Raw genomic sequence first — 118,816 nt, forward strand, 5'->3', positions numbered from 1 at the left:
GCTAAAGCCACTTCCACATGAGTTTGATTCCCGCCTGCCCCAGAGGTGACCACATGGCGTGGCAGACCTCTCCTGACCCACCCGCTGCTCCTCTCAGCAGTGTATTCGTTGATATGCCTGTTCTGTTCCCCGCTCTGTCTCTGGTGAGTCCTCTCACCACCCCTGCACCTCTGGCCTGTACCCTAGTTCTGTATGCACAAATAAATAAATCTTTAAAAAAACAAAACAAAAAAACATGCTCATTTCAGTATTCCAGGGGGTGAAGGCAGAAGTGATGAAGCACTGGAAGCAAGATATTCCTCAATATAACATAAACCATTTTAGCACAAGTAAATAGCAAGTATTTTATTTTATTTTATTTTTTGCTTTTACTAAAGCTAATTGATTGTATTTATCATTTAAAAATTTCATAACAAATAATTTCCCAAGAGATTGTTAGAAGTAATTGCTTCCCCATTTCTTCTTCTTTTTTTTTTTAAGATTAATTTATTTATGTATACAGAACTGGGGTACAAGCCAGAGATACAGGGAGTAAGAGGACTCACCAGAGACAGAGGATGGAGCAGAACAGGCAGATTGACCAAGTACACTGCTGGCGGGAGTAATGGGCGGGTCAGGAGAGGTCTGCTGCGCCATGTGGGTCACCTCCCTAGCTGGGGATTGAACTCGTGCTGAAGTTTAAAAACCAGACATTTATTTCTCACAGTTCTGGAGTTTGGGATGTCCAGGATCAAATTGCCCATAGATTCTGCTACAGGTGAATGCCTTCTTGCTGGCTTTCCCAAGAAATTCCTCTCTGTTTGCTCACACAGCCTTTTCTTAGTGTATAGAAAATGAGGAAAGTAGACAGAGTGATTGAGGGAAGGAGAGTGAGAGCACTTATGTCTCCTTTTGTAAGGGGACTAATTCCATCATAAGAAGTCCACTCTCAAAAGCTAATTATTTCCCAAGGCCTCATGTCCAGTGCCATCACATTGGAAATGAGAGATTCAGCAAGTGAATTTTGAGGATAAAACCTCAGTCCTTAGAAGTTTTGTAGGGGAGCCCCCTTTTCCTCATCTGTATAATAAGCACAGTAATCACGCATCCTGGGGACTTGGGAACACTGTGTCTGGTCCATGGTTACCTGTCAACAAATGTTAGCTACTACTGTCATTACTGCTATTGATGGACAATAAAGTTCACAATGTTCCTTGAACAAAAGAATAATGTGATGGTGATGTCATGAGGACCATGATGTTATCAGTGGAATGCATGCTAGAGTCAGAATAAACAACCTTCTAAGTCAGGTCCTAACAGACTTCATGTGAGCCTGCCAGTCTCCCTTAAAACTCAAAGAGGAAGCAAAGATGACTTCTGGTCTCTGAACTTTTAGTCTGATGGCAAGGACATTACCCAGCAAGGTCATGTATTAGAGAGAACTTACTGATGGCAGAAGGACCAGTGACCAAGTGATGGAGTTTTCAAGAGACACCAGGATCAAAAGACAAGAAGAGTCAACATGGCATTGAAACCAAGCAGACAAGTGTTCAGATGCTAACAGGCCATGTCCAAGTTGGGTACCCTTAAATTTCTCTGCCTTTCAATCTTTGGTCTCCTCTTGGGTATGAAGAGTATCTACCGTACACACCTTGGAGGGCTTTGTGAGTTTCTGCAGTGATGATGAGCTGTGCACAGTATCCAACACCCAGCACTAGAGATGTGAGTTTGGGGAGTGGAAAGGCAGGAAAAGTAGAACATCGTAAATGGACAAGGAGGAGATCACTGTCCAGGGAATTGTTACAGGATTTAGAACTCTGCAGGCAGAATGAGTATATTATTGGGATCGAAGATAAAGGGGAACTAAAAAGGGGAAATTACCTGCCAGGAAACATTCTTTTTATAGGATTTTGTCTCATACAACCAAGGATTAACCAGACAACATGGTCACAGCACACAGATGTGTAAGACTGACTCATAACAGAAGCAAATGATGTTGTAAATAAAACGGTCGAGGCCAACGTTGAACCTTGGGAATTTCCCCTTCCCTAGACATCTCAGGGGAAATCGCTGAGAATTCCCACTTTCTAGCTCTCAGGGCTTTAGGGAAGTTTTCATTGCAAAGCAGCCTCACCCTGAACAGGTTTCAAGAAAAGAATAACAATTCACATTTATTGGGGAAATTACAATATGCCTGCCTCTTCTAAGTGTTTTACTTATTAATGCCTGATGGCTTCTGAGTGAGACACCATTATTGTTTGCACTTTTACAGATCAATAAATCAAGGCACAAAGAGGCTAAGTAAGTTGCCCAGGGCACTCTGGTGGTGCAACGGGTCAAAGCACAGCACAATGAAGGTACCCCAGCCACTGCAGCACAAGTTTGATCCCCAGCCAGGGAGCTGACCCACATGGCATGCCAGACCTCTCCTAACCTGCCCGCAGCTCCCCTCAGCAGTGTATTTCAGTCAGCCTGCCAGATCTGCTCCCCACTCTGTCTCTGGTGAATCTTCTCGCCCCCCACCCCTCTGGCCTGTACCCCAGTTCTGTATATATAAATAAATAAATCTTTTTTTTTTAGTTAAGTTGCCCAAACTTATTACTCAGAGTGACCCAAAGAAAGTGGAGTTCTCAAAACCCTGACACCAACTCCTGGTATTCAACTCTACTCAATTAGAGATGGTTCTACATATTTATCCAGGGAAGCTGCCCATGTAGTGCAAGCCTAAGTCTGGGGAGAATGGGAAAAAGGGAAAAATATATATATATATAGTGCAAACCACAAAGCTCTTTGTTCCCTCATAAGTGAAGTTAGGTAATTTAGTTCCCACACAATTGAAGACCCCAGGATTCTAGACTTGGTCACAGCAATTAGAACTCTGCAGGCTTGGCTAAGCCATATTGGGAGCCTGGTTCTTAGCTGGAGTCAGAGAAGTACTCCAGAAACTATAGAATTGTCAAAGACAGTGCAATGTGTCTGTGAACCAGTATTTTCAGAAGCTTCCTTCCATTTAGAAATGACAGGTTTGTCAATGGAGTCCAGAAAAGCGCAGGGGGGGGTCATTGCCTTTTGCTGGCCTTAGAGATTCTGTGTATTTAGTCAGGACACTGGGACCCCAGATCAGCTCCCTTCCAAGTGACAACTTCACAATGGTGCTGGGTGTGCCTTCGGCATCGTTTGGAAAGAAAATGATGAGATGCTTCAGAGAAAAAAGCCTTCTGCTATTTCATGCTCATTTCTTGGCAATATTTTTTTCCCCCTGAATAATGTATTTTTCAGTCCAGGGAGAAACATCCAGGCGTCTGAACGAAATGTCATTTGGAATCTGCTGATTTGTTCCCCCGATACTCAATCAAGTGGGTCTGGATAATTGCTATTTTGAGGCCCCATGTTAACATTGGCAGTGACCTCCTCAGACTCGCTGCATAGTTGAAACATCTCTGGTGCTCACAGAGATGTAAAGACATAAGCAGAAATGAAGCCGTGGTGGTCTCATGGGAGAAGTCAGGGTGGTTTGTTTTTCTTCTCAAATAGCCCCTTGCCTGCTCGAGAGCACACTTACTTATTTGAATGCTGTGAGATAATAGGCTCACTGAATGTCATGATTGGATAAGGCGCCAATCCATGAATTTATAAGTTTCTATCACAGTTGAGCAAAATCCAAATAAACCCTAATTGCTGGGTCTTGGAATTCTAGATTTCTCTAGTGCTTGGCAGGGACCAAGGCTTTTATCATTTGGGTGAAAATTAGAACTTAAAATTGACAGCAAGGTTTTGCCAAGGCCTCTTTCTCTCCCTGTGACCTAGTTTTGTCTGTTCTCACAGCCTCACGGCCACGCTGGCGAGTGTTGGTGCGGCCAGTATCCCCAGCGCCGGACTGGTCACCATGCTCCTCATTCTGACAGCTGTGGGCCTGCCGACAGAGGACATCAGCCTGCTGGTGGCTGTGGACTGGCTGCTGTAAGTGTCTTCACATGGGGTTCTGCTGGGGACGTGAATCCTGTGCCCAGAGTGGACAGGAAGTCAGGGTGTCACCAAGATTTTAGCCATTTCCTATGACAGTCCCTCCACTACCTCCCTCCCTCCCTTTTTCCCTCTGACACTGCTGAACTCCTACATAGGAACCAAAGAAGAGAAAGAATCTTTGAGGGCTTTATATTCCAGGAAAAGGATCAGATAAATGATAATAAAAAGTTAAAACTATAACAATAAGAAACCAACTGCTGGCATATGAAAAGGATCTTAACACATCATGGTGAGTGCCTGAAGCACAGAGTATCTGTTCTGTATGATTCCATCTATGTGCCGCCCCAGGAAAGGCAAATTGACCTCTAGCAATGGAAGGAAAGTAGTGACTGCCTGCATCCAGCAATATGGGTGTGAAGATGAACTGGGACGGGCTTCAGGAGAACCTGTAGGAGTGATAGAAATAGCCCCTCCACACAAGTATGTACAAGAACTGCCTTTCCAAAACCACATCAAGGCATGCACTTGAAATGGGTACATTTTGTTGTAAATCAGTCCAGAGTAGAGAAATTAGGAAACAGACAAAACCTGTTGAATTTGAGTGCTCAGTGCCTAGATGGTGCATTTGCATCTTCTTGTAACAACCTAGGAGTCTGATGATATTACTTCTATTTTATTGACAAGGAAACCAGGGCTTGGTGGGAGGCTGGGGTGGTAAAGTGTCATGAGAATGAACAGACTGGATGCTTGGTTTTAGAGGTCACCATGTTTTGAATCACAGCCCTGTTCAGACATCTAAAGGAGGCGATAATTGAGGTGAATCATAACTGATAGACAGCGCTTAGCAGGTGTGCACAGGTGTGTGGGTGCAAGACCAGTCTGCACAATGGCTGCAGGACCAGGGGCACCAAGGAGTGGCAAACGATGGGGCCTGATGACTGTCTCCAAGAGCAGGCAGGGAAGCTTGAGCTTGACTATGTAGGTATTACCCAACCACCTTTCCCAGAGGACATTTTTTAGTAGAGGATCCTCACTGCCCAGCCCCAAAGGCGAGCCAGTCTAACCAGGCAGTCACTAGTGGGGCCGGAGTGGATCCTTGCTGGGATCCACCGGGGCTCTGGTGCTCTGTGGCCGGCTGTTCTCAGGAGGGGAAAGGCTTTGGCTTCTGTGACAGCTGTGAGGACAAGTGCTGGTGCAAAATTCCAAGGCCAATATGCTCATTAACTCTTCCAACTGCACCACATGTGGTATTTCTGAAATGTTCTGGCATCTGTTGACATGGATTTCTAAGAGCCAGAGGCCCAGTATGTGAATGTGCAGTATCTCCATTCGTAACAGTAGTTCCTGCCCTCTATGTTCCTCCAAAGAGGGAAGAGGCACTTGCACGAAAGCCGCAAAGAAGCCTGGTCTCCCAGGAAACTTGCCTGCTGTTGAGTTTAGGTTAGAGATGGAAAGTGTCTCCATGGGCATGATCTGCTCTACCCTGGGGTGCTGTGAAGAAGGCTGTGGAGCTGCCACATGGATACTTTCATCAACAGAGAATGCTCTAGAACTGCCTTAACAGGGAAGGTGAAGGGCAAACTGAATAACTCTCTGGGTCGGCCTGTCTTTGTCAGGTAGTGGTGGCAGGCTCCTCCCATGCTAGTTCTCGAACTTTCTCTGCCCTGTGTGCAGCACAAAGAACAGCATTTCCATGACCTCTATTCAGATGAGGGCATTGCGGGGGTGAGTGAGACTTGGTAGGATTGGGAAGGAATTGGAGGGAGGAGACAAGGAGTGGGTGGGATTTGGTCAGAGAGGAGGACAAAGGGAAGCTGAAGACATCGACACAGTATGGGGACAGAGCACAAAGTAGGAGCTCAAGAAATGCATGCTACTGTCTCTGTTCATGCCCAAGGCAGCAGAAGCTATTAAAATTGCATCTGCTTCCTCTGTGACTCTGAGGTCCCCACCTCTTTGCCCCTTGAGCTCCTGGAGTTCCTGCAGTGTCTGCCTACTGCGACACTACGTAGTCTCCTCCTCTTGGTTTCGTTCTAAGACCAAAGTCGACCGCCAGGGCCTCATCTTTTAAAAAGTTTTTGTTATAGAGGCTGCTACCTCCCACCCTTTAGGGTGCAGATACCTTTAATGGAGGGAGGGTGGGGAAGTGAACTAATAGCTTAGAGAATGAAGTAAAAGGAACTTCAGTTTTCTCTACATCTGTTGACAATTAATCTCTAAAGAGCCCTGTGTGGTTCCAGATGAGGAAACTCGGGAGTCAGAAGGATCAAGTCTCTTCCCTGAGGCACAAGAGAGCTTGTGTGGCCGTTCTCACCCCACCCCACATAGCTTCCTAGTTAGAGCAGATCTGGCAGTGGGAAGGAGGAGCCCACTGGGAAGGAGGTCCGGACTGGCAGAGACAGTGTTCTCCACCTATAGGGTTCTACTTACTGAGCAGGGAAATTTATGTTTGACCTGATTTACCTCCTCCTAGGATTAAAACAAAGCAAAACAAAAGGCCTAAGTAGAGACAAATGGGGTGCAGTCAAGGTCTCAGGCCCTCAGAATTCAAGTCCTGCAGCTTCCTTGGGCCAGCAATGGTGGGCCTAATCTTCTTAGTAGTAGTCATTTGCCTCCAAGTCTGTTGGAATATCCAAGACCCTGCCTATTCCTGACCTAAATGTTAGCAAATGAAACAGGAGGACTGGGTCTCCCCCCACCTCCCCATGCAGGCACGCACATGCTGACACTTGCAGGGAGAGCAGGGTGCCCCAACTCCAGGGCTGAAGCCTGCTAGCAGAAGGGAGTTGGCTGGATAGAAACACTGATGAGACATTTGGATTAACTGCGTTGGTGAAAAAGGTCTCTGAGAAAGCTGATCCCAGGCTAGAGCTGGAAAAGAAGGAGGAACAAGGACGACTCCTGAGTCTGCGCTCAGAACGGGGCCACATAACCAAAGGGAGAAAGGCAAAGAGGCGGGAGCCCTGGGTCTCAGCCACTGTCTGCTGGGCCAGTGGCTTCCTCTGCTTGCATCCTGTGTCAGGTGGGAACAATAGCTTATCGGTTTGAGAGCAGAGTCTAGACACAGTGCCCTTGAATGCCCTTTTGGTTTTAAGACTCGGATGCTGCCGTGATAGATGTTTGTATACAAATAAGCTTGAACATTCCTTTTAAGAAAGAAGAAAAAAGGAGTGTCGAGCATCCTGGGAAAATGTGAACAGTGGTCTGTAGCTAGGTCAGATCTGCTTTGAATCAGTAATGGCAGCACATTCTTTCTCACCAGTAAAAGGAGTTCTGGAAACACAGTCTTAACCATGTGCCCGTGGCTGCTGGGTGTCCTCAGAGTGTGAGTGAGGTCAAGGGGATACGTTGCGATAGGTTCTGGGGACTGACTGGCTATTCCCTAGCATGAGTCTGTAAAGGAAACGCAGAGACATAGGAAAGGGGGAATTTTTTTTTCCCTTTCTACAAGAGGTTTGTAAGCTTTCATAACTCTAGCAATTTTTCAATTTAAAAGCAAACAAAGCCTTCAGTGACATTTAATGTGCTATTGTGCTTGCCAATGGCTGGAGACAAGCCAGCCTCTTTACTGCCAGGCCCTGGCTGCTGTTCAACAAGCAGGCTTAGCTGCTCCATAATATCATGGTGAAAACCACAGTTCTGGACCCTGCAAAATGTTCAAGTCCTGGAACAACAGATGAGGAGGGCTGGTAAAACTAGAGCTTCTGCCAGGGTCCAAGAAGCCCTTCATGTCAGGAATCCTTGGCAGATATTTATAAGAGACACCCCTTAAGCCCTCTTACTCGGGGGGCCAGATGGAGCAAAGAGTAGCAGCCGGCACCAGGGAGAGTTAATAATTGGGTCTGGCCACGGGTAGGGAAAGAGGAGCTGAATGGAAGAGCAACCCAGAGGGGTCTACAGCCACTTATAACATGAGACTGCTGGAGAGGTGAATTCCACTCATTGGAGGGATGTCACTGAGATGGCAGCTAAAAGGAAGACCTTAAGGGGCCTCCCCCTAGCCCCCAGGGGGGATTCTGGATCTCTCCCAGGGTTCACATGACTCCTTGGAGGGAGGAAATATTGTTCTCAAGCTTGAATATGCACCCAAGCCCCCCTGGACATTCAGGAGGCCTGGGGTGGGGCCCAAGAATTGGCATTTTAACCAGTTCCCAGGTGATGTGGATACAGCCCAGGGACCTGACTTCAAGAAGGCATGACCTTGAGGTAGGGAGAGGGGAGCAGGAGTTTCTGATTGTAGATATAGGTACCCTTTTTTGAGTACCAGTTGGTAGCTCACATCTCTACTCAGTGGAAATCAAGATCAAAAGAACCCAGGAGACTAATAACTGACATGTAGTGAGTGTTCTGTGAGTGTTAGACATTCTCCTCGGCACTTTACATGGAGTTAAAGAAAAAAAGTCCCAGCCAATTATAAAGTGGCTAAGTGTTATCCCCATGTTACAGCAGGGGAAAACAGGCTTAGAGTGATGAAACATATCCCAATTTCATAAATTATAAATTATGATACTGGGATTCAAATCCAGATGTTTTGGCTATTCCCTATTGTTCCAGGGAAGCCAGTTTGGGTTCTCATCCCTTTGTCTAAAACACATAGGCACATATACAACTCACTCCATGTCTGGCGCAGAAGGCAGCTGATTCCCACGTTCACCCTGTATCTGAAGACTCCAGTTCTACACATCCACAACTGCATCCAGCTGTCAGGATCCCACTCATTGCCTCATCCAAAATCATTTTGGCTGCCCACATCCCCTCCCTCACCCCAATCATGTCCCCTTTCTATACTTTTTAACTCCCAAAATATCCAAGCACTTGTTTCCACAGGATAACACTTTTCTAGTCTGATGTTGCCTCTTAGACCAACCACCCACCTCCTCCCCTCCTGCACACCCCTGCCCACCCCACTCAGACCATGTCACAAGTGGTCAAAACATGACTTTATCCCTCAAAGGATTTTGACCACAGTTGTGGGTGAAAAAAATCTCTACAGTGTGTTCTATGTGCAAAAGGAGAAATGTGTAAGACTTGGTGGAAGAGGAGAAGTGACCTGCTTTTCTTTTCGCTTGGACAAATAATAACAGTAATAATTGTGAGCTACTGGTCTTGAACACTGGGGTCCTAGGCTAGTCTTTTTGTGGGGACAGTTTGGCAGAGGACTTCACAATCAGCAGTGTCCATTCCCTGTAAGCATTGGAAGGGTTGTGAATCTTCCCATATTTTACAAATGAGAAAACTGAACTGGAAAGGCTAAGTGACAAGCCCCACCGGAGGGAGCATTTCCATTCAGACTTGAATCTAAAGGTCATGCTCTTAACAGACGCCTCCATGGGTCTTCCTGCCCTTCCTCATGCCAAGTGGCTTTAGACCTCAGCTTTCCACAGTCATGTTTACATTGTCATGTAAACAGTTCAGCCAAGCCCCTCTCTTGTTCCCGGTGGACCTCTTATGCTATGTGAATCCATTCAACTAAAGCTTCTGCACTCTACCCCCTTCTCAGTCCGCATACTCTGCATCCAGACCTGAGGATATCAGTGGACTCTCTAAAAGACTGTAGCCTACAAGCTTTTGACATTAGCATGATTTCCTGAATAGTCAGCACTGGTTGTAAGAGAAAGTGAAAGTACTTGACCATGGAGAAGTGTTCCACGTGTGTAACACAGGTTCCCACTTCCTCTTTTTCACTGAAGTTGGACTTACCCCAGAATTGCTCAGATATTCCCCTGGTGGTCTCAAAAGCAACCCCCAAAATCTTTCTTCTGCCTTTTCTGTCTTTACCTTCTCACTCAGTGATTAAGTAGATAATGTCTAATGTCTTCACTTCCGTTCCTCTCATTCATTTTTTTTTTTTTTTTTGCCTCTGGTGAGCTGGTTTCTGTTCTGTCTCTTTATTGAAACTGCTCTTGCCAGGTCAACAATGGCCTCTGTGTTGCTGAAACCGAGACTCTTCTTTACTGATCATACCTAACCTCTGGACAGTGGCGGACATTGTCTTCCACAGTCTTGTTGAAATGTGCTTCCCAAACTTTTCTAGACCCCACCTTTGCAGACTTGTTTTCCTTTGCCCATTTCTTCACATTGACCACCCTCAGGGTTTTAGAATAGATTGTCTCTTCAGGGATAAATTAAACTCATCTGTGGCATCTAGCAATGGTATCTTTAGATGAGGACTCCTGGTTCACTGCCTGTAGCTCTGATGCCTCTCTTGATCTTTAGTTCATATTCCTAATTGCTTGTGGGACATCTCCCCTTTGCTAGGTCACAGACTTTACGATAATATGTTTGCTGAAACCAGAATTTCTTCCACCCCAACCATTTGGGCCCCATGGCAGCACTGCCCACAGGTTACCAAAAATCAGAAACTTGAGAGGAATCTTTCTTCTTTCCCCTTTCACTCATTATAACCAATCAGTCCTATAATTCTGCCTCCTAAATTCCCCTCACAGTCATCTTTCTCCATATCCACAACATCATCACCACCTTTTCACTAAACATTTCTGTTTTTTGTCTCCAGGGACAGGATGAGAACATCAGTCAATGTCGTGGGTGACTCTTTTGGGGCTGGGATTGTCTACCACCTCTCCAAGTCTGAGCTGGATTCCATTGACTCCCAGCACCGAGTGCATGAAGACATTGAAATGACCAAGACTCAGTCCATTTATGATGACATGAAGAACCACAGGGAAAGCAACTCTAACCAGTGTGTCTATGCTGCACACAACTCGGTCATAGTAGATGAGTGCAAGGTACCTTTCCCATTCATGGATATCGAGACCTGTATATAACAGTGCATGCTCAGTTCTTTAACATAGAAACCCTGCATGTATTATTGGCATGTTTAATTTCCTAAAGACTCATGTAACCCAAGCTTCTTCAAATCCCAGATCATCTAACTCTGTATCTAACATGGCAGGAAGTGAGTAGGTCTAACAGTGAAAGAGTCAATCATTGCTTATTACCCTCCACGTGATGCCAAATAACCATTCTGACTCCCTCACCCACTCACTCCATTAATTTGATTGTTTTTCTTGAATATTTTGCCCAATAACTTATCATTTCTGTGGTTTTGTTGCCCTTTCGAATGTTTTGTCCTCAAGTGAAACACCAAAAGAAATACCTAGAATCATTTGATTGATCTAATGCAAGTGTCCTTTCCTGTATGATCTACAGCAAGTACTTACATGCTGTATCAAAAATGTGTATGCACAGCTGTCATGCAGCTTTCTCCTCATTGTTTTTGTGGGAAGGGTAACTTTTAATCTCATGGTCAATTTGCTCCAACAATGGGAAGTCACTAAGCAAAGGATGACAATCCTTCAGGACAATTTTCTATAGTTTTATTTTTTAAAACATGACATCTCCAACACTGGCTTTTAGGACCACCTTTCCTGAAGCATGGATGTTATGGACACTTCCAAGCTGTTGGGTGGTTAGTCTTCAAGCTTGGTGGGCTCTGTCTAGCCTTCATTGTAACTAACTTGACATTGTGAGGACAGAGTGTCATGACCAGAGTGAAGCAAACTTGGAGAAACCCTGCCAGGTCAGCTCTGGGGCTAGGATTGCTAAAATGATTCGGGGAGCAGTTGTAGACAATCCAAATCTGACCCAGATTTCTAATACCTTTTTGATGCTTGTGGACAAGATATCACATAATAATTAATGTCTCCCTGTGTTACTTCTGAGCCCTTCCAAAATCACACCATGGCTTCTGTGAGGCAACTAAGAATGAGATACAAGTAATTTTCTTTACTGGACTATAACAAATATCTAGAATTCTTATGGACCAGCCACAGTCTTTTGCTCTTCCCCTTTAAAATTGGTACATGTATGGGTGAACCAGGGCTATGATATAAATTAGGAAAGACCCCACCCACTAAAAGGCAATTATATAGTTAATTGACCCTTGGTGAAAATGATTCAAATTACCTGACATTCAGATGTACCTAAGGCCATATTTCATTCTCCTGAAAGCTAGCGTGTCCTGCATCTGAATGATTGTGCTGGATTAGCACCCATCAAAATGTTTGTGTCAGTGACTCCTCTTATATTTTAAAGGTATTTATTATGTTTATTTAAGTGCCCTATCTCATTCCTATGATCTCCTAGATTTTCACCAAGCATCAAGTATTTATTGAGTCTCCATTATCTTCAAACCCTAAATGAGGTACTAGAGGACAGCGAAATGAATGTACAGTTTTGTAGTAGAGATAAAGCTTTAACCCACATGACTGCAATACAAGCAAAAATAATAATATAAGCAAATGAATATATGAATATAATATGAATGTGATATAACATGAATATAATATGAAACAAATGAAACAAACAAGATATCATGTGTATTTTTAAATTTCACAAATGTATATGTAAAAAAATCCTAGTAACTAATTAAATGTGGTTAGATAGGTATGGTCCTTTTGGAACTTCTCAAGAAGCTTCTTAACAAAATAGTATAGGACATAATGTAAAGAAGATGGGTAGGTGTGGATACCATTAGCTTTCAGACTTCTTGAGTTGATTTTTTAAACTCATCAGGAAAAATTTGCTTCATTTTTTTGAGCAAAACTATTCAAAGCCTACAGGGAAATATTAGGAAGTAAGGCCCCAAGGAGTGATATTGTGTCCCCATTTATCACTGCTGTGTTCTGGGGCCTCAGACAGTGCCTGGCACATAGCAGGTGCTCTTAAATATTTGTGTCTTTTTGTTATCTTGACCATAGACTTTATTTCAGCCAACTTTTTTGGCTCTACAGTTTTGTACTTAGTGGCTCATTCTCAGTATAACTGGCTACTCAACCAACCATCTGCAAATTCTGAATTAGCCTTTAGAGGGTCAGTTAGTCAAACTGAGAAGGTTATGGAAGTAACAAAATGGCTTTGTTGATTTCATAGCTAACCTCGCTATTTGCCTTTTTTCAATGAAGTGATGGTTTCAGCTCAGTTGTGGTGAGTTGGTCATTAACCTTTGCTAGGTGAGGCAAGCCAACTCCTCACTTTAGATCTCTTGACCGAGTTGACACTAATATGCAAAGGAGGTAGTCAGGACTGTGGAGGTAAATTTGCACACTTTCCCAGAATACCTGAGTCACATTTATTCATGCCTTTGAACTTTCTTCTGGTCCATTCCCCATCTCCTTGCTTTAAACCCTGAGATGGGAAACATCAACGCTTACTATCAGTCCGTATCCCCTTTTTCTTTTCTATTACAGAGATGGGTGGACTCTATTGGGGAGAGGGGTCCCAGCTTTATTACCTGTCCAGAAAATGAAATGAAAAAAACAAAACGAAAAGGTTGTCCCAGCTACTTTTAAATAGCGCCGGTATTTAAAACAACCACAAAACCACCTCCCATCTGTACTTCAGGGTTTTCCAAAGGAATCCAAAATTGTGATGTGCAATTTTTCATGGCTCTTAATCTGGGTCATCACTAAAAAACAGATAGATTCACACAGGGGCAAGCTGAACAGACATGGGTTTGTCCCTGCCATGTTTCCTGATGGTTCACTTCAGGGAAAGCAAATTTGCTGTAGCTCTGGTCAACACTTGAACTGCTTCAAGCATTGTTACATCACTTGGATCTCTTTATTTTCAAACTCTTGTCTTGTAATGGTAGTTTGTCATGATACCTAGGTTTTTTGTTTTCATCAGAATAACAGCATGCACTATAGTCTTGCTTGCTGCATGGTCTTGCTGGTAAAAAATAATGTGGGGGCTGTATGGAAATGGGAGGAATGAATAGTTTTTATTTTCACTTGCTTGGTTTGTGAAGGGCCCTTAGTTTTCCTTTTCTAGCATGTTGTGTGTGTCCCTAATGCATGCGTGTCACTTCCACTTGGGTAAGAAGAAGGCCAGATTTCTTTCAAACATTGCTGCGTTTGTCATGTCTTCATGTTCTAATGCTTCCATAAATCCAGTCTCTCCATTATGTGGAATATCAGTCGTGGGTTTAAGTTTGCACATGACGTTGAGGACAGACAGATGGAAGGTAAGCTAGGAAAACCACTTAGAAGTGGAGGGGAGCCTCCCATTCTGTGTAAAGGTTCAGTTCACTTACAGCCAGGGAAGCAGAGTACAAACCATCTGGCCATTCTATGTGGTCACTACATGTCTTCACTGAAATAAGTTTAGACCTTCTTGTTGCTGATCTCAGATTCAAATCCTCTCCCTTTTCATTTTTAAAACCTGGAGAGTTCATTTGGTGGAGTCAAACCATCATGATTTTTTATTGTAAAATTGGACATGAATAAAATCCACTTGGCCTCTTTGCAACTGAACCTTTCACGTGCATGAGGACAACTAGTTGCCTAGTTCTGGTTTGTTCTCTGTGGTTGTGTGGAGCAGCACACAGGCACTGTTGTTTAAGAACAGCATTATGGGGTGATGGATAGTCCTTAGACACTTCCACGATCCTAAAATCATAGAAGGTATCCTCTACTTGGTACAGTGTCCCTCATCCCTCAGTATCCCCCAAGATCAATGTATCTCTTAAATGTTCACAAATCAGTGGTGAAACCCAAGATCAGCTCCCAATCAGCTGGGAAGGAACACTACTTGAAATTTATCAATTTTTAAGCCACTCCGCACCCCCTAAGTCTGATGCTTCTCCACATAGCCCACGGGGTGGTTTCTAGTTGGAGGCCTATAAGGTGGGTGTTGATGGAAATTACTTTCAGGTGACTCTGGCAGCCAACGGGAAGTCAGCTGACTGCAGCGCTGAGGAAGAACCCTGGAAACGTGAAAAATAAGGATATGACTGCAAATTCTTGAATAGACTCCCCAGCGTGTCTTATGGTAAAAGAGGATATAAACAAGCTTTCTTTAAAAAGGAAAAAAAAAATGCATATATTTCTATGTTTACTTAATCTGTTAGCTGAGGCTTAGAGGATCTGTTGAGTCTGTGGTAGGCACGGAGCGTGTCTTTGCCAAATAATGCTTTGTAACTGTCTAATGTTGTCACTTGTATTGCTGTTTGAGTGTTTGATGCTGCTGGAGGAATTGATTTGAAGTGAAGACACATTCTTGCCAGCTTCCCTTTTCTCTCAGGAGGCAGAACTGTGCATGCTCTTTTCCCAGGGGACACAGCTAAAGCAGCGTGGCACACTTCAGGGGTTCGGGGCAATGAGCAGACACTCAGTAGGTATTCCCTCCAGTGTTTTCCATGCCTCACCTTGTGATGCACAAGAAATTATTGGACGCCTCTAGACCTACTTCCCCTTCGATGTTTGGTAAATACAATTACCTCTCATAGGGAGCTTGGACCATAATCTTGGACCATACAGTATGCTCCTTAAAGCAAATTTTCAAAGACAGGCTTAGTGGGAACCATACCTAACAGGCAGCTGATTATAACACCCATGGAGTCTCTGCCCTGCCCTTTGTAATTCCAAAGTATGTTTCATAATTTGTTCTCCATTTGATAATGGGTCAGGAAGTAATTTTCAAATAACCACCTTATGCAGACAAAAGAAAGAAAGCACAGTCAACGTAAATTCTAACCAGATTCTAATACTCCAATTTGTTTCTACTTGGTTTGTCTTCACCTGTCATAGTGAAATCAAGCTCTGAAGTTATTTGACCTATTCTTCACTGTCTTGGTTTCACCCATCAAACTCTTGTTTGGATTTCAAATATAAGGGTCCTTTTGTAGTCCCTCAATTATTTTCATCATATTCTCATTAGCCTCGAAAGCCTAATCATTTTATTCTCCTCACACATGGAGGTGAGTTGTGTTGATTGTGTCTCTTTTAATTCCATTCTCTTGATGAGCAGAAAAATGAAACATGGTTATTCATCTAATGTGTAGAAAGTTTTTTATTATGTTATAGCAAAGCACATTCAAACCACTTGCAGGGCACAGCAGGAAGCAAAGCCAATCTTCTTCCCAGTCTCCTCTATGGAAAGAAGTAGAAAACAAACATATGTGCACAGTCCTGTAAAGATGACATTGCTATGGCAAGATCAAGGCAAACTTGAACCATGAAGCAGGAACAAAAGATGTCTCTACCCAACATCATAGATGGAATCTTTTCAAGGCTGTGAAAGCCGGAGGGACGAAAGATATACATGGCGTTGGCATGGTGCCTTGCCAACTGGGGGCAAGCTGTGGATCCTGAATGATTATGTAAGCTACATTTGTCAATGCCTCTACTATCATTTTTTTATGGAATAACTCACAGTATTTTTGTAAGGTTGCTGGGCTTGGGAATTTGCTAAGGACTTGAACATGAATCAATGAGAAATAAAGCACACTTGCCTCAAAGGACTATGTAGAATCACATGGGAGTGGGGTGGGCATCCGAGGCCAGCAGACAAATGCTGAGATTTTGTTGAGGAGTCGTAAAGTCCAGGTTCTCTGAGGAGGGTTTATTTACAAGGATATCACATCCCCTTTTTTCTTATCCTTTGTGACAATTCTTTACCAAATCAGATACCTTTGGAACATAGAAGAGACATGAGATTCCAATTGTTTTTGCCTCCCAAACCTTGCCTTTTTTTTATTTTAATAAGAATCACTACAAATCAGTATTAAGCAGTTTTTTTTTTTTCTTGACATTGGTCTTCATTTTTACTAGATGGCCAAGAACATTGTGAACTATAGTAGTGGAAATAACATCTTTATAGCAAATGTGGGTCAATGGGACAGTTCCTGGGTTTCACTATGATGCTGCTAAGGACTGTCTGTGAGTTGTGCTTCCAAGAGCTTTTTTATGGTGAGGAGAAGGACCAAGTTGAAGTATCCTGAATCTTGTGTATTTTGCTATGGAAGGCCAGCTTAGCATATGTACATGCTAACATGTTTCTTGAGGGAGTGGTTCCATGGTCAGTCTGCCCAAGACTGACTCAGTTTCCCAGTTCGCTCTGTCTTCAGCCCTTCCTAAAATGCATAAAGAGGCAATGCATTTGAAAGAAATAAGGTGCATAACTTAACACAACAGGCTTTTCTGGTTTGAGACTATGCAATGTTTCAAAAGATTAAATAGACTTAGGATTTATCTACATTTATCTGTGAACTCAATAAAAACCCAAGCTTCAAAAGACAATTTCTCAAGTTCAGGATTAGCCTGAAATTCCAGGGCCTATGAAGAACTGACATGTGTGACTGTATCCTCTGTTTTTATATAGGTCCCAGTCATTCTTCTCATGTCATGCCCAGCTCACCCAGCAATACGTGCCATAAACAGAACAAAAAAATCCAGAGTATACCTCTTATAACCTTTTTCTAAATAGGATTACCTGCTAGTTTAATACATACATATGTATATGTATGTATGTGTAGAGAGAGATTAATAGGGCCAGCAGAGTTATGAATGCTTACAATAATTCATTAATATTTGATAATTCATACACAGATGCACTGCTCCCTCTAAGGTCTGTAAATCAGGACTTTGGTATTACCATTTTGTTGTAGACTCATTCATTCATCTTAGGAATCGGAATCAGTCCAGGAGAAAAACAGCTAATCAGACTTCAACCCTCCCTTCTCACTTTTTGACTGTTGGGAAACCCAAGTGGAATCATTGTTTGATTACCTGCTATAATTCAGTGACTCATATCCAGTGAGTGAGAAGAATAGCTTATCTTTCAAGGTAAGAATTTACCTTAGATCTCTGAGGATGCGCCTCGCAGGCAAAATCAGGAGATGGCCTTGATCCCACAGACCTCTTACAGAGAGGCTTTCCGTGAAGAACTCTGAATTCATTGGCTATTAGATTCAACTCTTTCCTTCCCAGTGGGTATGACAGCACAGATGTGTTCTTGTTGCTTGTGAAGGTGACCATATCCTATAAAAAAGATAAATATTGACTTCTCTCAATAACTACTAGACAGCCTATATATTCATGAAAGTCAACAGAAAGGGGCCCGGATGCCTTCTGGATCCTTGATTTCGATGGTGGGAGGTGAGAATGGCTTAGGGGAAATTCAGCTCATGGGGAGAGGTACTGACAAGCACCTCTTAAGTAATGAAAATAATCACAATGACCAGTTGAACAGAGGAACTCATGCTTGAACAAGTGTATTATGTACAAATGTATCTACTCAAGATCTCTTTGGGAGTTGGATAACTCACCAACTGGGCCTCCCCAAAGAAACCCAATCCTGCCATGTTTTTGCAAATATTACACTTCCCTTTTTTCCCCTAAGCAAACATTATGTTATAACTAAACTTTTGTCACAATCAACTCTTCTATCTGGTCTATATTTTCCCAGAAACTATAGCAATAAATCCAAATAGGTCCACACTGGCTCAGAGATCATCTTCTGAGGTTCCGGCTCTGGATAAACAAGTCTCAGCAGCTCTTAGCTGGCTGGATGACTAAAAGTACTCAGCAGTTACACCCAATGGAGGTAGTTTTTCACATATATCTGGGAGTCTTAGCTGCTTTTCAATGATCAGAGCCACACAGTTGTCTGAGGTTGCTTTGCTTATATCCAAATGAATTCACTCTAAACCAAGAAAAAGGACCAAATGGGATTTTTCAGCCTTTGTAATATTTGCTCCTTGAATAAGAATAGGAGGGTCTGGGAACCTAAGAAGATTAAGTATAGAGCCTGAAGGTGTTCTGAAGTGAGAGTTTTGCAAATCTAATTGTCAGAGAAGATGAATGGTCTTAATATCTGTCATTTCTGGCTAAAGCCTAGAAAAGGGCCACTGAGTGCCAGCCCAGGCAGGTTGCACTAGAGGCCGATTGTCTTCCTTGGGTGGAGTGAGTTCGAAGTTGCTTGTGCCACCTTTGCTTATGATTTTCCTAAAAGAAATACCCAACATCCCACTCATTTTTCTCTGTTCTTTATCCACTTATTATTGTTGCTGCTTAAAGACATTTTAGTAAACAACCACACAATTTAGTGCTGGTTTAGAAGAGATAAAGTGAATGTCATTAAATAGCATCTAATCTCATAGCATCAGCAGCTATTGTCAGGTAATGACACACAGATGATTGGGAACATGACATTTGGATAGAGAAGCAGGTCACGTAGATTCTGCCAAACTTTGTGTGTACCTTAGACAAGTCACTTTACCCACCCAAGCTTTGTTTCTTCCCATAAAATGAAGGCATTGGATGAAATGATAAAACCCCCTCCCAACCCTAAAAACATGTGACATTATGATCTCTGTTTTAATGTCTTCTTTCACAGGAAGCTTACTACTACATAATATTACTTCTAATATATTAAGTTGAGGGGCCCAACATAATGAATTCTCAATTTTGGATTTTTTTGCATCCTCTTTGGGGAAAGTTACTTTCAAATCTCTCCTCATTCAGTGTCTTGCAGCAAACTTAGAAGATGCCATGTTAATGCACAGTTTGGTATTGGCAAGATGCAAGTGTCCTTTATAAAACTGCAAAGCAAAAGTAAAAATTCTTTGCTTACACTCACTTTCCCAGTAGAACTAGTGATTCAGCTCAGGAAACAATGCTGCAGGAATCTCCATGCAGGGACAGGACAAGTCTGCATCTCCCCTTAAGGTCTTGCAACATGCCTGCTGAGGCAACAGAGCACTTCAGTGCCCACAACACACGGTTTTCTTCAAACAATCCCAATTACCGACCCAGTATGGGAACTTGGGAGCCTCTGGCAAGTAATCTTGAATGCACTTATGAAATCTGGTGCAAGACTTACACAATAACAGCAACTGGAAATGCCTCCCCTCGCTGCCTCTCTGTCTGTCTGCACCCAGACTCGCACACCCACGCCCTGGTGGGCTGGACCAAGTCTGCTCCCTGGGGACAGATGCAGGGATATTGGGTGGATTTCTTGTTCAGATTTTCCTCTTGGTTCACTTTTATTGTGGCCAGCATATTCCAGGTAGAGAAGCTCTTTCTTATAAGAAAGGGCTAGTGGTCCTTGCCCACTTGAGTGCCGGAGGAGTTTCTAGGTGGATAAAATGTCCGTAAACATGTGGGTCACGAGCCGTGACTTTTCAACCATCTCTTGCAGTCTGGGATTGCTGCAGGATGCTGCTGCTCACTTCCTTGCTAAATGCAGAGTACTCTGGCCAGAGAGGACCTCACTGCTTCAGACTCAAAGGAGTGAGATGTTAAGCCAGGACTAGTGGCACTGGGTTTGTTTTGGGAAAAAAAAAGGTAGAGTTCAGAAAACAACACAAGAGCAGCAACAAATTAGCTATTTGTTGCCCATATAAGAACCTATAAAGAAATAAGAGAAATTCTCGTATTGTTCCATTCACTCTAACATCCTGAATAGTTACTGATCAGCTTTTTCTATGTCCAACCTTGCTTCACCTTTCTACCTCCAAACCAAGTATCCATTTTGATGTTCTTAAAAGTCCTACTGTTGGTAAACAGGGTCTTCTTGTGCTGAGACTATGAGCAGCTGCTGAACAGACCCACTGCTTTGCAGTCAGCAGGTACATAGAGCCCAGGTAGCAACAGGTCTCCAGTTACTCTGGAGACACACGAGTGTTAGAATGCAGCAGTTGACTGTCACCTCTGCCACCGTCCCCTGCAGTCGGCGTCTCTCCCTCTGGGACTGCATCTTCTCCTGGCAACCATTTAACCCGCGGAAAGGGCCTGCTGTCAATGGTAGAAGAAGGCTGGTCTAGCACAATCTCTGGGGGTTCTTCCCGATGGGGCAAATTTTCTGAGAGGTGTCACCAGAAAGCTGGTGCTCTGGTTGCTTAATCTTCCAAGAGAAATCTATTCCTTTCTGGGACCCATCCTTTGGCATCCAGATTTTACACATGACCCCAACTGCCCCGTCTCCTCTCCCTGGGAAGCCTCTGCTTTGCACCCCCGTGTTGCACAACACAGATCAGATTATCTGGTCACTATAGAGATTTGTATATAAAAAACTAATTTTGTGAGAATTTTTGTACATTGTTTTTCTATTTGTTTTTTACAACTTGAGAAAAGAGCTGGCTAACTGTGAATCTAACTTGATCTTGCTGCCAGCAGATATATTTTGGCTTCCTGGTAAGAACCTAAGTTACTAGGAAGGAAACATTGCTCTCTGATCAGTATTGCACCCCAAACTCATAAATTTCTCCAGCCCACTCTTACATTCTTCTTAAATCCCAGGGTTTCTATGTTATTATTTATAAAGAGCATGGGGAATGTATTTATAGTTTTGGATGTTATATGTTTGATATTATTTTTGCCTTTAATAATGTTATAGGTTTGTATCTATTCTTCATAATTCATAAAGAACTCAGTATAGACTGAATGAATCTATTTAGTATCTGTAATTTTGCAGACAGATATTTTCATATGGTGTTTTCTGTATCATCACAGGTGTAGAATGATAACTCATACAGGGCATTTCTACAGCAATTTAGAGCTGTCCGTTCTTCCCTAGCATTATAGCCACATTCAAAAGATTTAAGAACCAAGTCCTTTGTGAACAAAATCACCATAAATCACAGGATCCTTTAAATCCCTTAGCTGGTTAGGATATGCAATTAAATAATTAGTCTTTTCAATTCAAGGAATGGTGCTGATACCTCTTTTTTAACACCAGACCTTGCTTTTCCAGCTAAGCATTTAAAATTTTACTTTTTCTCTATGAACATGAAAACCAAGATGGTAACAGTGGGGTCATACCTATATCAGAATTTTTTATGCCATCCTAATTATTTATGTGACCATTGACTTAGGAAAACTCTTAGTATCAGAGACTGAGGGTGATGCTGGGAAGCAAACCAGGAGGGATTTGTTGCAGTTCATTCTTGCCAAGCACATTAGCGGTCACATTGTGATGTGAATTAAGCACATATTTTTAATAGAAAAATTATTAGTACCAGCTGTGAAGCAATACTCATCACTGGGGCTGGAGGTGGAGGCTTAGAGCCACACTGACATTGTGTAGCAGCAGCCCAGGTAGATTCTGTCCTCAGGTGAACAGCAATCTATGTAACTTTCCCCAGAGGCAAATCAATAGCCACTGCAAAGACAAGGGGGTCTTCCTCCCGCATCGAACACAATTTCTGAAATGGTTGTAGGGCTCCTATATTTGCCAGATGTAAAAAATAAAAGTTACATAGAAAGTGACTTTGAACCCTACCCCAATGAATTAGCTGTGCCCTTAGCTGGCAACGATGTATCTGTGGTTTTCCAGTACAGACAGCTGTCAGAGCATGATGTTCTTATGTGTGCACAGTAATGCTTGGTTCACGCATGGAGAACAGTGCCTATGCACTTGTGTAGCTATAATGTAGGTATCTGTGTAATTTCAGTGAAATGGTGTATAGATGTTTCATAATTTAAGTTAAATGTTATTTTTGGCTGTTCATCTAAATGCAGTAGACATGTTGGTTGGTGTTTTTGAAAACCCTTCTTTTCTTCCTTAGATACATAGTAGTGAAATTTCTCCTCTTCTTTGCTGTGATTTGAGGATGTATATCAGTGAAGAACTTACCTGTGAATCCAGTGTATGGATGATTGAAAATCTGTGTGTCTGGATCTTTGTAAATATACAGTTCAGAGCAGGCAAGGTTTCTATGTGTGTTTTGATGCATAGCAAAAGGTCGTAGGATGTCTGTACACACACAGCAGATGCAGCGGTGAAACTCCTGGTTATCTTGGTGTAGGTAGGTTTGGAATGAGGACTTCTTACGGTTCTTGGCTTGGTGGCTTGGACTCTGAGAGACAAAAGGCTATTCACATGTGGTCTGCCTCTCTGGTTGTCAAATACTGATAAAGATGTGCATAATTTAAAGGTTCTAAGGAGCCCTGTCCTCCTTGCTTCTTGAGTCGGGTGAATAATTGGTGAGTAGCTCTATGGGCTACCAGTCACTGACTAACATCAATGCAGGCCAAACACCATAAAAACACAGTTTCTGTAGTAACCTGCACAGTCATCTGTGGAGAGATAGAGCATTGGAAGGACAAGAATGGTTTGTGTACAGCTTGGGGTTGCAGAAGGGCAACTGAGAAAGCACAGACCCCACCTATGTGGGAAACGACCTAGAGCTACTGGGCTCTGCGTGCGTATTCTGAGTGGTTGAAGATGAGGTTGATGAATGCAGTTGTACAACTGCCTCCTAAAACACACATTCTAGTCATCACTAAGTGGAATGCTGTGAGGTCTACAGATCCTGCACCCCCTTGCAAGAACAGAAAGGTCATTGCAGTGGGGAGTGCTGAGTGCACCCTTTTTTTTTCACATGAGTATCCTGAGGGCACAAAGCACGTTAATTTGCAGTGACTTCTCAAACGATCAGAGGAAGGGGACATAAATGTGGACAAACACATTTTCCCTTAAAAATGTGGCTTCCATGCCTGTTAAATTTAGAATGGAAAACCTTACTGAAAGCAAACTGGCTGTTAGGCAGGATTCTCTTTGAAGATTCTCATGTGTCCAGAATGAAAGGTTATTGTTTCTCTCCATTCATAATCCCCATTGTCCTACAGCCACGTAGCATAGATTATCTACAGCACATAGTGTTTAAAGACTAATGAGTACAGAAAGATAAAATCTTCAACTAACTTTTGGGTTATTTCTTACCTATGGGCTAGTAAATGCCTTGTTGGCAAAGCACATTTTGGGTAATTGAGGGCCTTTGTTTTCACCTTTAGCTTCCTAAACTTTCTTACAATGTGGACTGATTACTGTAACATTTTGTGTATAAAATAACTGGACATTCTTTATATACTGGAAATAATCTGTGAACCCAATATTTCACTAAGTGTTTTAACTCTTGTGTATATATCCCTCATCAATAAATGTGGATTCCAACTCGCTGTTGCCTCTCCTTTGATTACTAGCTAAGCTTTGTTGCTTATACTGGAAGGGTCTTCAGTGTTCCTGCTGGATAAATTTATGGATTGAAAACTGTAGTGTCCAACTGAATATATTTAGAAAGTCTAGATATATGTGTCATCACATCATATACTCTCAAGTTAGTAAGTGGGACCAAAATGGTGCAAATCCAAGCTAGCTTCATGAATCAGTAGACTGACTCTTAAGGCTCCCAATGGCACATACCTCGTTTCTGCTCATATTTCAATAGTCAAAGTAAATCACATGGCTCTATCTCATTTCAAGGGAATGGAGATGTGCTACCTTCACAATGCTCAGAAAGATAACTGGAAATAAAGGACAGTAAGCCCAGCATAGCAAGTTTTTCTCTATGTTGTAAAAATCATTACTGAGGAATTAGATGGCAAATATTCAACAATCATGTTGTAGAAATAAAATGCAGGGTCTTCAAACTCAGATCATATAGCATAATGAGATTCTCATACAGGGGATCGAACAGAGACCCAGAGAAGACTCCACATTCCAGGGCACCCTCATACCAAATAGAAGGGCTTGACATAGCTGAATTGTTCTCTTTTTTGGGGGGGAAGGAAAGAAGGCAAATATATTGTTTAAAATAAATGAAATACAGAGCTATGATATATCACAACTCTTCATGAATGTCAGCAATTTAAATTGTTGGTAAAAATGGACACTTGATTTAAAAAATACTTTTTCTTCTTCCCATGAGACTCTGTATTACATCCACATGCAAATGCTATCTGATCCTAGTTATCTAAAATAAACTCATCAGTAAATTTCTGGGCTGAAATTTTGTTTTTGTTTTTGTTTTTAAAGATTTATTTACTCATACAGAACTGGGGTACAGGCCAGAGATGCAGAGGGTGAGAGGATGCACCAGAGACAGAGCGGGGAGCAGAACAGGCAGATCAAGTACACTGCTGAGGGGAGCAGCGGGCGGGTCAGGAGAGGATCCTGCCTCGCCATGTGGGTCTCCTCCCGGGCAGGCAGGAATTGAACTCATGCGGAGGTGGCTTAAGCTTCTTAGTGCTGTGCTTTAACCCGCTGCGCCACCAGGGAGGGCCCAGAAATTTTGTTTTAAGATAGCAAAGAGCTACAAATCAGACCTAAGACAGACATAATGCTTCAGTATGTTAACTACTGTGGGGTCACAACCGAGCACTTCCTCAAAGAAGACAAGCAGAAAGAAACTAGACTTTGCTTGCTCTGGGATAATATGATCCCCAGGTTCTAATTTCTTACCTTTTCTTCTAGAACACAGGCGGTTAACCAATTCATCATCATTGTGAAAGTCAGTTAAATGTTGCTTTCACTTACCAGTTGAGTGTGGGTGGGTGGAGGGTTAGGGGTGAGCGGGGGTTGGGGGGAGGAGAACAGATGAGCTAAAGAAAGAAAATTTGGAGGGTGATCATGGAAGAAGGAATTTGGCCTAGAAGCTAAGAGGCAGGATTTCTAATCTTGGCTCAGTCACTAAAGAATTGTGCAGATGAGCTCAAGTCCCTTTGCAATTTGGAAGTCAATTCAGGCTATATAAAATTAGGAGCTGCATTAGGTAATTCTAAACATTTGAACTCTGAGATTGGAATTCTATCAGTTTGGTAAGTCATGTAACCACCGATAGTTTAATTTCCTTTTTTGCAACTTAATATCTCATACCTACACACACACACACACACACACACACACACATATGTAGCCTATATCTACTGCTAGTGATAAAGCATAGATTATAATATTAGATCCAGGTTATAATGTTAGGATGCCACACAGAGAAGCCCACAAACCCACTGCCTGCTGTAAGAAGCCATGTCACCCACTACTTCCCTTGACCTCTGTGCCTCTCGATTGTCCGTCACCATTCTCCTGCTTTAGCCCCCAGAGGAAACTGCTACTAAGACTTTTATGGTTTTAATTCCCCTTTTTAAAAGAAGTTTCATTCCACATATGTGCATGCCTACACACACTTTGTGTATTTTTGTGCTTTATAAAGGGGACATCACCCTGCTGTTTCATTTCTTGAACATTCCTCTTTTTACTACACATTGTGTTTCTCTGTTCATGTGTGTTGTTTCAAGTAGCAACAGGTTTTTTTTTGTTTTGTTTTTTTTTCTTACAGCTATATAGGATACACACCACATTTTTGGTCATTCTGTTTCCTGACACTGGCCTCATTTCCAGTTATGTTTCTGTGTCAAACAACATTGCTAGGATATTCTTGAACAAAATAAACTGAGTTTATGATGAGGCTACATCTCAATACACCCTCAGACTTGTGAGTACTTAAAGTCTAGCTGGCCTACCTTAAATGTTAGGACACTTCCATTTGCCTGCCATTGGACAAGCTCATGTCACAGAGTCATCTTTATGACAAAGTGTAAAGATCTCACATCATGTACTGAAAACTGTATTGAGAGTGAAAAACAGTCTGTAGGGATTGGTTGTTTCCGTGGTGATAGCGTGGCTAGCCTGGGACTGTACCTCAAGCCACTGGCCAGCACCATGAGACAGTGGCCTACCGTAGTTCATCAGTCAGGGAAAAGATGCCAATACAAAATGTGAAGTATGATTCCTGCAGAATACTGATCACTCTCCTACTGTCACAAGTTGAACCACTGCAGGTCAGGGATCGTCTGTATGTTCCTGGGTGTATAACCTAGAAGGCTGTCACACATGTGCTCTGAGATACAGCTGAAAAAAACTGTGCACGTGTGTGTGTGTGTATATACACGTGACTGGGAACTTCCTGACCAAACTCCTTCCAGTCTGTCCTCAGCCTCTCAGGAGGCCTGCTGCAGGTCTCCCACACCCTGCTAATTGTTTGACTCCATCTCTCTTGGGTAATGACTGAGACACATGAAAGCAGGGTACCTTTAGGAGGAGACTTTAGAGCTCAAACATTATTTCCCCAGGCTTACCCAGGAGGGTCTTAGAGGAGCGCTATGAAGGTAACTTCCCATCAGCCAAAACTTACTAAGTCTGATCTCTTGGTACAAGACTGTACTAGCCTAACAAATTGCCCCTGGCTTCAGCATGCTGTTTACATGGATGCCAACAAAGAAAGTTACAGAAAGTATCTCCACCTTCCTTAAGCACCTGTCACCCCTTCAACTACACAACAGCAGCCCTCCTCACACACCATGAGGATTAGACAATCATAAAGGGCCGTGTCTCCAAAAAAATAGAGTGGGGTGGCAGCCGCTTAGGGCACTGTATCTTCTGGGAAGCCCTCCTTCCAGGAACAATGACGTAAACAGGAAACCAGGATGATGTACATCAAAGATGCACAACTCACAGGAGGTGTGGGCACCTCTTGTGAAGCTCCATGAGGCCCTCTCCCCACTTGTCACCTCTCAGCCCAGACAGGAAGGCATGGGCGGAGATGCCCACATATCTGACGTGGGTGTGCAAGAATAGAAGACTGTAGAGTCCCTGAAAAAAATGCTAATGTTTTCCGTCTCAGACTTTTCTTCTTGGTGGCTTTTTTTAAGTTTAGTTAATTTGTCCTCCCACTGGGGCAGTGAGAGGCCATCTTCACTTCCCATATTATGAGTCCTTATGCTACAGAGTTGTCCTTAAATTCAGGAGTATTGATTGGGCTCATGCCCCGGTCGAAAAAGAGAAGGAAGACAATGAGCATCCATTGTTAATACTGATTTTAACTCTCACACACTGAAAAGCAAAAACTTTGAGCTCTGAAGAATTCCATAAAGCAGATAAATGAAATGCTCTCCTCAGGTCAGTGCAAATATATAAAATATATAAAATCCCAAAATTTGTTTTTTTCTGTAATTTGGAATAATCTGATTTTAGCCTTCCAAAGATAGTGTGGAAAAATTTAGTGACTCCAATTAAGGGGGAAAAAAAGGCAAATGTACATCCACAGTAGTCTTTGGGACACTCCTTTGCTTACAATGACCTGGCTCTCCTGGAATTTTTTTAACAGCTTCTGTCATTCTTCAGATGTTTTCCAGGCCTGGATAACACACTGCTCACAGTGGGAGAGGCCACAGAATTTCCAAACTGCCTTCATCTGAGTGAAAGTCTCATCTAGAATATAGTCTCCCTTCTCTACTTTCTTACCTTCCCTACCCCAACATTCCTCCCATCTTGGAGAAGAGGACAAAGATCATTTCAGGATATAAGGCTAGGGGAAAAAGTACTCAGAGGGACAATCATTGAAATTCGGCTGTGACTTTTGGCTGACCAAGAAATGGACACCCAAAGGTAAAATGAATTAAAAGTATCACAGTGGAAAACTAAGGTTAAGTCCTGGTTCTGTTCCTTTCTCAGCCAAGAACCACTGGATTATCAACTCAGCTTCATGTTACTCATGGGCTAAGTATATCTATCTATCTATCTATATAAGATTTGATGAGAGAATATCTATAAGGTACTTGGCAAATGGTAAGAGTCCAGCCACTGATAGCCATCATCATCATGATCATCACTGTTGTGGCTGTTGTCATGATCATCATGATCATCACCATTATCCTTGGCATGATCAAGCAAAACTTCTTAGTGACTAAGCTGAAAGTAGCCACGCTTCCTCTTTCCTCATTTGACCTCTTTCTGGATCATATTCTACAGATGCCAGTATGTAACTGAGAGTTCAGGGGGCCTCCTTGTTGATAAACACGATGTGACTTAACCCCACCTGAAATAACTACTACTTTACTCTTGGGTAAGCCTCTTGGACATCATGAACCTCAGAAATCATATCTTTCTCAAACCCCGTTATTGTTTCTTATGTTATTTGTTAAGACCCTAAACAATCTGAGCTGTTCTTCCAATGGGAAACAGGACTTCCAGAAATGAAGCAACTCTTTTCTTCACTGAGGAAGTCCCATGGGGAGTCCCCAGCTCACAGCATTGCATATACTGGTAGAGACAAATGTCATGAGAAAGACCATTTCTATGGAATGTGCCCAGCCCAGCAGAGCCTTCCAGGACTTCCTAGTTGGGGCTATTCCCGGAACCTTCCCTTCCAATTATCCCTCTTTCCTTTCTTCTTTCACAAATAACATACACTTTGTCTCTCAATAGTTTCAAGAACAAAAATTGGGAGAAACTTTTTGGCTTGATGCTCATTCATTGCTGAATAGAGTCAGTCAAAATGGTGCCTCTCCACAGAATTCAACAGCTTTAGGCCATGACCACAATCTGTTACTCTTGGTTACCCATAGCTATTGTCTTTGGTGGGGATCTTTAGTGAGACTGGATTCAAGTTCACAAAAGTTTTTGAGAGATTATTCTTCAGGATACCCTTTAAGGGCATGCAGGACACAGGAGAGAAAAGGGAAAGAAAAGAACATAACCTAAAGGAAAGTCCAACTTTGAGTGCCCCCTTGAGGGAAGGAGACTTGTCTTTGAGCACCCTGTCAGTCATTAGTTGGGGGCTGCTTACGGGAGGGGTGCACATCTGAGGGTTAAGGCAGTCCCCATCTGCAGAAGGCCATTCTCTACAGAAGGGCAGAGCTGTGATTTATGAGCCACCAATACTGCTAGAGGAGGCCAGAAGGTCAAGAGTCATCAAAATCCCTACTCACTTTCAGTGCTCTCCTTAACTTTCCCAGCCCTTTCGGTGAACTCTCAATTGCTTTTCTCTTCCTTCAAGTTACATTCATTTCACGGAGATCTGGAATCCACAGAGGTGAGCACTTGTCTCTGGGAATTGGAGGGGTAGGAGGGAAAACTTGGTGAGGGAATGATACCCTGGAATGGCGCTGGGATTTCCCTAGATTACCTAAAATTAAGCATGTCACCACCTCCAGAATTAATTTCTTGCAGAAATCCCCTTTGTAGACCTAAGTAATAGTTAGACCATTTCTTCCACTTATCTGGACCCTGCTCCTAGTAGAGTTAATGCCCTGCAATTATTATTCCAAGAGAGCCTCGCATTTCCTTTGACTCTCAGGCAATTCACCACATACCTTACTATTAAGTGACAATAAAGAATATGAGGCCCTCCCTGTTGGTGCAGTGGGTTAAAGTACTGCACTGTGAGGCATGGGCAGCCATTGCAGTGCGAGTTTGATCCCCAGACAGGGAGCTGACCCACATGGTGCAGTGGACCTCTCCTGTCTCACCCGCTGCTCCCCTCAGCAGTGTATTTTAGTTCATTTTCCTGTTTTGCTCCCCACTCAGTCTCTGGTGAATCCTCTCATCCCTGGGAACCTCTGGCTTCTACCCCAGTTCTTCTATGCAAAAAAAAAAAAAAAAAACCAAAAAAAAAAAAAACAAAAAAATTGTACCATTAAACCTCTGGAAATAAATATTTTTTTCAGAAAACAGATGCTTGATAGTTAATCTTTCTTAGAAACTGAGATCATTCATTTTGTATTTTTAGCACTGATATTATATTTTAAGAAAAGAATTTAATTTAAAATTCCTTTTAAAGAAAGATAGTGACAGTAAATAATCCCACCTCTTCTTCAAGCAGTCCTAGATGCTTTGAGAAAAATCCATTTAGAGCCCTCTGGTGGTGCAGGGGTTAAAGCACAGAACTATGAAGCTCTCTATCACTAGCCATTATAGCACAAGTTCCATCGAGCCAGCCAGGGAGCTGACCCTCCTGATGCAGCAGACCTCTCCTGTCTTGCCCGCTGCTCCCCTCAGCAGTGTATTTCAGTCCATCTGCCTATTCTGCTCCCCACTCTGTCTCAAGTGAATCCTCTCACCCCCAGCACTCTGGCCTACACACCAGCTCTTGTATGCATGAATAAATAAATCTGTAAAAAAAAAAAAAGAAAACCCATTTAGCCAAAGATACAATTCCAAACCAAAATCAAGAGCCAACATTTTGTATGGAATTGAATTTTCCTCCAAACATCAAGCAGACAAGTCATATGTGCTGATTTAGAACCAAGTAAAAGGCATAAACTGCTTGAGAGGCCCAGGTGATTGTGAAACTCACTTACCGGTCATCAGCGCTGGCGCCAGTCCTCTTTGGGAGCTGAAGTGAGAGTCATTCCTGTTAAAAAGATTAGTATGTCCTCATAGAAGCTGATGGCTTAGGGATGGTGAGGGTAGGCCTCACTTGGGGTGCTCACACTGTCCCCCTGGTTCTACCACTTCCTGGCTGAGTCATTCCTGTGCCTTCGTTTCCCCATCTGTAAAGCAAAAATACTAAAGTACTTTATCTCACATGGGTATTGAATCTTATTTTAATGTTCTCATTTTGGTACACATTTGTATTGTGCTCTGTGACTGTCCTAAGGTGTTCAAGATGTTGGTTTAGTTCTGGTAACACTGTAAACTTCATTCTCCTTTCTATCATCTGTTTAGTCATGGAGCAATTGAATAGATTAATGGAGCTAAAACATGTAGCTTGTTTAAAGCGGTGCCTGGTAATAGTAGACATTTGAAGACAGCCACACTTACCTCCCTCCCCACCCACCCCGCCCCCTGCACTTACCAGACAAGGCTGTGGGACCACTGAGACAATGCCCAGCACTTAGTCGGTGTGCAGTATTATGACCAGATGCCAAGGAATTAATGTGTCTTTCTCATAATCTTTAAATCCTTTTCAAAACACAGAATATTGATTAAAAAGAAAATATGAGCCACGAATTGTACTCTGACCCTTTGTCCCACCATATAGAAAACTCAGTTTAGCTGCCTCGCCCACACTAAGCCTTAAGGGCAAAGACACCTATGTTAACCCTCTTCTTTCTGCTTTTACTTTGAGAATTCAAATGTTGGAGGCAAAGGGCAAGGTTTCATTTCCAACTGGGCATGTTCCCCAGCATCCACTAGGGGGCGCATATCAACATCCGAGAATGCCTTCGAGAAGGCATTCAGAAGGCCCATCAAGGTAGATGGGAAAGTTCCCATTGGTATCATCCTTGGCCTGCCAGATGAACACATAGGAATTTTCTTGGCGACTTTGTACTTGAGGTTCTTCAATTTTGCAGAGGACAAATATTGTCAGAGAACACATTTCTAGAACAAGGCATCAGATAGCTTTTGCCTGTTGAGAGAAGTCACAGGCTAGTGCTACCGTAAGACAAGGCCCAACTTAGCCAAATCTTTGGCAGCCCAGGATGGACCTTGTCCTTCAAAGTCTGTGCCCTAGACCCAGGGCTTTAGGTGCGGCGGGGCCAATCTGCCCTGGAAATGCAACCAGTGAGCCTCCTTGAGAACCACTGGAGAGATATGTGCCTCCCCTAGACTTTTGGGGATTTCTTGCTACCTATCACAGTCTCTATATCTCCTGTGATCTGTAGGGACAGTGGCCTTGAGAATCAGGTATTAATTTTACTTCTTTCAGAACAGTTGTTCAAGTCTTACTCTTCTTTGCAGCCCCTGAATTCTATTTGTGTCTTTTAAGTTTGACATTTCTTTCTTCATTTCCTAATGTGATTTAAAGAATCTAGGAGGAGAGCCCTTCCTGAGGGCTCAACAGATTAGGACACAGCACTGCAAGCTGGCCATAGCTAGTGTGTGTTTGATCCTCCGCCCTGGAAGTGACCCACATGGCGCAGCAGACCTCTCCTGTCTCAGCCACTGCTCCCCTCAGCAGTGTACATCATCGATCTGCCTGTTTTGCTCCCCACTCTGTCTCTGGTGGATCCTCTCACTGCCCCTGCACCTCTGGCCTGTAGTCCAGTTCAGTATGCACAAATAAACAAAACTTAAAAAAGAAAAAAAATCCAGGAGGAAATAAAAAGCAGAGTTCTTGAATCCAGTCATCTCACCTGAAGTTTGAATTGCCCTTAAGTCTTCAGTGCTGGGAACCTGTCCTGCCCCCAGCATGAGGATAAGGTATTGAGGTGCAGAGCAACTATGGGACTCCAACCTTTTCTCTCTCCCTCTGTCTAAGAGCCACCCTGAAGCTCGGCTCTGGCAGGGCCTGTGTATAAAAGGTATTGGCAATAAGAAGCCTGCATGTTCTACCCTTATCCATCTCAGGGTGGGCAGGATTTCAGGATCCTAATTCTTAGACAGGCTTGAGAGAGAGAAAGAAATTCTTGGGATACCTCTGACTTTCCCTCCAGGATCCTTCATATTCTGGGCTGTCCCTATTAGGCATGCCCCAGAAAGAAAGGGAGAAAGGAAAAGTTAAAAACAGACAGTAAGGCAGTGGGGACTATGTTAACATGCATTTTACACACATTATCTGATGAAATGCCCTAGCAGTCTTTCTGGTGGCAATTCCAGTTCCCATTTTGCAGATGGGGAAATTGAGGCACAGAGCTATTAAATAGTTGCTGTGAGGTGACTTGAGAGTAAATGGCAGGGGTTGGATTTAAACTCGGAGTCTTATTTTAAAGGCCACCCTTTTCTAACTGAGCTTTAGTGCCTTCCCAGAGGTCCTTGCTTTTCCTCTTCAGGGAGAGAAGGAGGAAGTGGTTTGGATTAAACTTCTGGAAAACAGTGGTCATTCCAGGATGAGACAAGCAGACTTGGAAGCCTGAGGGGGTGGGATAAAGGGGCGGATTATGGTAAGTCCTGACGGGCAAACGTGGTGTTGACGACCAAATGTCAGCACAAGCCAGGAGTGGGGCTGGAGGCTGGGGTGTTGGGGGTTGGGAAAGAACTGTGGCTCAGCCATGCTTCCTGCTCCCCTGACATTGTGCCCGGGCATCGTGGCAAAGAGGATTTGCACATGGTCTGTTCCTTCCCCTTCCAATAAACATGGCACCTGTCAGGACACTACAGCTTCCTAAATTAATTCTGTCATCAAAATGGTGTAAATTGTGATGGCATCTTCACTAATTCATCCCAACTCCCTGTAGTTTCTTGAAGCCATTTTTGGTGCTGTCACACAGACTTGCTTTGCAGTATACCGAGATGATCTCTTAACTTCAGCAACCAATTTGCTAAACTTGATAATAGGCAGTAAAGCAAAGTCAGAGATTTTGCACAGAGCTGAGTTCCCTTCCAGGTTCTGCACTTTCTCCTTGTGTCCTTTGGGGACCATGATTACCTTCTCTGCACCCTCAAGTTCCTCCCATATTGAAAATGGGACAAGAATTCATCATGGGTGGGAGGGGAGACTCAAAGATGTGTGTAAGCCCAGGAACTTGTAAGTGGCATGAAGTCGGCAGTAACTGATGAGGCTGATGCTGAGCTGGACCTTCTGTTGTGTACTGGAGATCAGTACCAAATCCTGCCCTTAGGGGGCGTGCTACCTAGTGAAGAGACAAGCTTGCAGACCATGTCATGATATGGCAGAGTGAGAAATGCTTCCATAGAAGGGGGCATATCAGAGTGGTATGCTGAGAGAGTGGGGTGCAGAAGAGGGTGAGACAACTTCCTGGAGGTGGTGATCAAAGCCATGGGTGCAACCCCATCTTGGATTAATCTGTAACCATTGCATGAATGATCAAGAGATCATCAGAAGATGCCAGTTAGTTCACTTCCTGGGCTGCTTGCTACGCAGCCCATTGAAAGCAAAAGGCCTTTCCATGCAAATCAAAGTGCTTCCTTCACATGGAGACTTAGAGGCTAAAATAACCTGGTTTCAGGCACCAGAGGTTTATAGCAACATACACTTAAAAGTTAAAGTTTGGGAGACCAGAGGGGCTGGTGACATAAGAAGCACCTACCGTGGGCCTATAGGAGATGAATTCATATCAGGTAAGAGTCACTATTTTTGAGCACCTGCCAGGCACTGCCACGTCCTTATCTCATTTACTCCCCTAGCGGCCCCATGAAAATTTGATCATCCCTCTTTTACAGAAAACAAAATTAAGACTCAGGGAATTTAAGATGAGTGAGCAGAGTTGTCCAGTGAAGCCATGGAGTCAGCACTAAAACACAGGTTTGTCTGACTCCAAAGTTCATGCACTCTCTGCTGTCCCAAGCAATCTCCAGAATATATATTTACACAGGCTCCTGCTCCTTCCTTTGCCAATAAACATGGCATTTATGAAGCTGTTTATGGTTTTCTAAATTATCGTTATTGCCAACTTGGCCAAAAACGGTTTGTGCATCTTAAACAGAAATAGGAGAGGTGTCTGGAGCGCAAGGATCTTTCACCACATCTGTCATGAGCAGGTGGTACTGACGGCCCTGATCAGCATGACGTGAGGCACTCCTCGTCATCCCGCTTTTTGCAATGTGACTTTGGAGCTTCTCTTGCAAAGAACCTATTTCCTTCTGTTCTATCAGGGCAGCTCTGATGACTATTATACTTTAGGGCCTCAGAGTGCCAGTGAGGGGTCTCTCCCACTGGAATTAAACCTTGGGAACACATGCTGTCACCTGGAACCCTGGACAAAGCAGCTGGGGACATGTGAGGGCACATAGAACAGAGTCTGCTTAGCCGAACTACTGCGGAAGGAACCTATCGCAGCTTCTGGGAGGTCTTGTTAACCACAGTCATCTGTGTAAGTCTAGTCACGCGCCTGTGAGTCCTGCCCAACTCAGCAGAAGCACCCAACTGATAGGTCCACTCATGAGAAATAATACGCTTGTTGTGCCAAGCTGCTAAGTTTTTGAGTGATTTTTAATGCATCAATAGTTAACTCATATAACCAAGAGTAATCTTTAATTAAAGGTCAATGAAGCTAAGCCATGTATTGTCTCATCTGTTAGTCAGGACTCCAGTCTGCTCTAAATGTTTCTTATAGAACTTTAGCCCGTCATCTCAGGCTCCTCTTTTATCATCGTGTTAGAAGTCCCCATGACTTTATTTTCTATATCACATTATTTTCTTCTCCTTTGTTGACAACTTCCTTGTTTTGATGAGTAAATCCTCTGGGAGTAGCCCAAAGAGGTTAGGAGACAACACAGATCTGAAAAGTCTTCATCCTCCCCTTGCCCTTCATGGCATAACTCAACGAGAATGCTGGTTTGAAGACATTTCAGAATTCTTCCGTCTTTTCATTGTGACAGTCTGATTCTATTCCGAGGCTTTGAATTTATCAGACAGCTGAAAACCAGTTTGGCTTCTCCCAACCTGCCTTTCTCCTTAAATCAGACGCTCCTGAGACCAATTTCTTTAGCCTTTTAATGTGATCCAAAAAATGCTTTCAGTGGGGCAATATGTACATCATGCTTTTTCTGTTATTATTGGTTCATCAGGAAATATACAAAAATCACAGGCAGTGCTGTGAAAAATCAACTCATAATAGTCATCCTACAGGCATGAATGGTAACTTATTCTGTGAAAACTCAATGTGGGTGAGTCCCAAAAAGGTATACCTGGGATCTAAAGTTGAATGGACCATGTTTTTCTAATTCTTAAGTACATTTTTTTTTAAGATTTATTTATTTATTCATACAGAACTGGGGTACAGGCCAGAGGCTCAGGGGCGGTGAGAGGCTTCAATAGAGACAGAGTGGGGAACAGAACAGGCAGATCTACTGAAACACACTGCTGAGGGGAGCAGTGGGCGGGTCAGGAGAGGTCTGCCATGCCATGTGGTCACCTCCGGGGCAGGCAGGAATCGAACTCATGCAGAAGTGGCTTTAGCTTCTCAGTGCTGCGCTTTAACCGGCTGCACCACCAGGGAGGGCCTCTTAAGTACATTTTACTCTTCTAGAGAAGTCAGAAGTTTCTGCTCTCCTAATCCTCTGTTATACCCGTACTAAGTAAATGTGGTTATGAAATATTTGGTATCATGGTTTCAATGTTAATTTTTGAGGGGTTCTGCTGGAAGAATCTATTCTGTTAGACTAGAATCTGAAATATATGGCTATGAAGGTGTCTTTCTCCCCTTTTTTATACTCACCCAGTATTAATTCAAATGAAGCCCTGGGGAGACACAAAAAAGATTTACAAGTGTTGAAAACATTACACCTGAAAGTCTTGGGTTGCTTTGCAAAATGATTAAAAGTTACCCCATTATTTTTATTGACAAGATTTGGTTCTATAACTTAGCCAAGTTGCACTGCCAGACTTGAACTTCTGAGGCAATAAGAGAGGTCCCCTACTCCTATCTTAAGAATACAGGTATGTCAAGAGGAGGACTAATAATAATAGAAGATAGGAGCATATTTAATCCCAAATGAATTGAAAGCAATTTTTTATCTCAGCCTATTTGTTGGGAAGGCCCAGCAGGGGTAGAAAATGGCTCTTAGTTGTGAGATTTATATTCATTGTGCCAAAGAGAGTCTGGAGACCCAGGGAGATGGGCGTTGCCCTTCAACCTGGTCCCAAGTACTTGCTGCATGGGTGAGCCGTGGGGTCTGCCACTGACCCCAGTCTGCACAGCAGGGAACACACTGATATCAGTGGATGTAAAATGGAGTGAGCTGATATTCTTTTTATTTTCTCTCATTGCATAAAAGACAGCTGGATATGCAACTGGCTGGAGATTTTCACAGAAGAAAAGAAAGAAAGTTTTCAAAGACCTTGATGGGGAGGAAGGCCTGAGGGTGGATGGGGACAGCAAAGGTTGGAGAATGAGTGTGGAAAGTGGGCATATTCTCCCCTTTAAATAAATCTTTCTGGGCCCTCTCTGGTGGCACAATGGGTTAGGACGCATCACTGAAAGCTGGCGGCAGCTGCCTTCAGTGCAAATTCAATCCCTAGCCCGGGAGGTGACCCACATGACACAGCAGACCTCTCCTGTCTCGCCCGCTGCTCCCCTCAGCAATACTTGGTCTATCTGTCTGTCCTGCTCCCCACTCTGTCTCTGGTGAATCCTCTCATGGCCTCTGCACCTCTGGCTTGTACACCAATTCTGTATGTACAAATAATCTTTTTAAATAAATAAATAAATCTTTCTGAATCACCTCTTTGTGCAAGTTCAGCCCTGATTTATATGGGAACTTTTTTTTGTTGTTGTTCCTTTCTGCTTTTTCTTTTTCCTGCCTGCGAAACACTGCCAATAAAGCATATCAATTTCGGTAACAGATAACCTTTCGTGGGGGCTAAAGGAAAGGGTTCCCATTTTCGTAGGAGCCCCTAATTTATAGATTCCACCCCATCTATTACAAGTAACCTTTGGATGTCCCAATGGGACCTCCTGAACTTACAAATAAAGACCACAGAGGACTTGCCAATGGGGAATAAATCCATTATTCTCTTGTTTGACCATAAAGCTGCTTATCTGGTGATAAGATCCCAGTGGTGGGAAACCATGTAAACTTTAGAGAGTTTCCAGCAGCATTAAGCTTACTCTGAGTAACAACTGTATGAGGGACAGTTGATTTGTTAATGTATAAATAATGCCATAAAAACATCAAACAGTATGTCCCCTGCTCACTCCCTTCTTGCCAAAATGTTCCTATCAGTTGGCTGCTGGCTCTGCTTTCTTTCGTTTCCACTGGCTTTTCCTTTTATTATAAGTTGCCAAAAGGTATTTCCATTTTGTTTTTAGATGTCATCATAGGATCAGGGTCTGTGCAATAAGAACCCACAAGCAGGAGGCTATGCAACATAGCGTGACTTTTTCACATTGCTTCAGGGGAAAGAACAGGTGGCCATATAAAAGCAGTTGAAGTGCTTCCTTTTACAATTCTAGGTTTCCCATGAGACAGGAAGCCTTCAGAACCTCATCTTCTCATCTTCTATGAGAGTTGGTTGAGTGGGGGCTCTGAGAACACTTTTCGGGGGACCAGTCACACAATTGTCTTGTTGGGTGAGAAACTGAAGGATCACAGCACAAAGCATTAAGGTGGAAGAAGTACAGATGTTTATTGTGAGTTGGTGACTGACACCCTTTTATGCCTCTGACAAAGTAACATAAAAAAGTCGTACTGATCAAAGGACCTCCAGGGTTCAATATTTCAAAAACACAGATAAATAGATTACTACAGATAAATAGCTTTATGCTTCAGGTAAAACTACCAGAAGCATCTGAGAAATTTCCAGGGGGTCTGTAGAAGGGGATGTGTAACCAGTACACCCGATTTCCTATGCTCCTGGAAAGCAATGCCCAGGGATTGAGCAACTGGAGGGGAAACATGGACCTATTCAAATTTCCTCCAGACCAGCCATTCTTGGCCCTTAGCATGTGGCTGTTATTTGGGAGGTGGGTGGAGGGAAGGGTGGTGAAGGAATGGGAAGGAATGGGAAGTTATCCACAATTTTTGCTAGAGGCCACCTACAGCACACTCCGGAGGTAAGAGGCTTCTAGGTGGGAACTGCACCCATCAAGTTCTTGCTAATTATTAATTGGACCCTCATTTCAGAAAGCAATGTTGTTTTTACAAGTTGGATTTGACTTTAAAAAACAAAACACAAAAATACCAAACAGGAGTAGAAAATGTTATGTTAAAAAAAGTTTCCCCAAAACAATCAGTAGCACGTCGCATCTGTAAAGGGTCCCAGCTCCCTGTGATGGTTGTCTCTGACTGTTGTTTCTCTCCAAGGTCATAGAGAAGGTGTTACACGCCGATCTTCATGTCCACATTTTGCAGGTTCCGCGTCTCGTCAGCTGTCATAAATTGGTCTGCGGTGTCTGCCGGCTCCTTGTTCACCAAGTGCACCATCTCCTGAGACTTGCTGGCCTCTCCGTTGAGTCCACTTGGCTTTCTATCATCCACAGCTCCATTGCCACTGTTGATTACCAGCTTTTTCTTCTGCCCACACCTGAAGTTGAGAAAGGAGTGCAAAGAGCCATTATTGGTCATTTTGCCACCAGCACCAGCACCAGCACCATCCTCATCACTAGGGCTGATCATGGTCTTGGTAGGTTTCATAATTCTTACTTCTAACAGTGTCAGTGCTTATCAACAGCAAGATCATCACTGATAACCTTGTTAGAATGCAGAAGCTCAGCCCCAATGCAGAAGTACTGAATAAGAGAACTCTAGAAGTGGCTGCCAGGATCTTTGAAAACAATTTTTAAGCATTTAAGAAGTTTCTGAGGACTTGGATGACCCATCACCATGATGACTGTAAATCCTTCTGATGAATGCATTTAAGAAAGTCCCATTACTTCCTCTCCCAGGCAACACTTTACTGGCCTGGTGGAATTATGACTGCATGTGCTGGGAAGAATAAAACATTTTTCTAGAAGTACAAGCCATATTGGTTTTTCCTTAATATGGGTTAACTTCCATTTAACCCTGGATAGAGGAAGTTTAACTAAGATACATCCAAATCTTACATGCTATTTTAAGATACCCTAGTAACATAATGTAAGGTTCAAATGCAGATCTTTCTACTCTTCCATGGAAGAACATGACCTTGACCTAGTCCCAAGAACATGACCTTGACCTAGTCCCTGGGTTACAATGTTCGATAGCATTGCCTCTCTCCACTCAACCTAACACAATCTTCTTCCTTCCTGTAACACTATCACTGCTACACATCTAGAAGTCAGATTACACTTGATGTAAGCGAAGGTGCCGAGTCTCTCAGCCATGAACAGGGTGGGAAAGAGAAATGGGCTGAAATTTAGTAAATGCCACCCCCTGCCCCCGCCATGCTAAGCACTTTACATGCTAATTTAGCAATGCTTATTATAATAATTATTACAACCAATGCTTATAATAATGCCTTAAAGCAGCTGTTATTCACAGCTGATACAGCAGAGGTAGTGAGATCCACAAAGAATAAATGACTTGCTTGAAAAAGGACAGTCAAGACACACTGAGTCAATATTCAAATCTAGACCTTTATGGCCAAACGCCTGAACTCTGCCCAGCCTACTACTGCTACAGATGCTGCTAGTCATCTGGAGATCTGGAAACAGCTTGAAGTGGGAATTGTTCACTTTGCCGCTGGGTATTTGGAGGTGTAGAGACAAAGCCTCTATTATTCATGACCATGGGCCATTTCCTCTATGACTGCCAAGGCCATAAACTTTAATCTCTTGTTTGGGGAAATAAAAATTAAACCTCCCCAACAGGAGGTAGATCCTGTCTCCTCTTGCCTGATGCTTGATGCAGGCTGGAGAGAAGGATGCTTGAATTATGCAGCAGATCACGGGATGGGGGTCTGGGTGCATTCCACACAGACATAAGCAGGAGCTCAGAGGGTTTGGTTTGGAGGGCTTACTGCTGTGTGATCTGGGGCAACTCCCTTAACCTCTCTGAGCCTTAGGTTTTCATCTGTAACAACAGTTCATACAAGTGCCAACTTCACAGGCTATGGAAAACCCTTGAAAAAGAGCCTGGCACTGGATACATGAGTCTATAGTTGTTATTATTTGTTTCTCTTACAACTAGGATGAGGAAACCAAGGACTTGGTTAAGCCATAACCCAGTATCTGGAACAAAGGAAATGTAATTATTCTAACACAAACCATGTGCAAAGAGTTTTACTTGTTTCTTCTAGTTGCCACCCCCCTACCTTGTTATAGCTACTATGGAGAGAACTTAAGAAGCCAAAAGCAGAATGTTCTTTGTATTATTTCAGGTGCTCCGATGGTATCTCAGATAGTCTTTGGAGCCTAGGTGTCACAGAAAAGTAATTCCCATCTCATGGGTGCTTGAGAAGTAGAATGAACTTCCACAGGAAAATGATTTATAAGCATTTGAAAATATTTGCACCTGGGTGTGGGGCTGGGGACTAATGTGATCATCTAAAGGAAGATGTTTTGGAAAGTGGGTAACATTTGACCAGGAATACAGTGCTTGGATTCTGTTGGAGCTCCATCTCCCTCTGGAGTTAGGAATCTTGATGATCTGTCTTGAGTTCTTCCAGGAGGAGAGGATGACTGTCATGAATAATTCAGCCCAACATTTGGTGCTCTAGGATCTTACTAAGTGCCATTAAAAGATATGTTCTAATTTCTTCATTCTTCCTAATTACAAGAACTTTAAAAGGAACTGAAAGGATTTCAGAGATCATCCCACCTGATTTTAAGTATAGCTCAAATACCAAGCCCAGGAAGTCAAGGGTATTCTCTGGAGCTATAGGACTAGTTATTGAAGGACCTACATAAGATCTACACTTAGATTTGCTGAGTCCAAAGATCAGAAAGCTGTAGCTTCCCTCATTTTTGCTTCCCTTAAATCTCAGGCATTGGCTAAGCACATCGTGAATTCCCAAGAGAGGGTAGGCTGGCTGAGGTTTAGAAAGCAAGCAACTAACATGTATTGTGGGCATGGAAGAATTTATTTTGAAAGATTTTGGGGCGGGGGTGCGTAACTTAGTGACTAAGCTTCTATCTCTTCTACCTGACAATCCTGAACATTATTTGGGGATTTATTTTGCATTGTGTAGAGTGATACCATGCAAAAGGGAACAGCAGACAGCTATTTAAATTTAACCTAATAAAATGAAATAAATTAAAAAATTCACTTCATAAATCAAACCAACCACGTTTGGGGTGTTCAGATGGCACAAAAAGTTAGTGGTTATGTATGAACAAAGCAGGTGGAGAATATTTCCACTGGAAAGCTCTGTTTCTAGAAGGCCAAATGATGTCTGCATGAAATAAGTACAAAGTACAGTTAGCTGGTCTATAGCAGAAGAGAAGGAATCCATATCTAAATCCTGGGGCTTCATAAAAGGACCCGCCAAGCAGAGGGTGATGACTGTGCACTGGGCTTGCAGTGACAGCTTGGAAAGACATTCTCTTCACAAGCAGCATGGAACATTCTTCAATCATTCCTTCTGGTAAAATCTTCTCTGGCAAGGTTGTCAGGATTTTTTCTCTTCTTCATATAAGTCAGTAGATTATTTAAGGAACAAGTACCCGACTTCTTTTCCTGGATCTCATCTAATGTCTGCCAATCCTACTGTGAACCCTAAAATTATTGTTTGCTCTTAGGGAAAGTGTCTCAAGTGTGATTTCCAGTGGAAATCAAGGACTCTGGTTAGCAAGGAAAGGTGTTGCAAGAAAAGGTGTTGCAAGTTATGACAGATCTGGGAAAAGCTAAAGAAATCACAGAACTTCTAAGTCAACATCTGGAAGATGTTCACTTCATGATGGAAGACCCTGGTCAGCCCTTGGACCTATTTGCACAACTAGTACATTTCCACTTCAATTTCTCAACCAGAACCCATATAACAGAGTGCAGCCCAGAGTATGTTCTTAATAGTTCTTAGCTGACACAAATCCAGCATGTCAATTATGCCACTGAACCTCAGGATCCATCCAAGAAAAGACAGCCCCCTTTCCATTTTCAACGTTCCTTTCTTCCTTGCCACTGCTTATGGTCAGTGGAACAACTCAAAAAAAACGTTTCCTAAATAATTGTAGGTTCCTTCAAGGATCTCTAGAGAGATCCTTTTGAATCTCTCTAGAATTCAACACTCAAAGCAGAAAGGCTCCAGCCTCTTAAGAGGATTAGGAATGGGCTGGAAGTTTGAGTGAAACAGGGCACATGAAGAGGCTTGTGCGGTTAACCACCCTTGAGCTATATGGCAAATCTGTTTTTGATTCTCAAATCAGGACACATCAATTTATAGTGTCCAAGCCACCAGATATTCTTGCTTTGCTGATCCTGAGCGGCCCCATTTTCCTGTTGCTAGGGTAACTGCTGGTGGTGGAGTGAGGTGGGGCAGCCAGGGGCCCTCTTGCTGCAGGCATGATGCAGAATGATGAGTGAGCTAACCAGCTCTGTCGACATTCAAACTGCCCTCAGAGACAGACAGCTGCGATGCTTCTCTGAGGGGCTGTCACCAGCATCACTGGCCAACGTTTCTATGGTGACATGTGCAAAGCTTATGGCGTGTGTATCTGAGCAGAAGGAGTGCACGCTAGAGCCTGGAACAAAGGGACTAATTTCAAACAACAGGAAATTCATAGTTAATTGAGCCCAAATAATCCAAGAGAAAAAGGAAGCTGAGGGAAAGTATAAAGGCTTTGTATAAAGGCTTTGTAAGTACTCCCTCAAGTCACATTATTTAAATTCACAAATTCACTCCTAGAAAACTTATTTTCCCACTTAGTCACAGGAGCCTTCTAGGAGGTCTTCCAGAATTTCTTTTCTAGTTTTCACACCTTACATTACTGACTGTCATGACTAATCTTTTTTTTTTTAATGCCCTCAAAGATATAGATAGCAACAGCTATCTGCTGTAATATGGTAGTTTTAGTGCCAGTGGAAAGCAGCATTTTCAATTTCCTCAGATAATTAAAGAATTAGAGATACTGCATGGATTGCACAAGGCGAGGGAATTAGCTGTCTGTTGCTTGCCAAAAGCCAACAAGAAAGATTTTTGTGTTTTCTCTCAAACTGAGGAGCATTTTCTGGCCTATCAGATGATCTAGTGAAACAATAATGGTGGCTCTGCTTGGAAATACAATGCTTTTTACCTCAGAGTAAGAGATCTGATGGAGCTTTTAAAAAAGGCTTAATGTCCCAAATCATACACGTAGAGAAGAAGAATGAAACTTTAAAGTGACTTGAATAGGAAAATTAGGCTTATAGTTTTGCAGTGTCTTGATTAACATTCATTTCCTCTGTTGCTACAATTACCGTTTCCTTCATTTTACTTTAAATTGCATTATTTCTGGAGTCTGGTCGCTGCTTTACCAGGTACACATGCCATTTAAATAACTTCCAGAACAATAGGCTTGGTTGAGGCTGGGAGCTTTTCCTTTTTTTTAACTGAAGCTTCCAGACAATAAAAAAATAGTGTCATTACAAAAAACAAACAGCACATGAACTTACAAAGCTGCTATAGGAAGGTTTCTAGAATATTCCATAGGCTTCAGTCAGACTAAAGTGGATGACCAATTCCTGAGTCTTTATATACTTTTTGTGCATCGTGAATACTTTTCATAAATACTTGTTTGAAGAATCAGTAATATATACTTTTATGTCTTCCTGGTGAGATATGTCATAACTGATCAGAGGCTCCATGGATTTACCTCCCCATCTAATTAAAACCTACAAAATTTCAACTATTTAATTTTATTGGCCCAAATCATCACTGTGTCTCCTTCTCTAAAGACTATTCCAAAGCAAATCTTGTCAAATTGCACCTTGCACATGAATTCCTGAAATCTTGTCAAAACCCCAGCTCTGACAGTGGCAGTCTGGGGCAGGGCTTAACAGTCTGCATTTGTAATAAGCTCCTAGTACAGAGGCTGATGGTTCCAGTGGACACAAGGACAGAGAATCTGAGAGTCAGGGATGGTCAACCTTTCAGAATCAAAGGCCCAGAATATCCCCTTACCTCCTTCGACTGTTGACAGCGATGCAAACTGCAAGGATCAAAGCCAGGGCCAACAGGGATGCCAAGATGATCAGCCATTCTAGTGGGAGTGAACCAAAAGGCATGTGTGAGCTTGGGAAATATGCTCAATAAAAACAAAAATGCACTTATTAATTGACTTAATCCAAACAAGAACCAGTCAGCACTTCGGATGTGTCCAGCCCACAGGCAGTTAATGCTGGATGGGCGACTTTGCTATAGGTGTTTGTCCAACGGGCCTCTTGTTTTAATCTCTTATCATCAGTCAGGATTTCCAAGCCCCCTCACCCCAGGAGAAACAAATCCAAATCCAAAAAAGTATAGAATGATCTGTTGGAACTTGTAGATGCATTTGGTGCAATATGATGAAATAGACAGAAGGAAATTTATGTTTCCCTTGAAAAGAACATTCCTTTCCTATGTGAGAGCATCCATTTTACATTGTAATAGTCAACACAAATGGAGACTGCATACTAGTGAGTGGGACAAAGGATACTCCCATGGAGGGATACTTCCATGCACGTCCACTAGCGGGGTCATTTGAAAATTTGCCAAAAGCCTTCAAAATGTGCATGCAGTTATACTTCAAGATCTCAGAATTAGCCCAGTGATATTCGTAACTGTATTATTTACAATTGTAAAAGTTGGGGAAAACCTAATATCCAAGAGTAAGGGATTGGATGGAAGAATTGGGAAATAACCATCATACTATGTACTACAATGCAGGGGACAAATATTTAGCAGCATTGCATGGTGTGGCCAACCAGCTTGGCATATAGCTTACTAAACAGAATCTAGCCGATAATTTCTTTCTTTCCTTTTTTTTTTTTTTTTGTCTATAAGGTACATTTTAGAAGTTATAGGTAGTATGTTTCTCATGTCCTTTCACCATGAAAATGGTGACCTTGGTATTTCTGGATGGTAAGGTAGATGAAAATACAATCTGAGGTTTCTTCTGTCAAGGTCTGTAAGAGTTCTTGCTCGAGATAATGTTGTTTGGGGACTAGAAGAATGTTTTACTTCACCCAATACATATGATCTGCTCACTGCGTTGTGAAAGGATATTATACACAATACCTCCACCCCCAAAAGAAAGGTTACTGGAAGAGGAAGCAGCTGGGTATGGTGTATAGTGTGGAGTTTCCTGGGTTATTAATCATTTGGGAAGAAGAAGCTGTAGTAGCTGGCAAGACACTTCTAGGGGACAGGCCAGGGATAGGTTTCAATTTGAACTTAACCAATCAAAAAGCCTAGGGCAAAAGAATAACCCATCCTTTCTTAGCAAGAGGCCAAGTGCTCTCTTCATTCTTTACTTACCAAAAGGAGCAATCAGATCCAAGAGTTGGGCATTCAGGAGAATTAGTCTCTTCTTTGTTTCTGGAACTTTCAGAAAAACCTGCCTTTACCTTTTTTTTTTCTTTTTTCATCACCTGGCGAGCAACTCACCTGGAATTTGAGGCCTCCTCATAGGACCAGAGGTTGTGTTTGGCATACCATCTTGACCCTCACTGGAGTGTCCTAAGGGGACAAACAACATATCAAAGTCTAGAACACATGGAGTTGCTTGTAGAGCACAGGGACAACGTCTACCTTTGGATCACTGAGAACCTGTTTATAGATTTAAGCTAGAGACCTTTATAACATGTTACATGAAAGATATGACATTTGAAAATCTTCCTACTGAAATGAATTTTTTTCTCCAATGAAATGGGAACCCAGTGCAGAGCACTGAAGGTCTCCCACAGAAGAAAAAACATAAAGAAAAGAATACTGTCTGGCGAATCAGAGGATAGACTGCCAAGCCTTAAATGAAAAGCTTTCCTCCAAGAATCAGCCTTCAGCCTGGGCGCTGAAGTCTTGCTTACAGTGATACTTTTGGAAAGGATAGTTCCTGTTTAAGCAATTTGATGTTTGCTCTTAAAATGAAGCAAAGTAAAAATTTTAAAATTCTTTCTTTTTTTTAAAGATTTATTTATTTATGCATACAGAAATGGGGTACAGGCCAGAGGTGCAGGGGTGGTGAGAGGATTCATCAGAGACAGAGTGGGGAGCAGAACACTGCTGAGGGGAGTGGTGGGTGGTCAAGAGTCTGCCGAGCAATGTGGGTCACCTCTGGGGTAGGGATAAAACTCATGCTGAAGTGGCTTTAGCTTCTTAGTGCTGTGCTTTAACCCTCTGTGCCACCAGGGAGGGCCCACAAAGTAAATTCTTACCAGATGTTTGGCTGTTTAGCTTACTCCACCTCATTTTGACAGTGATCTTTCACTTCAGAAACCTCACAAAGAATCCCCAGTCCTTTCTCTGCCTCCCCAAATCGCTGGTCATTAACAGGTTTTCACCTGTACCAGTTATGGGCTATTGGCCATTTAAACTGGAGATCTTTGGCCTTAAAAACCACGTAAGAGGTACAGTCACTCTCACTGGTCTTCTCTGACTCACAGCTGCCTTTGATATTTGAAAGGAAGACCATTAATGGATCTTAATCTCTTTATTTTGATTTTCATAAAAAGCGCTTCCAGCAAGGAATGATCTGGGTGTGTACACAGCAAGATGAAACCTCCTGTTGGTACAATAGACACCTGCATGGAAGTCAAACAAAAGAGACCACTCCCGCCCACCTGATTCTCACTTTAAGCAAAAAATACCAAAGAGGGTGGACGAGATGCAGCAGGTCTCACCTTGCACCCTGGAGTCCTGCAAGTCCAGCCAGGGCTGGACTGGCCAGGAGAGCAAGTTCTGCAGCGAAGTCTACTTGACGCTCCAGCTGGGAGATGAGAACCAACCAGAGATGGGTGCATGGAGATAATTCCCCCACTGGGGGGTGGGGGGTCGGGGGGACTGCCTAGGAGAGTCCTTCTTGAACTCCAATGAAACCACCTAGTGGGTGGGGGGAAGTCTGGTGAAAATGCAGATGTTGAGTCAGTAGGTTCGGGGTGGCTGGGGATTCTGCATTTCTAACCAGCAAGCAGATGGTGTGGCTGCTGCTTGGCTCAAGGCCCATCCTTGGAGGACTTGGGTTTCTTGCTGTAGCAAGCGTGCCTTTTAATAGCAACTCCCTTTCATTTCCTCGCTTAGTCCTGATACCTCCTTTTCTCCCTAAGAACCCCAAGAGGTAGCTGAGAGGGAGGTGTCTGGTCTCCATTTTACTAATAAGGAAAGGTTAAAGCACCTACTCAAAGCACCCAGATTGCCTGGGACTTCTGCCTTTACTTTGCAGACCTTTCGAATAAGTTGCTGCTGCCATGCTCTTTCATAAAAGGCTATCAATGCAGCCACTGCATAAACAGCCGTGTTCACATTTGCTCTGTGTGTGATGCTAGCCTGACATAGGTCTGGTGGGAGAGGACACCAGGTCACATGCACAACCTGGTTTGCAGGAGCCCCCTGCACTGGGGATGCTGGGAGATGACCGTGAGATAGCCTGGCAGAACCTTGAAGTAACCCCATGTTAGTGGTCACAGGTAAGCCTGCCTGGTCAAAATGTTGCCACTGGGAGCAATGTTCTGGGTGTGATCTGAGTCACGGTAAACAGGAATCACTTTAATGAAATGCCTTGTAGCAGTTATGGTCGATTTGAAATGCATTCTCCAACCACACTTCTCAGAGGCCTTGTGAGACCCTATCTCGCTACCCACCCTGCCAGTCAGGCCACTGCAGCCAGTTTCTGACATCTGAGTCCTCATCTGTAAAATGGGAATAATAACAACACTTGGGGAGGTTACAGGATTTGTAGGATGATCAAAAATTAGTTAATAACTGGGCCCCCATGATGGCCTAGGGGTTAACTCTCAGCACTATTACTCCTAAGGCTTGAGTGCGATCCTGGGCCAGGCAGTTTACCCACATAGGGTATGGCAGACCTCTCTTCTCTCTCCTGCTGCTCCGCTCAGCAGTGTATTTCAGCTAATCCCCGTGTTCTGCTCCCCATTCTGTCTGTGGTGAATCCTTTAACCCCCTGCACCTCTGGCCTGTACCCAAGTTCTTCTGCATACACAAACAAAAATTAGTTAATAATAGATGAACTATTGGCAACTGTTGATGTTGTAGAACCTACAAAAACATCAGTTTTACATGGTCTAACCTAATACACAAAAGAGTTTAGAATAAAGCCATAGGCCCACAATACTTTCTCAGTAAATGTTATCTATTATGTAATGTGCTTGGGGTTATGTCTTTAAAACAATGCTGTGACGATGATCATTATCCCAATTTTATTGGTCAGAAAATTGAGTCACAGCTCTTTTAAGCGACTTCCCCAGTTAGTATGTGATTAAATCCAGGCTGTTCTTACTCTAAAATCCATGTTCTTAATCACTCTAGTGGAGTACAATGTCAAATTGAGACTCTGCTTGAATTCTTCCTGATCCTTTCAGAGAGAAGAATTTTCTCCAAAACAAGAGTTTTTAGAATGCAGCATCACAGGGAATATATAAGAAATGCAAAATCACAAGCCCACTCCAGTCAGATCTACTGAGTGAGAAGCATTAAGGATGGGGCCCAGCAGTGTGATTTAAAGCCCTCTTGTTGTCTGTGATGCACGCTAAGTTTGACACTTCAGAAGACTTTGATTCATTCTTCATTAATAATCAGCAGGAGTGGTGATAACAATAAATATCTCCAGCAGCTCTAACTCACCAGCTGACTCTGATCCATGGGTGGTATGGGATTCCCCACTGGGGTGAAAGGCTGAGTCGTGGTTTCCTGTAAGGAGATATCAGGACAGGTTCAGTGCTACATATTCTAGTGTTTTCTCATGTTTGCATTTTCAGCTTTTAAAAGTAATCAAAAATGATGCGCATGAAGCCTTGAGTGGATCCACAGCATTAGTTACTGCTCATTAATCCACTGATAGTGGGCTAGATCTTTAATTCAAATTAGGAAGCTGGAACAGCACACACCAGGAGGATGACCAGGTGAAGTGTGGCTTTGGTGGAAATCCAGTAAGTGTACCACTATAATAAAAATGTTACAAAGTCTTTACAAGTCTGAGGGTGGGACTGGGACTCTGTCTTTGTCATAATGAATATATGACTTGGGTTACGGCACATGTGATCATTGGGAATAGGTATATTCTGTGGCTTAGAGCATGGAATATTTAAAGAGATCTTTCCAAGGAAGAATAATAGAAAATGTTTTGATGTGCCATAAAGCTTGGGGTTGCGTTATGTAAAGGCTTAAAGAGTCAACTGATTATTTAGAAAAAAGAATGAAAAAGAAATGCATAGATAACAACTAATGTGTGAGTAATATACCTAGTTATTATAATACAATTCAAATGTTTTCAAATTTTGAATCAGTATTTTCAACACCAAAAATTAATATAAACCCGTCTTCTCAAAAACCTGTTACTGGATGCTTTAGATTTTAGACACACTCTTGAATTGTAAAAATCTTGATTCTCTGGTCAAGTCTTGCATTAAACGCAATAGAAACTCTACTCTTCTCCCTCCTCCCCCACATATTCCAAAACCACATATGAATCTTCGGAAAAAAAAAATCATCAGACAATAGTTTCATAAATGGTCATATCACCCATAAGGAACCTATAAAAAAAAACATATAATCTGATCACCTGGATCTCCTTTGATTGGAGAAGATCGAGGTAGGTGACCTGTAATCTCTCATGTCATTGCATAGAGAGATCCTCGCTTTGATCCTTGGTTTATGGTTAGAATAACTGAAAATAGCACTTGTCAGGCAAAAAAACACCAATACCATCACCACCACCACCACCACTGCCACCATCACCAAACCATCATCACAATTTCAAATGTTTTGGTTTTAACATTAAGCATAAAGACTGGGGAAAATGTGTGGGAGGAAATGAACTTTAGCTGAGTATTTTGGAAGAAAATCAAGGATGAGAGGGGGTTGACTTTGACAATCACTTAATCCATGAGAAACTATGGGAAATCTATCTGTACGCTATGGAATGTAGAAGGAATCAGAGTATGTGACTATGAACTTGGCAGAAAGTATTTTCATTACTAACAGGCTCAATAATCTAGGAGACTGAAATTATTAAAATTGCCGTTTACATTGAGGTACATTAAATTGCACCACAGTTCTTACTCTAAGACTCATTTCTCCAGAAGAATAAAGATAATGCTATCTGGAATTTTTAGAAATTGAGGGCAGAACCATACTAAATAAAGACACCACTGGTGTGAGAGTCTCTGTCTCACCAATATGGCCATGGTTAACATGATCTAAAGTGGACTTTCCTTGACGCACAAGGGCTGGGCATCCTAGATACTGAAGCCAAGCATGTGCCATCAGGGTTTTCCCACTCTGATCCTCCAGAGTGTCATGGCCGTGCTGTTTTGAATATAGGGTTCACAGAAGATTCCCACCCCCCCCCCTTTTTGGGGAGGGGATTAGATAGTCCCTGTTATTACATGTATATTTATGTACCTGAAATCATTAATCTTTTGTATGCCTCAGTGGCTGAGTAATAAGAAGCACTTGAATAATAAACACTAGGAGGGGAAAATCAAATTTTAGTTTCTTAGGCAGAGAGGGTATTTTTACAGTTCCCTTTTCTTCAAAGCATGTTTCTCAATGCAAAAGAAGAACAAAGAAAAACAGAAGTAGAGAATAGTGCTGCTTTGAGGCAGTCCCATTCTCATTCTAGGTCCACACCAAGCTTAATTAAGTCATGCTCAGTCATCTGCTAGATATTATAAGAGAAATGATGTGTGAGCATGATAATAAATGAACACATAGCTTGAAATGTACAGCACAAGAAGAGGAGGTTTTATCCACAAGTCCTTCACCAAGAGCGAAATTCACCAATCCATCACCAATAAAAGATAATAATTCCAGAGCACAGATCTTAGTCTATGGAAATTATTCACATGCCGGATAAGAGCTTACTGAAAAGGCACATATATTAGTTGAATCAAATGAAATTGCGACATTTAACTATTTTGACCTACAAAAATAATGATGTCATGTGGTTCAACTTAATATATCACAAGATCAGGAGCAAGACAAAGAAAGAAATTTTACCATAACAACCAAGTTACAAAAATAAATGGAAATGACAATGGGACGCGAAAAAAATGTTATCTAAAATAGATCTAGTTTACTTAAACTAGAACAAACACCAGTGATAAAAGACATTCCTATGTGATAAATCAAATTATAATCTATGCAGAAAACTCCCTCTGAATATCAAAATATGTGTTTTTTTCTCTCAATGGCGAAAGCAAATCAGATAACAAATGACCAAATTACCTGATAAGGAACGATCAACATTAAAGTTGGAATCTCCAACAACAGTAACTTCAGTAACTCCAGGGGATCCAGTATTAAGAGGGGTTACTGGGGTGTGGGTCCTGATATCCTTTGTGTCTGAGGACTGAGAAGTGTAACCTTCCACTGAAGTAGCTGAGTCTTCAGAATGACTTCCAACATTTCTTTCAACTGTGTCATCATTTCTATCTGCAGAAGTGCAGTCATGGTAAACCCATGTTTATAAGACCACAACCAATCACGTGCTTCTCTTCAGAACAGGCACTTGCTAGAAGAGCTTTCCATGTATTAGGTATGAACACGGAGCAAAAGAGTGAAATTTGTTACACTACTTAACAGAATCAATTTTATAATTGACACTTCGTGGATATTACTCAACAGTAGAAATGTTGGCAATCCTGGTAACCAGAAGATGAACTTGCTGGCCATCTATATGCGTGATTAAAGCAAGATTGATTGCCACTACAATCATGACCTTGAAGTCAACTCAGGTACTAGATAATTTTGAGCTCTTACTCAATGGGATCCACCTTTAATGCAGTGGAGGAAGTGAATCACTTAATTAAATTATGCTGCCTACAAGTGGAATAGAAAATGAACGTTTTTAAAGACCTGAGACTTTCATTTTGTCAGAAGGGCATTGCTTGGTCACTAGCACCATGGATTTATAGTCCAGAGGCTAAAAGGTAAAATATCATTAATGCAAGGAATCGAGAGTGATACCTTGATAGTCCAAATCATTATGTCAATTATAAATTAGATATAGGTGATCTGTTATTTTTTAATCAAGCCACTAACCATTTAAGAAAGCCAACCCTTCAGAAATGAAGTTTACTCTTAATGTACAATGATTTCAACGAGGCCTCCAGAGCAGAAAAATCAGAGAACCATCACCAGTCACAATTTATAATCAAAGTAATAATAGAATAGCACCATCACCAAAGCAGAAACACCATTTATTTATTTATTTATTTATTAATAGCTGAAACCAATTAGGTGTTATAATCCTTACTGCTAGATGTTGGAGTAGAAGTCATTGGATGGTCATTATCTTCTTCCAAGTCTCCTTGTGATGTTGAGAAACTCTGCATATGACTCTGTTCTGTTTCAATGAGGGATGAAGTCAGCATTAAGTCATAAAGCAAATCCTATTACCTGTCAACAGGAAGGATCTAGCTATGGTAATGTCAAATTGATCGATGCATAGGAATACCAAGGTTTATGCATGCCGTTCTTTGTCTGGTTGACAGAAATGTACAACAGATTATCTGGTTTTTGTTTATTTGGTTCCCCCAAACCATTTGCTTTTTAGAATAATCAATGAAGGTAAAATGCCATGGCAAAGCATGAGTTGAAAGTGTGTATTCTGGATCATCCTAGCCCAACCCTATCACTGTTTCCAATCACTCAGGAAAATTGGAGAACACAGAGGAATGGAAAAAAGAATGCTTGAATTCTAATGTGTCTACCAACAATCAAGAGCCCCTCTACTAAGGGCCAAGAAGTGTGACTGTAGAGAAAACAAACCCATGGCAGCTTGCAATCACAACAAGGAAGAAGTTGACTGGAATCACCTGCTCAAGTAATGCCTAGCAGAAGTATAAAAGAAAATACTAAAGTAAATTCTAAGTAAAAAGTGCCTTTTTACTCTATTATCAGGATTTCTACCTTATCTGTGGGTGGGATTCTCATCACTGCACTGAAATGCCAGGAAACGCTTGCCTGGACAAACATAAGGCTCCAATTGACACATCAATTTAATGTTGAACTGTTGCCTGTATCTGAAATCATGTTGACTGTTTTGAGTTAATTTCTTTTGTATTCTTTTAAGAAATGCACTGACCTGTGAGTCACAGTTATACACTCTCCATTAAATTCACCCTTAAGCCATGTCCACCACCAAAAAAACATTATATCCAGGAGAGAGACATCCACCAAACCCCACACCCATGCCAGAACAACAGTCAACAGAGCCATACATGGAAATACAAGACCCTCCACTGACAGAAATGATTCTTATGCTTAACTGCATCTCCTTTGGTGCTTAACATTGTGTTGTTTATATTGTGGATAATAAGCACATGCTTGCTTGTTTTTCCTTTGGCCTAAAATGACTCACAGGAGGGACTCTGTCTATTAGGTACAGTGGGCAGAGAAATGAAGTCCTCTTAATTCTGGTTTTCTTTCACATTCTGTCAAGGAAACTATGAATAACTTTAGGCTAATCTCTGGATAACCCTGTATATGGTATGGAATTTAAAGCTCCTAGAAGTTTAGCATTGCTTCTACCAGATCTTCAGTAAGAGGAAGAGATATTAGCAAAAGTTGCTTTTTTTTTCCTGGACCTACACCCTGTCTCCTTTGTCAATTGTCAAAAACAATGTCTTCTGTTCTTCTGTAGGTTTATGTGATTTTTTCTATTATCTATGATTATCTGGTCCAAAGATTATCTTTGACAACAATGAAAGCAATCCTATCTCTCTTGAGTGGAGGAAAGTTGTGAATCAAAGAAGGTGAGCAGTTAAAACAGAGAAATCATTGTCTTGGCCAGGGTCTTGTGTTTCACTGTCCTAACCTCTTAGTAAAGGAAAATAAAGTTAAATTGCATCCCACAATCTAGCTGATTATTTTCTTATCATAAATTCACTGAATCTGGAAAGCACCGAGAGTAAAGGTAAAATCAGATTTAAAGAACCCCATCAAGAAAATATATATATAATGAGCCAGCTTGCATGCTCTGGGCTAAGCTGAGCCATAGCCATGGTACTGCTCTTCCACCACCAAGCTCTACATCTGAGCCACCGTGAGCAAGAGCTGAAGCAGGCATGCAGATTTATAATGGGCTGATTGTCATTGTCCTTACGAGTTGTAATTGAAAAAGGGCCTGTCCTGCCCAAGTCGTCCACCAAACCTGTAGCTTGATCTTCAGAAGGTGGAAGTGTTGTGCTATCACTGGTACCCATATCTGAAGGAATTAAATCAGTGTTATTACTTGATTTGTTAAACTACTGCCTGAGTGTGGCCTATAGTCAACAGTCAAATTACTTTTATATCCAACCATGTACAAGTAAAAAGAAAGGACATATTAATTCATGTCTTTAGGATTAGAATATATGGCTGATCCTTCAAAGGAGCATCCCAAGAAATAACTGGCTTTCATTAAAGCTATGATCTTGTTTCTTTTTGCTGAGTCTAGAAAAACTCTAAATGAGCACATAGTAGCCTTTGCAAATTTTGCAGAGAGACAGGAACAACTCATGCATGACTTGTTCCATTCCAAATGTGTTGTCTTTCTTATGGACATACATGCAATCTGACATATGGAGGGAAGACCCAGTGTACTCTTTCAGGCAGCACTTTTTCACATCACCCTTACTTGGCAAAAAAAAAAAAAAAAAAAAACCTTTTATACAGCTCTCTTCCCTCATTTAGTCTTCTGTCATGTCACAAAATGAATGTGCAAATAAAACATGAACTATCATTCAGCAGGACTTAGAGGGAGGTTGCCAAGAGTATCCAAGGCAAGAAATAAGAAACAGTAGATGTCAGGGAATCTTTCTCCCCATAAACACATATAAACACATGCAACTGAATTACAATTTTGTATTACAATAAGTAGTACATAAACTTCCCTAAAATATTTATCAATGTTTCTAATAGCCATCACAATTAGATTCTGCTGAAATAACAAACCCTGTGTTAACTAGAGGGAAAAATATAAACACCATCACTATTGCTAGCCCTCTGTTCAAAGTTCACCCACTCTGCTGCCTCTGGAGAGATTCAGTCAGTTTCAGATGGCTCCAGGGGAAATTACTGGAATACTGGGCACCCACATCTATACTGTATTCCTTGCACACAAACAGAAAAGAGACTCAAAATGTTGTAGAACAAAACAGGGCTGACTTTCTTATTTCAATTTCATTTCCTTGCCACATTCATCAATTCAACAGATGCTCTTTTTATCTGTCAGGCTGGAAATATACTATTAATTTTAAGGAAATGAAGACATAAAACCTATTGGACTCATTTTGGATATGTCTTTGTTCAAATCAGTACTAGAGACATTGTCATTGTGCTCTTACATCTCATTTCAGTAGGATTTGTGCTGGAATTTGTAATCCAGATGATTATCTATCTGTCTATCTACCTACCTACCAACCTACCAGCCTACATACCACCTATCCATCTAATATCTATCTATCTATCTATCTATCTATCTATCTATCTATCTATCTATCTATCTATCTATCTATCTATCTATCTATCTATCTATGTATCTATCCTGATAAGGAAGAATTCCTTATGAATGGAAAAACTGGTCAAATAAAATCACAATTATCCAAACTTTTAGAACTACAATTAATATCTTTCCCTCTCTTCCTCTCATTTAATTCTGTTTTTGGATTGCTTATAAGGAATCCAAAAAGAAAACAGAATTTCATTCTTTGCAAACATTCATCTAGGACCAACATTGATCTAAATCTTAAACCATTGGGTATATTTATCTCTGAATGTGGCAAAAGTAAATAATGAAATTTTTTCTCCATGAGCACCTATTATTAATTTTTGTTCTCTAAGATTTCTCCACCAAAGTTTTTATTTTTTAGGCCTACAATAGTTACAACCACTATAATGTAAATAGTTACTGAAGATACCACTTTCCCTTGTAAAGTCCTCTACTTAAAAGTAGATGGAAAAAAAATGTTGAGATTTCTCTTTTAGAGAAAATGATTTCCACTTTAATCATTTAGGATTAGTTCTTCTCTATCCCTCCTGCCAAATTCTTCACTCTTGGCCTAGGACTTCATATTTATATGAATGTAAATATGACTCTAAGAAGGGTCTTCAGTTTTCATAGGAAAGTAAATTGGTCTAAAACCAAGGATGTATTTCTAAAAAATGGCTATTGGATAGCTTTCAAAAGCATAATATACATTTTAAAAAAGCTCAGAGGCTATTACCCATATTCCCTTGTGTTTGATGACCATGTCCCATTGGATGTGAGACTGAGTCGAAGAAATGAATCCAGGACGCGTCCTCTGGATTCTGCGTTGTCATTCTTTGATTTGGGTGGCTTTCATGGGCCGAGGTTGCTGTGATGATGCAGTTCAAGCAATTGTCAAAACATTAATCAACATTTGGCCAGGAATAGTTACTTATAAAAAAAAAATTATTCTCTAGAAAAGACAATGAAACTATCTCCTCTTGAAGGCCCAAAAATTGAGTAAATGCAGATTGGATTAGCAAACATGGATTCATCCATGCTTATTTTCTTGGCAACGTGTTTTTCAATGAGTAGACTGGAGGACATGAAAGCATTAGTGACTTGTCCAATGGATACAGGATGAATTATAGATGTCAAGTGAAGGTGAAGGAGAAGTAGTTTCTTGCCCAGCCTTTGCTGAGACATCCCCTAGAGGAGGGAAGTGTACAAGTCCAGGCACATGATGTCATTCTGAGATACCACATCCCAGTGAAATGCACATTAGCTGGTAATGATTTAGAGAAGTAATCAGGTAACGGCTTCCCAAGAGATAAATATGAAAGTAAACATCATTCACCTCAAAAGCAAGAATGGAATCCATTAGACACACTGCCTTCAGACAATAGCATTTATGGCATGGATACCATAGAAGAAGGCAGCGCATCCTACCACTTTATTCTGAATCAATGGAAAAGTATAGGTAGAAAAAATTATACTAGTCATCCCTTAGCAACAATTGTGCCAAATAACCAGTCACTGAATTCACTGCTCTTACAGGAATGTGTTCCGAGGCTGCCACACACTTAAAGGACAGCATGCACTATATTACAAACAGAAACATGGGAATATTTCTTTCTGGTGCTACATGAGAATATGAAACTTGCATTCATTTTCAAGTTAGGAAGCATTTTAATGTCTCTTTCACACAGAGAAAAGAATCATGCATAGGAACTCGCAGGGTCAAGTTATCTGACACCAACTAGAGAGGAGTCCAGTTTCCAGAATTCCACAATTCAAGAAAAAGGAGATGCCTTTCTTGTGAATCTAAAAAACATTCTGCATCCAAGAAGAAGCCACTAAGCAGCCATGATAAAAGGGCCAAATGACACCAGACAATTATTTTTCAAAGTGTTTGACTCCACTGGGGTTCTGACCAAATGCCTTCTAACACATTCTATTCATAGACAGCCTTGTGATATAAAGCTAGGGCCACATCATGAAGTCAATTACTTTACAAAACAAATGGAGTTTTTTAGATTAGAGCCTCTACCTCAATCTCCCTCGGTTATGCTCAAAATTAGATCTGAAAGTGACACACTTAAGGACTTAATTCTTTGAATTTCTTTCATGTGCTTTTATATACATTCTTGTTCAGGTGATTTGTTGGTCGCTGACTGCATCATAATCTCTTAAGGAACCTTAACATCTTATGACATTTCCCTCAATTTCTTTTATTCAGTTATCTCAATATTCAACGTTCAACCCAAAAGAAAGTTTCCGCCCAATTTTACTTGTTAACCCATCCATTACCGGGTGTCCCGGCTGTTGAGTGGGAATCTTCATTTGGTATCTGGGGATACTCCCCCTGCCATCCATTCCCAAACCACTGTTCTTTCTGGGTAGCCGTTTCTTCTGTTGTGATACTAGGAGTGGCTTGGGCTGTGAGAAGATGTGAATTGTGAGCTTTAATTGTGCAATTTCCTCACCAAACCATATATTTCCATTGTAAGGGCATTTACATGTAGAGAAAAGGTAAAAAAGGAAAGCATTGATTTTCTGAAAGGAACATTAGAAAGCAATTGATCCAACTCTTTCATTTTTTCAGAAGGGAAAATGGGGTCCCAAAGAAGTTTTGATTTGCTCAGATCATATAACCAGATTGGTACAGAAGTAGGACTAGATCAGGTCTGTGAATGTCCAGTACTATTTTTCTATAGTCTATGACCTCATCTATCCTGTGATTCAGCTCTTTGTTCCAGTAATTTATGGGAGAGGGGGCTATATTGTGTGACAATAGATGACAAGATGAGCACAGCAGAGACCTGCTCACATTGCCACATTCCACAGCCATGTGCCTGGAGATGTACCAGCGAGGAGTCTGTCCAGCGTGAGAGCTGTGGGTGGTGACAGGGACTCTCCTCCACGAATACAGTATGAGGTAACATGGATGTGGCATCTGAAATTGACAAAATTGGGCCTCCCTGGTGGCACAGGGGTAAATCTCAGTGCTGTTATCACACTATCACTGCTGTGGCCTGAGTTCGATCCCCAGCCAGGGAGATGACCCACACATGGCTCAGCAGACGTCTCCTGTCTTGCCTGCTGCTCCCCTCAGCAGTGTATTTCAGTCAATCTGCCTATCCTGCTCCTCACTCTGTCTCTGACAAACCCTTTCACCCCAGTTCGCATATGCATAAATAAATAAAAGAATAAAATTGACAACATTGTTTCAATAAAATTAATTCAGTAGAAGATAAACAATTCTAGCCAGTATTTGGCTTATATAAACAATACTAGTGTCCGTTTTAAAAAAGACAAAATGAACAGAATAAAAAAATCTATCAGGACACCTTTGGGTAAGATCATTACGTCTCCAACATTTTCATCTATAGCAACTAATAGCAACTTTAGTTGATCAAGAAATGAGTCGTTAAACTTGTCAAGGCAAAGTATATATTGCTTGCAGAATCGGTAATTCATTATTTTAGAAAATTGACAGTGTAATTTGATGATTTCAAGGATTTTTTTTTGGCAAGGATATTTTACAAATAAAACTTATTTTCTCCATTTTATCTTTGCCTTGGCAAAACATTCTTGAGGTTAACTGGTTAACTAGAAAGAGAAAAAAATCTAATCCTTAAATACTACCTCCCACTGACAAAATTGCTACCTCTTGACAAATAATGAAGTTAGAAGAACCATGAGGTATAATCACCAAAAAAGGAAAGTTAACCCAAACATAGACTATCTACTACAAGCTTCATAAAAAGGAAAACAAAAAGAAAAAAGAAACAGGTATGTGTGCATACATGTGAACACACACACTACTACATAGTTTTTCTGACACTATCTTCATGAGCACAATGGTCCTTAAACACTTAGTAACCCCTGTTGTTTTCAACATATAGGGTTAGCTGGGTTTGGAATGTTCGTTGTAAAATATGAAGGTCGATTTTCTTTTGCAAACTGATTTTCTCTAGATTAAGTGCAAAAGTCAATGAGAATCATTCTGTGTTTTGTAAATACTGACATGAGAATTGGCAGAGCTGTTTCTGCTTCCCTCCCTTAGGTTTTTTAAGTGTACTTTGTAATTCCTCTCCAGCACTGATGCTCCACACAGAACAACTTTTGACAACACGCTCATTTAACACCAATCCTCTCAAGTAGCTTTCATCCTTTTAAATATAAATTGTCTTCAATAATTTCTAAGCTGTACTATCAAGACCCAAAGGGAACTGTTACAGAATCCCATTCTCAACAGATTCTGCTTCTTATTTCCTTCTATCAGAAAACTCCTCTATTAACTCAGTCCATCACTTTCATGGTATACCAAACCTATTGCAGGAAGTAATGAGTGAATCCCTGTTGGACACATTCAGTATATCACTCTCAGGACTATTAACCCATGTCCTAGCTGATTCTGAAAACATCCCTCAACCAGGGATTCCCCAACTCTTTGGTTTCTCTGTTTGACGTGTGTGTGTGTGTGTTCTCTCGAGGAGCATCCAAGGCTGTGAGAATGATAGTTCAATCATACTTTACAAAATGCTACAAGCTATTACCCAAAATTAAAGCTTATTTTTTAAAATTCCAAACAAAATAAAGAAGAGTAAATATACTTCTTACTTTTTTATTCTATCCTCATAGTCCTGTAGTTGTTCCATAATTAGAAAACCGGAGGTGTTTCCATGTAAGTAGGGATAATAGCATCAATCTTCCCCCAGTTACCTCACAATTAAAGACTGATAACAAAGAGTCACAGAATTCAAATACAGACCATCTAAACTATGAACTTTCCCTCAAAAACCCTAATTATGCCTTTCCAAAATGTAGTGATGAACAGAAAGTGAGAAAGAAACTGGATTCTTCATAGGTCTTCATCAAAAGTATGGATTCCAAAGATCATTGTACTTGTCAAGTTTTCTTTTCAGATCCCACTGCTAACCACCCAAAGAAAACACTTTTCACACATCCATAAACACACTAATATCCCAAATAAAATCTTTAAGAATATTTGACATAAAACTCTATCTCAGATTTTTTAAAGCATTTTAACTTTTTCAACATTTTGTCCTTTGAGGCAATTTCTAAAAATTTGTGCACAGATTTCTGGCTGTTGTTTTATCATCTGGAGATAAAATAAAAATCACTGTAAGAGTATAGATGTGATCAGTGTCTAAGCAGTAGTCCCTATTGGCTGAGCTCATTTAGACTGGCACTGCCGACTCCATCCTTCTTACTTGTGCTTGTAGAATGGTGGGTCTCCTCTTCATCCTGATGCTCGTTGTGCATGAGAGGAGGGTGTGGTTCCTGGGTCCAGTTTTCCCCATAAGCATTGGTGCTACTTTTGTCCACATCTGTCATGATGATGGTTATATACACTATGACTTTTTTAGCAACTGACTCTTGATTTTTCTGTTTTTCCCTTAAAAGACAGGCTATTTAGTGGTCTTATGTTCTGGGCACTAATCTCCAAGTCAAACTGAATATCCTCATAAAAAGCGTACTAAGAATTTGTGATGAGACAGTAACTAAATTTCCCACAGTGTACTGATGATTGTCCTATTCAACAACAGATGTTGAGAAAAAAAATTGACAATTACATATGCATAACCCAGGCTCTCCCTTGTGAGACAATGGATTGGAGCACAGCCCTGCAAAGCCGGCCACAGCCACTTCCGTGTAAGTTCGATCCCTAACTCCGGAGGTGATCCACATGGCACAGCAGCCCTCTCCTGACCTGTCCACTGTTTCCCCTCAGCAGTGTATTTCAGTCACTCCTCCTGTTCTGTTCCCCACTCTGTCTCTCGTGAATCCCCTCACCCCTGGCACCTCTGGCCTGTACCCCAGTTCTGTAAGTACAAATAAATCTTTAAAAAAATATGCATAACCCATTACCATCCATGCTCGTGGTTGTCTGAGGTAATAGTTCTGGATCCACAGGGGCTGGTCTCCATAGAGTCCAGTCCATGTCCTCGCCTGGGCGTACAACAGCTGACGGTGTCGTTGAAACTGTGATAATGATGATCGAAGTGATAAGGAAAATGTTACTTCTTGAGCCTTCACCACTTGCTCTGCACATTTCCCCCTTCTGCAGTCTATCTGGTGAGTCATGCATACGAGCTTGGCTAGATGGTTGAGTGGAAATGGAGTGAAAGTAGAGAGAGGCTTCAGCTTCATTCCGCCATGCTCTTAAGCACCTCAGTGTCCTTTAAACTCTGTCATAGAGTAGTTGAAGTCGAACATGAGATCTTCGGGAGAAAACAGCCAAAGCCACTGCAGCAGGAGGAAGGACAGTTGGAAAGCACCAGCCCTCCACCAAGGATAACCAAAAATGCCAAAATTTTGCTCATCCATGCAGTTGTAAGGGACCTTTGCAGCAGAGAGCTCAAGCACTCCGGTTTCACTGGCATGAGCGCTACGCGTAGAACCGCAGGCTGCAGAGGCAGATATTGAAAATTATACCATGATGATTACTTTATGCTTTTAGTTGTTTAGGCAGAAAACACCCTAAACTTACCTAGCTTTCCTCTAGGTGAGTCTAAGGTAGAATCTCCTCACAGAATGGTTATATGATTTAGCTATACATTATGCAAATTTATATATGATATGGTATTCTTATCCAATATAAAGCATCTCACAAGCAAGCCATTCATAGCCAATGAAAGAAAAACAAGGTATATGCATTCAGTAGAAAAACACCATAGGTAACCAACCACCATCATAGCAGCTCACCGAAAAAAAAAGTGAAATACATTCACCAGCACCTTAATGTGGCCCCCAACAGAAGGATCATGATAAATTCAGAATCAATATTATTGGTGGAAAGATCATTTACAAATCCATCCTCATTCTTTCAACCTTTATCTTGATACCCAAATAATACAAAACTCTACTCAAAACTGTCCTCACAGCTCTATTTCACAGAAAAATCAAGATAAATTATGAAGCATATTCTCAGTGAACATAAAAAGGTGACAGTTATCTCCTTACAGAAGAAATAGACCACCCTACTGAATTATATGCAGCAGAAAAATGGACTAAGTTGGAAGGTGTTCGCAGAGATGAAAAATGCCAGTGGAAGTATTTTCCTGGAGTTTAGGCATATAAACTTATTTTCTGGATGATCTTTCATGAACTTCTTAAGCATTAAGGTCACAACCTGAGCCCACATCCTGAATCAAAGAGACAGTGTAATAGTAAAGCTCCAAGAGTTGGGTTGGTTGGTTGTCTCTGAAGTTATTAGAGAGACAACTTCTCTCTGAAGTTATTAGTGATGCAATTGATTAAGTGCTGCAGAGTTGCCCAGATAAAGGACTACACCCATTTAAAAACTGAGATATAATGCATCCTATTCATCTCAAGTATTTAATATATCAGTGTCATATGCTTTGATGACTCAAAGATGTGAGCAATATTTTGGACTCCTTTTCTCTGGGTGCTGCCCTTTGGGGGTGAAACTCTCAGGTTTTAATAGGACAAGCATAACTTTAGTAACCTGAGAGAGCTGTAAGGAAAGACACAATTATGATGGTGTGAATCTAAGAATTTTGTCTCTGTTTAGCATTATCTTAGGTCATTATAGGACTGTATGAGAAGCAGTCGTGAAAATAGACTATTATACCAATTTTTGCATTTCTGAGGGCATTTTTCAGCTCAATTTCAATCCTTATTCTCAAAAAGTTTTATAATTGTCACACTATTTTGCTATGTTATCAACATTTGTTTTAATAATTGGCAATTTTTTTTAAAGTTCAGCTGATGTTTGTCTTGCTTTTCAATATCTTTCTGTTATATTTCTGTCAACTTTGTTAAAATTCCAGATTAATTATTTTTTACCTCAGCCAGCTTATGATTAACTATGACAATTCTTGATTTCTGCTTTTCAATTTAAGCCTTTCTAAGCCTTCAATTTGGGATCATCTACAACTTTAATCAATAGCCTTCCAAGCATATTCTCCAACTCTATTGCTTCAACAGACCATGAGATCCTTGAAGGCAAGAATTCTGATTTTTTTTTTAATCTTTGTGTTTTCAACACCTAGTAGAGGAGGTAAACAATATTTACTGAAATGTTTAACTATGCCACCTCTGATAAGGCTAAACAATTAAAAGAGACTCCATATTAGTGGACCCCATTAAAAAAAAAAAAAAGACAGAAAGATCATGAGGCACTGGGAATTTTATAAAAGATATCTTTCCCATTTCACTTCCTTTCAAAAAATTCTATTTTTTTCCTTCACAATCTCATCAAGGAACAACTAAGGTATGATAAGTTCATGCTCATTTGTCAGATTAGCTATTTCCCTAGATAGACACCATTGAACATCACTCAGATTCAATGGTAACCTGGCATAAATGGAGCTACAGTAATTGGTTATTCTTACTGGTGCTGGAGATAAAATCTTCATCATCATCAATGCCTGATCCAGAATAAATGGGGTGTCTGTCTCTTTCATCTTCATTTTCTTCAGTTGGTGCCCAGCCTGCTGAGATGATATTTGAATCCGTACCTGTTGTGGTGACTCATGTTAGTGGCTGAACTAGATGTTGTGCAACCCATTTGACAAAGGAAGAAAGTCAGGCACAGAATCTAGAATGGAGTTCCCAAGATTGCAAGAATAAAGTGGAGAGATTTGGATTGTATGCCCCAAATTACTTTTTCCTGAACTTAATGTACAGATCTGAAAACAATTGCTTATGAACAATTGACTGTTCTCTTAGGAAGTTAAAAGAATACAGACATAACTCCATAAAAGGAAAGAGGCCAATGGGCATTCCCTCATCCTTCCAGAGACACTTATTATTAACCTATTAAGTATATGTCATTAAAAGTAAGATGGCAAGAATACAAAAGGTAGATTTCATATGTGTCTATTTCCTTTGTTAAATCATCTACACAAAAACATCAGAATCTAAACCCATGTTTATTATTTCTAAAATACCATATTATATTCACAACTTGCTAAATCATTTTTTATCTTCTCTAGGATCAAAATCACTGTAGCTTAAGGGCATATGAAAACTTCACTGCAGTTTCCAACAGTGGTTTAGCATACAGCAAAGACATTAATCAATTAAAAAAGAAAACTCACATCTAGCTTTTATTAACCAACCAAAGGGGTCACAAAGTGGATGATAGCTGACATTTTGAGAAATCCTCACTTTTTCTTTGAGATTCATTAACAGAAAAAGTCTATGGAAACCTCCCACCTTCTACCTTCTTTAGTGCCGACAGCAAGAGATATCTCTACTGAAAATGGGTTTCCTATATTTTGAATGAAATCCAGGCTATCTTTTGGAATGACTATTTGTCTTTTTATACTACTAGTGTTTAATTCCAAAATGGTTTCATTGATGATGCTTTTCTTTTTATATTTTATTAGCTTTAATTATGTCATTATATTTGTCCATGAAAAGTCAAGAACTGTATGCTTTGGTCATTTTAGAATAGCTTTCAAAGTGAAAATTTTGTTCTCTCATCAAGAAAGACCTGGTCCCCCCTCCTCATTAGCCTCCTCCTGTGCTATATTAATTCCAAAGTGTGGAAAGAAAAATATCTGATTATTTAATGCTATAGCATTAAATATAGAGACCTTATAGCTTATGATCTTTCTATAGTCATTAAAAGAAATAATTTACAAAACCAGGAGGACTTTAGACTTTGACAAAGTCCTATAGATCAATGAGAATTATGGAAGATTGTCAAGAAAACATATGAAATGAGATAATCATAACTCATTACCAGCCATTTTTGTTGTTGGATGAAGGTGATTCCTAGTCTCTGATGGTTGAAACCACCATGAAAACCAATCGTGGGCTTCTTGTTTCTTGGTTGCTGTTTTGGGAGTTGGGTCACTAGGGCTCATCAAAGCTGTCGTAACCAAAATTGATTTGATTGTTGAAAAATTAATTATCAGTTTCTATGGAATAGCATTGTGTATGCACTTACTCTTTTGCTATTCGAGACAATCATCTATACTTGAGGTAGATGGTGAAAAGAAAAGGAAATAGCGCAGAAGTCCCATTTGTTTCAGAGGCCCAGACTGGAGTTCACAGAAGGTCAGAGATGGAAGGACCTTAAATACCATCTGGTTCATGCTTGCCATCTTACAGATGAAAAAAAAAAATGTGCTGAAGTCAGAAAAGTTATATAACAAAGACTTCCCAAGAGGAGCATGAGAGATGCATTTGAATTTTTAAAAAATCTAGTGTAAAAGGGATTACATTTTGTTGGCACTCTCCAAAGCTCAAGCTAGGACCTCTGCTAAGAATTTTGGGAAATTGACATTCTTCCAAATGTTGGATCTCAAAGGTACTAATCTGAACTATCCAACAATGAACTTCTTCATAAAGTATTATATGCCCCACCATCAGAAGTTCACTGAGCAGGAAAGTTGTGTAGGAGATTAAATGATTAGAGCTGTTGACTGAACTAGACCATTTAAGATCCTCTTGAAATATGAGAGTTGGTTTTAAAACCCAGCTCCTAAGAGTAGTATGCTTCATCTTCTCTACAGTCTGTGTTAGCCAACCAACATCAATGTCCAAGATTTTAAGATATGATATTTCCAAGACTCATAACCCCTGCACTTTTAAAGACAGGGAGAATGACAGATGAAGTTTGGGAAAATGCCTTTCTACTTTCTTCTATGCAGAGTCCAAATCCTCCACCAACCTTATCCATGTTCACTTTTCATATAAACACTAACTTTGCAAAGCAGAACAGAGTATTTTGAGTCCCAGTTCTTGAAAATACAATACGCAATCAGGCAAGATAGAGATGAAGTGACCCAATGATGTCATCAATGAGAACAGAGGCAAGAGACCCGATTTGAAAACATCCAAAGACTGCCATTTCTGCAGCCATATTGTGCATCCGAAGAATATTAGAAAACAGTAGATGGAAAAACAAAACAAAACAAAAAAATTCAAGCAAAGATGCTGGAACCATGAGTAAATCACCAAACATGAAAGAAAGCAGAATTAGATTTCTTTTTCCAGCTATCAAGAAAGCCCAGAAACGACCCAAGATGAAGCAATGGTAAGATGTGCTTCACAATGATTGTCACAATATACTTTTAAAAATAGTGTATTTATCTCACTCCCTTCTTTCACACAATCACATACACACATATTATTAGCACCTTATCACTACATTATGCAATCATAATATCAGCACTAGATTCATTATACTAGTATTTGTTGAAATATAAATATAGTTATTCTATTAGTTATTAAGAGTTTAGTCTCGTAACTGTCTAATAAGTTAAATACAAAGGACCAATTTATTACTCTCCTTCTAGAAAAAGAATGCCTAATTATTTTGAATTATGGACATTTCCTCCATCAACAGTAGCTCATAAGTGAAAATACGCTTTTAGTCTACCTTTGTAACAGACTTTGAATCCTCTGCCACAAGTCTCTTATGTCAAAATACTTTGCAATAATTTAGAGTAAACAGTCAAACAGCCAGGGAGCTTGTTAGATTCTGATCTAAAGTAACAAATCACTTCCTACGCATTGCAGTGGAGGTTTCAGACAGCCACACAGTTGTCCAGGGCTTATAGTTTCCATCCATAAAGTGGCACTTCCCTGCTACTACCACTGACTGATAATTAGATCAGCTGGGAGTATGCATATCTAATTGACTTCTTTCTAGAGGGCTTGCTCTGAACATATTTTCTAAGCAAAGCTTCTGATGAGAAATACAATTCTGATTCTATGAGCATGTTCTCTAGAAGGAAAACAAATAAGATGTTTAGGAGACTCTGGATCTAAACAGGCCTTTCTGTAAGTGTAAAGATATCACACCCTGTAGTCACAGAGGAAGGGGAAGGAGCACATTATAGTGATGGGTAACCGTTTCCTTTAACACTGAGAGACCTGGCATTCAGGACAACAGTAAGCAAAAGACACAATAGTTTACCTGGCGTTGGTGTTGTTGTTCGATCCTGAGTCTTAGGCTGTGAATTACCCAACCAGGACCACATCCAATTATTTTGTTCCTGAGCAGCTGAATGTCTGTTTGAGTACACAGCTGAAGTAACTGGATCAATTATGAAAACATCGTTTAGTGAATTCTTTCCATGAAACCTTTATTCTCAGTCCTTTCTGTATGTTCAGTCTGTCCATTATAGAACGATGATTAGGAAAAACAAGTAACACCTGATTTTATCTTTCCAGTCTCCTAGACACATGGAACAGTATCAGAAATGCAAATGCACGGCAATTCAGTGCTGCTCATTCTGAGTAGCATCTGACACAGAGAGAATATCAAATGTGGATGGAGAGAAAGACTAGTTTACTAATCCTTGCTTCTGTTCAGTCTACTCTGTGCTAGTGAAATGTAGGCTCACAACAAAATCAAGCAGCTGATTAATAACCCGTGGTGGAAACAGATTTATTTAACGGAGGGTGTGACCTTGTCACGAACTAAAGATCTTCAACACCGCATTTTAGAAAGTTGCTTTCATTCATTCATTTATTTTGGGGGTATTTTTAGAGGTGTTGCCTGTGTGTTTCTGGTCTGTCATTGTTAAATGATAGTGTGATGACAACAGGCATTTCAAAGCTCAACCCACAATCATTAATATCAAGTCAAGCTTTATACTTGAGAGAAACTTTGCAAAGAATGTGTGCTCAAAGTGTTGAAATTAGATAAAGCTTCCTCAAGCATCTAACTAATAGTTTCTGTCACTTTTGATTTTAACTCTGAATGTGTTCCCAGAAAGGAAACAAAATTGCTCAAGTTAGAGAGATTTTGGACTCTGTTCAAATTAGAGGAAGGAAAATCAGTAATATTTTACAACTTGAAATCTCTCATTTGACTCTCAAGTTGGACTTGAGTCCAGAATGATTCCCTGTAGATGAAGAATAAAAAGACCATGAGGATAAGCATCTCAAGCAGTTGAAATCTTGAAAAACCACACCCCTTTGAAAGCCTGATAGAAGTTACAGCTTTTCTCCTCACGAAAGTGATCTACAGGTGTGCAGTCTCAAAATTTATCTCAGGTGGTTCTGCAGCACCTTCTGGCCTGTCATTGAATCTACAGGAAGTCCAGGACCTCCAGATTAAAAACTACTCCATCTCTGTCCACCAACTATCAACACCTTGCACACTACATTCTGTGCCACGAGGCTGTATTTGCTCAGAAAAGAGAGTAGAAAGAAAGCCATTTTCACCAATGATGCCCTCAGATAAATTGCAGCATCCCCTTGGAAAATTTAGATACCTCATTCTCAGCTCAGAAACTGTTTATTAAAGATGCAGAGTTCCTGCTGCCCTCAGCCTGTAAGATGCCAGGAAGTAGTATGCCAATGAGTAGTAAACACACAAGAGCAAGACAGAAATGGGCATTATTTCTGTCTTCTTGAAAGTTATCATGTGAAATTTTGGAAAATAGAAAAAGCACCAGCCTCACCAGCAGAGTTTCCAGTTTTCCCCACCCTTGGTTGTGCCAGACACCCCCTCAACCCCAACCTCAAATTATTTGACACCTAGAAGACAAAGAAATAGAGAAGTCCAAGGCAGGAGTCTGTTTCCTGAATTGGTTTGGATTTCTAGATTCCAAAGAAGTCCATTGAAAAGTGGCTGATGACGCGCCTCCGGAGGGTGCTTCCAAAAATAACATTTATAAAAAATGCCTGCTGAAGTCAATAACTACTCAGCTGGTTATTCTTATTGACTTTCCCTACTGCCACCCACTAAGGCTCCTAAAGGAGGGGTGAGCTAGCCGAGCCAGAGACATGTGCTGACCGACACTCAGCCAGCTCTCCTCTTGACCTCTGCTCTCGAAGTGCATTAGGAAGGATTTGTAACCACCACTCCCTCACTAATTCCCATCCACCATCCACCAGTGATACAGTTTTGGGAATCTCCTCACTGGACTTGGAAAACACAATCTCTTCAAGAACTTATCAGGTTAATTTTTCTAGTGTGTCATATAATTGTTTTCTTTGATGCCCTTTTTTGTACAAATTGGATTGTTTAGAGTCTGTTGGTTTATTGAACCCAGTATCATTTCAGGACTCTCAAATTCATCTTCCCTAGATACACTTTGATAGAAAAATGAGTCTGTCCCTAAACTACTAAAAGAAACTTGCTCTGAAAAGAGCAAAGTACAATTTTTTTTCCTCAACGCAAACCCTGAACCATCTTTCCTTGGAGTCTCCTACCATTCCTTTTCCTCCATTTCCGAACACTATATAGGCTCCATGAAGGTAGAGCTAAGTTAGTCCCAATTTCAGCACAAGAAAACCTGAAGCTCTGTTGAATGAAGAACCAGCTTACTTCTCTTTGATATCACATCCAATGGTGATTATTATCATCCATCATCACAGGCTTGGTCCTTAACATGAGCTTGCTGACTAACTTATTCAGGAAAGACATATGGCTTAAAAAATGAGCTATGAATGTTCATTAAAAGTGCTGATTATCTTTCTAAAGCATGTGTAAAATACTATTTTCTACAGGTTATTGGATACTTGAGTATCAGCATCAACATTCCACGTAGTACATCTGTCAGCATTTGTTTCTTTGGTGATAAGCACTCCTTGGAGTTGACCTGACCTGTATCTTGTTGAGAAGCAATGTCAATGTGGTTACTTATAAAAGACAAGGAGCCTGGGAGGCATTAAGTAGCCTGCAGCACTGCCAGCAGGTTAGTCCATAGGAGGGACCACAACGGAGGTGACAGTCTTGAGGCTGGCAATAAAGTGGGAGAGCAGTTTGAAAACTCTGCTTTTTGAAATGCTTCCAAGAATCTTAAGAAAATGAACCAAACCCCAAATCTATTTGTGCCACACTCTTAGCAAAGTACTCACAGAAAACTTCAGGAGGTTGCCCTGGCTTCTGAGTGAAGAGGCATAGCAAAAGGTCCTTTGGGAGCATTCAGGAGCTGGTAGGTTTCTGCCATACTCTTTGCAGCTCAGAGTCCCAACCCTGGAGAACCACAGCCAAGAAAGAGGGAAGGACGGCAGCCCCCATTCGAGGAAAGCCTCCGGCAGGCAGGTGCCCTGTTTGCACTTGAATGACCCTCTGAAAGAAGGCAGCCAATCCAGAAACCCATTTTAAAACAAACCATAGGTGGAAAGCAAAGCCGAGGAACAGAAGAAAAGAGGGAAATTTAAACACTTCCTAATGCAAGTGAAGTGTAAGGGACTAAAACCTCAAAGAAATCCCAAGCAGTGCTCACACGTTTGCACTCTCACTGCCCCAAAGTAATGAATTACCCACACAAACCAGACAAGTACTGGGAGCCTTCCCCACAGGCTGATATATAAAACACCTAAGCACGTTGAATTTGAGCAGATAACCTCTTCAGCTATGTTTCCTTAGACCAAAAACAGAGGAATGACTTAGTAAACCCATGGCAGATGGCTATATAGCAGAATCAGTAATGTGAGTATAAATCGGGTTCAAACATAAAACACAAAGTGAACTGGGAAAGGGCTTGATGGAATGGTAACCACGTGATCCCAGCCTTATGACAACAATCCTATCCACGGGCAGATAAGGGCAAGCAGGAAACAGGAACGGCTCTGTATCAGGCGCAAATGTCGCAATATCCCAGGACAAGGGGACAAGTGAATTGAGGCTACCAGAGGGTGAGGTGGGGAGCACACAGGGGACAAGAGCACAATGGACTGTGGTGGAGGACTGTGGGTGCCCTATGGGTGGGGTGTGGTGACATACACACGAAGGAGGTGATCCTGTGCCTCTAAGTCACACACAGTGTTGTGAACCAGTGCTACCTCAATAAAAAAGAATTTTACAAAAGCTTCCCACAGGGCATTTCTTGCCCCAAGGTAAGGAAAAAGCGTGTAGATGGAAAAGCACCTAAGTCATAGAAGTCAGCGTGGACAGGTCACTGGCAACCACCATGGCCCTTCCCCAAACTGGGTGGTCAGCTTCGAGCACAGGGCACAGTTGACACAGGAGTGCCTATCACTCCAAAAGGTCAGAGACATGTCTGCACTTCAGTGGCTACTGAAAAGCAGAGTGACGCCTTCTCCTTACTCGTTACAGTGTTGTCCTCTGGGTCCCTGGACACCATCAATCTGTCTTGGTCGTCGGTCGGGTGAGCAGTTGGCAGGTTTGTGTGGAAGATGTAACCTCCCGAAGTGCTTCTTTCGCTGGAGGAGCCACTGCTCATATCCTCCTCGGGGGCGCTGCTGTGGTTGATGTCTTGTGGGTTAGTTCTATATTCGCCTTGCTTGGTGTAGCGGGTGCCGTCACGGTTCACAATCGCTGCAAGGGAAAGGAGGCTCTTTCAGAATGGGCAGCTGACACGCTCTGAGTGTAGGAAAAGGCTGTGGGTGATCTTGTGTGCCTATGACTTCAAAGCTGTTTTGTTATTTAGAACCACAACACCTAATGACCAACCTAGTGTGTGTGTGGTTGGGGGCGGGGGTAGGGAGTGGACAGCTGATGTGTTAAGAAAGTGAACCCTCTGCAGCCCGCACACACTGGGAAGAGGATGCTGTTGAGAGTTCCAGTTTCATGTGGGTCTAAACAAGGAATTCTCTGAACCTCAGTTTCATCATTTGTAAAATGGCGGCTAACATTAACTTTTGTTTTGAGCATACTGTATGTTGTAAAGTGCTGAGAACAGTATTCAAAGTAAAACAGGTGCTTAGAAATAATATTCCCCCACCAGGTACTACCTCTCCCTTCTAAAGACATGCAAAATCAGTTGCTATCAATTGTGTCTCCTGCCAAAAAGGATTTGAAGTAGAAGACAAAGCAGTGATTAGCCTCAGCAGAGAAGATGTATTGGCGAACACAGGAAAAATTCGATTTTCTTTCTAAAGAGCAAATTCTGTCAGTTTCAGCAAGTTCTTACTGCTAGCTAGGAAGCCAACATGCTTAAATATTGACAGAGATGCTTCTACTTTCTGTGAAATTCAAACACAGAATTAACCAACATGGGTATATAGAAAGGTCAAAAATGTTTTAAACAAGAAGTGGCTAGAATGGACAGGGAGAGGAAAGGCAAGAATATTCACTGCCTTCAAGTCTGACATTTGGCTGAAAGGTGCATTTGGCTGAAAGATGCATTTGGCTGAACTTGTTTTCTGCTGTCTTCCATTAGTAGGGATAAAGATTCCTTTATTCACTTATCTGTTTTGCTTGCCCAAGTGGAACGACTAATAAAACAAACTTGTAAACATCTCAAAGTCTCAATCAACCTGATAATCTTTGCAGTGACAGATAAGGAAACACACAAAAATTGTGACTTTGAAAGAGATCCCTGGGAACCAAGAAAATGAGGCATTTACTGAGAATGAGCCAGGCATTCTTTAGACGTGTTATCTTTCTAATTTTCACGGCAATTCTCCTGTGTTATTCCATTACACATATGAGAACACGGAGGCTCAGCAAGAATAAGTCATTCCTCTAAGATCCCATCTGTGGAAAGGAACTAGGATTTCAAACCACGCTGGAGAGAGAGTACCTCTCACAAAGCCGAATTCCTCTTTCTTTTGCAAGACACAGGGCAGGGGCCGCACTATGCACATGGGGGACAGTCTGGAGCTAGATTCGTGCGGTCTACGAAGAGTTTTGCTTCCCTGGCTCCATCGCCCCCAGCCTCCTTGACATTGTGACATTCCTCCATTTTTAGGTGAAAATGGTATAAGTAAGGCTGAAACACATTGGGAAGTTCATACCCTTTATAATTACCTTTCAGCACTTTAGTTAAATAAATCAAAAAAAAAAAAATCTGAAGGGTGAAAATACTAACTCCAACAATACCCTTCTAAGAGAGCCCAAGACTCAGACTCAGAGTCTATAGTTGATAGAATTTAAGAATATTACTTTATTTTCCCGCACAAATATTTTAAAGGTTGCCTTCTACTTAAGTATCTGGTTTTCCATTTGCCATTCCTTTTTTCAAAAAATAAATACCATTTAAATACAAAAGAATGAGTCAATTAAAACTCATAGATGATTGTATTGTATATAAATAAGTCACAAAAAAAATGACCATGGTTTTCAAATGACTGAATTTGAGGAAAAAGTTTTGGGGTCAACCAGAGAGTAGTATGAAGTCATAGCAGGAAAAAGGAAGGGCTATTGAATCACTGATATTGTCCCCAAACTTAGGGACGTGGCGACTGTTCAAGCAAGCTATATGCCATAAAAAATGCACCTGGTCCCTTTCCCAAAGATGGGGAGACTCAGTCAAACCCAGATGAGATACGTACTTATGGAGACAGGACCTTCAAAGGTATTGGGCAGGTCTGTGATTGAGGTACAGTCTTCTTTCTTTTCTGCAGCTGTTGGGTGGAAGAAAAAAAAAAAAAACCCTTGAGAACACCAAAACACATAAGTTAAAAATCTATTTCAGTTCTGCCAGTTAGGATAGAGCTTTATTTTAGCCAGTGCCATCCAAATAATTGTCTTTTTCTGAAATTTAGCTGTTTTTTAATTATCTGGTCTCTGTGATGCATTTTCTATTTTTATTTCATGGATATCTGAAAGAAAATACTTGTTTCCCTACCCGATTCAACAAAATTATTGGTTAATAAATACATATATCCTGTACTAGTCACTGTAAATGTTGAGTAAAATAGACACAATCCTTTCCTGTGCAGAACATGCATTGAAAGTTATTTTAAGCTATAAAATCAATATGAACATATTTTAAAATAAAGAAATGTATGCACTGTAATGAGAAAAACCATGTATAATCACAATAACCTACAGAAATGATGGAAAAAGATGACATGAACCCTATGACAATCTGAAGATTAAAATAAAGAATTTGATAGAAATATTTAAAAACAACTGAATCTTTCATCTTTTTATTAATGTATTACTTTACTAATTTAGCTAATCTCCTTAAGAGCCTACTCAAGGCTGCTTCTCAATATGTAGTTTCTGAGACTCTCAACTTTTGGCTTAGGTTTCTCTAGAATATCTCTTGTTTTAATATATCTCTGATTTTTCTTTTTATTTTGTCCTCTATCTATGTTGTACCTTGCCCCCTTCTTCAGGAATTAAGACTTCTGCCTTAGCTTGGGCCTGCCTAATCACAAACAGACATCACTAGGAGTCCTGTGAATAACATACTTGAAAACCCTCATAAAGCAGGGCCTGGGGCCCTCGATGGTGGCTCAACAAGTTAAAGTGCAGCTCTATGATGCTATCCACAGCCACTGCCATGTGAGTTTGATCCTGGGCCAGAGAGCTCACCCACATGGCACAACAGACCTCTCCTGCTTCGTCCCCCGCTCTCCTCAGCAGTGTATTTCAGTTAATCTGCCTGTTCTACTTTCCACTCTATCTGCAGTGAATCTTCTCATGGCCCCTGCACCTTTGACCTGTTCCCCAGTTCTGGATATATAAATAAACCTTAAAAAAAAAAAAAAAAGATTCCTCAGAGGAGAAACTCTTTAAAGAGAAATGGAAAGACCATTTCTCACCAATGAATCTAAACCAGATCCTCATTCTCCTCTAAGCCCCCAAATGTTGCATGTTATCCTGCTCTCCTTTGGTCTTCAGCTTCACCCTATCTACAATTATCTTGTTCATTTCACTTAACGGTTGTTCATGGCTCATGTCCAAACCCCTGCTGCCTACTATCCACCTACCTCCATTGAAATGTGAGCTCTGCATGATAAGTAGCAACCTTGTCTGTGTTGGCTGGAATATTATATGGGATGGCAACAGAGAGATGTTCAATAAATGTATTTTGATGAACACAAAAGGAAAGAAGGATCAATCTAATTTCCCAAGGGTTGAGTCTTCCAGTTAGCCTACCTCCGATGTTAACCCCCACAGTGCTCTGCTTACAAGTCAAGAAGCATTTAGGTAATTCCTGAGTAACAACGCCATAACAAGTGATTCAAGGCAGCTACAGATCTATCAGCATGTTTTCCTTTTAAGCATTTACTCATCAGATTCACAAAACATGGGAGGACAATAACAACTCATATTCCTTTAGGCTTTTCCATTTAAAAAATTATTTCTCCATAATTCCTTCATTTGAAAGTCAAGGCATTTAGCCAACCTGAGAGGCTTTTTAGGGTCACAACCCTATTCATTTGGGAACAGCACCAGAAATGGTGAGATGACTCTGATGTTCTTACATGGCACAGAGCCAGAAACAGAACCACCGCCTCCAAATTCAAACCTAACTGCAGGTAACTGTAGTGCACAGGGAATTTCCAGGAGCAGAGTTGCCAGACTGGGGCATCATGTCAAAACCATTAAGATGGTTTTGTAAATGACTAAGGGCTTTTGTTCAAGTGGACCCCCTTCATGCTCCAATTCACCTACACTTTCATAAAGAACATCAAATCTGGCAGCAGGCTAAGACGATGGTGACCCAAATGCGCGGTTAACATGCTCAGTCTCCCATGCGAGCTAAGAGGACCATACTAGTCAGCCTTTCATTCCATTTAGTGGGCAAGGCAATGCGGGGAGTCTCCCGTAGTGAGACTTTCCTAACCCAAGTATTCACTAGATTCTGAGGTGGGCTTCCTGGTGGGCTGCATTCTCAGAAACCATCTCTCCACTGCACCAAAATAACTAAGGTACAGGAACTCTTCAGTCCAGCCAATCACCTGTTGCCAGATAAAAAGCCACCTTTCCCCTATTTGCTATGTTCTAGGTGTCCAATAAATATTGTTGAGTAATAAATACATAATGAATATACTAACAAATGTAGAATCCTCAAACTCACTAAAGTCTGCCTTGAAATGAGGATGAGGCTTTTGACTGAAAGCAAATTTAAAAAACGAACTCTCAAATCAGCTCTCTGTTGTGTTCACAGAGAAGACACCAGGCCTAACTAATGAGGCAAAAAAAAAAATCATGAGGTTGCCCTTAATTTAATTTGTAAACCACGGGTCAGAGTTTCCAAAAATTCTGCAGGACTTTTAAACATACAGAAGCTTTCTGCTAAGATCAGGTGCTTTGGTCCCTATAGCCTGTTGAGGGGACATCATCATACCACCAGTTTGTATCAGGCGAGGCTGGAGTCAAGGAAATTTCTAGTGAGACCCTTATCATAGAAGTTTCTAAAGAGTTGTAGCTCATATAAACCCCCAACCCACTGACTCTCAGACAGACATTTAGAATGTATTTATCTTCAGAAAAATGTTCTCTTGTCTCCCAATTTAGCAAGATTATTACCCCCAAGATAACAAATATGGCATTAAGTTCTTTTTCATCCCATTTCACAGTACTGAGTCTATACAGGTGATCAAAGGACACTGTTTTTTAAAACTTAAAAACTTATACCAGCAGCCAGTCCACTTTGAGTGTATTTGAAAACTAGAAAAGGAAACATTATTTCTAATTTGACTACTTTAAAGAACCACTTTGATCAGTAAAACAGCCATCATATTCTTGAACTTTTCAACTGGATTAATATCCCAAAGGAAGTATTGTTGATTCCACTTCCTGAGAACAGACTTACCCTTAGGGGAAAGAGCAAGGGGAAGGAGAGAAGTCTCAGTAGTGACCTGCCCAGGTAGCTTCAATTCGAGATAATAAGACAGTGGGCTTTTGCCACCATTTTGGGTTAAGCTTACTTTCAGCAGTGAGACACTGTGGAAGTGCAGCAACATGATGTGCTACATATATTCACTTAACAAGATGCAGTGGTACACAAACCTTTAGGAGGCACAGAAGGCCCAATTTGAGAAGCAAGACATTCATCTGACTGTTGCGTCCTCAGCAGTTCTCAAGGACAGGCAGTGGCATTGTTAGCCTTTGGCTACAGACCAACCCCAAACTCTCCCCTCCCATCTTCCTCTGACTTCTGACAAGATAGCTAGACCATTGGCTGCTCTGTGTCTATTTCCTGTGTATTCGCACATGGTTTTTTTCCCCATAATCATGGCATTAGAATAGACATTCTGCATAAAGACCGTATATCACTTAGCTTCATTGAATGGACTCCTCCTCTGTGGGTCAAATTTATTTTGTTCTTTACTCACGTGTCAAGGAGATTAAGCATTCTAAGACTTTCTCCTTATTTTGTGTCTCTCCATAGGTTCAATGATCTGTATGAATCTGACATAAGCTACTGGTTTTACACATCCCCTCTGATCAACCCTGATACATGCCCTCATTCCAAAACTCTCGTTTTCTCCTCTGGGTTCCCACTAGGTCTATTCTGTCCGTACAAAAGCATAGGGGAGGCAGGTGTTGTCTAAAGCTACTGATATAATCTCACAGTTCCTCTGATGTCTCTACTTTAGTGAAAAATGCATGCAAATTGCATATTCTACTACCATATATAATATCTGTCATGTAAAAAAAATGCTGTAAGTCATTGTGGAATAATAACTGAGTTTATCTCATATAGTGTCTTAAATCACTTCTCAGCTAATTTAACATCCACTTCTCATCCTTAATGCAACTGACAGTTCAAGAAGATATGTCAAGTTTAATTTGTGGCTTGTCTTTTCCTTCACACAATCTCAAACCTTTAGGGGGAACAGAAGGCCCAATTTGAGAAGAAAGACATTTATCTGATTGTTGGCATTTAAAACTTTGACTTTTACGGGGTTGACCTATCTCAAAAGACCCTGAAGATTCATGATGCCGAGAATTCTTCAATCTTGCTGGGGCCTGAACGAGACTTGTAAACGTGAGTTTCTAAACTAATGTTTGGGGCTAAGTCCCTCAGACAGGGAGGGGGCTGGGCCAGCAGCACAGTGCACACAGCTGGGCCTCTCTTATCGTCTAGTTGTCAGGCTCTCAATTGTTGCGTAAAGACACGCAAGAAGGTCAAAGACCTACAATACATCCTCCCAGCCTTCCCTTCAGCCCCAGCCCGTAATACAATCTCCAAGTCCTTTGCCTTTCCTCTAGTGCTATTAGATTCATGCCACTCTCTACTCAGAGCCTGGTAGTGGCATCCTAGACTCTAAGAATAAAGTCCAACTCCCTTCCATAGCCTTCGAGACTCTGTGCAGTCTGACCTCTGCTGACCTCTGTTTGTCTCTATTCATTGGCATTCGCCCTCTGGGGTTCCACCATGCTTTAACACCATCCTCACCCCCAGCTTCTCTGCTGTTCTGGGGGCCACAGGATGCCCCCAAGGCCTGGCTTGGCTCTGTCTGTCCAATCCAGCCTGGCTCTCTCTCCCACTTCAACCAGGACTGTCCTAAATGAGCCTCCTCAGAGACATCTTCCTGCCCACCTCCCCCATGAAGTGTTGTTAACATGCTGCAGTCTCTTGCTCTGCTTTCTTCCATCTCACAATTTGCACTTGCTGCTTCATATACGTTATTTCATATTTATCTGCTTACTGTTGGCCTCTCCAGCATAGCAAGTAAACACCTGGACACAGGAATCTGGTCTCTGTTATAGTGATATTCTGTGAGCCTCTGTGCTGTGAGCCTCTGTGCTGCGAACCCCCACTTTAGTCAAAGCTGAATGGCTATAGGTCTCATTGCCAGAGTCTTCCCAGGCTGAAATGCAAAGATCATCACCTAGAACCCACCTGAGGCGTTGAAGCAATAGGTGTCATACTGGGAGGTGTTGGACGTGAGGATGTACACCCCTGTGTTGTTGGCAGCACAGATGGCATGGGGGTGGATCCGAGGAATCACCACATGCCCTTGAATGAAACCATACCTGCAAAAGGAAAGCCAGAGGTTACCTGCAAGGCAATGACAGGGATTTCATAATCTCCCATCCAATGACATTTCTCAGGGTGCCCTGCTCTATTCCATTCACCCGAAGGGTTGTGAGCAGTTGTTAACAACGGAGGCTGTGAAATCCAAAAAAAAATAGCTGAGGGAGAGGAAAAGGTATAAACACAGCTGACTGAGACAAAGTTATTTTAGTTAGAGCTCTATAAGGAACTTTTAAAAAGAGATTCAGAAAAGAAGTGATCACTCTCCAGTAACATCTGGGTATCAAGTCAGCTGTAGTGAGCAAAGGGAAGAGAGAAGAATGATGGGTGATCCACTCTGGCTTTACAGCATCCTCATACCTTCCAGAAAATAGCCAAGATGACCTCACTCCCCTAGCCCATCAGAGAGGACTCGCTGGTTCTTTGTTTCAATCCACAAATATCAAAACTGCCTTCTGGTCTCTCCTACTCTTTCCTGGCTCTTCCCCTCCTCTATTTCCTCTCCCCAGTCTTCCTTACTACAAACCGATAGCCTGTTTACAGCCTGACACACAGCACATTCTACCCCACGAGGTCCTAGGCTTCATTCCTGTCAGGAAGCAAATGGACCATTATAAAAATGAGAGAAAGATTTCTGTTTCTTTTCTCTATAATAAACTTTTTCTTTCCCTAATCAAGAAAGAGAGAGAGAGGAAGGGTGAAGAAGTAGTAACAGCAATACCCCAGCAATTTTCCAGAAGCAGCTCAGCCAGCCAGAGCTAAAGCCCCACTGCCCTCACCAAGCTGTTTCTGGGACCCTGTGAGAACCAGAGACCACTTCAGACACACCGACAGCTGCAACCTCTTCTATCAGTATCCTGGTGGCGAAATAACCCCCACACAATTGCTCCTAAATATGCGATGCCTCCCACAGTGAGATGGACTGAGAAAATACCAATTGCAAGGGAAGAAAGGGTGGAAGCCAGCAAGGGAGACGCTAAATCCGGCAGGTTTTTAAAAATGCAATGCTGGCTGAAATGCTCAGCACAGAGCCTTTTAAGAGCCTTTTAATCTTTCTTTCCCGGGGCAAGAGCACATGATGCATCACCAAGAAGATCCAGGGAAATGGCTGTGAGTTCAAAATTTCTAAGCACATAGAGCTCATTATGCCGATGTTGCAACTGTAGCCTGGTGACTAATTCTCCTATGAACCACAGACTGGTTTCTCCCAAGAATCTTTAGCTCGGTGGGGGGAGGGATGCAATTAAATGTTAATAAGTTTCCATATATTTGAGAATTGCCACGAATCAGGGCAGGACAGACAGAAGCCAGTAGCTGCTAAGGTTTGATCCTGCTAGCTGAGTCTTGGGCATCTGTCCTGTGGCAGATGCTTGATTGAAAGCTACCTGAGTGAAGAAAGCGTTTGTCAACACTTAAAGCCAGGGATGAATGAGACAGTAGATTTCTTTGGAACTATTTTTCTTTTCTTCTTTTAAAATAATGATGCTCTGGGGTAAGCCTGCTCCCCACATCACCTCCCAAGGGTTCGGTATATAACACTGCTATTCTACTATCCAGGCCCTTTTTTGGTTCTTCCTGAGTATTTGCAGCTTCACAGCAGCGCTGTGCAAGCGCAGAGGATATTTAAGATGCATGTAAAATCTATGGGTGTGGTGCAGCCCACCAGGACGAAAGGCATGACTCAGCAAAGCCAGGCAACAGGCTTCCCTTTTGCCCTCAGCCCTTTGGAAAGACTGCATGACTGAAGTCTCATCCTGGGCTGACAGAAAGCAGCACCAGAATTGTGCCTCCTCCCTACGCAAACGACGGGCCCAGCATGAGGATAGAACTCCATGTCTTCGTCCACAAAGTGGGATCTATCATCAACCATGGTGCAGCCTAAGGATGAAGGGAGGGTACAGGTAAAGGAGTGGGGCTGCCCAGCATCCACACACTTGCTGACTGGCTGGTGAAGTAATAAAAACTGGCCTCATTTTCAACATCGGAGAAATTTCTTCATTTCCTAAGTGTGCCTTGTCTGTATTTCACAATCAAAATTCACCTTCCAAAATTCACTTGCTTAGGCTAGAGGCCTCGTCAGGGTCACATGGAAACTATTAGCCCTGGGAATAGAATAGACGGCTCTGCTCGCTGGCCGTCCTCACAGCCACAGCCCCGGCGCAGAGGTACTGAGCCATCTCCCTTCCTGCTCCTCTCGGGCGCTCCCAGATGTCGCCATGAACACAGGCCACGTCTAGTGCCCTTTGCCTGTGTGAGAGAGCAGTGCTGCGATCACTGTCTGTGGTGGTGAAAGTGCTCTGTGACCCCTGTCCAGCCCGGGGGCCCTTGGGCATTGTGGAGAATTGAACACTTGAAGAGCAGGAGTGCCCCTGAAGAACCAAATTTTTTCAATTTATTTTTCAATTTATTGGTGGGTGTGGGGGGGAGTGTGTGTGAAAGATTCACCAGAGACAGAGTGGGGAGCAGAACAGGCAGATGTGTTACAGGGTAGCCCAGAGTGGACTGGGCCGCCTGTCTGTGGGGCCTCACCTGCGTACTCACAACTCAGTTACACTGCAGGTACACACAAAAGAGTCAAAAACAGGTTTATTTACAAAAGGGGAGAGGAATAGGAAACAACCCAGGGAAAGAGAGTGGCGTACAAAGTAAGTGGAATACCTTACGGCTAGGCTGACTGAACACACCGAGTCACAGGTCAGGAGAGCGGCTTCCCCAGTGAGAGAGCAAGATGCAATCTCGCCCTATTTATCCCCCCAAAATGTCCCAGAATTCCTTCCTGCTAGCTCCGCCCTTGGGTCCTCCTAGTTCTTTCCCTAGTACTGCTGGGAGTTGTAGTTTCCGATCACTGGAGTAGGGGGTAGTGTCCAGAAAGCTGGAGTAGGGGGTGGAGTCCATAAGACTCTGCAGAGTTCCTTTAGGACACCCTTCCCCTTAACAGATGGACTGAAGCACACTGCTGAGGGGAGCAGCGGGTGGGTCAGGAGAGGTCTGCTGTGCCATGTGGGTCAGCTCCCTGGCCGGGATGGAACTCAGGTCGTAGTGGTGATAGCGCTAAGGCCAATAGGGAGGCCCAGAAGAACGAGTTTTAATCTCCATTTGCATTAAGTGCAAATGGCCGCACAGGGCCAGCGGCTACCATATCAGATGACGTGATTTGAGAGAGGAGATTTTCCTTTTCTCTCTCAGCAGGAAAGTCTCACAGTCTTGGCTATGCTCCTCCTGTGGTGGCTTACTCTAGAAGCATGGGCGGGGCAGGTTATTTAATTCCCATTAAATGGTTTCCATAAAGCGTTCTGCCACTTGAAGTTAAAAGGCAGCCTGTGTTTGTATGTTTATACGTGTGTGCTGTATGTGAGGAAACTCATTGCCTAATGACACTGCATTGCAAAAGCACCAGGCAGACTTGGTGATGGGAAACCTGCGGGGATTACAATCGAGATGGAAAAAAAAAAATGTACAAAATGATGTAAAAATAAACTTTTGAAAAAGAAAAAAAAAAAAGCACCAGGCAGTGGGGAGCTCAGGCGACAGTGGAAACTTGCTTGTTCAGGTTGCCCAGAGATCTTCTAGTGCAAACAAACCAAATGAAAACACTTCACCGTGGTCGTGGTCAACACCACTGCTTGCTCTTAAAGTGCACCACTTGCCACAAGATCATCGGAATTAAAAAAAAAAAAAAAAAAGAATTTCCTTTGCCTGCTGTGATTAACCTGGAGTAGAAGGGCTTAGGGCCTCAGGGGGGTTCCAGGGTGTGGTAACACCTCGCAGGCCTCACCGGGGACCCTGGTGCACCTCTCAATCACTTCCCAATCACTTGTAATAGCATACTGTAATAACTGTCATGCCTTTTTATGGACCCTGTCAAATCTGATAGAAAGAAACTCTGGGGAGGGGGAGGAGCTTGAAATGTTTGCTTTGAGCCAAGACTGCAAGGCCAAAACTCTACCAGGTACGTATTTATTTTGAACATTGTTATTTGGTTTACATCTTCTTGTGGTTTCGACAATGATATTGCATGCTTCTTCAAAGCCAGAAGAAAGCTGTGGAAGCACTTTAAGCAAGAGCATTCCAGCCCATGACCCTTAATGGCCTCCTCCAAGCAACCCCTGGATGATTCACAAAGGTGTCTTCAGCTGCCTTTCAATTCCAGTTGTCCTGCTGGTTCCAGATCATTGACTAGCGCAAATGAATGGGTGGGGAAGCCCTGCAGGCGGTCACCCATTCAGCCTGCCAGTTGGAGTCGTGCCCCTGGGCCCAGGCTGCCAGCTTCCCACAGCGGGCCTTGCAGTCCCTTACCTGCAAGTCTCAAAACCGGCTTTGAGGGCGTTCTCCATCTGGGCCATGGTGGGCAGCGTGGTATTGAAAGCCTCGCAGAGGTCAGCAGCCTCCGTCCTCGAGATGCTGTAGCGACCATTTTTCTCCACGTGGAATACACCCGCGAATCGGCAGGTGACATTCAAATCTGTGGAATGAAACAGAACTGTTAGATCCTTTTGCAGACATCTTGTTTTAGAGTAGACTCATTAAAAGGGGAATAAACTTTTCTACTGGCCAGAGCCAGCCTTCTGGGATCTCTTCAGCCTCCCAAATCACTTTAGGCTCAAATCGGAGATAAGGCGGTGTAAATTAGCATCCTTCTAACATTCTCTCCATTGATTGCTCCACAACAAAGCCTTGTAAAGCATATGATTTATTTCTGATTATTATTTCTGATTATACAAACTTGTGGGAAACTGACAAAATTAGAGGAAGAATTGAAGGAAAAACTCTACCTCTGAGAAAATTACAGGATACATCTTATCATGTTGCTGTATCTTTCTTCAGGCTGTTTTTTCTGAATATGTACATGCATATATATGCAAATGAATGTATATACAATGTCTGTATACTAGTACATATACATGTTTCCATAGTTAAAATGGTACCAAACATACAATTTTAGATTTGGGAGTCTTTTTTCCACTTAATTGTATATGGTAAGCATTTCCTTGCAATCATGTGATGTTTGTTCTTTTCTTGTAACTTCCAGTGGTTTCCAGTTGCACCCAGAATAAATTTCTTTATCATGGCAGATAAGACCTATCTGGTCTGGCTCCTGCCTCCTTCTCTAAACTGTAAGAAGCTCATACTGCTCCAGGAACAAAGCTCTCCTTTAATTCCTTTGGCTAGTCTGAGTTCTTTCCCACCTTGGAACACTTACATCTGTATTCTCCTCTCTCTGGAACTTTCTGTCCTTAGATCTTCACATCCATGCCTTTCAACTTTACAACATTTCACGTTGGAGTCCTTATCTGAGCACTTTTATCCAACCCTCTTCCTCTCCTCACCTTGCTCTTAGGTTTCACAGCAACTTGTTGATTTATTTATGTGTTTGGTTATTCTCCATCACCTTTGCTGTGATGTAAGTTCTGCTTGTTCACAGATGTTTCTCCAGCACTAGCACAGTGACTAATAGAGTAGGGGCTTGCAGTCTTGCTGAATGAGTAAATAACTCATTGAAATTCCTCCAAAGCATAACTTTACCATCTTGACTTGTTTGCACCCAAGAGTTAGTGGTCTAACACTCAGAACTGGTTATGAATTGTTTGATGCAAGCACTTCTGTGGGGTTTGCAGACATAATCTGAGATTTCAGTAAAGAGCTGAAAAATTATCTTGTTCTACCTGCTCCTATGTAGCAACTTCCAAAGACTTCAACTGAAAACTCATTATTCTTCCGGGTCTGTATTACCCTTGGATTGCACTTGAGTAAATACCAGCATAGAAAGTTAAGTCATTGAAACTGCACTATTAAAGCATGAGTCCTGCCTAGTGCTTCCCTGAGCTTCAAAGACAGCTACCTCAGAAAGAAGATGGATATTTGCTGTGGCTATGAGGGGCACATAGGGACCCATGTGCCAGGTGGGGTACTATGCTGCAAGTTATGAGCCAGGTGTGGGTCCAGACATATTTACTTTGGCTACCAGGGACATGCTGGGACCCACATGCAAGGTGCGGTACCATGCTATAAGTTAAAGCCAGGTCTGGATCCAGACAGACCTGTGTATGTGTGTGTGTGTATGTGTGTGTGTTTTAAAGGTTTGTTTTTATTTATGCATACAACAGTTGGGGTGCAGGCCAGAGGTGCAGGGGGTGAGAGGATTGACCAGAAACAGAGCGGGGAGCAGAATAGGCAGATCCACTGAAATACTGCTGAAAAGAGCAGTGGGTGATCCAGGAGCAGTCTGCTGGTGGGTCAGCTCCTTGCCCAGAGGATTGAACTCACCAGGCAGCACTTGGTAGTGCTGAGTTTAAACCCTGCATCACCAGGGAGGCCCCAGACAAAATTGATTTTAACCCAGACTACCTCTCAAGCAAAGGGTTAGCTCCAAAGGTAGTCAGGAAGATGTTGCTTATTTACAGTGGGAAGATCAAGACACAGAGGAGAGGTTGCCAGGCAGTGAGCCTTCTTGCCTAGAGCTGTACCCTCCTGCCAGAACCTTAGATGCTTTGTTTTATATTTCTGAGCTGGTAACAATGGAGAGAGGGAGGCTGCTTCTGCCCTTTGGGATTCGGTGTTGTATTTTTTGCCAAGAACTTTGAGAAGTAAGTTTTATGTGTACAGGTACACATTTCTAGGTGAAGAAATTAAGCTCAGAAAAATTAAATGGCTTCCCAAAGTGGCCCAGTTATGAAGTGGCAAAGCAGGAATTCCATCTCAGCCTGTCTCACACCCAAACTCGTTCCAAACCCCTTGGCTGGGTGCCCCAGATTCTTCCATAACACTGGTGCTAGGCTTCACTTTGAAGGGGAGAGGTGCCCCTAAACAACTCTTGAACATTTACAAAGACAGGTTCAGTCTTACTGAATGGCACAGGCAACAGCTGCTTTCTCCTTTCTTGGCAGGAAGTGGGTTCCAACCACTAGAAAAAAAGTGTCTGATAAGTAGAAAATGAGATGGCAAAAGAACTGTTCATGGGCTACAGAAATTTCTTGACTCTAAACATAGTCCAAGAAAAAGAATCAGAGCTTTGAAAAGACATAAGCCAAAATCAACTGCTTTTCTTTTCTTTTTCTAGTATGGTTGCAGGGCATCCCTGATCTGAAATGGGTTGCCTGACAGTGGGCCTGACCCATGCACTTAAAGAAACTTATAATAAAACTCAACTGCAGGCACACACAGAAAGGTTAATGATGGGTTTGTTTATAAAAGAAAGGGAAAGGAATAACTCAGGGAAAAAGAGAAAGGGATAGTTGGTTAATGGGTCCTACCAGTTCTGCTGACCTGGAAACCCAATAGCATGCTGAGAGCCAGTGAAAGCCAAGCGTCAAGCCACAAGCCATGAGGCCAAGAGACCCCCAAAGGCCCACATGTCTGGTTTTATATAAAACATGGATGCTTAACTCCACCCTCAGGCCCTAGTAGTCCTCCCTTGGTGATGATGAGATCTGTAGTTCTGGTGTCTAGGGCGGGTATGGTGTCCATAAGCCTGTATCTGTAGTGTCCATTCAGGACATCCTTTCCCCCAATAGTATCACTACCATGGAGGTACTTTTAAAAGCATCAAAAGTAGGCAAAGTGAAGACAATGTGTTTCTGTGCAGTCCTTTTAGGGTCTAACAGCGTGCCTCTTAAGCCACTCTCACAACACTGGGTGATGCGAGAACTCAGAGGAAAGAAATGCTCAAGGCCCTTTTGAAATACTATTTGTTTTTATTGAGATTCATCTTTGGCCTTGTTGGTCAATCTAAGCAAAAGGAACCTGTCACTCCAGGTGACAGCCTTCTGGGAGCACTCCTTGAGCAGCATACAAAGGAAACAACAGCCTCCAGTCAGCTTCTTGGATGTGAGGCTAACGGGGAGACTTCAGCAGATGCCTAGAGAGGCCAATGGCTTGTCAAGGCCTGGCCAGGTGGTGACTGTCACTCCTAGGTTAAAAATAAAGCTTGGCTTGGAGCTGAATGGCAGTTTCTATCTTATTAAAATAAATTCAAGTTTGCCACCTGGCACACAGAATATGCAAATGCAAAAGGAGCCAACTCAGGCTAAGGCTTCTGAACAACTCCCCTGAGTTACACCAGTAGCCACCCTGGTGACTGCATAGACCACAAATAAATGTGTGAGGATCTCTAAGTGAGTGTGTGGTGTGTGCACTTGTGTTAGCCCAGAAGGGAAGAAATAGATATCAATCTTGAGCTTCCTAGAAGCTTTCATGGGGCCCAGCAGAGGTAATACCAGCAAGGGCTGCCCAGCAGCATTGCAAAGATGGCGTCAAACTTCTTGTCCACTCACCTATCCCCAGGAACATTCATTGTCCCTCCTGCCTGATGGCTTCTTGCCTCCAAAAGAACCAAGCCTTCAGGGTTTTCTATCACTGGGTCCTGATAACTCAAGAAGACATCCCAACAGGCTTCCCTAACACTCCAGCAAACCCAAATAAGTACTCCAAAGGTATTGTTACTAGCAGCAGCAATGATAGTAGTGAATACATATTGCATTGTGTCACTGACAGAAAGTCAGACACATGTCTAAGCACTTCGCAGGCATTAGCTCAAGGTAGGCCACATTATAATTCCCCTTGTCTAGATAGAGAAACGAAGACACAGAGTGGGGAGAAAACAAACCCAGGCCCACACATCTGGCATTGGTGGGGCCAGGATTCAATGGAACACAGAGTCCGTAGGCTTAACCACATGGTGCGTCCACATGGTGCATTCATGTTAAGTTATCATGACCTCTAACCTCCCCAGCGCAGAGTTGAGAGTATTCCCTAGGTTTAAGTAAAGTTAGAGTAAGGCTGAGGGAGGAGTAGCCATAGACCACCCACCAGTGAACAAGTTCAGTGTCCATGGTAATGGCTCCTGTCACACTGCAAACCTCTTCAGGGAGGCAGGGCTCCCCAGACGTCTGTGCATCTCTCCTGAGAAAGAGACCTCTGTGATTCAGATCTGCTGTGACTCAAGAGACTAATATTAAAAGGCCGATTGCATCTCTCAAACAAGCCTTTCCAACTGGAAATAAATCAAGAATGTCTTCCGTTGGGCCCTCTGGTCTCCAATAAATCTTCTGTATCATGTAATAAATAAACAGTCTCTCTCCCTCCCTTGGAGACTCAATGAGCCACATTAACTGTTTAAAATTCAGGGAGGAAGCTTCCTGAAAGAAGAAGTGACACTCAGACCTTTAGATTGGAAGTGACTATGGGATTGCAGGAAGAGAAGCGGGGTATCAGGACTCAGTCCCCAAGTATCTCATCACCCACACAGGAAGAAGTCTAACAGTGACCTGGTAGGAGGACTAAAAGAAGCTCCTCTCTAAGAGGGGGTCCATATTGTCCACCTCACGTTAAGCTTGGTCATTCAGCTTGTTTGGACCCAGCCACAGCTGGGGTCAATCCTGATCCTGCCACTTGCCCCAGGTTAAATGCCAGTTAGTCCCTTCACCTCTGGGGATGACAATGCCATCCTATCAGGGTTATGGGACTATTACATGAGACGACTTATGTCAAACATTTCATGAGAATCCATGAGTGTTGCAATATCCTTCCGATAATTTAATTCTTCCAAAATTGCGATGACATAGACACTATTGCCAAACCTACTTCAGAAACACGAAAACTGAAGCACAAAGAGGGTAAGTAACTCCCTAAAGACTTCTAGGTGGGCCAGTACCATGGTCTGTGTTGTGCTGTCCATGATGGAGATGGCTGGTCAATTCATTCTTACTCGAATTATAACTGACCCATCACTCCACTGATCTCATCTGTATTTTCCCTTAGTCCTCAACTCAAGGGAAACAGCTCCCTCTAGTAAAGTCTTACTCCCAACACATTTCAAAACCTTGTCTAGACTGTCAAGTCTGAGATGAAGAACTCAGTTTGCCCAGTCATTTTCTCCAAGTGGTAGAAAATCACAGCAACATGTGCTGTGAGTGGGACACGGGGCAGCTGCACCCAAATTGCCATCACACTTCTTCCCAGAGTAGTGAAGTGGGGGCTACTTTGTGGGTTGTAAGTGGGCAGTGGAAAGGGGGAGGAGAGTCAGCTCAGACAACTGGCTATTGATAAAGCTAATGGCAAGAGGTTTCCTGCCTGGAATCCATGAGTTGGTCTTTAGAGGCCCAGAAACCTGTGATACAAGATTGTATGTGCAGGTGTGTGCACATGTGTGTGTGCATATATGCATGGGTGTGTAAGTGTTCTGGTAGCAACAACATACAAAATGTCTATGTCACAAATATAAAGAAATACAAGAAGCTGCTCTTTCCAAGCCTCCTTTGGTAACCAGAAATCCCACAATTCAGTAATTTTGGAACTTACTATGCATTTCATGACAGAGACTCTATCTGTCTCCCCATCATGCCCCCAGTACGCGGCGTAGTACCACACAGAGCAGGTTTATGTCAAACAAACAGAGGCACACATGAATAGGTGAAAATTCTCCTTCTCTCCCTTCCCCCCATTATAGGAGCAGCAGATTTGGGAGATGTGAAAAAAGAGTACCTCTTGGATCCATCCCCTGACTCCAATCATGTCTATAGTATCATCGCTGGTCTTTGTTGCAAACTCCCTACTGGGTACTTAAAATGTCTTCTACCTAAACCATTTGTTTTGGGAAACTTTGCTGCTTTCCCTAAAGCAAAGGTTTCAGAGAGAACCTTCCAGTTGTGTAATTGACTTCATTGGTCTGAATCCACTGACGGTCAGAGCCTTTCCATCTCCTGTCACAGGGCTGTTTCTGAGGCCACATCTCCTGAGAGAGGATGACAGGCATCATGTGCCCCAGTGAAAACCACCAGAAGACAATCAACAATCATACGGTGTCTGGAGACTATCAGTTCCCCAAACCAGACTTCTCCAGATGGTCCAAAATGAACTAACTCTCTAACAAGAACAAGGGCCACACAGGTGCCCCTGGTCCTGCTTGTCATCTCCTCAGGCAGAATTACATGTCTTCTACCTATTTGCTGCCAGCATGGCCTATCTGTGTCTGGGGAAGTTGCTTTCCACTGAAGATGGAAATAAAGTCTGTTCCTGTGACACAATGGCATGTGTCCCCATGGCCTCCGTCACAACTGCCAGCGCTAACCAAGTGCCAGTTCTGTGCCACACACAGAGGTTTTCAGCCTTTATGTCTAAGAATTCGCCAATTTCTCACAGAACTCCTATGTGATAGACACTTTAATTACCTCTACACAGGAGGTAACTGATTCACTGATAAAACCTGAGTCACCTAAACTGGTAGGAAGCCAGTGGGTTGGGTTTCGGGTTGGGCAGGCTGACTACATCTGGGACAAGGACATACTGTCCATGTAGTCTTTAAAGTGTGGAGAGGTGGGCCAAGAGAGAGCTCTAGGGTTTAATTGAATATTATTTTAAGATCTGAGGCCCCTGGATTCAGACCATAAGCTTGAGAGGGCAGGGCCATTTCCCTAAGAACTTTCTTGGTAAGGCTTTCCAGGGAAAAATCTTACTGATGGAAATTCACCTGCTTACTAGGTGTAGAGGAAGATCTGAGGTTTGCCTATCGTATTCCCAACAGGGGACTGACTCCCCTCTGAACCTACCTGTGCTTTTCCCATGATCTCTTCACAATGGAGGATCCAGCCCTTGTGGGCCCTCTCTCCTTCATAGGGTGCTCTGCCCCATCAGACAGGGTGAATGGAGAGAGGAACTCAATTGGCCCAGGGCTGGGAGGTCAGATTATCCTTTTGACATTTTGAGATGTCTGCCAAGCTGGCAAATCTCGACAGACTGAGCTAAGATGTCAGGCCAATCTAGCTGTGCATGGTCCTCCAGGGCATTCTGTGCTATTCCATCAAGTTCCTGAGAATCAGTTATGTGCAACTCTCCTGGGCAGTGGCAACCAAAACCGTCGGTTACTTCTCCACATGTTTCATTTTTATAGTGTTTCTGACTTGGTGAGCTCATGTCTCAAAAAAAAGATTACACAACTCACAAACCCAACCAAATGCATTCTGATTCTGATAAGAAATAGGGGAAGAAATGGTCATTTGTTTGTTTGTTTTTCAAAATCACTACTGCTAGTTGGATCATCTGTATTTATAGCCAGGATGGACGACAACTTCTCATCAAATTCTCTTGCATCATAAGAGAAAATAAAGTTCTGAATGACGAGCATGATTCTCCTGTCAGTTAAGATGGAGGCAGCACATCCGGGGTCCATCATGCTAGATTTCTGGCTCCTAGTCCTCATGCCTGCTACTGAGCTATCTTTTACAGACAGCCTGAGCAAGCCATTCCCAACAAAGCTACCAGCTTAGCTGGACGTGAGAAATCATTCTTTAATTCATTTGTTTGATTGTTTGATGTCTTCAAAGTTCAGAAGTTTCCATCTGGGAGTCTTCCTAGCAGTTATAGACCCCACTGCCACCCAAAAGGCTGGCACCCTTCCAGCTGCCCATTTCACTGCCCCATCCCCTGATGCCCATGTGATGGGTGCCTGGTGAAAGGAGCTATTGTTCAGCATCTACTTCTGAATGAGGCCAAAATCATATTCAGTGGTCTAATGGCCTTTGGCTGCTCAGAGCATACCATGAGTCTAAAGTGACTCAGTCTCTCCCAGAATTGCCCTGGAGGCAGTTGAGGGCTTAATAAAAAAATAAATAAATAAATAAATAAAACACCAATCATCCACCCTCATACGCAGGGAATTTCCTCCTGAATGCGTTCTGGGTTTCTTTCAACTGAGTTATTCATCTCTTGGCACCTAGAGATGAACAACTCTTAAGCTTTTGGCTGTAGCCCCCTGACCTCTTAGACTTTTATCCATGAAGCATGGAGGCTGTCATGGCAGCTAGGTCTTAAATCAGCAGAGACCCATCAAATCCACTCCATCACAGGAAAATGCAGAGTTCTCTCAACCACAACTTGGCCCTTTAGTCAAAGTCACCAAATGACTGACCCAGTCAAGCTCTGGAAGGCAGATGCCCAACCAAACTCTGGGATTGTGTTCACAGAATCTGAAGAGGAAACTATTCCTGTCTCCCCAAGGATGACAGGAACCAATGGAGGGGACAGAGAGAGAAGCTTCTGTTTAGAGCACCAATTTCTGTCCTGGGGTACTAGGGAATCTTTCTGGCCAAAGAGAGCATGATTTGGAACTGTCATCTTAGCATCCAGTTCTGTAACATCGAGTGGTCTTTGGTGAGTGAGTTCCAGGAAGAGAAACCACAGTGTGTTCCCCTGTGTGTTGCTAAGGTGATCAGTCAGGAAATGCTTTGCAACCTTTGTTTCCTTCTTTTTGAGGCATATCTATTAAGCAGATTGACTAGCACTAACTCAGGATGTGGTCAGTGAAATGAAATATCATCTCAGGAAATTATAGGGGGTTGAACATAGAAAAAAGTGGGTTCATTTTGTAACTATAGACATTTTCTGGGGTAGTTGCTATTACAGCTACATTGGCTTTTGTGAAGTCTATTGTCCTCACTTTGAGGAACTGGCTGCCATTCATCTGAAGGCAGCACTTATGAGTTGAGAGTGGCTGGGCCTGTCACCTTCAACACCTGCATTTTGGGTGGTTGGTAGGTCATCTGGGAGTAGGAAGGACTGGTTCCATCTTAGATCCTGTTAATTATAAGTAGTGTGACCTTGACAAACCTCCCTAGCTCCATAGCGCTCACTTAGCTTTCCTAAGTCCCAGGACGAGATAAGGTGTTAGGAAATACTTGGAGCTTGAGGGGTTCTGGGGTGGAGTTGGGAGAGTTGATATGCACACCTGGGCAAATAAAAGGCTCTGAAAACTTCTCAAAATTCAATATTAAATAAAGCACATTAGGGCTCCCCGTGCTGAACTTGACGCCGTGGACAGCAAGCTGTGTTGCCCTTTCAGGGAGGATGTTTCCTTCTGCAGTTATGAAGAATTGCTATTTCCAACAGCAACTCCATGAGAACAGGGTAATGGACCCATTTTACAGGTGAAGAAATGAACGACCAAGAGACTGAGAAACTCAAAGTCTTACAGAGTTTGAATAAAACCCACATGACTCAGATTTTTGAGGTTCTCTGATTTTACTGTTCTGTCCCTTCCATCCTGGGTAGTCAACAAAGGGGAAAGTGGAAGCATCCAGAGGCGTGAGAGTTTTCAGACTTTTCTTTCTTCCTCTTTCCCCAAGAGCTGCAATATTTGAGTCAGATACAAGCAGAGCTGTCCCAGTGGGAGCTGGAGAAAGGATGGAAGGGCTGAGCCCAGGCCTTCAATCTGCCAATTGCTCATTTTTGTCCAGTCTCCACCCTCCCCAGTGGCCCTGACACTCTCTCAGTGCTTTAGAAGGCTCAGTGGAACATTCTGGAAACCACTGCAGTAGAGGTCAATCTCTGGCAGATCCCTAACAAGGCCTGCCAGGTGCCAGGGACCCCAGAACCTCTGGAGCAATAGAGGGTCAACCACCCCACAGAAAAGCTGTGGGAACAGAGGGTCAGAGAGCTGAGTCATTAACACAGGGCTCGCAGCTCAAGGGTAGGAGCCCAATAAAATAGACTGTATAAAAATGCACTTTGGGTGATAGAAGCTTTGTCTTACTATTTTTATATTTAAGTCTTGAGAATAAAAACGCTTTGTAATTTATGCTCTCCATCAAGATTGTGCCTAATTTGACCTGTAGAGAAGAGATAGCAGGGCTTAAATTTCTAATCCTGATCTCCCAGGATGAGGGCTGGGTGACAGCGGGCTTGAAAGGATGTATCAAATCAGAATCTGAGCGAAGGTGGGCATGCTTAAGGAGTCATCCAGACGGAAAGATGTGAAATGCCACCAAGCCAACATCACCACACGCTCATAGCTATATCCAGCTGTGATTTATTTTTTCTTGCCTATCTCATTTGATGTCTTCTCAAGTGGAAAAGAGAAGATGCTGGAATTGACAGAGCTGTTGTTTGGTTTGGACTGCCGTCTAGCCCACAACAGCACGTGATCATTCTCATTCTGCAGATGGACTAAGTGAGGTTTGGCACACAACCCAACATCACATTGTGAAGAGGCAGAATCAGGAGCCAAGCCCTGGTATTGTAACAGGGTGGTCCCTAGGAAAAGGGGAAGTTCCAGGTTCCCTGTCCCACCCAGAAGGAGGGTGGAGCTGAGAAAAAAGAAAGAGAAGACAGGAAGGAAGCTGGCTGGAGAGCCAGGAGACCTGAGGAAGCCACATGGAGCAGCAAGCATGTGATGAAGAAACCATGCTTGTTTCCTGACCCTGGCAGTGTTTATATTGATTTTGATTTTGCTTTTTTCCTCCCAGATCTTTCTGGCCATTTCTGACCCTTTTCCATGTTTCCCGGCCAGAAGGTGCTTTAGTCTTGTGACAGGCTTTCAGGCCTTGCTTTGGGCCAATCCCTTTTGGGTTGACTTTTGCCCACGAGGGAATGGGTAACTTCAGGGTTAGATTTAGAAGTTATATTCTTTGTGTTCCGTATTGTATATTTACTGTATTAAAGTCCCTTTACATTAAAGTTTTATATGATTTGTCTTGATGCGGCGGATGGCAGAACCCACTTAGAGCAGGCAGGTTTGGGGCTTCGGGGGGCCTCTCTCTCTCTCTCCCTGTCCAATAACAGACTTGGCACCCAACGTGGGGCAGGGAACCTGGAACTTCCCCTTTTCCTAGGGACCACCCTGTTACAGTATGATACTTGGCTTCTGACACAAGTTAGTTGAGAATCAGTTTAACAAAGTCACACCTTCCTGTAGGCAGCCTGCAGAATCTCACACCAGGGCCTAAAATGCAAGAACACTGGGGATGGAGTGTGTGGTTGGGGCACTCAAGCCCTTGTTAGGGTCCCCAGTAATATCAGCACTCATAAAAACACCATGTGCAAGGGTCTGAGCTGGGTGCTTCACACTGATTATCTTCTGTAATTCCCATAATGATTGAATGAGAAGTGCTATTATTTGCATCAAACTCTTTCACAGATAAGAAAAGAGAGATTTGGAGGGATTAAAAAATCTATCCAAGGTCACTCTGTTAGTAGGCAGCCAGCCTCGCCCTTTCTTAGTCCATGATACAGAAACGTCAAGACATTCCAGAAATTGTAGAATAATGCCTCTTGCCAGATAGAGTCCCACTAGCTAATATTGCTAGTCGCTTGCAAATAGAACTGGTGGGTGGCAGCTGGCTACCCTCTCTCCTCCCTTCCGCACGTGGATCTGATCATCTCAAGACCATAATGAGAGGAAAGGCTTGAAGGGTCAGACAGTCACTACCTCTGCTATTCCATGATGACTGGCCTGGTATGGTCACCGCTGAAACTGACGGTTCCTAACTCTCCCCAACACCACTATGGCAGCTCATCGGAGGAACAGTGCCAGTCACCCTCTGATAGGCTCCAGATCCCCAGGGGACTCCTTCTCAGTTATTAAAAAAAATCTCACCCAAATACAAGCAAGTAGCACACAAGCCTGGCCAGGGCCAGCCATGAGTGTGTTGCAGTTCTAAGAAAACGTCACTCTTAATCCTCAGCACTTGCTTGCCAAGGGGCGCATCAGTAGTAGTACATTTCTGATTCACTTATAGTCCTGACTTGCCGGTGAATTGAAACAAATCAAAAGTCCTGTCTTAAGTTACCCCTTTGCATTTTCAACGATAGCAAAGTAAGGAACTGAAAAGGTATACATTTATAACTCATTCATAACAAGTATTTGCAAGTGACTAAACTCACTTCTAGGTAGTCTCTGAGTCTGAATTTGGAGGGTTTAGAATTAATTATTCAATCTCTCTCCTTAAACAGACACTAAAGTGAAGATGTTGTGTGTGTGTGTGTGTGTGTGTGTGTGTTGTATACACACACACACATATGTGCAACCTAGCAGAGGAAATGAGGCAAGGCCTTTCTGCAAGTCCCTCCCCTATCCATTCTTCAGATATTCTTAAGAGACACACAAACATTACAAAGCAGAAGCTCCTCAGAGGCAGAGGCTGGGTTGTTGAGTTATTTTTAAAACCTGAGCCAAAGATGTCCAGGATCAGTGATATTCCAGGATCAGTGAGCTACTAGCATGTAATTCACACCTCTTCCTGAACTTTCAGTCTGTGAAATCTCATCTGTGGCAACCGATGCCAGTCTCAAATGCCAGGCTCCAGAGAAATCATTTCTGACAAGTTTTTAAATCCGACACAGCCACAGAATTTGGAATAAAATCTTTACCATTCGTGTTCAGGTAGAGTGGGTCAACAGAACCTGATTTAAGGAATATGGTGGCCATGTAAAGACCCAGAAGGCTTGGTAGGGGAGGAAGTTACAAATGACCTTTCTGAGAAGATGTTAGCAGTGCTACAGATATAATAAAGGGGAGGGGGCATCGTAGAGTGCTTTGGCAGACACTCAATCAACGAACTGCATGCATTACTTATTAATTACTTATTTATTTATTCATTCATTCATTCATTCATTTATTTATTTATTCATTTATTTATTTATTAAGGACTTTGGGAGAGATCAGCTACTTAGTCATATGTACACACATACAGATTAAATCCAATCGGAATTCATCTTTGACTCCAAGATCCAAGAAGTGTCCCTGGAATTTGGATTTGGTAGGATGGGACAGGGAGATTTGGAAAGCAGAGATGGTGACAATGAATGACGGAGTCAGTTTGGGTATAAGCTGGATACAGAGTTGGTGGCAAGAGGTTATGTCTGCCCTTACTGGGTTTTGGTCTGAAGTTTTCAAAGAGGCAAATCGAGCAGATTGAGAACAGCCGATGAGAGGACAGCCTCCAAGTGTCCGGCACACACCCTCTATGCAATTCCAAAAATTTGCTGGGGGTGCCTCTTATTTTACTGGTGACTGGTGCCTGAAACAATTTAGCCCCAAGGTTCTGGAAGCTGGTTTAGGGGGTCACGCTCATAGTCATTCATACCAGAAAGACAAGGACCCAAGCCCAGTCCCGGCCCCTGTGGAACTAGGTATGCTATGTTTTCTTAACCTTTAAGCCTCATTAGTGAAGTGCAGGTAATACCGACCTCCTGGGTTGCTTGACAGATAAAATGAGGAAATGCACCAGAAACACTTAGCAAAGTACCTGGTACTTGAAAAGCATTAGCCAACCATCTCAATGATTAAAGTGCAAGCCAACTAAAATATAAAGTGCCTCTTACTCTGGCTAATTCTTAACTAGTCAGTCACTGTATCCTTGTAATAGCCACTCAAGACCTGTATCTAGAAGCCTAATTATCAAGCTACAAGGGCTCTTATTTATATCAGATAGAGATAGATAGACAGAAAGACAGACAAGAGAAATATCATTCTAGAAAGGAAACTGCCTCAATTGATACTAACCTATATGATCAAAGAAAGTTCCCTGGGGGCCACACCTTATTCATCTTTTTAGCTCCAGTGTCTGACATAAAGTACAATGCCCAATAGATGATTCTTTGGTTTTTGTGCAAAAAAAATATTAAGAGACCAGTGGCCTGGGGTCTGGAGCTAGAATTCTTAATGACAAGCTGTCATTACCTGGAGAAGTCACTTTGCCTCTCTGGGACTCAGTTTCTTTATCAGACAAAGGAGAAGTTAGATTTGATGATCGTTAAGTCCCCAGCCAACACTGCCATCTGGCTATAGAAGTCTATGTTTCTAGCACTCCCAGAAACCTAATGGTTCTCTCTGGCCTGCAGAGTTGTGGCATTCTACTCGGGAATCAAGGTCAGGGTGTGATGAATGTGTCAGGCAGGGTGGACTGGCCAGCAGAAGGAACAATCGACAAAACAAGGAGGAGAGTGTTACCAGCACCCTGCTCTTAGATTACAGTAAATACCATCCAACATGCAGAGACTCGAACCTGCTCCCTCGAAGCTACAGGGAGTGAATGGTTTCTATTTAAGAGGAAAAGGGCAGAATTGTTGATTTCCTTTGAGAGTCTCCTCCTAAACTACTACAAACAGCCCAGAGCTCCTTGAAAGAAATTTTGGCACGGTAGGCCAATTCAAACCATTCTTTAGTAGGGAAAAAATTCTCAAGGGAGGCACTATTAAGCAGCACCTCCCAGCATAATTGGGAGTCCAGACCCCGCCCTGAACTGCTTCCTTGATCTTTGGTGGTTAAGGAGGCCCCAGGACTCCAACAAAGAAAGGGAAGTTCCCACCACCTCTTTTTGTGAAGATACCTCCTGGTAGTTCTAAATTACCTCAAGACCTTAATTTTCAAAAATCCAAATTTTTCGAAACCTTGAATTTGCAAGGCTTCAGGTTCTGGAGACAGAAGAATAGGATGAACTTCCTAAAGCTGAATGGGAACTGGCAGTGTAATGTTAAAAGGGAGGAGCTTCGAATGGACTCCCATCTTCACCACATGAGAGTAGAGCCATTTTGGGCAAGTTACTTCACCTTTATTTTATAAGCCTCAGTTTCTCAGCCTATAAAAGGCTCTCATGAAATTCAGTCATTCATTTAGTCAATGGCTATTTGCTGCTACCTCAAAGAGAAATGTATGGGAGTTAAATAATAAACATACAATAAAGCACTAGCATTGAGGCTGGTCCTAACAGGTGTTTAGAAAATGCCAGGCTTTGTCCCTCTCCCACAGGGAGATGAAACCTTGAACAAATGGCCACAGTGCTTCTGATACCAAGGGGAATGTGCTATTCGAAGGTACAGAACATTGACACCATGAAAACTCATTCGTGCTTTGAGAATCTTTTGGGTCAGCCTGAAGAGTCCACAGTGACTCTCTCATGAAATTAAAAGAGAATGAAAACCTGACACCAATGCAAACAGTACTATTAAAAGGCACAAAAGCTTTACTCACTTCTGAGGTGGGGCTGGGAGTGGTTAGTTCTTCCTTTCTTTGGAGGAGAGCAGCACTAACTAGATAAATCCATTAAAGGTATTTTTGGAGATGAGAAAATTGAATACCCCAAAGATGAACAGGTGGGTGCTTTCTGCACTCAGAAACTAATGCCCCATCTACACCAGGAAATTATAAGCTTGGGCATCTAGGAAGAAAGAGGTTCTGGGAAACTCCAGAATTTCCAGATGAGAAAGAAGCTACTACTTTGACCTGCCCCAAGGGCTCTTCTAGATTCTGAGGCCAAGGAATGCCTGGGGACAGACAGTGTAAAGAAATGCTTTTACCTGAAAGGGAGGAAAGTATCATCTCCTTCTTCGGCCCACCACCAATTACCAGCTCAAAAGGTAGGCAGGGGCTGATGGCGCTGAGACAAGCAGCCTGCAAGATTGACTCTCCTTGGACAAGTAAAGACAAGACCTGCAGTGTACTTCCTTATTCGCTTTCACCAAGTACTGCAATAACCAAGGTTCCTGGAACATCCCTTTGCTGCTTTATCTGCTCAGCAAGTAGCTCCAGTAAGCACGTGTGGGTGTCGGTACTCCAGTGTGCGCTACCTCCCCCAAGCCCCCTCCCCAAATTAAATGAGATCACATCGACTAATGTTTTGCCCAGAAATGGAATGAAAATCTTCCAAAGGCCGCTGGCAACATTACAAGCACAGCAGGCACAAAGTTAGAGCTGAATGATGAAAGGAGGGTCCCAAGTCTAATAATAAATGAGGTCACATGATCAACAATGAATTCTTACTCCATGCCAGTCACTCTGGATTCCTGCACATGATCACATCAGCCCTCACACAAACCTGTTTTATAGATGCATCTCTGAGCTTCAGAGAGGTAAGAAACTTGCTTAAGGCCACCTAAGAAGTAGCAGGACTGGAACCCAGGTATAACTCCAGGACCCACACTGGTTTCTCATGGCAGGACACCAGACTGCAGTCCTCCCTGGGGCCTCTCTGACAGCCTGTATGTAGCCCAGAGACTGAATCACGTTGGCTAGCATAAACAGGCTCAAGTCCAGCTATTAGAAGGTGGGAACCTGGCTTAGAGATACACCGCCGTTCCTTGCTGATGATTTGAAGAGAGGCTAGTTTCTGGATGTCTTTCAGGGGGGGGGTCTGGGAAATTCATTTGGAGAAGAAGCCAAATGAATTTCCCAAAGTTTTAAACAATGCAAATAATGCAAAAAACATATGTGGCTGTTGACTTTAGCCTTCCAAACAAAATCAAGAACAGGAAGCTCAGACAAATAATAGGCACCTCTCCTATACAGTTCTTAAGAAAGCCTGGGGATTATCTGAAGATGCTTGTTTGAAAGGAGAGAGAGAGAGGCCCCAGACATGTCCTAGAGCCATCCCACTAGGCCCAACAGGAAAAGGTCTAATGTATCCAAGGCCTGTTTTCCCAAGCCTTAGCCTTCTTTCCTATCTCTAGAAGGAAGCCGTATTCCCCATGCTTCCACACCTATCCAAAGTAGCCACTCACTTCAAGTATTTAGCATCTACTTGGGGACTTTGCAGAAAACAGAGATTGTTTCTTTCTTAGGTGGTGCCAGTCAAGGAAGGAGTGGTGGAAATTGGGGTGATGTACAATAAAGGGGGAGAGAGTGAGAGACGACGTTGCCTGCTTCCTCACTGTCCTTCACATTTTAAATATTTGCTTCTTATTCCAGTAGAAAGATGATGATGATGAAGAAGAAAAGGGTGTGGATGGATAGGTAGATAGATAGATGATAGATAGACAGACAGAGTCCTTCTTAAAATGGAATTTGGAGTTCACCACCAGAGTTCACTACAGTAAGCCATAATTCCATTTAAATGACCCCAACACTGAAGTAGATATAGAAAATTCCCAACTCCAACTCCATTCATTCAACAAGGTTTCATTCAGTACCCTGTGCCCTGTACGAGGCATCAGGACCCACTAAGATCATGGTCTCAGTGGAGATGAAGACCCAGAGAGGAAGACAGACAATCATAAACAACAACAACATAATAAAGGCTGCGATAAGAGAGTGCTGACAGCTTGTCTAAAAGGCAAGATGCACCACCAAGGTACATCTCTCTGAATAAAGGCCATTGCAGCTGAACTGAAGGCTGGAGAGAAACACACCACTATAATGCTCAGCAAGCATGTGAGCTTGCTGTGAGGAAATTCACCTTCAAAAGAAGCTGCAAATTATTTTGCTTACTCGAATCTATTTCCTCAGATGCTGAAAAGAAGCAAACCTCTTCCTATGTAAGTAAGGGTCAACTCCTTGAGGCCCACATTTACATCCCTCAAATTTCTCTTCACCATCATAAATATAGCCGTCACAAGTCCCTTCGTGATACTTAGATAGAAAGCAATAAGAAAACAAATATTCTAAAGTGCTGAAGATCCCCTCATGCACACACTTGTTATTAGGTTCTTGAACTAAAGCATGGAGGTAGGGTCTAACCCAGAGAACTTCTTGATCATCTTTGAGCTTGTTTAAGTATTTAGATGTTGGACACTTTAGTTTTCCTAATAGTCAAAGAAATTATTAGGAAGGGATTTTCCTGCTTATGCAAGGTCAGTTACTAATTTAAAATTCAGCAGCCAATGTCTGAGCCCTTGAAGGTAAGTCACATCCAGTGGGGAGCCACCAAGTGGGCACCAGCTTTCGGGATGGAAACCTAGGTTTCAAACCCTGAGTCGGCACTAACTGCTATGTGACCTTGGGAAAGTCATTAAACTTCTCTTCGATGAAGGAGGATAATGTAAGCTGGAAGTTAATATAAAGGCTAGATCAGATAATGGAACTGAAAACACTTCACACACATTAAAACACTCTACACGTGTAGTTTCAGAAAAGAGGAGCCAGTTATCCCCCCGGGGGTCATCATCAGGTAATTTGCAGGAAGAAAGGCTCATCCAAGGTTGTTGTAATTCTTTTTTAATGGATCACTACAAAGCAGTGGTCCTTGTGCCTGGTGCAGCTCCAGCAGCGATGAGATGGTTTGCAAGTAATGAATTTCTAATAATAAAGTGCTCAAGTGTGCAAAAGATAGATTATTTCTTGTAAATGATAACAGGTCTAAGCGATTTCCTGATATGCTTTTGCTAGAGAGGGGAAAGAATAAAGTCATAACTATTAAGACTGGGAATAAGTCACAGACCGTTTAAGCTTCAAACTTTACTGTGCCCCCTATGTGAACTCTATCCACGAGGTGTGTCTTCGCAGAGAAAAGTTGAGGGTGTGGCTTAAGAACACAGAAACTTAGTTTTACCTTTTTTGCTTTGGACTATATAGTGTCTCAAACCACAATTCTCCAAGTGGGTGGACACCCTCTGGAGCCTTAGTCATTGTTAACAGACACCGCTACTCATGCAACAAGGGCCTAAGTGACTCCTGCTTTTGTTCAGAATCCTGAACTTGTGCTTCAGGGGAGAGGACAGCACACCTCCCAGCTCCAGTGGGTGGCTCGTGGCTGTTCTTGGCTGTTCTAAGTCAAGTGCTGTGGTCATGGTTCAGTGTGGCCATTCCATGGAATGACAGACTATTCTTCCATCAAAGGTAAAGGACTATCCATTAAAACAATGACATCATCTTGTTATTGTGGCCTTCTTTCTGTGATGGTGGATATTTATTTTATCATAGGTTGTTTGGAATAGTGAGCCCATGAAAGGAGGTTGCAGTATAAAAAGATACTGAGAATGGTAGAATAGAAAGTCAGAAGAAAACTGGATCTTTGTATGCATCAGTGAGCCCCAGGGATCAACCTACCTCCATATGTCTTGTTGTGGACATAATATTGCAGGAGGGTTGATTGTACTGTTACTCAGAGAGGCAGCTGGCACGAAGCTGATACTGCCAGATCAAGGCATACGACAGCACTCACACTGGGGACACCTCAGAGTGTGACGCAGATGGTTAGTGACTTCTGTTTAATCATGATAGTTACAAATGGATCCCTACCTTCATACCTAAGAAAGTACATTTGAGTAAAAGGAAAAAAAAAAAAGTGGATGTTAACCACCTTCATTGTGAGGATAACCTGGAATCTGTTCTCACAAGACACATTTGTTTTTTTACCAACAAGTTAGGTTAGCTGAACCCAGTCATTAGACTGCCCTCCAGTCTTGATAGTTGGTGGGGTTAGAAAGCCCAACAAATAGAACTCTTAAGAACTGTAAGGGTCCCACAACTAGGTCAGATGATGTGTGCACATGCACTCAGACACCCAGGCTACTTCACGGCTCTTACCACAAATGTAATGAAATGACAGCATAATCAGTTGCTGTCTGTCCAGATATTCTGAAAGCCCCTCTAGACAGAAACTAACTCTCTCTTGTTTTAAGGTGTCTCCCCAGTGCCTGACAGAGGTCTTAGCATAAGGGGATTCAGTCAATACATGCTGTGTGAGTAAATGTGTCATCTGAAAACCATTGCTTGTTGACTCAACTTACAGAATCACAGAGTCTGAGTGAAAACCAGGCCAGGTTGTCCTGGGCTTTCTGGCTCATGAATGTTCATTAACTTAGGGGGAAAAAAATTAATAGGAAAATTTGTCTTTTAGCAAAAATAAGTAAACAAAAGTAACTTGAGACGGGCTGAAAGTAAAGCATTTTAAAGGGATCCTTTTTGTGATTATTCTCATTATTCTCTAAGAATGCTATGTATACCTGAGTTACCACACTCTATAATATCATATAGCAAATGGGAAAGGTCTCTCTCTCTTTGAACTTCTTTACTTCCTTACACTGTTGTTCATTTTTGTTACCATATTTGATTTATCCCTTCAGGTGTGGCCCCACAAATCTCCCACCACCACACCACCATGAACAGTCACCACAGTCCCTTGAGTTCTTCCCTTCCAGTTTTGACCTCTCTGCTTCTCCCTCCCCTGCCATAAGCCTCAGATCTATAGTCTGCCTGCAAGTTTTGTCTGTTTTTTCTTGACCCAGAAAAAGCTCTCTTTCAGTGAAATTTCCAAAGCATTGCTTCACAAAAAATGATTTTGATGTTTTCCTTTTTCAAGAAGTCTACATATACCCCATCCTATAACTTAAATATCAAGATAAAATATCTTTGGGAGTGTTACTTTTGCAAAAATTACCAATGACTTTGTGGAAACATAAACAAAAGTTAAGCAAATTCAGTAAAAGAAAGACTCCATTTGATATGAAAAAAGAAAATATCAAAATGAATGCCAAATATGGATGTATAGATACTGCACGGGAAACCAGACCCAGCACAATGAAGGCTCCCGTGGAGGGTAAACAGTCTGCCGGCTCCCATTGTGCCACCTTCCTCTCTTTGTTCTGCAAAGTCTTTGTGCCTGGTTGGCCAGAGTCCTCTTGTTTGGCACCTTCCCTCTATCATGGCAAAGAGTGACATGGAGCGTCACTGGACTGGGTCAGACCAAGGTTTGAATTCTAACTAGTTGCATGACCTTGGATAAGTAGACCAGCTCTCTTTCCCCTTCTTACATGCCTTCTTATTTGACATGTTCTCTCCAGCCCACATTAAAGTCCTTACTCCCTTCACTTCTCCCTCTTTGGACCCATATTAAAAAAAAAAAAAAAGATTTATTTATTTATGCACACAAGAGCTAGGGTACAGGCCACAGGTGTGGGGGATTGTGAATGGATTCACCAGAGACAGAGTGTGGAGCAGAAAAGGTGGATCCACTGATATACACTGCTGAGGGGAGCAGCGGTGGGTCAGGAGAGGTCTGCTGCACCATGTGGGTCAGCTCCCTGGCTGGGAATTGAACTCATGCTGCAGTGGCTGAGGAGTGGATCCATATTATATCTGCAACTATAAGGGACATACCAGCTTCACCCTGCCAAGCATCTGAAAACCCTCCATCTCTGCCTCTCTGGAGTTATCCCAGCCAGAGCTTTGTGACTCAACATGGAAGGCACCCAGCACCAGCCAGCGGGAATGCTCAGGCACTCTTCAGGAAAAGGGCAGGACCAAGAAGCCCAAATGCATACCTGGTCCTCATAGATAAGGGTTGCCAGGAGGGGATAGCAGCTCTGAGCTGATCCCAGAGCATACAATTTCAATGATTGGGGTCAACCAGCAACAGGAGACAGAGATAAAGGTGGAAGTTACCCCAGGTAATAATAGGACCTTGTAGTTCTATATCATGTGCTTCTGCCTACCAGCACAAAACACTTTCACACCAGCAGGCAAAGGTGGAGAGGTCTAGGGAAGGCAGAGGGATTATTATTCCCAGGTGGTTCACACAGTGCATTGAAGCATTAGACAGATAAAGCCAGTAGCCCAAGGTCACACAATTAGGCTTTGACAGGGTGGGAATTAGAGCAGAGTGTCCTAATCTCACCCAGGGGGCTATTTCTCCTAGACTTTAGATGGAGCCTTTTGTTTATACCTCAGTTCTATCTTATCTTACCTCCCCAGGTAGTGAGCTTGCTATTTCCTTTGGGGATGAGTAGTGGGAAACCTGAGCTACCTGGAGGTGGCTGGCCAACTGGAGCTCAGAAGCCAGCCTTCTTGTTTAGATGAGAGGAGCAAGACCCGTGGAATGCTTGTGCTGTTTGCATTTGGGAGGCAGAGTAGCAGCTGAGAATGCTGAGGCTCCAGGGCTGATAAAAGTTGTAATTAACATGTGCATACAATCCTTTCATCTTCAAAGGCTTTACTGGCATTAGCTAGTTATTCCTCCTATCACCCCCATGGGTGAGGCATCATTTTTGTCTTCTCAGTTTGCAGATGGAGAAGTTCATGTGTAAAAGAGGCCCTTTGCCAGGAAGACTGGCCCTTGTACAAACACAAGAGATTCCTGGATCCCTACATATAACTTTACTTGAAGTGATGGGAAAACAAAGTGAGAATGAATCATAAGAGAAGACTAAAATGCATGAACTCTGGGTAAGAGGCTACATTTATGAAGTCTAAGGTACAACTAGATAACTAGACTCTAGTGGCTAAACTCCTGGACTTAACATAGAAAAACCTGTTGCTCTACTGTGACAATCTCATATGACCCATATTGTATCCATAGCAGACATTACTAGCAGAACACAGCAATCTTTGTAGTAAAGCCAAGGCCTAGCTATTTAGCACAGCCCTCCAGGCAGCCTCACATAATCAATGGGAAATATTACAGGTGCTGAAATCTTTTTGCTATTGTTGCCTTAGGGTTTGTTTGGGATTCTCTTAAATCCAACTAACACAAAGTTATCAGAGCTCTATTATAGAGCTATTTACTATAGCTAAATTATGGAAACAGCTTAAAATATCCCACAACAGATGAATGGATCAAGAAGCTATGCTATAGATACATAATGGAATACTATGCAGCAATCAATTTTAGGGCTACATGGATGGAAGCTGAAAGAAAAATGCTAAGTAAAATAAGTCAGAAGGAGAAATATAAGTCAGAAGAAAAGTATAGGATGGTATCACTAATATGTGAATATAAAGTAACTAAACTAACAGATAAAGCAAGCTGAAAAACTGATCCTTGATTGCTATGGACTATGGAACTGAAGCACCAAGGTGGGGAGAGGGAGGGAAAGAATAGAACAAAAAGGGGAGGAAGCGTGGTGGTCTATGGTGGTGGAATACAGACGAGTTAGAGGTAAGTGCATGCCTATAGGCATACCTATTACTTTCAGCTCCCGTTTTACACTCCCTGGGTCCTCTCTGTCCATTTGCTTTCCACATTCAACTCATCATCAAATCCCATCCCTTCCACAGTTGCTCCACATGATTGCCACTCACCAAGATTGCTGCTTTTCCTGATCTTGGGGCACTTGGTGATGTATATAAACATGTCCATTTCTCCCATATGTTTAACTTTTCCCCCATCAAACTATAAGGTGAGTTTATTCCTGAAAAGACTAACTGTCTCTGAGGACTAACACTAAATCTTTTATTTTCCTTCCTGTCTTTCCATAGTGCCAACCACACAGCACTCTTTAATAAATTGAATTGACCTGTTTATTGCATTTTATAACTGGGAAAATAGAAGCAACCAATACAGAAGACTCATGCCCGCAGTCACCCCGTGACTAATAGGGAGAAATGCTATGCTTCTGCTGATTACAGGGTTCTCACTTTTAGACTGCTATCTATGAGTTTGGCTGCAGACACCATGACTGGATGAAAACATGGGTGAAATTCAAGAATAACCAAGAGCCTTGTACATGATACAAGGACCGAACCCATCAAGAATTTTGTTTCAACTTCTGGGCAACAGATTCCAGGTGGATATGAAGTAGAGATACTCCGGATAGGCTGGTTCTGTGTAAGACCGTCTGGTGACTGATAGACCATCAGAACCCCAACAGGAGATAGTCTGTGACCTACTTTGAAAAGCCAACAACTGAAGCAGTTTTGAAGACTGTTTTTTTTTTTTTTTTTTTTCATTTGAACCAGAGCTCCTCTGATTTCATGGGGGCAAAAAAAGAAGTCTTGCTAAGAGACTGGAAGGTTTTAAGGTTTTTAGTAGAAGCAGTAACACGCTATCTCAATGGCTCACCTTGCTCAGAGGAACTTGGTTTTTGTGTCTGTTTGTCTATCTAAAACACTGCATTTAAGTCACACAGGTAATCCCAGCACTGGCTTCTGGAAGTTTTAGCTGCATGACTGGGACATGTTGCTAACTTCTCTGGCCTGAGCTTCATCTGCCCACCCACACGGGAGTGAGAAGATTCTCTGGAGTTCAGTTTGCAAAGCACCTTGTCCCTAGAAGTCATTATTGCCCAACGAAGTTAAAAGGATAACTATGTCAGGCACTCATTTCTGGCACAGATAAATAGTTGGCCTCTGGCATTTTATAGGGGGAAAAGAAAGGGGCACCACATTGTAGCTTCTTATTCTTTCAATAAGTTTTATGAGACTTAAGTGTTAATGGGCCTGCAGAATAATGAGTTACAGAACAAGAGGCCTAGAAAAGACTTTACTGATCTACAAGACTCTAACCCATCTGAGTGAGACGACTTGGCTTAGCATCATATAAATCGAGAGAAAATCATATACAGTCGTCAGTTCTGAAAACGCCATCTCTATCTAAACACTTTGCTTTAGACACTACGTGCTAAACAGTGTCGTAGATTTTTTCTGAGTAACACCCCATGGCCATGCAGCACAGGGAGGTATCCATCGGAAGCTTCTCTTGTGTCAAAAGTTTCTCTTTCTATGACCCACCTCCAGAGCCAAACCTCATTCTCATTATACCACACTGACAGCTGGCTCAGCAGAGGTGAAGATTTTTATACCGTTTCAAAGAAATAAACCCTCCCTCCCCACCCACTTTTGACATAATGAGACAAAAGTCAACAATGTTTTCTTTGACCATGATTGAGAGCATGATGTTGAGGCTTGGGATTCTTTATTCTTGAGACCAGATTTGGAAGTAAACGCTGGGGCATAGAGGCAATCAGACCTATAGGAAATCAAGATCCCTGTTCTAGTAGACAAAACTTAAGGGGTCTAAACTTCCCCTGCCTTGTCTCACATGTCAAACCTCAAGAAAGATACAATCAAAATGCAGCAAACATGGGGGCGGGGAGGGGAGAGGGTAAGCGGGGCGGTGGGGGGGGAAGCAATTTCAAGGATGTCAGAGGATCACTGCAAGAGGCATTAGGAAAAAAAATGTTAACAAAAGGAGGGCCAAGAGTTAGTTAAAACCATAACAATCCCAAAAGGTAAACAGCAGAGATGACTTTGCACGCAAGTCTAGAAATGTCACTCATTCATTCAGATATTTACTGGGCATCTGCTATTGTTGGGGACCCATGCTGACAGCTGAGGAGAAGGCTATATAAAATACACTGAGAGAATGGGTTTTCCCCTAAGGAACTTATATGCTCACCACTGAAAGAGACAGAGGGCCATAAAAAGCTCAGCAGTATCCTTGAACTTCGTATTCTTAGGTGGAGACATGCTTGTGGGTTTTTATGAACTACCAAAGATCAGACAACTAGTAAACAATAAGGGAAAGTAAAGGTCCACAGGGATAGACGGACAGACACTGGGAAGGAAGGCAGCTTGTTCCCACACCGCAGCCACTGCAAAGACACACTCTGGGGAGAGTCCTTGGGAGGTGTCACTGTCCTCTGCAAACTCTTGTATGCACCCCCATGACCAGCACTCTTGAGGCACACCAACCCTTGCCCGCCTCTGTCAGGGAAACGTCACTCTCTGCAAGCCCCTGGTGGCCGTGGCCTGGCCCGGTGACACCCTGTCCTTTCAGGCTGTAAGAGGGTGCTGAGCTCTGCTGGACTCATTCAAATTGGACATAGGCAGCAATCGCAACATTTGTTGCGGGCATATCATAATACTCATCGAATACTTAAGAGCGAGCAAAGCCTGAAACCAGAGGTCCGGATAAAAACACATTTCCAGGCCTGCATACTGGTGGGCCGTTCTTATGGTTATCGCTTTTGTACTTTGGTAGGTTCTCTTTGAGAAAGGAAGTAGTAGTAGCCTGAATGTATTCTTCTAGAAAGCACTGTAGATATGCTCAAGTGCAAAGAGGTGCACTTAAATTGGAAACAGATAGGGAATCTGTGATGAGTCTATGCCCCACCAATGGCCCAAGTCCCTTCTTAAGGCTGAGTACAACCTGCCGGGGATTCCGTTTCCTCTCTTCCCGAATGACTTGTTTCTCAGCAAAGGACACCCAGAGGAAATGCTCCCCACCTCCCCATCATGCAATCAATGGTCACCTGCTGGACCAAACAGAATGAGGCATCTGATTGGGGCTAGGGCTGGGAAGAACTATCAGGGATCAGATAACTAGGAAACAATAAGGGGGGGGGGGGGCGGGCAGCCAGTCAAGGCAGCCCATAGGGGGGGACAGACAAGACACTGGGAAGGACCATGTCTTTCCTTGTACTGTGGGTGAACATAGCCTGATTCCTGACAGCCTCCTCCCTCTGAGGTTCCCTGTCTTCCTTATCAGTTTTTTTTTTTTAAGATTTATTTATTTGTGCATACAGAACTGGGGTACAGGAGAGACTCAGGGGTGGCGAAAGACTTCACCAGAGACAGAGTGGGGAGCAGAACAGGCAGATCGACGAAGTACACTGCTGAGGGGAGCAGCGGGCGGGCAGGAGAGGTCTGCCATGCCATGTGGTCACCTCCAGGGCAGGTGGGAATCGAACTCATGCGGAAGTGGTTTCAGCTTCTTAGTGCAGTGCTTTAACCCACTGTGCCATCAGGGAGGGCCCCTTATCAATTTTATCTGTTAAAAGAGAAGGTGTTGGCACCAAAAACCTTAAGCTAGGGACAAAATTTTGCTGTTCTCCCCCCTTCCTTGCCCAGCTTGGTCCAATCCCAAGTCAAAGTGCTAGCCCTTGATAACAGAAAAATTCCAATCAGCAGACTTCACCTTTCCTCTAGGTGGCAAGTAATGACGGGATAATGAACAGACCACTTAATTCACCATCATTTTCAGTCCTGCCCTTTCCCTAATTTCCTATCACAGAGAGGAGAGCAACTTCTATACAGGATTGGAATGAATGAGTCACTCAGAGTTTGAGTGGGGAAAGTTTCCATCACCATTTCGTTCTCCTTCATATTTGTCATTCCAGACCCCTCCTCTGACATTGTGTATAAAATGGGAAGGCAAAACCAGCTCTGTGCACGTTAATGACCATGTTAAATTGATCCCTAAAAAAAAATCTATGAGAACAATTAGAGTATCACCAGGCATCATCACTGGGTGTCCGGGATGCCCTGTTGTCTTGACATACCAAGAAAGAACAATAACTTGGTGAGTAAGGACAGAGCCCTATTGCCAGAGCACCTTGAGCTGATGGGTGCCTCCGTCATTCACCTGGCCAATACCTTGATTGAGTTACTGAACTTCTCATGCCTCAATTTTCTCATAAAAGAGGAATAACAACAGCACTCCTTTGAAAGGCTGGGGTTGGATTAAGCAAGTTCATAGAGAGAAAACAAGGACACTCTATAAAAACAGCTAGTATTATAAACGGTGCCAATGACCTCTCAAAAACAGACAACTAGTTGCGAAGAAACAAAAGACACAGAGAGGTTGTAGGACAGAAAGATGAACTTTCAGATCATCATTCAAGGAGACTTGCATGGAAACCGTAGCAAATGCTCGAAATTACCGGTCTGTAAGATAGTCACTCTCTCCGCTGCAGTTTTGCAATTAACCTTTATTCTCAAAAGCTGAAGACTCAAGGAAGAATTTTGGGGCCTGAGTTTTGCAAATCACCTCTTTGGTGACTCAGCCCTCCCCACCCTTCTGAACCTGTCTGCCCACACTTGCATTTAGGAGGGACACTTGCCTCGGGAAGCCACACCCAGGCAGCCAGCACACCTCAGACTCAGGGAGATCAGGCTTTGTGAGCTTCTCCTCCCCCGCAACACCCATCCCTCATTCTGTGCTTGACTCCCTGTGTCACCGGGCAGACGACCCAGGGGTCAGCAAGCCCTGCTGTATCTCGGGCAGGTTCAGACGTGGCAAGCCCAGTGGAGGGGAGGCTCAGCCTGCCTGGGGGCGTTAACAGCTCCTGGTCACCCACAGTGCTGGTGAGAATCCTTCGAGAAATGCTTCTGCTTGTCTCTCAGTGGCAACCACCTTCCAGAAGTAGGAGGGGGATTGAAGGAATACAGATGTCTCACCCCAGGAGATCAACCTCCGATCAGCATCTCCAAAATAGCCAGAGCTTCAAGCAGGCTGCTACAGGGAGTATGTTATGTTGAGGCTTAAATTTGGAGGGTCATCCTCATTGAATCCACTCCCTTCTTGGGCCAAGAATCTACTAAGACTGTCCTGAGACAGAGGTTCCCAAGCCAGGGAAAGTGGTCACTCCAGCCACAGATGGGTGACCTCACTATTGGGGCAGTGCAAACAAGCATGCTGTGGTGTCCTGTTGGCCAGCCAAGCCCTGTCCTCAGTGAGACTGCATCACCGCTGACCTAGTCAGTGACACAAACAGTGGGGCCTCCTAGGCCCCCACATATCTGGCTTGCATGCACACAAACAGAGTGATCTCTATATAACCTAGACATTCATTTCTGTTTTGCAGTTACTGGTAACACCTAAGGGCCAGCACTGGGATTTGGGACCACATAAACGAGTACAATACCATCCCTAATGTCAGAGACTCCTCGGGCACCGCCACAGAGTAATATGGGCAGATTTATATTAGGTTCGGGGTTTTCCCCCTTTAAGAATAGGAAATATACTAGCACCCTGGGCCCTAGAAGATCAAAGGGCCTCCCTGCACGATTTTTCTGTGAAATTTGGGGCGCTCACCGGGAGCTATGGGGAGCAGATAGCGCCTTGTCAAATATGAGGCTGCTGGGATGGCCACCCTCCCCTTACGCCAGGGATGCCCAGCTGGGGACCACTTCAAGCCTCACCTCCATTCTGTCTCACGCTGCCTGGAGGTCATGCTACCAGATTCCAGTAGGAGGAAGTCAGAGCTACACCCTCAGCCATCTCCCAGGAAACTCTGGAGACCATGAGCCCTCCAGGACAGGGTGGCCATCCCCATTTCAGAGACCTGTACAGGCAGGACAGATGCTTGTCAACTCTATAGATGGTTAATGAGCTAATTCAGGAGCAGGTAATGAATAGCAGGCAACAGATATCCACACCCCGATCTCATTCAAAACTCGTCAGCTACTGAAACCCTATCTTGCCTGCATTGCCAATTCTCCCCTTTCTGGATTCCTCCAGCATTCTGTGTGCTTCGGCTAGTGATGCCACCAGCCTCAGTCTAAGCAGGGCAGCTGCCACCTGCTTGCAGGGTAGGAGGCACAAAGCATCATGAGGTTCTTGGATGCAAAGCCTGCAGTTCATACGTTTAATTCCCCTGGGGTACCCAACACAGAAGACATCCTGTGAAATGCTAATGGCATACCCACATTGGATCTGGCTTCATGTTTCCAGATACATGGATCCTGAAGTAACTTTTCCTGGCATTTCACATGGAGTAAACAAGAGGAAAACTATTTCTCTTCCAAATACACATCTTCTGAGTCAAACAGAAGCTTAATCCGACACGAGACTGATTGAAGAGTTATAGCCTTCTTAAGACAAAAGGTCTGGCAGAGTTTTTGACTTCTCATCACAGGAAGCCATGCATTTATTGTTGAAAAATCTATATTTAGTTATCATATATAATATTCAATAATTTCAGTAATTGGTAGAATATCTGTTTATTTTACATCCTGCTTCTCCTAGAAAGTGTGGACTACATAATTGCTACAGGCATACCAAGTCAGATTCCATCACACAAATGAGAAAGCACCCCTCCTCCTGACAACTGAGGCTGGCTTCCAAAACACTCATTGACTGGCTTTGGGGCAATACAACTTTTTTTTTTTTTTTTAAACATGATTTTTCATTTTGTATCTTTTTCCATCTTGGGGCAATACAACTTTTTAAGAAAAATTTCTACTTGCTAAATAAGTGAAAAGCAGGGTTTGAATTAGATTTGAATTAGAAGGCACTAGCCTGCCCTGGTAATTCTAGAGAACGCTTGTGTGCTTCCTTTTTAAGCCAGGACACAAAGGAAGTTGACTCATCACCTCACTGTGCAACCCCTCAGAATTTCTCTCTGAGGCAAAAAAGATCCCCTTTGAGAACTAGGCTCTGCCTGGAAGCATCTGCCACCTGCTTCAGCTCCTTCTTTCACAAGAGTCACTTCCCATTCAGACTCTGGGTGAGGTCTGCTAAAGCAGAGGTGCTGTGGTAACACACAGCAAACAGTACCTCAACCCTGGCCCCAGCCCCTGTCAGGACAGACTAGAGGGCAACCGAGCTCACCTCCCATCACCACCACTGGGCCAAGGGACCCCAGTCTTCACCTATCTGATTTGCAGGCTGAGCTGAAGTCTCACTTAGGTGGTGACGTGTCACCTAGAGCCCCACAGTGGCATTTGGGTCAAGACCCTTGACTTGGTACACCAAGTCAAAGACCCTCATGACAGTTCCCTCCCTGGGCAGACAACTGATGATCTCTGAGGGTTTCCAAGGCGCACGGATGAGGGGGGCTTTCTAGGTCAGCGCACCTAAACTGTTTGCAGGTCAGCATGAGAGTACCCCGCGGGCCTCTTAATTTCCAGGCAAGGGCATTGCCCTAACTTGTCTCTTAGACAAGAAAAGCCTCTCCCTTTTTTCCAAGCCTGCAAATGAGAGCATGTCTAGAAGGGCAGTTGGACTCTGATAAGGGAACGGACTTATTTTAGTAACAAATAACTAGGTTGGCATGTCTTGATAGCTGTGGCCAAACCTGGGGAGAGACAGGCCAGGGCAGGACAGGGCAGCCAGGAGTCCAGGCAGTGGGGCTAGGTGGGGGAGCCACTTACAGCAGGCTTCACACCATCTCCAAAGTCCTCTGTCGGCAGAGTGTCACAGGAGTACGGGCTGGGGTCTACACAGGGCGGATGTTAGACAACAGAGTTCCCCGACTTCACTACTTAGTATGCGTGACCTTAGGCAAGTCATACTGTAGTCCTGAGTCTCAATGTCTTTGTTGTGGGGCAGGGAGTTACAAGTGTACTGAATGTGTAGGCTGCAGTGAGGTCTACCTAAGACAGCCAGTGCTAAGCACCTTGCTGAAAGCCTCTCAGAGTCTGAGCTCAGTAAACGGCATTCCTGGGGATTTAGGAGCACACAGGCAGAAGATGCCATAGCTGAGGTCAGGCTTTGAAAACCAGGGTGCTCCAAATCGGAGGGATCAAGCACTGCTGAAGAGGGGCCTGGAAGCCCCGTGGCATTACACTTTCTCTTAAGCAACATCTTTGTATTATCTTAAGAAAGGTTCCTTATGATTCTCAGGTTTAACTCAAATAGGGTCTGTTGTGGAGTAAAATACAAAATTTCTTAAAGATAGTGTGTAGGCATGAAAAAAGTATTGTTAAGCTGATAGGCCACACCCTCCCTGTCCACAGGGAGGGGAAGGGCTTCCCTTCCTGTGGTCCTTGCCTGTGGGATGCATTGCAGAGAGGCTCTAGAAGGGGAAGTCACTCCTCCCTCTCATTCAGGGTTCATTTCCTCTTTGGGAAAAAGAAGGGTTTTTTTTTTTTTTTTTTCCAATGTCCCCATCTCTGATTCTATGACAATGAGTCAAAAAATACTTACTGACTGAATGGAAGGAGATCTGTCATAAATTAAGAATTTCACGCTGGCCAGCACCCTCTCCTACGTGAGCATTTTGGAAGACTATGGAAGTTTTATTCTGACTGCCAAGCTGAAGCACACCTACTTGGCACTGTGCCTCATAGAAAGTAGATGCCCAATGTGTATCTGGGGACTAACTGGATTAATTGATGCTAACCCTCAGCAAACAACAGAGCTTTGCTTCCTTGCTTCTTCACCCAGGAAAGAGCTGAAGCTCTAACTCCCAGTGGAAGGGGGAGTCTAATGCTCAGAGGGGGCAGAAGGGTGCCAAGAGATGTACGACCTCCCAGCCCTAGAAGCTCAGACACCTCTTTCTCAACACCAGAGTAAAAAGTCCCTTAGCCATGATTTCTGGCCCACAGTGGAAAGAAAAAGAGAAAAGAAGAAACATGTGCCCAGAGAGCTCATCCCCCTGACTCCCTGCTCTGGGCCACTGTCTTCCTCCCCAACCCAATTCAGAGTTCCTTTCTCTCTCTTTTGCTTTCTTATAAGAAAATTGGATCCTTTAGTCCCCAAGCCACGTCTCTTTCCAAATTTCCTCATTGTCTTCTGAAATCCACTCTCTAGAATGGGCCAACACCAGATCCTCTCTTCCCTCCCCCCACCCCCCCTTCTCTGCCTGCCCAGCCCAAACCCTCTGTAAAGTCAGGCCTCCTTTCCAAGTCTCAGTTCCTTCCAAACAACTTTACAAGCACATGAAAGCCAGGGCCCAGGCAGTTATTGCTACCGGCATTTTTTTGTGCTTTCTCCAGTGACACTGCCCAATGGGACTATGAGCTAGGAGAGCAGGAGTGAGACTGCTGGTCACTGAAAAATCTCAACGGTCAGGACATGCCAAGTATTTGTGGGTGGGGAGACCTTTATAAGAATTGGGAAGAAGGGTTGGAAGGAGGCTGGAGTCAGAATCCTCAGAACAAAGCAGACTACATGACAGGAAGTTAACTTACAAATGAACTCCCCTAGATGCCATGGGTAAGCCTCCCGGGTTCCTGGGCTCAGAGGCCAGGCCCAGGCTCCTCCCTGAATTCAAGTTTCCCTCTCTCTCCCATACCGCCCATGGGTCTTTCCAGCTGGCTGGAGCTCCATCCAGCTCTCTGCGGAAGCTGCCTCTCGGTCCTCTAGGCCATCACCACCCCTCTTTCTCACTAAGATTAATGGGCCTGGGTTCACATCCAGCACCAACCTTTCTTGCTGTGCAAACACCTACAAGTCACTTAACATCTCTGAGCCTCAGTTTCCTTCCTTTAACACAGAAAGGAAAGCATGGGTCTCATAGGCCATGTGAGAGTCACATAAAAGAACCCACGTGAAGAACTGTGCTTCCCCTAGGACAGTGCTGGGCCCAGGGAAAGTGTGCGGTATGGGGTGGTTAGTGCTATTATCCCAACTATTGTTACTGTTCATTGTTGCAGAATCTAAACCCTAACTCCCACCTTTCCTCCATCTCAAATGCCCAGTGGGTCTGTGTCATTTACTTTCTTGGTTTCCCAGAACTGGGTTTAGTAAATACTTACTGAGTAGAATTAACCAGAGGGTGAGCTGTCTTAATGACCCAGCTGGCACTCCTTAAAAGTAAAATTTATTTTGTGAGTGATAAGCTAATCGGCCATGTAATTATCTGTACATATATAGACAAAGAAAAGGAAGGAACGCTTGGCATTCAGCCTTGCCAGAATACCCCACAGGCAACCACCCACCTCCACAATCACCAAGCACAGACCCTGTTTGGAAGGGAAACTGGCAGCCCCAGCTCCAGGGTCCCTGATGCCACCCTGCTGTCCCGCTCCCCTCCTGCCCTGAGGCTGCCAGGCAGGGAATACACGGCATCACTATCTGGATTTCCCCTAACTGATTGGCAGCAGCAGGCTGTTGCAAGGATGGAGCAGCTGGCCCAGTCATTACAGGACTATCACAGTCCCTGCCTAAGGCTGGCACCTCGTGGAGACTCAGAACCTGGCCACGAAGCTGGTTCAAGTTCCCACAGGCACTAAGATAGTGACTGGAGCCAACTACGAGAACTTGGGAATCAGGAGCGGCAGAGGACCCAAGACTTCTTTGGGGGAAGCGCACTGACACCAGCTCTCACACAGGCGACTGTGTCCGCCTCTGTGGACACCTGCCCCTGCCCAGCCTACCCTCCTCTGCCTTGCGGAGCCACAGCCCAGCCCGGCTTCCCGCGCCCTCGGGCGCAGGAGCCTGTTAGCGGCGACTGGGGCCGGCGTCCAGGGTTGCAGAGTACAGTTACTTCTGCCGGTGCTTCTCTCCAGGACCTCGCCCCAAACTGCCTGCACGCAGCCTGTCCAAAAAACTTTGTTTTGTCGCCTCTCTCTTTTCTTTTCAACAACACAGGGCTTCCCAGTCAAACTCTTCTGCAGCTCAGCGCAGACCGTAGCCTGGTTCCCCGTAACCAGACCCGCAGCGCCTGCCGCCCACGCGTGTAGGTCTCCCGGGCCGAGGCAGCCGCGCGGCGTGGGGTCCGTCAGGCCTCTGCCCCTCCTGCTGCCCCGCGGGCACTCACCGATCTGCTGTGCCAGGCTCAGCTGCACGAGGCAGAGTCCCCAGGCTGCGTGCCACCAAAATTTGTCCATGCTGTCTTGTCAGCGGGAACCGAACCGAGGGAGCCAGCGAGTGCAGCAGGAGAGTCGGGGTGCGCTGGGTGGGGGGCTGGTGGAGGACGGGGCGAGGAGGGCGGGCCGAACCTGTCAGGGGCTGGGGTCCGGCTGGGCAATGAGGCCGCCTCGGAAGTTGGCGGCAGTTTTTATTCGAGGGCTGAGTGACCTAAGCGGGAGGGATCAGGGAGGGAGCCAGTAAGAGACACACCCTAGAGAAGGGGCTGTGACTAAGCAGCCTGCTGAGGTTTAAAGCTGTACCAGCCCGCCTCAGCGCGGGCCCCTCCGTCCCTGCCCCGTGCGAGGAGATGGTTGTAAATGAGGGTTGCCCCGGGGATGAGGGGGGATAGGGGGCCTGAGCGCCTCGCCGTCTGGGAGGGCGAGCTCCGGGGAGAATGACCCAGTCCTGAAGCCTCTTCTGTGTGCTTGGCTCTGGTCTCTTTCCCTTAAGTGTCTGGATCAGTCTCAGGTACGAGTCTCCCTAGGTTCAGGCAGCCGGATATTCTGGGAGAGGAGCTGGGACAGTGGCTATGTCCTGCCCTGGATGGTGGCGATTCCCTGCCCAACGT

General features: G+C 42.9%; 2 protein-coding genes across 4 annotated transcripts in view; one reads left to right on the forward strand and one right to left on the reverse strand.

The window, feature by feature from the left end:
* Window positions 1-16,156, forward strand: part of SLC1A2 (solute carrier family 1 (glial high affinity glutamate transporter), member 2) — a 127,757-nt gene extending 111,601 nt beyond the window's left edge. For both annotated transcript variants that reach the window (XM_004682910.2, XM_012725062.1), the window contains exons 9-11: window positions 3,805-3,939; window positions 10,460-10,691; window positions 14,619-16,156. In XM_004682910.2, the coding sequence (XP_004682967.1) occupies window positions 3,805-3,939; window positions 10,460-10,691; window positions 14,619-14,690 (439 nt within the window). In that variant the 3' untranslated portion in view covers window positions 14,691-16,156. The remainder of the gene's footprint in view (window positions 1-3,804; window positions 3,940-10,459; window positions 10,692-14,618) is intronic.
* A 21,886-nt stretch (window positions 16,157-38,042) lies between these two features.
* CD44 (CD44 molecule (Indian blood group)) lies at window positions 38,043-118,373 on the reverse strand. Of its 2 annotated transcripts, XM_004682912.2 has the most exons (18): window positions 118,157-118,373; window positions 84,047-84,212; window positions 79,616-79,749; window positions 74,358-74,429; window positions 72,169-72,399; window positions 65,893-66,021; window positions 64,535-64,660; window positions 62,046-62,159; window positions 61,388-61,504; window positions 58,458-58,586; window positions 56,905-57,036; window positions 54,804-54,905; window positions 52,953-53,042; window positions 51,923-52,129; window positions 49,319-49,384; window positions 46,130-46,201; window positions 44,666-44,744; window positions 38,043-39,175 (listed from the first exon to the last, which is right to left on the reverse strand). In XM_004682912.2, exons 1-18 carry the CDS (start codon window positions 118,224-118,226, stop codon window positions 38,971-38,973), a joined length of 2,241 nt encoding a protein of 746 aa, XP_004682969.1. In that variant the 5' UTR covers window positions 118,227-118,373; the 3' UTR covers window positions 38,043-38,970. The 2 variants fall into 2 exon arrangements, with proteins under 2 accessions (XP_004682969.1, XP_004682980.1); XM_004682923.2 differs by lacking the exons at window positions 51,923-52,129; window positions 52,953-53,042; window positions 54,804-54,905; ... (4 more) ...; window positions 64,535-64,660; window positions 65,893-66,021 and having other exon boundaries at window positions 38,080-39,175; window positions 118,157-118,368.
* Between the last annotated feature and the right edge of the window lie 443 nt (window positions 118,374-118,816).

Source organism: Condylura cristata, unplaced genomic scaffold (assembly GCF_000260355.1).
Source record: "Condylura cristata isolate star-nosed mole 26May11 unplaced genomic scaffold, ConCri1.0 scaffold00015, whole genome shotgun sequence".
Classification (NCBI taxonomy): Eukaryota; Metazoa; Chordata; class Mammalia; order Eulipotyphla; family Talpidae; genus Condylura; species Condylura cristata.

Coding starts and splice junctions, on each gene's coding strand:
- CD44 (XM_004682912.2), bottom strand. CDS start 118,226: ATGGACAAATTTTGGTGGCACGCAGCCTGGGGACTCTGCCTCGTGCAG. Junction 84,213..118,156: donor GAGCCTGGCACAGCAGATCG/GTGAGTGCCCGC, acceptor TTCATTCCACAG/ATTTGAATGTCACCTGCCGA. Junction 58,587..61,387: donor CCACCATTCTACAAGCACAA/GTAAGAAGGATG, acceptor ATCTTCTCACAG/CCCAAGCCACTCCTAGTATC.